The sequence below is a fragment of the Podarcis pityusensis genome (assembly GCF_964106645.2).
Source record: "Podarcis pityusensis genome assembly, chromosome: 6".
Taxonomy (NCBI): Eukaryota; Metazoa; Chordata; class Lepidosauria; order Squamata; family Lacertidae; genus Podarcis; species Podarcis pityusensis.
The window spans coordinates 5,892,901-6,037,079 of NC_138030.1; the positions used below are offsets into that span (position 1 = coordinate 5,892,901).

The 144,179-nt window shown below is 47.4% G+C and overlaps 1 protein-coding gene and 1 long non-coding RNA gene across 3 annotated transcripts; both read right to left on the bottom strand.

Annotated features, from left to right (window-relative positions):
• Positions 1–32,195: 32,195 nt before the first annotated feature.
• Positions 32,196–35,620, bottom strand: LOC308480247. Its single transcript, XR_013987946.1, has 2 exons — positions 34,632–35,620; positions 32,196–34,535 (listed from the first exon to the last, which is right to left on the bottom strand). It is a non-coding gene; the product is annotated as an uncharacterized lncRNA (long non-coding RNA).
• A 2,477-nt stretch (positions 35,621–38,097) lies between these two features.
• On the bottom strand, positions 38,098–102,148 carry SAMD10 (sterile alpha motif domain containing 10). Of its 2 annotated transcripts, none has more exons than XM_081011597.1 (5): positions 101,660–102,126; positions 64,701–64,885; positions 47,854–48,022; positions 42,107–42,247; positions 38,098–39,767 (listed from the first exon to the last, which is right to left on the bottom strand). In XM_081011597.1, exons 1-5 carry the CDS (start codon positions 101,769–101,771, stop codon positions 39,658–39,660), a joined length of 717 nt encoding a protein of 238 aa, XP_080867723.1. In that variant the 5' UTR covers positions 101,772–102,126; the 3' UTR covers positions 38,098–39,657. The 2 variants fall into 2 exon arrangements, with proteins under 2 accessions (XP_080867723.1, XP_080867724.1); XM_081011598.1 differs by lacking the exon at positions 38,098–39,767 and adding an exon at positions 39,776–40,020 and having other exon boundaries at positions 101,660–102,148.
• Positions 102,149–144,179: the final 42,031 nt, after the last annotated feature.

Below are 144,179 nucleotides of genomic sequence, written 5' to 3' on the forward strand. Positions count from 1 at the left end.
ACCTGTTCATTTCATGTACAGTGGTGCCTCGCAAGACGAAATTAATCCGTTCCGCGAGTCTCTTCGTCTTGCGGTTTTTTCGTCTTGCGAAGCACGGCTATTAGCGGCTTAGTGGCTATTAGCGGCTTAGCGGCTTTAAGAAAAAGGAAACAAACTTGCAAGAACTCGCAAGACGTTTCGTCTTGCGAAGCAAGCCCATAGGGAAATTCGTCTTGCGGAACGACTCAAAAAACGCAAAACCCTTTCGTCTAGCGAGTTTTTCGTCTTGCGAGGCATTCGTCTTGCGGGGCACCACTGTATTTATTTATTAAATCTACATCCTGCCCCTCCTCCCAAAGTGACCAGGGTGGCAAATGAGGAATCGATAAAATACTTTAGACATCTAGGGAAAGATGTTCAAACCACTTTAAATTATGGGCCATATAATTGTGTCTTGGCCCAAGGCCCACAAAAGAGTTATTTCATAGTGGGCAAAGACATATCCGCTGAGATGTAGGATCTGTTTACATTCACAATAGGTCTGAAACCCAAATTTGGAGTGTGTGTATTTTTTAAAAGCAGAGTGGAGACTCTTCTGTTTCCTTATTTGGTAAGAAGGTAGTTAGTTATACAGTGAATAATTCTCAAATACATGTTAATACCCAACAGGCTGTGAACAGGCCCTTTCTGAACCATTAACTCTGCTGGAATAGAATGGATTTTGGATTTGTAGAGGGGCTTTTCTCCCTGAAATTAGCCTTCATACTTAAGGAATGGAAACTAACCAACGTAACTCCAATTATTAAAAAAATATCTGGGGTGGTGATCCTGGAAATTACAGGCCGGTTGGCTTAGTGTCCCAGAAAAATTGATGGAAAGTATTGTAGATAAAATAACTAAGCATGCAGAGGAAAAAGCCTTGCTGTAGCAGTCAGCATGGCTTCTGTAAGGACTCGTGTGTGTGTGTTTGGGAGAGTACTCAGTATCCACTGATTCTAGAATGAAATGTCATGTGTCCACAGCGCATGAGTCCACAACTCTTTCATTATGCAGAAACTGCCTTTGCAAAACTGCCCTGGACCTTTGAAGGTGACCCGGAAACTACAACTAATCCAGAATGCGGCAGCCAGACTGGTGGCTGGGAGTGGCCGCTGGGACCACATAACACCAGTCCTGAAAGACCTACATTGGCTCCCAGTACGTTTCTGAGCAGAATTCAAAGTGTTGGTGCTGACCTTTAAAGCCCTAAACGGCCTCGGTCCAGTATACCTGAAGGAGCGTCTCCACCCCCATCGTTCTGCGCAGACACTGAGGTCCAGCACCGAGGGCCTTCTGGCGGTTCCCTTACTGCGAGAAGCAAAGCTTCAGGGAATCAGGCAGAGGGCCTTCTCGGTGGTGGCGCCCGCCCTGTGGAATGCCCTCCCATTAGATGTCAAAGAAATAACTAACTATCTGACGTTGAGAAGACATCTGAAGGCAGCCCTGTTTAGGGAAGTTTTTAATGTGTGACATTTTAATGTATTTTTAATCTTTTGTTGGAAGCCGCCCAGAGTGGCTGGGGAAACCCAGCCAGATGGGCGGGGGTATAAATAAATTATTATTATTATTATTATTATTATTATTATTATGAAGGTCTCCTTTGCATAACGGGGGTCCATGAGACACTACAAGGGGGTGTTCCCAAATGCCGACAAGCAGTTTTCTGCACGCTCTGTGTTATGTACTGAGTTGAATAGGATCCAAAAGGCAGCAGTCTGATTGGTCCTAGAACAATAGGATCCAAAAGGCAGCAGTCTGATTGGTCCTAGAACAATAGGATTCAGAATGCAGCAGTCTGATTGGTCCTAGAACAATAGGGTCCAGAATGCAGCAGTCTGATTGGTCCACAGGAGCCACCCAATCCAGCTCCAGGTGGAAGTCAATCCGCAACCTGATTGGCCTAGAGGAGAATCCCAGAATTAGCCAATCACGTGGGGCCCATTGTGTAAATAATGTATATAAAGCAGACATTCTGGGGGAACTTCCATTCCTCCTCACCACTATGAGCTGAATAAAGAGCATGAAATCTACTCTCGACTCCGAGTACATTTCACCCTGGGAGCTCACTTGGCCAGCCACTGACCACCCTGAGCGTTGGCACGCTTGCACTGCCTCTGGAGAGGGGAGGGATGACTTATGGGAGGCGGGTGGGAGGTTAGCCTATCCTGCCCTCTCCAGGGATAATTGTTGGGAAACGAACGACCTGTCTCCCTCCTGTAAATGAATCACCCCCAAGCTGTTAGGATAAATTGTGTTTGGGTCCCCCTTCAACAGCCGCTCAGCTGCTGCCGTAAATCAACCCCTGGCCGGTCTAAACTGGGGGGGAGGAAAACGCCAGCGTCTAATCGAGATTTATGGGGCAGTAAACTTGGCCTGCTGCTTTCAAATGCACAGTGGGCTTCCCCCTTGTGAGAGGCGTTTGGCTGCTCCTCTCTGTCAACTTGGCCTTCCTCAAAATCTAAAGTATGCAAGAAGATCTGATCTGCTTCCTTATCCAGCTCTGTCCCACCCACAAGGCGCTATCATGGGCCCCAACAGCATCCTCGCCATTGGTTTATTCGCGTGTCACTCTCCCCCGGCTAGTCCTGCTCAACGCAGCTCATGGCAACACCAGTAAAATTGAAATCAGATTTTTTTCAATGAATCCAGGGACACTTTTCAACAAATCAATTAATTTTGTATGGCAACTGATTTGTAAATCCGGGAACTGTCCCCGGGAAACGGGGACATATGGTAACCTTAGCCCAGTTCCCAATTTTGGGAATTATAAGGACAGAACTACCTAAACTGTATAGAAACTTATTCATGTGTGCTACTACAGCAGCAAGAACGTTACTCGTCCAAAAATGGAAAGACGCAGAAGTCCCAGCAAAGGAAGCATGGATGCAGAAACTTATGGAATATGTAGAAATGGCGAAACTTACTGGAAGAATAAGAAAGCAAGATAACAAACTTTTTTAAAAAAGAATGGAAATGGTTTATTGAATATTTACAGATAAATTGTAAACAGATAAGAACATTGGTAGGATTATTGTAATAACCTGCAATTTTATAAGAGTATATACTTAAAGTACATGAATAAATGAGCAAATTAAGTTAATTTGGATATGCAGAAGAGATTAAAAAGACATTTAAGGAACCGCAGAAAGAGGGGGAGGGAAGTCAAGTTTTGAAATGTTAAAATGATTGTAAAATTAGTGAAATGTATAAACCTGAAAAGCATAAATATATTTCTTTAAAAGAGCACAGGAAAAAAAAAGCCTTCCCACCTGAGTGGTACCTATTTATCTACTTGCACTTTGAGATGCTTTCCAACTGCTAGGTTGGCAGGAGCAGGGACCGAGCAACGGGAGCTCACCCCATCACAGGGATTCAAGCCGCCAGCCTTCTGATCGGCAAGCCCAAGAGGTTCTGTGGTTTAGACCACAGCGCCACCCGCGTCCCTTGTCCACTTACCTGGGAGTGAACCCTCTTGAGCTGAACAGGACTTGCTTCTGAGCACAAGCGGTCAGGATTAGACTCTGCATTGTTGACAACCTTCTATCTTTCAGTGGCACCTGCCACCCGCAGGCTCAAGGATCTAGAAGGTTGCACAGTGTGCTTGGGACTTGTGACCGGAGGGCTCACACTTCTTCGCTTTCTGAGCTTGCTCAGCATTTGTGAAGGTTGTCAGAGCAGGTCAAAGATCGAAGCGCTCTGTGAACAGTGTGGGCGTGCGGAAGCCTTTAAAACCGGGGAGTCAAATGGGATGCAGTCTTTGTGATGAAGGAATTAGCCTTGCCTCAGTACATTTCAATTAAGGAAGCTCGCTTATATTAGATGCCAATTAACTAACCCTCCACCCCTAGCAGATACAGCATTAGAAAACTGTCAAGTTGAAGCTCATCCCCACACCCTTTCCTAGTCCTTGTCTTGAAATTTACCTGTTGTTCCTTTCTTTTCGAATAAGGGAAAGTCACAAACCTGTTTTCTGGGCACTGCTGTGTTGGCATGTTGTCGTTTAGTCGTGTCCGATTCTTCCTGACCCCATGGACCAGAGCACGCCAGGCACTCCTGTCTTCCACTGCCTCCCGCAGTTTGGTCAAACTCATGCTGGTAGCTTCGAGAACCCTGTCCAACCATCTCGTCCTCTGTTGTCCCCTTCTCCTTGTGCCCTCCATCTTTCCCAACATCAGGGTCTTTTCCAGGGAGTCTTCTCTTCTCATGAGGTGGTCAAAGTATTGGAGCCTCAGCTTCAGGATCTGTCCTTCCAGTGTGTACTCAAGGCTGATTTCCTTAAGAATGGATAGTTTTGATCTTCTTGCAGTCCATGGGACTCTCAAGAGTCTCCTCCAGCACCATAATTTAAAATTTATATGCCTGTTGTCTTTGTCCATGGAGTTTTCTTGGCAGGGATACTGGAGTGGCTTGCCGGTTCCTGCTCCAGGTGGATCACATTTGGTCAAAACTCTCCACTATGACCTGTCCAACTTGGGTGGCCCTGCATGGCATAGCTCATAGCTTCTCTGAGTTATTCAAGCCCCATCGCCACGGCAAGGCAGTGATCCATGAAGGGGCTGTGTTGGCATAGTAGCTAAATTGCAACCACGAAGCCAAATCATGTGCAATGCCGACACTTTTATTGAAATTAAAACAATGTCCAAATGCTTGTTAAAATATCCTAAAGTTTTTATTTGCAGAACATATAGCTAAAGAAGAATATATGCAAAGTATTTACATGCTTTTGCAAGCATGGGCTTAGTTTTTCTTAGCTGAAGATGACAGCTTCTTCCTTAAACATTCAAAAAATGTTGTCTTTCTTTTTCCAGTACTTTCACTCAGCCTTTTGCAAATTACCCAGTTAGGGTATGCAGTTCCTTTTAAGAGGTTTCCACTTTCTTATTCCAGCAGACTTCTTCCAGCACAACCGGACGCCTTCCTCTGCCCCAGCTGCAACAAAACTTGTCTCTCCCCTATCGGTCTCTACAGCCACAGCAGGCGCTGTAACTCTCCAACAGTTTGACTTTACTCCCGAAGGTGCACTCCCCCATTGTCTCCCAAGGCAGATGGATGCCGAGAACAACAACTGAATTTCTATCCTGCTTTTCAGCCAGTTATTGTCTCCTAAAGCAGCCCATGTCAACGTCAATAAGGAAAGAGAGACTACCTCGGTCTAGAGGTTTTAAGTGGCTTTCATTTTTGCATCTTTCAGGGTGTTGTTATCGTTAAACCTTTTATGTTGCAAAGCACACTGAGAACAATGGAAAGGCAGTCTATAAATAGCCTCAAGAAATAAAGCAGAAAGGCAATTATGGTTTTCCCAGGGCAGCAACATTATGGAGAAACTTGGACATAAACATCCGTCTTTTCCTACCCACCAACCCATCGTGTCTGTGAATGAAGCCCACAAAGTGATAAGTGAGCTGGGGAGCAAATCATGATCCTTTTAATCTGCCAGGAGGTGGCATGAGCTGTATTCTGCTTCGGTCTCTCTCTCTCCCCCCCCCCTTCCCCCCCAGCATCAGCTTAATTAACAAGGCGAAAACAAAGGGCCTTTGAGGGAATCTTAATTATATTATCCATCTAGCTCCAAATGACAACTGGTCCATTCAAGGCACTGTTTTTAGTTCATTAGCAATGAGCTGAGATTGATCGGACCAGAAATGTTAGTAAAATATATTTGAACTTCAGGTCTGTTTACCTGCTGCTGCACAGAAAAGGCTGCTTGACCCACAAATGGGCTGCATTGTGAGTTTGGCAGTCCTGATCGCAGGATCTAGGCAGCTGAGGAGTGGCCAGGGATTTGGACAAAAGGGGCTTAATGCGCCTTAATGATGTGGGAATGTTTTCATGATGGCCTAGAAATCTCTCTTTGGAATGTGACAGGGCTAAGGGGGTAAGGAAGGAACAGTTTGAATCTGAAAAGCTTCCCGAAATCTGGATCCTTGGGCTAACAAGATTCGCTGCCTGCTGTAAGAATCTCTCTTTGCTTTCAGTGTGCTCTGCTTGGAAATGGGTAAATAAAAGAAATGTTGCAAAGGTTTTCATTAAGTCTATGGTTTCTCTGTGCAAAAACAAACTCAGTCATGCAGCATTGATGCTTGAACTTCTTACTGATGGGGAAGTGAGGAACATCAAACAAGGGTGCATGACAAATTTATAGAGAAAAAGGCTATCCATGGCTACTAGTCATGATGGATGTATATAATCTGCTAGAGAACGCCAACAAGCGTCCTGGCTCGGCTGGATGCTGCTGCTTCTTTGGCGATCACTTGTTGCCGAGTAAGATTGTCTTCCATAAACACGGTTTTAACAGTGAGTCCATAAGTGACTGTGGAGGCCAATTCTGGATCCACACATCCTTCCACAGTGGGGACGTAGGTTTCCGGGCAGGAAATAATAATTTGTTTATCTATGCCTCACCCATCTGGCTGGGTTTCCCCAATCACTCTGGGGGGCTCCCAACAGAATATTAAAAACACGATAAAACATCAAACATTAAAAACTTCCCTAAACAAGGCTGCCTTCAGATGTCTTCTAAAAGTTGGATTGTTGTTTATTTCCTTGACATCTGATGAGAGGGCGTTCCACAGGGCAGGCGCCACCAACCAGAAGGCCCTCGGAGCTGGACCTCAGTGTCCGGATGAACAATGGGAGAGGAGACGCTCCTTCAGGTATACTGGACTGAGGCCATTTAAGGCTTTAAAGGTCAGCACCAACACTTTGAATTGTGCTTGGAAACGCACTGAGAGCCAATATAGGTCTTTCAGGATTGATGTGATATGGTCCCGGGGCCCGCTCCCAGTCACCAGTCTATCTGCTGCATTCTGGATTAGTTGTAGTTTCCAGGTCACCTCCAAAGGTAGCCCCACGTAGAGCGCATTGCAGTAGTCCAAGTGGGAGATAACCAGAGCATGCACCACTCTGGCCAGACAGTCTGTGGGCAGTTAGGGTCTCAGCCTGTGTACCAGATGGAGCTGGTAGACAGCCACCCTGGTCACAGAATTGACCTGCGCCCCCATGGACAGCTTTGAGTCCAAAATGACTCCCAGGCTGTGCACCTGGTCCTTCAGGGGCGCAGTTTCCCCATTCAGGACCAGGGAGTCCCCCAGAAAGAATACAGAGGTACCTCAGGTTAAGAACGTAATTCGTTCTGGAGGTCCATTCTTAACCTGAAACTTTTCTTAACCTGAAGCACTACTTTAGCTAATGGGGCCTCCCGCTGCCGCTGCGCAGCCGCTGTACGATTTCTGTTCTCATCCTGAAGCAAAGTTCTTAACCCGAGGTACTATTTCTGGGTTAGCAAAGTCTGTAACCTGAAGTGTCTGTAACCCGAGGTACCACTGTACTTCTGTCTTGTCAGGATTCAGCCTTAATCCGTTAGCTGCCATCCACCCTCCAACATTGTGCTCATATCCTGCTTGTGGTCTTCTCAGAGGTGTTTGGTTCATCACCGTGAGAGCAGAGAGTTGTATTCCAACACCATCATTCCGCTTTGTACAATGGACTGCTGTTTGTGCAATGAAATATCCCCCTCCTCTCCTCTCCCCTGAAGCCCCCTGTGCATACATGATACACAACACCGCCCAGGCATTATTTCATTCACACATGTATACTCCCATTCAGCTCCTTTTTCCTCTCTCTTACACCCACACATACATGTGCATACGTTCATACACACAAATGCACACACACACCCCCTCCTTAGCAATTAGGCTTGGGGAAAATGGAGCTCACTTCCCTCCCACCCCAAAGGGGGGAGATCTTCATGGAGATTGCAGTGGCAGGGATGAAGTTTAACCCCTTCCCTCCCCAGCTGCCACCTTCACAAAGAGCACCGGCGCCACACAACAATTAAGCTAAGCATTTCCAATTCCACAAATCCCAGGCAACACATTTTGAGGCCTCTTCTAGCATCACCGTAGCCGCTATGGTAGTCATTAAGTCTATCATTACCTTAGCAGCGAAGGAATTGTGAGATCAAATGACTCCCTAAATGACTAAGGTGACGTTAGCAGGAGAAACTTCAAAACACGTTGCCTAGGATTTGGGGGATTTGAATTGTGTGCTTCCGGAGTGTGTGCGCGCTTTAATTCTTTGGTGGGTTCAAGCCACCAGTCCTCATGGAATAGACTTGTGTTTCTGGCTTGCTCAGCCCAGTACAGTGCTACCTGAGGTTAAGAACTTAATTCGTTCTGGAGGTCCGTTCTTAATCTGAAACTGTTCTTAACCTGAGGTACCACTTTAGCTAATGGGGCCTCCCGCTGCAGCCGCACGATTTCTGTTCTCATCCTGAAGCAAAGTTCTTAACCCGAGGTACTATTTCTGGGTTCGCGGAGTCTGAAACCTGAAGCGTCTGTAACCTGAAGTGTCTGTAACCCAAGGTACCACTGGGTACGCTTTGCACTAAACAGTGTTGTGTGTTTGAGGGCTTAGCCTGCAGGACTCCTGAGTCCCTTGCAGTCCCTGGGGTCCTGGATCCAGCAAGGGTTAAAATCAAATGGAGGATCCCATTGTTGAACTAGCCAGGCAAGAGTCGTAGTTACTCCCTAAGGGGGTTGCTGTGTAGCAGAGGGAAAATGGGGGGGGGCCTCCTCCCTCACCTGTCTGGTAGTGGCAAAGACAAAAGCTAGAGATGTGTGAATGCAGGTAGAAGCCAGACAGAGAGAGAGAGAGTCATGCTTGATTTCTACTTGATTCCAAGGTTGCAACTATGGGAGACCTTCTGGGGTGTTAGTGCTGTGAGCCCCTCCATCGTAGGCTCAGGCTGTATATATGTGCAAATAAACCATATATCCTAAAGGCACCACAGTCCCCACTGTCCTTCATCACAAGAAAGCCGAATCCTGGGTAAGTGCCTGGAACCTCTGGAATCTTGCACTGCACTCGGAGATTGAGGGGTGGCGTGCAACGTGGCTAAAGACCGGACGCTTCTGCCACTAAACACTGGAAGGTAAACACATTGTTTGCCTGTTGAACCTTTCCCTTCAACACACTGCCTTGGAGAAAAGAAATCTGTAGGGTTGTAAGTGCAATTCTATCTTTGGAGGAGACAATATTTCATAAGTGTTTTGCTCCCAACAATTACCTGTCTGCTAGAGGCAGGTGCTTGCTTAAGAGGCCTACAGAGTTCCATTATTTGATACAGTGACGCTGTCGATATTCAGAAAGTATTTGTTTCCCCCTCGCCTTCCCATTCTCTTCTTACATTATTTCTTGGTGTTTTCAGTTTATGCATTGGGAGTGGGGTGAAGTGGGGGGGAGCCTATTATTATTATTATTATTATTATTATTATTATTATTATTATTATTAAAATTTGTATAAGGATGGAGAGCTCCGAAAAGCAGAAGGGGGTTTGCTTTCTCCTCCCCATGCAGATGGTAGATCTTCAATCTCTGGCAGATGGGTCTTGTATATTTGAGAGCTCATGGGGGAAAACACAAAACTTCAAAACTTTATTTGCTGGGAAATGGTTACAAGGTGCCAGGAAACATCTTCCACATTTTAACAGGCTTCCATTCAGCGCATATGCTTGCCCTACAGCCAGCTGGCAAAAGCTACGGTTCTTTAAGTTTGAATTTCTTGCTGATCTGAACTTAGAATAAGGTGCATTATACATTCATGATTCATGATTAAGAAGAAGACGGTTAATTGACTGTGGTGAATTGGTTAATTTTAGGATGCAATCCTACATCCTTTTACGTGGGAGTAAATCCCACTGAGAGGGATGCGGGTGGCGCTGTGGGTTAAACCATAGAGCCTAGGACTTGCCGATCAGAAGGTCGGCGGTTTGAATCCCCGCCGTTGCTCCTGCTCCCTGCTCCTGCCAACCTAGCAGTTCGAAAGCACGTCAAGTACAAGTAGATAAATAGGTACCGCTCCGGCGGGAAGGTAAATGGCATTTCCGTGCGCTGCTCTGGTTCACCAGAAGTGGCTTAGTCATGCTGGTCACATGACCCGGAAGCTGTACGCTGGCTCCCTCGGCCAATAAAGCAACCCCAGAGTCATTCGCGACTGGACTTAACAGTCCCTTTACCTTAAATCCCACTGAACTCAATAGGTTAACTTCTGAGAACATATGTGTAGGACTGCACAGTTAGTCCACTTAAAAGGAGTCTTCAAATTAATCAGACAGCTGAGAGAGATGCTTAAACACACAGGAACAGGTGCATCTTCTGAGACGGTGTCATTGCTACAACCCAGGTGTTCTTCAGTCTGAAAACAAAGGAGGTCATGCTTCTTGCTTCAGGACAATTACTTTTACCTGTGGGCCAATTCATGCAAATTGCATCAATAGTTTAATTGAATCATCAGCTTAGAGTTCTTTAACTGAGTGTCAGCCACTATAAAAAACAGGAGTACTGCTAATATCAAGCGGGGACTGCAACAAAATGTTGCAGAGCGGAGTGCTCCTGTTCCAGCCAGCTAGGCGCTCTTTCAGGTTAGAATCATAGAATTGTAGAGTCGGAAGGGAACCCGAGGGTCATCTAGTCCAACCCCCTGCAATGCAGGAATGATGGCTAAAGCATCCATGACAGCTGGATGCTATCATCTGCTTCTTCCACCTCGTAAACAGATGCTCAGATTCTGTGTCTATTGAGCTTTCTCTCAGTTGCCTGGTTCTCTGAGATTCATATATATATATATATATATATATATATATATATATATATATATATATTATTAACAATTTCAGCATAACAACATATCATATTCATCATTTCCCCCTTTTTTCCCCATTCCCCATCAAACCTTCCCTGCCCCCCAAGTCTTCCCTCAGCTCCTCTCTCTGATTTCTCAACACATGTTATTCTCTGCATATTATAAAATTATTTCAATCCTTCTATTATCTATCTACCATGTTATCCATCACTAAATTTGTGTATTTTTATTCAAAACCTGCCAAGGAGTCCAATTCATTTTGTTGTCTTTTTAAATACTTTGTAAAAAGTTCCCATTCTTCTTTGAAGTCACAGTTGTCCTTATCACACAGTTTGTATGTCAGTTTAGCCAATTCTGCATAGTTCATCAATTTCTCTTGCCACTGTTCCTTTGTGGGGGTTTCCTCATTCTTCCATCCTTGTGCTATTAAGACTCTTGCCGCTGTTGTAGCATACATGAATAAGTTCTTTGTTTTCCTTGGCAGGTCTTGTCCTACAGTCCCTAACAAAAATGCTTTTGGTTCTTTTACAAATGTCATTTTAAACATTTTCTTCAATTCCTTATATATCATTTCCCATTTTTTAAAAATTTCTCTACATTCCCACCACATATGATAAAAGGTCCCTTCCTTTTCTTTACATTTCCAACATATATTTGACCCGGTTGGTTCTCTCAGATTCTCATGGTTCCAATCATAAATTCAGTTCTCCACATTTTGTGGCAATTTGCATTAAAAAAAAAATAAAATCCAAATGAACATTCATGAGCATTTTCGTTTTGAGTTTCTGCTAATAAATCTGCGGTTTTGACTCATGTACAGATTTTTGCAAGCCATTTCCCCTAACATAATGCTCTTTCGTATGTTATTCTCACCAGCATCTCTGTTGTTAAGCACACTTTCTCCATGCAGGTGTGTTTTTGCTGGAGAACTGCATTGCAAAATTCGGACGCGTGCAGATTCGGAAGGACAGCTGTGCTTCAGTTCACCTTGTTCCTGAATGCACGAATTTGAAAGATTTGGCTTCGAATGCATCCTGAATTCCTCCTCTGTCCCTACTGACTGCCACTGAAGGAACAGGTTGCCCAAACCTGACTGTGCAGTCACCCGAACCGGGCCCCAAAATTCCCAAATTCTTTCTTCAAGGATCCATTAGCTAAAATCCATTAGCTTGAGCTGTATGACACAAACCCAGCTGCATAAACGAAGCCTTCTCCTTTATCAGTCCATGAAGGCTTAATGGATGGCCTTGTCAGTTCCGAGTGGAGATGGGATGGCAGATCTGGGTCTTATCTTACCGGTTGTAACTATCCTGACCACGCTGACACACAGACCTTGCAAGACAAGCCTGGCAGCCCCCCCGCCCACTATCCTGCACCCATTCCATAATTTTCCTTTTCCTAAATAAAAAAAAATCCTTCCAGTAGCACCTTTAAGACCAACTAAGTTAGTTCTTGGTATGAGCTTTCGTGTGCAAGCACACTTCTTCAGATACACACCTGTTCTTTCCTTTTCCTGTTCTTGTAATTACCTGCTCAAATTACCTGCGTGTTTGGGCCCAATAGCCTTGCAAATTGGAAAGCCCTGTGTCGGCTGCTTTTAAACACCCTCCTTCTCTGCTGCAGGAAGCCAGACTCTTAGATATTCCTGCCTGCACGTGTTGCAGGCGATTACCATAATTTTTAACAGCTACCCGCTATGGGCAGATAGCTGGGAGGATGCAAAGGTGGAAAAGTATCTCTCTCACAATCTGCTGTGCATTCTGAAGGCTAAACTTTCTTTCTCCCCCCCCCCCCCAATTTTTTAAATTAATTTTCCAAGTTTATAACAAATACAACACAACACAAAAAACAAAACATATAAAAAGAAAAACAAACAAACATAATTTCCCCCCAATCAAAATCCAAGTTAGTTTCCATTATTAAATGACTTCCTCAAATCCTTCCTAACTGATTTCCATTAGTTCTCATTTTAGCAATTTTTCAATATTCACTTTCTAAAACAATTAACTAGTTCAAATTACTAACTTCCTTTCTTTTCATCATAATCTCGATCCATAGTATTATACAATTCAACATACAGTGGTACCTCAGGTTAAGTACTTAATTTGTTCTGGAGGTCCGTACTTATCCTGAAACTGTTCTTAACCTGAAGCACCACTTTAGCTAATGGGGCCTCCTGCCGCCGCACCGCCGCCGTGTGATTTCTATTCTCATCCTGAAGCAAAGTTCTTAACCTGAAGCACTATTTCTGGGTTAGCGGAGTGTGTAACCTGAAGCGTATGTAACCTGAAGCATATGTAACCCAAGGTACCACTGTACTTTAATCCCAAAACAATTTAATACCTGAAGGCTAAACTTTCTCCTCATTGTGTTTCTCCAGCTCCAGCTCCCACTCCAACCCACCCACTCCCCGGACCTGCCTTAGTCTACATTGGTTTTATTTCCTTTCTTGCTTTCTTCTTAAATGGGCCATTTCCATTGTTGCCTGTTTCTCATCTCCCCTACATCTGAAGCCTATTAATCCGGGTTTCATTGTCTGGTGTGTTTGTTTTGGGGAAGGGCCTGGAACGCCACTGGCAGGGAGGCACTTGAGCGACTTTAAGGCGGAGGGGGCAGCAGCGCTGGAGGGGGGGGAGGCTGCTGGAAGTGGCCAGACGACAGCAGCAAGGAAATGGCACGGAGAAATATTCGCTAGCAGCAGAAGCAGCAGAGGGGCTTAAGGAGCAAAAGGCACACACAGAGAGAGATGCTCTGCTTCTTTTATTTTTGCCAGGTAATTGAAGAAACGGGTCTTGGAGGCAGCTGCAAGCACTTCAGAGGCCGCAACAGGACAGGATCGGTCTGAATCGTTCCCTTCCAGGACCACCCAAATCCGTTTCCAGTTGCTCCACAAGGCCCTCTGGTGGCGGGAAAGAGCTGTTCAACTGAAAAGTGCTTTTAAGAAATATTTTAAAGGTTTCCCATCCTGATCTTACTTAGGGCTATTCTAGATGACCAGTTTATGGAGCATTCATTGTGTTTCACTTACCCAGAGTTTTGAGGGTGTCTTTATTGAGCATATGTTCTGATTTGGGTTATTTTTGGGGGGCGGGGGTTGTTCTATGACAATGAACGTTCATCTTGATTGGTTTGTTTGGCGGTTATACGTATTCCCATTAATCAGCAATTTATCCCACACTTTTAAATGCAGTTCCCCATCAGTTTCCTAACCAGAATAAGTCCACTTTTTTGCCAATTAATTTTTATTGGTTTTCCAAATTTATTACAAACCATTGCCGGATTAAAATTAATCCGAAACGATTTTTCCCAAAAAACTGGCTTCCCACTCTCACTCTTAGATAAGTCCATGATGTTTTCCCGTTGCTGCATATATTACAAATTAATCTCTGATTAATATCCAGGGTTTTTTTTTTTAAAAAAAACAATATTCTTGACCATCAGCTACCTCTTTAAAAGTCCACCTTTTAAAAGTGAAAATATGAATAAAAGAAAATTTAAAAAGAAAACGAAAGAAAATAAAGAGGAAAAATAACCAGTACAATACGAGTTTTCAAACAGTATATAAATACATAAGTGATACAATTAATTCAGTAAATGACATTATACTTTAAATGGATTCCAAATATCATCGTTTATATCCATACACAATCTGTGTCTAAAAGTGATCCGTTCATATGTTGCTAGAGTGTCATCATCTGAATGAAGTAAGCCATGGTATTATCTTTCCAATGAATTAATATCAGTTTTTAGCAGAAGTAAGGGCGTGGAGTGTCTATTTACATTGACCCTTTGTCAAACCCCATATAGTTGGCATTTATTTTAATACAGCCTTCCTCAACCTCGGCCCTCCAGATGTTTTGAGACTACAATTCCCATCATCCCTGACCACTGGTCCTGCTAGCTAGGGATCATGGGAGTTGTAGGCCAAAAAACATCTGGAGGGCTGAGGTTAAGGAAGCCTGGTTTAATATAACATTATCATCTGATGTTTTTTAATTTCCCCCCAACATAGTACAGTGGTACCTCGGGTTAAGAACTTAATTCATTCTGGAGGTCCGTTCTTAACCTGAAACTGTTCTTAACCTGAAGCACCACTTTAGCTAATGGGGCCTCCCGCTGCTGCCACCACGCAATTTCTGTTCTCATCCTGAAACAAAGTTCTTAACCCGAGGTACTATTTCTGGGTTAACGTAGTCTGTAACCTGAAGCATATGTAACCTGAAGCGTCTGTAACCCGAGGTACCACTGTATTTATGCATCTTAGTGCTTTTCTCCAAAAATTCACCATTGTTGTGGCACTGCCTCTTGCCACAATTATCCGTCTCAGTTTCTTAGACCCTCTTCCTGGGAAAGGTAGTTTAAGGGTCTGCCCCACATTTTCTGCAGCTGAAGACAGACGAGACAAGGAAACAAACCACTCAGCCTTTCTGCGATCTCCTTTTCCTATGTTATGTTTGAAATGGCCGTGTGAAATTTGGCTAATTCATTTCTCTTCTGTAATTGAAAAACCTTCAAATAAAGCAATTAATTCCTTTCTTTTTGCTGATGGCGAATATTTGACAGCACAGGAAGAGAGATATATATATATATATATATATATATATATATATATATATATAATATAAATCTGTCTCCATTCTTCTATGGAGCTTTCGCTCAGTTTGTCATCTGACACTCATCCATTTTAGACCTGCTGAGCTCAAGGTTAACAAAGTCATGCACTGACTCAAGCCATGCAAATGCCCCCATGATAGCATTTCCAGTTTATGTTACATAGCCACTAAGAGACTGAGCCATGTATCAGGAAGACACTGGTTTAAATCTCATAGAATCATAGAATTATAGGGTTGGAAAGGACCATGGCACTACCAGAGTCCAACTCTCTGCAATGATCCTGAGCCACCCGCGTCCCAGTGCTGGATTTACGTATAAGCTAAACAAGATATACAGCTTAGGGCCCCACTCTCTTGGGCCCCCCCTCCCAAAAGTTAGAGCTTGATAATTATTTCACTATTAATATACTTCTTCTTAATTGCATTTCACTATTAATATACCATACTTCTTCTTAATTGCATTTCACTATTAATATACTTCTTAATTGCATTTCACTATTAATATACTTAAATGGACGCGGGTGGCGCTGTGGGTTAAACCAGTCGGCCATGACAGGACCTAATGGTCAGGGGTCCCTTTACTGTTTTATTAATATACTTCTTCTTAATTGTACTTCAGTTCAACAATGACTTTGATAAAATACAGATTTTGTTATGTGCAAATGGCTTTAGATACCTATTGTTGACAAAGGACAGCTGGACATATAAAGGGCCCCATTACTTTCAGTAGTTTAGGGCCTCATCAAACCTAAATCCGGCCCTGGGGTGATGGGCTTGTTCCACAAAAGCACCAACTCAACTTTAAATGTGCAACCCTAAATTTGGGTTTGAATTCCACCTGGCATGTAATTGAACCCTGCCTGACAATTGCGAGCTCACTGAACTCTGAACTGTCCCACAAAGAGCTTTCCTTCTCTCTCTCTCTCAAAATAGATTCCTGCTACCCTCTTTTCCCACCTCGAACGCTGTCAGGTGTGTGGCACCAGCCTGTTACTGTTTTGGGCCCTCTAAAACATCTGTGCGTGAGGAAATCCAGGCTGCGAACGAAAAACAACTCGAAAGGGCTTGGGAAAACCAAAGGCCCTCTAGATGGCATCAGAGCCGTTCCCATCGCTTCCCTCGCCCTAATGTAAGCATGGAAGAGGGAGAAAATAAAAGGCCATCTAGTCAAACACGCACATTATGTGATTGAGTCCCTCCCACAAAATACGGATAATCTGGAGGCAACCTGACAAGGAAGAAATTCCCAGAGGGGTAACCGTGTCTGCTGGCTGCCGGTCTCCCCTGCACTATCTGTTGTTGTTGTTGTTGTTGTTGTTGTTTAGTCGTTTAGTCGTGTCCGACTCTTGGTGACCCCATGGACCAGAGCACGCCAGGCACTCCTGTCTTCCACTGCCTCCTGCAGTTTGGTCAAACTCATGCTGGTAGCTTCGAGAACACTATCCAACTATCTCGTCCTCTGTGTCCCCTTCTCTTTGTGCCCCCCATCTTTCCCAACATCAGGGTCTTTTCCAGGGAGTCTTCTCTTCTCATGAGGTGGCCAAAGTCTTGGAGCCTCAGCTTCAGGATTTGTCCTTCCAGTGAGCACTCAGGGCTGATTTTCTTCAGAATGGAGAGGTTTGATCTTCTTGCAGTCCATGGGACTCTCAAGAGTCTCCTCCAGCACCATAATTCAAAAGCATCAATTCTTTGGCGATCAGCCTTCTTTATGGTCCAGCTCTCACTTCCGTACATCACTACTGGGAAAACCATAGCTTTAACTATACGGACCTTTGTTGGCAAGGTGATGTCTCTGAATTTTAAGATGCTGTCTAGGTTTGTCATTGCTTTTCTCCCAAGAAGCAGGCGTCTTTTAATTTCGTGGCTGCTGTCACCCTCTGCAGTGATCATGGAGCCCAAGAAAGTAAAATCTCTCACTGCCATAAAATCTCTCTCCTACCCGGAGTAGGAACCGGCAAGCCACTCCAGTATCCCTGCCAAGAAAACTCCATGGACAAAGACAACAGGCCCTATCTGTAGGTGCCAGTAATTGAATGTGGGATTATTTTTGCATACAGAATAGATGCTCTGCCCCTGAACTACAGCCTTTATGATCCTGCAGTTGTTTCCCCAGAAGTAGCCCCACTCAAGGCATTTACAAATTACTGTTTACTCTGGTTTCCAGTGGGTCCTCACCCCTCTTCCTCTTCTTTTTCTTTTTCTAAAAAAATATTTGTATTGATTTTTACAAATAATTCCCAAAAATCATATAACATACTTTCTTATTTTATAACAATGTTTTGGACTTCCATCAACTGCATCTGAAGATTTTCCAGTCTTTATCACTTAATCTGCATTTCATTATTTTCAGCATTACGTTTAATTCTCCATCAGTAATAATTCTTACCATAGTTTTCTCTGCAATATTTCGCATCGTCCTTTTTGCAATCCTACTAGAGTAATCTGCTGATTACAATTGCTTTTCAAATAATTCATATATTTACTCCAGTCCTCTGAGAATCTCTGATCCCACAGGTTTCAAATCCTCTTCTTTTTCGGGGAGTTCAGCACCAAACACACATATGGAGGTGGGAAACATGGATCGCTGGATATTCTCAAGACCAATCTAGCCGAGATTTTGGAGATCTGGGCTTGCATATTTACGTTGATTTCAAAAGCAGCTCTGTGTCTTAGCGTGGGGAGCAGAGGGAGGTTGCCCCCATAGTGTGGGGTAGCTGGGCCAGTGTCTTCTTCCTGTGGCATGCCTCAGGGGCCTTTGCTGTCATTGCATGTGTGCAGGAACCCTTCCCTGCAGAGTCCCTCCTTTAAGGAGACACGGGTGGTCTGCTGACGGACTTCTTTTCAGAGGCTGTTTCAGACTTCCATGTTTCAACAGAGCTTTGCTGCATGAAATCCTTGCTGAGCTTATTGCTGCCCCGGATCATGCTGGTGTGCAATGGTTAGGGCGTTTTAATTGTGAAATATACTCGGAGTCGAGAGTGGATTTCATGCTCTTTATTCAGCTCATAGTGGTGAGGAGGAATGGAAGTTCCCCCAGAATGTCTGCTTTATGTACATTATTTACACAATGGGCCCCACGTGATTGGCTAATTCCGGGATTCTCCTGTAGGCCAATCAGGTTGTGGATTCACTTCCACCTGGAACTGGAATGGGTGGCTCCTGTGGACCAATCAGACTGCTGCATTCTGGAGCCTATTGTTCTAGGACCAATCAGACTGCTGCATTCTGAATCCTATTGTTCTAGGACCAATCAGACTGCTGCATTTTGAATCCTATTCAACTCAGTACATAACAATTTTTTTTAACATTGATTTGCTTCTACGCTTTAATCCCCCATAAGCTGCCCCAAAAGCTGCTGCTGGGAGCTACACGGCTGGATGTAATGTTATAGAAGTAAACACTGCAAGCATGTCTGTGTTATCACACAAACCTCCTGTCCTGAAGGGGTGACGGGCTTCTGCAAGAAATAGCGCTCTCTGACAAGGGTGGTCTGGTCCCACCCTCACAGAGTGTGTCACCTTGTAATACCATCTTGACCTGGTACCAGACATGGGAGTCCTTATGAGTAAGTAATCCATAATACTCCTTCACAACCAGCAGCTGTGGTTAGTTTGGGAGGTCAGAGTATGTAGCCACGAGAACCAGCGTGGCATAGTGGTTAGAGCTTCCTCAGCCTCGGCCCTCCAGATGTTTTCAGACTACAATTCCCATCATCCCTGACCACTGGTCCTGTTAGCTAGGGATGATGGCAATTGTAGTCCCAAACATCTGGAGGGCCGGAGTTTGCCTATGCCTGGCCTAACCCATCTCACAGGGTTGTTGCGGGGATTAAATGAGGAGGGGTGAACCATGTACCCTACCTTCAGCTCCTTAGAAAAGATGGTGGGACATAAATGCGGCAATAAGCAAACAAGCAAACAAGCACACAAATAATTTTTTTTATCCCACCCTTGTTCCTTGGAGCTTTGGGGGCGGGGTTACATTATCCCATCGCCTTTTATCCATACAACAGACCTGTGAGGTAGGCTCAGGCAGAGTGATAGTGCCTGGTCCAAGCTACCATAGCACTCTTAACAATCATGGACCCTGGACTATGGCCTGACTTTGGATCTGCTGGAGAGCGATTCTTACTCTCTTGTAGTAGGATTAGCACAAAGGCGATTGCTCTGAGCACATTACAAGTTGTTTAGATTGACATCTGCCCTCATCCGCCTTTAAACAAATGTTCTCCACAAAAATACTTAGGCTAGAATAAATCACAGAGACTTGGCTTCGCAAACAAGTGGCTACTTTACTCGCAGAGTTTCAAGAGTTACAGCAAACAAGGAGAAAAACTCCCCCCCCCCCGAAGGTGCCCCAGAGGAAAAAAGTTTGAGAACCACAGCTTTATACCATCAAAACCAATATGAAGTTAAATAAATAAAAACCCAGGTTATTGAGGGTCTCTTTACTCACCGCTGTTACCATTCTGTCGAGCCATTATCTCTGAATGAACTCATGAGGCTATTTCACACAGAAAGAAACCTGGTCTGCTGTTGAGGCAGGGGTAGCCAATCTGGTGCCCTCCAGGATGATTTCAGCTACAACTTCCATCAGCCCCAGCGACAGTTGCCAAGGATGCTGGGAGTTGTAGTTGAAAACTTCTGGAAGATGTGGTGACATTGGCTACCCCTGCAATAGAGAATTGCAGCCAAGAGTTCACCTCCCCAATGAATGTGCACTGCATGGTGTTTGTTGCATTCATATGTTACGTTTTAAGTAAACATTTAAAAAGTAATACGTGAATTGGGCCCAAATGACCCAGTGTGAAAAGTTGCAATGTGGTTGGGAGGCGAATCAAGGACAGATTCTGAACATAATTAGTGTCTTCTAATCTCTTGCCAGGGTTACCTTTCCCACTCACTGAACAGTTTTTGACGTAATTGATTTATTGGCTAATCTTCACAAATTTTAATTGGTTGACAGGTCCAATTATCCATTCCTGAGCCTGAGACACAGGAGGAGCTGTAATCTAAATGAATAAATCTTTGGATAATTGACAGCTTGTTCACGACAGCATTTGTCTTTATCTTCCTTGTGCAGAAATACACAGGACTGCCTCCCCCCAAAAAATACGTAATCCAAAACTGAAAACAGTAAAGTTTGGATGAAACAACTCTCTGCTTTCTTTATTGTTCAGCCAAGGATTGCTGGCTGAATTTAAAAAAGCTTTGACAAAAACAATGTCTATCCTGAACATTCACAGTGACCGCTTAACGAAAGTGCAGGCGATTTTCATCACATTTGGTAGCTTCTTATTCTCAGAAGAACCCACTGGATGAGAACCAAGGTCCTGTGTTCAGCTTGAAGTGTCATATTTTAGAGACCAGCCAGAACTGGTTTGTAGAGGGGCAACAAAGAAGTCAGGTGGAATGGAAAACAAGTCCTGTGAGGAAAGTTTGAAGAAGCAGAGCTTAGCTTAGGAAGAGTTCCCCAAACTTGGGTCTCCGGCTGTTTTCGGACTACAACTCCCATCATCCCTAGCTAGCAGGACTAGTGGTCAGGGATGATGGGAGTTGTAGTCCAAAAACAGCTGGAGACCCAATTTTGGGAAACACTGGCCTAGAGAAGAGAAGGCTGTGTGGGGACTGGCATATTTGGCACTCTCAAAATACTTGAGGAGGAGACTCTTGAGAGTCCCATGGACTGCAAGAAGACCAAACCTATCCATTCTGAAGGAAATCAGCCCTGAGTGCTCACTGGAAGGACAGATCCTGAAGCTGAGGCTCCAATACTTTGGCCACCACATGAGAAGAGAAGACTCCCTGGGAAAGACCCTGATGTTGGGAAAGATGGAGGGCACAAGGAGAAGGGGACGACAGAGGACGAGATGGTTGGACAGTGTTCTCGAAGCTACCAGCATGAGTTTGACCAAACTGCAGGAGGCAGTGGAAGACAGGAGTGCCTGGCGTGCTCTGGTCCATGGGGTCACGAACAACAACAACAACAAATACTTGAAGGTCTGTCAGATAGAAGAAGGCCAAGACTTTCAGTCCTCATAATAGCGTCATTGAGGCAAGACCTCCTTGAATAAGTTTTTAATTCCACTGGCCTTGGGAGATTTATTATTTCTTGCTGCTGACGTGCACCTGACTCGAGCCTTTGACAGCTGGGTGCTTTCCTCTGCCTCAGCTGCAGGGCCGGATTTAGGTTTGATGAGGCCCTAAGCTACTGAAGGTAATGGGGCCTTTTATATGTCCAGCTGTCCTTTGTCAACAACAAATTGTTGCTGTTTTTTGTATTGAATATATGCTGTGTGGTTATTTATGGACCTAATAGATATCTAAAGCCATTTGCACATGTTGCCGTGCAACCAGTCCATGCAGAATGTAGGCACCCTATATATAGAAATGAGCAAACCAGAGATCTTTTAGGGAGCAGGCTAGCAGGCTTACATCATAGGAGCCTACACAACACACAAACACTGTTGTTGTATGTAGGTTTTATTTTATTTCTTTTTATCTTATATTTTGGAAATGCACATCCAGTTTTTCCCCCTTTGAATTTTTTTTTATGGGGGGAGCAAGAGAGTGGGGCCCTAATCTATAGCTTGTTTAGCTTAGACGTAAATCTGGTACTAAAGGACACGGGTGGCGCTGTGGTCTAAACCACAGAGCCCAGGGCTTGCTGATCAGAAGGTTGACAGTTCAAATCCCCGCGACAGGGTGAGCTCCCGTTGCTCGGTCCCTGCTCCTGCCAACCTAGCAGTTCGAAAGCACGTCAAAGTGCAAGTAGATAAATAGGTACCACTCCAGCGGGAAGGTAAACGGCGTTTCCGTGCGCTGCTCTGGTTCGCCGGAAGCGGCTTAGTCATGCTGGCCACATGACCCGGAAGCTGTACGCCGGCTCCCTCGGCCAATAAAGCGAGATGAGCACTGCAACCCCAGAGTCGTCCGCGACTGGACCTAACGGTCAGGGGTCCCTTTACCTTTACCTTTAAATCTGGCAGTGCCCAGCTGCAAGAAAACATGCCTCTCCTGCTTCTGTCTGTACTGCCCCGTTAGGCGATGCAACCTTCCAACCACTTGACTTCACCCCCAAAAGCGCACTCCTCCATTGTCTCCCGAGACGGACGGATGCCAACAGCCATCACTTTGATGGGACCTCAATGCAGTTCAACAGTCAACGCACCCACTTTATATAAGACTCAGAAGCCGTGCAGAGTGTCGGCTTAGCCCTGCTTCCTAAACACCCTGCTCTGTCCTCATTTGGCATCGGCGTTATGGGGAACACGCCTAGGCGTTCGCGCACAGATGCTACATATTTGCATTGACCTTTGCAGGCACTCTCAGCTGTCAATCACATCCACCACCTGCTCTTATCAGCTCTCTAGATTCTCTCCCTCGCTGCTGACTCACCTGAGACTCCGTTCTGTTATCAGAAACAAGCTGCTTCACTTCCACCGCATGGTACAATTTTCCGGCTCCGTGCGTCGCACTGACCTGACCTGTTCTTCACTCTAATCATCCCCGAAGCTGTGAGCACCTCCTTCCCTTCTGGCAAGCGTTTTCGAAGGGGCTATAATTGCTGCAAAGACCTCCTCCACATGCTAAAGTCCCGTATTTACGGTTCTCCTTTATTACCAAGTGGGACGTGCATTTGAGTCCGAGTCCTTGGGATCTGAGATGGTGGAACACAACCGGCTGTTTGCCCTTGTCCTCGTTTGATCTCCAAATGTCTAAGTGTGCATCCTTGAAACCTGGTGAGTACCAGCATCATAAGAACATGAGAAGCGCTTGCTGGATCAGGGCAATGGCCCAACTGGTCCAGCATCCGCTTCACACAGGGACTGTGATGGCCTGGGAATCGGATTCAGAGGCTGAACCTGAGGCATCCCAGCCTGCACAGGAATCCCTGCCTCCAGGACCAGCTGAGCCGGGGCAGGGGCTTGAACCTGAAGGGCCCTCACCTGTGCCGGATCCTCAGGAGCAGACACCAGCTGAATCTGCTCTGGCTCCAGAGGTGATCGAGGACTCATTGCCTGCAGGTGCTCCTCTCCCAGCCCTGTCAGGGGAAGGTGAGGTTGACTCTGGGTCCAGTAACCCTCCAGCCTCTCCTGAGCTGCAGAGGCTCAGGGCAGAGAGGTGGAGGGAACTACGTTCTCGCAGGAGGAGTGCTTGCCTCCAGGTCAGGAGAGCCGAGTCACCTGTGGACCAAGACCGCCCTATGCCTCGGGGCAGATAAAAGCCAGCCAGCCCAGTCCCAGGTTGCACTCCTTGCCTTGGACCCCGCTTCAGCCTTGACGGACAGCCTCCATACCACACCCTTGACCTCGGATTGGACTCGGACCACGCCGCACGGTAACCCCCTGGGACCAGCACAGGGACCAACCAGACGCCTGTGAGAAATCCGCAAGCAGGATTCGAACACAGGAGCCTTCTCCAGTTCCCAGCAACTGGGATTCTGAAGCACTGCTGTCCAACTGCAGAAGCAGAACATAGCCATCACAGCTATCAAATCTGTACCTTTCTAATGACTTCAATGGGTGCACCAAACCAGGGTTCCTCTCGTGAAGAGGATCCCCAAAACTGGATTCCCATCACGTTGAACGGTTGCCAGCTTGAAAACACCTTGTTACAGAAGATGTAGTTCTGATATCGGGAGTCTGTAGGCCTCCAGGTGTTGTTTCATCGCAACTCCTGTCATCTCTAACCATTGACCATACTGCTGGGGCTGACGGGAGCTGAAGTCCAGTAATATCTGGAGGGCCAGAGGTTCTCCTTCCTAGGCAAACAGTGGCTATGGTTCAGAAGTGTTGTACGTGTGTTTCATGTCTCAGATCACAAACCCCAGGCCTTGTTCTGCAAGACCTCATACCTAAAACCCTGGAAACAGTGTAGAGTTTGAAGCTTAATACATTTTTTATGGCACCCTTCAAAAAGGATTTATTGTTGTGATTTATATACAAGAAAAACACAAGAAAATGCGAGAGAAATATCACAGAGTAAAAACTGAAAAACAGCAGATAAAAAATAGCATGGATTTGCAATCCACTTAAGGTTTAATTTCTTTTCTAAGCCCTAGAGAAACCAAATGGTCTTTGCCTGATGCCCAAAGGGCAGTGTAGGTGCCGGGCAAAGCTCAGCCAGGGCCGGCCCACCCATGAGACAAGGTTAGTTAGGTGACAGCCTCAGGCGGCAAGATCCACAGGGGCAGCAAATCCTGATGTAGAGCTTTATTCTCCTCTTGTTCCTGATTTAGATCTTTACTCACCCTTCTTCCCTAGTGCTGGTGGGGAGTGCCATTTTGTGATTTGCCTCAGGTGGCAAAATGTCTTGGACCGGCCCTGGGATCAAGGGAGCCTTGCAGAGACAGGACTCTCACTACTCGGGAGGGTTTTCCATCCCCCACTACGCCCATGTAATGCGATTAAACCTGCCTCCTTTGTGATGTCTTTCTACTTTTGGGGTGGTGCATAAGGTGCCACGCTAAACAGCAGCCCTGTTCCCCAACTCAGGCTTCGGCTGCAGAGCGGACTGTTAATCTTAAATGCAAAACTCAAAAAAATCCCATGAGAGCCAAAGTTATTCTGGGCCCCACGTGATTGGCTAATTCTCCTGTAGGCCAATCAAGTTACGGATTCACTTCTACCTGGAGTTGGATTGGATGGCTCCTGCGGACCAATCAGACTGCTGAATTCATGCTCTTTATTCAGCTTGTGGTAGTGAGGAATGGAAGTTCCCCCAAAATGTCTGCTTTATATACATTATTTACACAATGGGCCCCACGTGATTGGCTAATTCTCCTGTAGGCCAATCAAGTTACGGATTCACTTCTACCTGGAGTTGGATTGGATGGCTCCTGCGGACCAATCAGACTGCTGCATTCTGAATCCTGTTGTTCTAGGACCAATCAGACTGCTGCATTTTGGATCCTATTCAGCTCAGTACATAACAAGGTAATTAAGAGCAAAGTTCATTTGTTGGAGTTTGGATAGTTGTGATTGTTGGTTGTTGTTGTTGTTGTCTCGTCTTACTTTAACCAGAGAAGACCATGTGTGGCTGGTGGGATTGTGCTTCTACTGTCTTTAATGAACTGAATAAACATATACCATGCTTTCTCATTGTGTAAATAATGTATATAAAGCAGACATTTTGGGGGAACTTCCATTCCTCACTACCACAAGCTGAATAAAGAGCATGAAATCCACACCCAACTCCCAGTATATTTCATACCTTTTTCTTTTTGGGAACTGAATTGTACACGTGGGATATTTGGGGGTGAGTGGGGAGATGGGACTTTATCTTGCATGCTTTATATCAGGGGTCGGCAAGGTTTACCTCGCCTGGGCTGGTTTACTCCAGTGGAGATCTCTCTGTGGGCCAGATTGTGTGTGGGAGCATCTGCGCAGGCGCAATTTTCGGCGCTACGGAAGTGAGTCCCTGCACTGCACTGCACTGTGCTGGTTTAGCGCAGTGTATGGGGACCCGCCAAGCAGGTGGCTCAGTTTGGGGGCCGGTTAAATGACCCCCATGGGCCGCTTGTGGCCCTTGGGCCTTAGGTTGCCTACCCTGCTTTATATGCTTGTCCTTTCGTAACGCAAAAATGAAGATTAAAAAAACAAGCAAAACCCCAAGACATCCCACAGCCACACACTTGAAAATGAAAGAGAGAGTGTGGACTAAGAGCTTTGCTGCTTCGCAGGGAGAAGCTGAATTTTATCTATGAAATCTACGAAGCCAACTAATTCAAACAATCCCAGGCTGTGCCGTTGCCATCTGGGGCTCTGGAGACGGTGGTGGGTGCATTTTGGAAGAAGGTCAAAAGGCAGCAGAAATGAAATTCATATTTCACAGTCCTTGGTGGGCTGTTTCAGCGGCCTTTTGCCCCACTCCCTTATTATCCCTTTCCCCTTTCAGTGAAGCCGAAACTGTTTTCTGCAAAAGGAAGCATAAGATTTCCTTCCCATCTGGGCAAAGGATGGGTCTTTGAGGCTGGAACAAACTGAAATACGGCAGCAGGCGATTTGAAAGGGATTTGAAGCCTGTGGCTACGGAATCACCTGCTTGGTTCAAATCAATGTGTGAAGTTCACCCCCCCCACTGCTTTTTGGGCTTTGTAAGCCCCTCCTGCTTAGGGTTGCCGGGTCAAAACACTGCAGTGATAGAAGCCATAACAGGCAACGTTTGCCTGCTATTCAACCCATGAAGGCACAGAAGCTCCAATAGAACTTATAGACTCAGCTTCATTCCCGCCTATACAGAGTGAGGGCCGTGTGACACAGGAAACATTGCCCTTGCTCTGAACTGGCTATGTTGATGCTTGGTGATATCATCACGATCCCAGATCTGATGGGCCATTTTGCACTGCGATGCCCCAATGAAGCTTTGGCTCTCTGGTCGTCCTGTCTCTAGCCAAGGCCTAGATCAGCAGGCACTTGGAGGATGGATGGCGGCTAATGGATTGAGGTTGAATCCTGGCAAGACAGAAGTACTGTTCTTGGGGGACAGGGGGCGGGCTGGTGTGGAGGGCTCCCTGGTCCTCAATGGGGTAACTGTGCCCCTGAAGGACCAGGTGTGCAGCCTGGGGGTCATTTTGGACTCACAGCTGTCCATGGAGGTGCAGGTCAATTCTGTGTCCAGGGCAGCTATCTACCAGCTCCATCTGGTATGCAGGCAGAGACCCTACCCGCCTGCGGACTGTCTCGCCAGAGTGGTGCATGCTCTGGTTATCTCCAGCTTGGACTACTGCAATGCGCTTCACGTGGGGCTATCTTTGAAGGTGACCCAGAAACTACAACTAATCCAGAATGCGGCAGCTAGACAGTGACTGGGGGCGGCTGCTGAGACCACATAACACCAGTCTTGAAAGACCTACATTGGTTCCCAGTACGTTTCTGAGCACAATTCAAAGTGTTGGTGCTGACCTTGGAAGCCCTAAACAGCCTCAAAGGCCCAGTATACCTGAAGGAGCGTCTCCACCCCCATCGTTCTACCTGGACACTGAGGTCCAGCGCCGAGGGCCTTCTGGCGGTTCCCTCATTGTGAGAAGCAAAGCTACAGGGAACCAGGCAGAGGGCCTTCTTGGTAGTGGCGCCCGCCCTGTGGAACGCCCTCCCATCAGATGTCAAAGCGATAAACAACTACCTGACATTCAGAAGACATCTGAAGGCAGCCCTGTTCAGGGAAGTTTTTAATGTGTGACATTTCAATATATTTTTTATCTTTGTTGGAAGCCGCCCAGAGTGACTGGGGAAACCCAGCCAGATGGGTGGGGTACAAATAATAAATTATTATTATTATTATTATTATTATTATTATTATTATCATCATTATCGTCATCATCATCTAGGACCGATGTCTGGTTTAGCGCTTTCTGCTGCTTCTACCTTGCCTCCTCTTTTCTTCACCTTTCTCTGTCTGCCACCCCTTTAATTCTCCGCGATCCTTTCAATCAACCCATCACCAACGTTGCTCCCCATTCTTTAGCCTTAGGAAGACCCCTTAGTGCTGCCACCATGCCCCACAGTCACAAACAGAAACAGGGAGAAGCTGAGAACTCAATTCTCCAAGGATCGCTGCCCCTCTCTTCTCTACCCCCCTGCCGTTATTAAAGATTTCTAAAGGCTGTCATTCATGCTTGAGTCCCCTATCTTCCACCGATTTAAAGGTCAAAAATAATGCTTTGTTTTGTTTTAACAGAAGATACACTAGACGAGCGAAAAGAAATTCCTATGACATTATCACAGCGGTTCAATATATACCGCAGCAGGTACAGGGTGTGAATTGAAAAGCTGCACGTTGAATTATGCCGTGGTGTAGATGCACAGAGGCTACGAGATGCACCACTCAAGGGGCCCAATGCACATGTGATACAATCATAGAATTATAGCGTTGGAAGGGACGACGACCTCAAGGGTCATCTAGTCCAACCCCCTGGGAAGGCAACTGAGACCTAAACGATGACACGCATCTAGCAACTTGCACTGAAGATTTAAACAAGACATCACCAAAAGGCAAACTTTGATTTATCCCAAGAACTTGTGAACTTTTAATTCCAGCCAAACCGACACGTTTTCTTTCCCTCTCAGAAATTGGACTGGGAACATTTATTATTATTATTATTATTAATAATAATATATAAATTTTTATTAGGTTTTTAACATACCATTTCAACAGTGATTAAACATACTTTTACATCTTATTCAATTTTTTTTGACTTCCATCAGTCCTGTCTGAAAATTTTCCAATAAAATCTCTTAGTATGCATTTATTATTTTCCCTGTTACATTTCAAACTCATAACCAATATCTCTATCTTTTTCTACTTTGTAACGCTTCGTATATTTCTCTTTACAAAACTTCTTGTAGTCCTATTAGCGTAATTTGTTGATTACAGTTGCTCTTCAAATAATTCATATACTTCTTCCAATCTTCTATAAATCTCTGGCCCCGCAGGTTTCAAATCCTTCCTGTCATTTTGTCCAGTTCTGCATAGTCCATTAATTTCATCTGCCATTCTCCTTTCGTATTATTATTATTATTATTATTATTATTATTATTATGTTAGCTTTGAAACTGGAATGTTTGTGAAGCTTCCATGCACCACACCAGTTCTCCCAGTGGTTGTTGGAGCCTTCGCTGCCACAAGTGCAATAAAATGAATTATGTTCTTAGTGCATAGAAACCATGTCAGCTAGAAATATGGGTGCTCTTGAGTCACACTCCCATGCAACCTGAAGCCCATAGGCTGGGGGAGGAGATAGAGAACAGTCTCCCAAGCTCTCTCGCCCCCCCCCCCGGTCAAAACCAAGCGTCCTAAACAGCTATCCATTTGCTGCATATCTCCTCCATGGCCTCTCACTATGGCCAGCTGCTTCTATCTTCTCCCAGGTAGCAGGAACGGAAGAGGCGAACGAGACAGAGCTCTGCTCCCATAAAACATCCTACTGCATTAGGAGCCCATTGTTTCTGTGACGCGCCGAAAGAACACTTTTAGGACTGTGGGTTGCGCTTTAGTTACTCCCTGGGGAGGCGCAAACATTTGTCTCATGCGTCCTGCGCCACGCAATTCTATCATGGGAAGGGAAGCAATTGCATGCTCTCCCTGCTGACTGCATCCAGGCCGCTGAGGATGAACGATGGGCAGTTCCATAAAACGCAAGTCACTCCCACCAACGAGACTCTTGCCACTTTTATCTCTCCAGAGAGCGTGAGGGGGCAGTCCGAGCAGCCAAACTGGGTGTTGCAGTGGTGACACGTCCACCAGTCTCCTGACCTCCTTGTTTAAAAATAAATACAGTCAAACCTCGGTTGTCAAACGTAATCCATTCCAGAAGCCCGTTCAGCTTCCGAAATGTTCAACAACCGAGGCACGGCTTCTGATTGGCTGCAAGAGCTTCCTGCACTCAAGCGGAAGCCGAACGTTGGGTGTTCGGCTTCTGAAAAACGTTAAAAAACTGGAGCATCTACTTCCGGGTTTTCAGCATCCGGGAGCCGAAATGTTCCAAAACAGAGCCGTTTGGGAACTGAGTGTGACGTTAACATATGAGAGTGCTGGAGGTGAAATAGTTAAACAGGTTACCCAATCAGAACCCAGGGGGTGGAGTCAGAGGGACTATAAAACCAGCTCTGGGAGGGGTGAAAGGGGAGTTCGTTGGGAGTTGGGTGGTTGGTTGGAGTGGGAGTGAATTGGGATAGAGTCTGTGGGGAGGTTGAGTTAGTGTAGTGAAATAAGCTGAGTCAGGAACAGTTAGGGGCTAGGAAAACAAGTAAATATCTGAGAGGTGGTTTAGTGAGTGAGAGCAGGTAGCGGAAGTTATAGGTCTGGATAGGAACCCCACGATTGTAATTGACCGATACTGTTTATGAAACCACACGCTTGTTAAACTGCAATAAATAAACAGAAGTTTATGTTCTAATTTAACCCTGACTGGACTCAGTATTGTACCAGGTAGGGCCTGGGTGGCGGCAGCGAGAAATAAAGTGGTGGCACAGGGATCAATAGACGGTGAAACCAAGGTTTGACCGTAAATGAAAAGCAGTCAAGGGTGGAAGGTAAGATTGCCATATTCCCAAAAGTGAATATCTGGACAATGTTTCTGAGCTTTTTTTGGGGGGTGCTGACATTTCCATTCCACCTTAAGGAACAGGCATGAGATTGTTGCACGTCACATGTCTGTTTACACTCCAGCACAGTATGCTGGGATCAAAGTTTTTGAGCTTTTTTTGAGGGAGCATCTCATTTTTGGGCTTTTCTTGGCATTTCTTTAAAGAATTAAGCCATTTGCCATATTCAATTCAATAAAAAAATCCGCCGAGATGCCATTTTGCAAAACCCGGACATATAGCAGCAGCCCTAGAGGAGAGGTTCCTATATGAGCAGAGGGAGATCAAGTAGGAAGAGCTCATGACTGTCCTTCCCCAGCTGCTTTTCCACCAATGGACCAGTTGGGGGGGGGAGGGGCGCCTGTCTTGGGTGGAAAAGCAGTTGCCAGAAGGGGCTGCTGTTGAGCAGAAAGTTGGCTGGAGGGAAAGGGTCAAGCAGTCCCCACTGACCCCATTTCTTTGGGTAAACAGGCTGGGCAGGTTTTTACATTTTCCCCCAAAACATGCACATCCGAGAGATGGTAGTGGGCAAAACAAAATGTGTGAATATATTCTGGGGAGGGGAACCTCTCTCCTTTGAGGAATTATACCTGAGAGTCAGAGAATATGCTGAGTAGATCACTTGAACCATCTGCATGAGCTTCTGGTCTGTTTCCAGGCCCAACTCAAAGGGGCAGGTTTCACCTTTAAATGGCTTTGTGGCCAGGCTACCTTTTTCAGCGCTCACCTGCTTACTTACCTGTCCCCAAGCATTTTCAGATTGTTGATCAGGTGCGCTCATGAAGGTTTTTGCACTTGCTGGCTTTGTGCTGTGGTTTGTTTTATTCTGTTTTATCTCTAGAGCGGTTAACAATTGTTCTTAAGGCTTTTGTGTGTGCATCAACTGCCCAGAAGACACTGTTAATTGGGAACTATATACTAATGGTGTAACTAAAATAAGGAAGCTTCCGGGACCAGCTACCTGCTTCAGGGGGCAAGGGAAAGATGTAATCACACCAGTGGGTCCTGGTATCTACCTGCGGCTGTCAGGTGCCACACTTGACTTCACCAGCAAAGATTTCAACCCAGCCATCAAGGGCAGCCCTGCAGAAACCACATTGCTGTAGTCAAGACCTGAGGTTGCAACGGCACGAGTACCAGGCAGGAAGAAATAAATAACCAACCGAGGCTTCTTTTTCTTCTTTTAATTTTAAAGAACAGTTTCTTTTAATTTTGATATTTGTGTCGAGTACAAAAACCAACCAAATAAAACAAAAAAGCTGTTGTTCTATTCACCTTCATCCCCCCATTTCCCGCCCCCCGCCCCCAGAAACAAACAAACGAAAAGTAGACACAGATGCTTCCCCTTCCTTCCCCCAGCATGGCATTGGAAATATACACAAAATCACATACAGTAGAGAAAGGTCAACTCAGTGGCTTGATTTGCACTACAAACCTATGTTGGCTCATTTCATTAAGTGCCGTGGAGTCTCTTAAATAAAACAAAACAAAAAAACCCCGGGAGTTGTAGTTTGGCAAGGCTCAGTAGCGTACAGGAGGAGAGCGAGTGGTAGTACTCACCCGACCCCCACTGCTGCGTAGGGGGAAAGGCGAGCAGGAGAGGCGATACTGGCAAGGTGCAAATGCGACGGCAGATATACCGGCTTGGCTCCGCCAGTGAGTGTGCACCATGCTGCCCTTGCTGCCGCTTTGCCCCCCCACCCAAAAACTCTCCACTGCAGCACAAAGCAGCCATGCAGATGACCGAAAGTCAGGTCTAGGGTGCTAAGCGATTCCCAGCCCCCACTTATAACCCCCAGGGTTTCCTGGTGATTAAACCAGTTTACGTATGCAGCGCAGATGAGCCCAGGGGTACCTCACTGGAATCGAATTCTCTGAGACACAATAAATACATTCAAGAAACACACACACACACACACACGCACACACACACCACCCACTTTATTGCATGATGTCCTGCGTTATCACCAGTCATGGGATCAATGGGAACAAAAATGTGGGTAGACTTGCAGGGGGACGCGTGCGGTTTCACAAATATTTGAGACCTGCTCGGTGATGTTTCGTTGAGTCAGTAACCCACCCCACGGTTTCAGGGGTGCAAATGCCCCCCAAAATGTCTCCTTGGCGTAAGGCAAATCCACCCAGCGGAGTAATTAATGATTGCTATCTGTCCGGGGGGCCCAGGCCCCCAGAGACAGGAGGGATGCAGCCAGCTGCCAGGTACCCACTGTGTGCACAACTGCAGCCCAGATGAGCCCTTTGAAAAGGCTGAGGCCTGCAACAAAATATTGCAGGGTAGAGTGCTCTTGTTCAGCCAGCCATGCCCTTAATAAGGCTACTCCATTCCATCCTGTCCTTCTTAGGGTGGTTTTTGGGTGCATTTCCCCCCCTTAAAGTTCCCCCTCCCTGATGCTTAGGGTTTTCTTGTTGTTCTGCAAACTCGGGGGCTTCTATCAACCCACCTGGTAGCTCCTTCTTGCATAGGGAGCCTCTTGGGCTACAGAAGGACTGGAACGAGGAAAGTGGGTTTGCTATTAAGAGGAGGGTATGTGGCACGGGTGGCGCTGTGGGTTAAACCACAGAGCCTAGGACTTGCCGATCAGAAGGTCGGCGGTTCGAATCCCCGCGACGGGGTGAGCTCCCGTTGCTCAGTCCCAGCTCCTGCCTACCTAGCAGTTTGAAAGCACGTCAAAGTGCAAGTAGATAAATAGGTACCGCTCTGGCTGGAAGGTAAACGGTATTTCTGTGCGCTGCTCTGGTTCACCAGAAGTGGCTTAGTCATGCTGGCCACATGACCCAGAAGCTGTACACCGGCTCCCTTGCCCAATAAAACGAGATGAGTGCCACAACCCCAGAGTCGGCCACGACTGGACCTAATGGTCAGGGGTCCCTTTACCTTTACCTTTATGTGGCAAAAGGGAACTGGGTGATATCTGAAAACTTGGCAGGAGGCCTGTGGGCTGGAGAATCTACAACAAAGGCTGTTTCTGAAACACTCCAGGTGGAAGACAGAGCAAGTTTAGTTTCTGCTGTTCCAGAGGGCTGGATCTGAATCAATCAATTCATGCATGGCAGGGGGGGTGGACTAGATGAACGTCAGGGGTCCCTTCCAACTCTATGATTGAAGTGTAGCTTTGAAACCCAACCCAGGTGGCAGCTATGCCCGGGTTGGGGGCTGGATCTGGCCGATGGGCTAGATAATTGTTATCTCCACCACGTCTCCTGGGCCATGTTTGGCAGGCGAGTGGAGCCACCCACCTGCCAATCACCTGAAGTCACAAGTGACCCCCACCCACCCACAGGGTTCTTCAGAAGCCCCTTCATAACACTGGCAACAGAGAGCATTGAAAGGAGCTACTCCATAGGCAGCAAACAGGAGCCCCTTTCAAAGCACCATCTTGCCTAGCAGTTAGGGCTTGGGAGGCCTCTCCAATCAGCTGATTGGGGGGCCCAGCCAAGCTCCATTTGGCGACGCCATGTTTTTACCTGCCCCACACCTGGCATTCTATATGGTTAGACCCCCGGGCGTGGAGGTTCCCAGCCCTGGAGCTCTGCTGAGCAATGCTGACAGCAGAAGCTCAGTTTGCAACAGTTCAGGTGACCACAGGCTGGAGTGTTTGCCTAGACCGTCTCCAATGGACGCCATTCACTCCTATGGAAAAAAAGTAACAGCGCTGCACTTGAGAGGATGACATAAAAATGCGATGCTCCAAATGATCCTTGCGCTACAAACGCCAGCCCGTGGCCAAGTCTTCGCCAAGCTGGCAGCGCCTTCCAGATGCCTGGGACTACAACTTCCATGATGGGAGTTGTAGTTTGAGACATCTGGAGGGCACCAGGTTGCCAAAGACTGTGCGTGTCACAGCAACAGGCATTTTGCTCTTAGGAAAACACTGGAAAAACAGCCACATTTTATCCTCTCAATTTCCTGTGGCTCAACAGTGACCTCATTTCTAATGGCATGGGCAACTGACAATTGTATCTCCTTCTGGTTCTTCTCTGCTCATCACTCCAGGGTCTCCGGCCAGTGGTAGATCACATGCTTTGCACCTAAGGAAGTCCAGACTCAAGCCCAGGAGTCTCCAGGTTAAAAGAACCCAGAGTAGCTACCGGCCTGCGGAAGCCGACATAGTATGATGGTGACATGTGTCAGAGTGGGACCCGGGAGACCAAGGCTCTTCCTGGGTGACCTTGGGCCAGTTGCTGCCTCTCAGCCTGACCTACCTCACAGGGTTCTTGTGTGGATGCAACAGGAGAGGTCAGAACCATGCACACCACCTCAAGCTCCTTTGAGAGGGGCACAAGTGTACAAATAAAGCTTCTGAGTGGGCTAGGTGCTCAATATGCCTTATTTCATTTTTCTTGAGGGGCCGTGTCTGCCAGGCTGGGGATGCAAAATGAGACAGGGTGGCTGAGCTTATGGGGTGTGTTTGCCCTGGTGGATAACAGCTCCCAGGGAGCAAAGAAGAAGAAGAAGAGGAGGAGTTTGGATTTGATATCCCGCTTTATCACTACCTGAAGGAGTCTCAAAGTGGCTAACATTCTCCTTTCCCTTCCTCCCCCACAACAAACACTCTGTGAGGTGAGTGGGGCTGAGAGACTTCAGAGAAGTGTGACTGGCCCAAGGTCACCCAGCAGCTGCAAGTGGGGGAGCAGGGTATCGAACCCAGTTCACCAGATTACGAGTCCACCGCTCTTAACCACTACACCATACTGGCAGCCCTAAACCAGACAGATTATGGATTATGGACCTGACTCTTGAGAGTCTTAATCTCAAGGTTGTGGGTTCGAACCCCACATTGGGCAAAAGATTCCTGCCTTGCAGGGGGGGCTGGACTTGAGGAACCCTGGTGATCCCTTCCAATTCTATGGTTCTAAGTCAAAGGCAGGCCCTGACGCAAATGGGCTACATTGGACAGTATTTTTAATACATTTAGCGGTATAAGATATAAATGAGCGGCCGAACCAGCGTTCAGACCTGCCCAGAGCAAAGGGCCTTCCTCACACAATGCAAAACCGAGGAGCTTTTATATCTGGTGTAACAGGAATTTGGATCTTCGAGTACAATGCCGTTGTCCCCAATCTACCATATTTTTCGCTCTATAAGACGCACCAGACCACAAGACGCACCTAGTTTTTGGAGGAGGAAAACAAGAAAAACAATATTCTGAATCTCAGAAGCCAGAACAGCAAGAGGGATCGCTGCGCAGTGAAAGCAGCGATCCCTCTTGCTGTTCTGGCTTCTGGGATAGCTGCGCAGCCTGCATTCGCTCCATAGGACGCACACAACATTTCCCCTTACTTTTTAGGAGGGAAAAAGGGAGTCTTATAGAGCAAAAAATACGGTAATTTCTGCAGAATGGGTCTGAGCAGCCGGGCTGGAGGGCAAAGATGGCCAGGTTTCCCCCAGAGGCTCTGTCTGACTGCCAAGGCAGAGCTGCCCATTTAGAGGGTGAGGAGAGACGGCTTAGGGAAATTACTTTGGACATTTGATAAGGGACCTTATTGCCCAGCCTGTCGCGGGGATGAGCTCGCCTCGGGGAGGACTGCCGGGGAACTAATCAAAAGCATTGTTTCACAGCTGGGTGGTCAGGAAGAGCTGGGCGGGAGGTGGGTGACGGAGGCCGGGAAGAACACCCTTTGCAGTGGCTTGTACGACCGAACTTATTGGTGGTTTTGGGAGCACTCCTAGGCAGAGAAAAGGTAGACCAGGGGCAGACTTTGGTCTTTCAAATTTCAACGATGCAAGGCCAAAATTCGCCTCTCGCCTTCCATTCTGCTCATAGTTTCGGCACCCCCTGGGCTCAGCGCCCAGCGCAGTGGAGCTATTTTTCCTGCCCTAAATCTGCCTCTGTGAGGTCCCACAGGAGATGGGAACCTGTGTCCCTCCAGAGGTCACTGGACTCCAACTCCCATCAGCCCCAGACCACATGGCCAATGGCACCGGCTATGACATCATCGGCGGCTAGTCCATTAAGCCAAGCAGTCTTGTGCCTTCTGCGCTACTAGTCCCTGTGATCGCACGGCACGGTCCCAAATTTCAAACGCCAATAATAATTCATTGTCAAGGGAGCAATAACATGCGCTGGGTTTTAATGGGCTGACTTATGACCTTGGCAGTGGGGCGCACCCTGCAGATAACAGCACCGCTATTAATTTTAATAGACTGTGCAGAGGAGGAGAATTGAAGGATTGGGGGCACCCTCAGAAGCAGAGGAATCTGCCAAGGGCAGCGCAATGATTGCAAAAGCATTGCCTTTTGATGTAAGCTAAATCGATTTTCACGAGTGCTCTGGGCGCATTCTGAGCTGTGCATTTTATCTGGGGCAGGGGAGAGAGTCTTTAGAAAGCATGGTCTGCTGCACTGGAGGCAAGCGAAGGGCAGGAGAGCATTCAGGTGGGTCTGTGCAGAAAGTGGGGAGAGTAACTCAGCCCAGTTACCGAAATGGACCCAAAGGTCATGGACCCAAATCTATACGGCTACAGATTTTCCCCCATGGGAAAAACTCTCACCTCAACCACCAAGGGGAATCTACCTAGTTTCCCAAAAGTGGGTCAGCTGCCCGTCAGGAGAGGGGAGTGTTTAGTAAGACCTCGAAGACAGAGTCCCCACGAGGGATACTGCAGAGCTGCCAGAGTGGATGATGTTGACACGGGTTGTTGAGATTCCTGCATTGCAAGGGATCAGACGACACCTGATAGTCCCTTCCGACTCTACAATTCTATGATGGCCAACGGCCTGGCTCCGTATAAGGCATCTTCTCCAGCTCAGAAGTTTGGGGCTTTCTTTTGGCCCTTTCTAACTACCTGCCATGTTGGGCGAAGGATGGGCTGGCAGAACAGGTGTGGTTTCTGAAAGGAGAAGTGTCAGAAATGGCCCTTGCTATTTAGCTCGAGGAAGGCCTTCAAGTATCCAGCGGTGACCTGATCTCTAGGGTTTTCACAGTGAGTGCAGCAGTGCTGGAGGATACGCACTGCGAATCAAGTGAGCTCGGGCAGCACTTTCTAATCACAAGTGTTTTGGTGCAGACCTTTTTTTTTAACTTTGAGAGGGCATAGAGGCTGTGCACAGAAATACAGAAGGTGCTAAGGTTTGTAGTTAGGGCAAAATACCTCTGAGGTGTATGCTAGTATAGCCATACCTCTTGTTACGTTTGGTTCAGGTTACGTCTTTTCAGGTTGCGTCCTGCGGCAACCCGGAAGTACCGGAAAGGATTACTTCTGGGTTTCGCCGCTCACACATGCGCAGACGCGCAAAAATGACGTTATGCGCATGTGCAGAAGCGGCAAATTGCGACCTGCGCATGTGCAGACGCACAGATGTGGGTTGTGTTCCTCTCAGGTTGCGAACGGGGCTCCGGAACGGATCCTGTTCGCAAACAGAGGTACCACTGTACAAGATGGAACCAGAGCCAAAAGTATTGGGGGCCTCCTCCTTCCTTCCTTCCTTCCTTCCTTCCTTCCTTCCTTTATTTCTTTCTCTCTCCCCCTCATCTCCTTTTCTCTTCTTCTCCCGTTGTGACACCCTCTCTCTCTCTCTCTCTCTCTCTCTCTCTCTCTCTCTCTCTCTCTTTCTGTGACACTTCCATCCCTGTCATTCCCATCCAACAGTCTGCTAGGAGAGGGGCCAACGACTCTTTGACCTTTTTCAGAGGACATGCCCTCCTTCTCCAGCCCCACCCCCCGCTTGCGGGAAATAAGAGCCACAGTTCCCCCCAGCTGTTGAAAGGAGGACTGTGACACTGCTTGCGAACCACCACTCAGCACATGCCAAGCATCATTATTAGATGTGGGTGGGTTGGGGGGTGGGGAAGAGGGAATGTCAAAAGCCTCTTTCACAAGTCATTATTAAACAGCTCAGGACCGCAATACCTCAAGGACCCCCTCTCCCCATTTGAACCGACCCAGACCCTGCAATCATCATCGGAGGCCCTTCTTCGTGTGTCTCCTCCACAAGAGGTCTGGAGCGTGGCAACACGAAAACAGGGACTTTTGTGTGGTGGCTCCCTGTTTGTGGAACGCTCTCTCCAGGGAGTCTCTGACATTAACATTCTCTAGCCTTTTAACTGTGTTTGGGGGTTATTGGTTTATTTTTGTTTTTGCTTCATTATGCATTTTGTGTTCTCATTTTATATTTTTATGCTGTGAACCGCTCTGCAATCTTTTGGATGAAGGGCGATGTACAAATTTAATAAATTAATATTGATAATGATAATAACATTTACTACCTTTCAGGGATCCTGTGTGTTTGCTCACTCTCGTTGATGTTGTTTTGTTTGGCTTTCCTTTGTTTTTTTTTGTTTTGTTTTTTACAGAAAACCTTGTTAAAATACATAAAGCTTCACTGGGCGACTCTTAATTTAAATTCCTGTTCCAGAAATGTGGGTTGTTGTTAGGAAGCGGCCTTTTATCAGGTCCAAGAATTTGTCCGCAAAGTTGAGTATTGGGCAGTGTTTCTGTCCGGGGTCTCGGCCAGAAGGTCCCTCCCAACAACTGCTCCCAAATCTTTGGAACCGAAGACCCCAGGAACTGAACTTGAGACCATTTGCATGCTAAAGAGGGGCTTTACCACTGAGCTACAGTCCCTCCAAAATTTCCAAGATGACCAGTGACAGAGACAGGCTGCTTCTGTGGCCAGTGTCTGGCAGTATGTACAGTCATTGGCTGTCATCACTCTCAATCCAGCCTTGGCTTCTCAACACAACCTCCCTCCCCAAATATATCACAGCCTCAGCAAGGAGGAGACAGTCTGAATGTCGGACGAAGAATCCACTGCAATTAGCAGCAGGAATTGCCCTAACAGCGTATTATTTTTAAAAAGTCAAGTTTGGGCATTTGTGCATTCAGGTTAAAAATCTGACCAAAGTTCTGCATTAACACACCCATACACAGAGGCCCCCCCCATTGTTTTTACTCTCATGTAGCAGTAGTAATAATAAACAGTGCTTACGTAGCATGTTAAGGAGTGTTCAAAACGATGGGCAGCTGGTTGTTATCCTCCCAGCAGCCCTATAAGGTAGACCAGAATTTTTATCCTCATATTGCAGATGGTGGTGGGGGGGGTGGGGGGGGTCAGAGGCTGGTGAGCTTGTGGCAAAGGCAAGGGTTCAACCTGGGAATTCTGAATTTGGAGGATGGCCTCTGAACCACTCCAGCCCACACACCCTGATTGCTACGGAGAGCCTCTGAACGAGATCCAAGACGCCTGTACAATGAAGCGAGTGAAGCATTTGCAAAATCCTCGGATTCAGAAGTCTTCCGTGTCCTTCTGGGGAGAAAGTCTGTCCTCGCTGGTTTCGTCAAGGAAACAATTTCGCGCTGTGATCGGATCCCACGAGGCTGAGTTTGACAAGTCCTAGTGGCGGTGGTTTGGCGTGGCATGAGTTCTGAGCCAGACAGCAGCTGGTCTCTGCATGGAACCAATGAGGAATCAAAGAGAAGAGTGAGGGGTGTGTGTCGGGGTGGGTGGGGAGAGCGAGCGCACCAAATACCGCCCCCCCTGGAGCCAGTCTGGGATCGGGTCCCTTCCTAATTTCCCAAGCATGCAATCGAGGTGTCCAGACCTGCGGTCCACACAAGCCATCCACATCCCAGAAGCGATGCAACTTCACAGTGTCGTGCCGGGACAAGCCGGAGAGGTTAGGAGATGTTCCCAAAAGAGGCTGGAAAAAGGAGGGTTGGGAGGGAAGGAAAGAAACAGAAAAAAGGGAGTAAGTACCAAAGCTGTCAAGGGAGATTGGAGGCGGAGGACACAGGGGAAAATCGTGGCGACGGGTGAATTGGGGAAGGGGACGCCTCAAGCAAGACTGGGGGACAGCACTCCTGGGCCCACCTGGAAGTTGGAAATGAGGTCAAGGGGGAGAGGGTGAAGACACTTGGAAGGTTCTCAGAAGGTTTCCAGCAGACAGATCTTGGAGGCTCCTGGTCCAGTCTTGCTTTGGGAGCCAGACAACTGGGTGACTGCAATGGAGGAGGGGGGAAGCCCGGCTGCAGGGGAAAGATGCCCCATCCATGATGCAGGAACAAGGCCAGGCTGGCCCGCTCCCCTCCTCTGAAGCAAGGCCAGGACATGCAGAGGGGAGGATGCTGGCCAAGGACAAGCATAAGGAGACAACATCTGGAGGGAAGGAGTGAGGGTGTGGGGATGCTGAACCGCGGAGGAAAGAGGAAGAGAAAAGGAATGGAGGAGATTGGCGAAATGGGGGAAGAGAAGAAGTAGGAAGGGAGGAAGCAGAGAGGGCGACTAGCAGGAGGGAGTGAGATGGGGAAGGAAGAGCAAAGGTGGGGAGCAGACTCAAAGGATGGAATGAGAATCGAGGGAAGAGATGCGGGGTGAAAGAGAGGAAGATGGCTGGCTGGCGACTTTTCCCCCTGGGCAGAATCACCCTTCCTTGTAGGTCCCTCCCTCTCAGGTGGGTTGCAGCTTATGGAGGGGTCGGTGCATGCAAAATTTGTTCAGACTCTTATCTGATGTCATCCTCATCAAATTCCCACCCCCTATTACCGTATTTTTCACTCCATAAGACGCACCTGACCATAAGACGTACCTGTTTTTTAGAGGAGGAAAGGGGGAAAGCCCCAGTTTTTTGAGGATCAGCTCACAGTTGTGCAGCTTCTTTTGCAAAGGGGAAAAGCCCCGGTTTTTTAAGGATCAGCTCAAAGTTGTTGAGCTTACTTTGCAAAGGTAAAAAAATCCTGTTTTTATGGGGTTCAACTCACAGTTCTGCAGCTTCTTTAGGAAAGGAAAGGGAGCCCTTTCTACAGTTTCCTGACAGATAATCTAATCAGCCAGTCACATGTCGCTGGGGAAACAAACAGCCTCCGTCTGCAGAACATTCAACAATGGAGGCCTGGGCTGGAAAGGGAGCCAGCGATCAACCACACATTTGCTCCATAAGACGCACAGACATTTCCCCTTACTTTTTAGGAGGAAAAAAGTGTGTCTTGTGGAGCGAAAAATACGGTAGCTTCCAACTTAAAACGGATTTTCTATTTCCGCAGAAAATCCAATAAGTAAAAGTCAAAAGACGCTACAGCACCTTTGGAAATGGCAAATGGGAAGGTGCAGGGAGGGGGAACTATGGGAAAGGGTTTTTTTAAAATATATAATACTACGACATGTGGATCTTGCAATAAGACTGCAGGAATAAGCAGCACCCAAGTCCACAACAAACTGCTGTGCATTGAAGCACCCACAACATCCTGTTTAAACACTCTTTAAAAGGATGGCTGAGATGCAAATGTCACTTCCAGGCAAGATTCACCCTGATCTGTTGGCACAGAAGCTTGCCGGGAGGTCGGATGAAGTCAGCATTCATCCTAATTTGTTGGCAGGGAGGTTAAACGATGTTGTGCCTGGCAGTTGTTCGTTACCCTACATTTCCCCAGTGCAATTTGCCGGCAGGTTCCCTTATTGCAAAAAGTCCAGTTTGGGGGGCAAAGAGGCTTGTTGTGAAAGAGGCCCGGCTCAGCTTTAACAATGCAACGTGGATTTGCTAGTGCGGAACTGAATCCCACCCAAAACCAGCAACAGTCTGAAAGTGCCCCGAATCTCAGAGCTTCACCCCACAAGTCCCAGCTTTGCAGGCGGAGAAGTAGAATCCATGGCAAGACAGACAGACGTAGCCGGGAGGAACAAGAAGTAACCCTCAAAGGTTACTTGTCTTTAGGCTGACCAACGCAGCAGGCCACTCAAATGCAGGGAATCGGGAATGATTTGGGGACATCCCGCCCCCCCAGCCAAAGTACCTTGACTGAGGAGCTGTAGGTTGCGGACTTCCTCGCGCACCTGCAGTTGCAGCACCTGTTGGAGGACTTCCTGCCGCTGAGACTCGTGGATTATCCCCATGCGCTGCAACTTCTCCGCATTCAGCCGCAGCAACGCCCGACCTGCCGGGAAGAAAGCAGAACCGTGAGGAGGAGGAGGGAGAAAGGGCCAGATAAGAGCTCTGGGGGGGGGGGGTGTTCCTCCTGACACCAGGCTTCTGTGCAGAGGGGTTTTATTTTTTGGAGCAGGGAGCAATCCAGCCAGGCTCCCCCTTGCAGCCTGAAGTGGGGACAGCCCAGGCATAGACAGACCGTTCCACATACGGTGCGTTGAATCTTTCAACTTCCAAAAATGGGGGGGCGCTAAAATGTTGTAACATGACCTGGGAACTCAACAGGTATTTTGGTTAAATCAATATTGTTTAGCTTTGCTCGGTAAGTAAAATGTGTGCAACGTGGCACGGAAATAATTAAAAATCATTGCCAAGTACCCGCAGCCATATTCTGTATTTTATAAAGCATTACCTGCCGTTTTCATAAGGTAAAATTGAAACGCTTTTGGTTTTCCAAAGGCAGTTTCTGCGCTTCTCCATCTCACCAAGCTAAATGTCCAGTCACTAAAATGATGGCAGATTTGAATTCATCACCCCAAAAAACGTATTTTTAAGACCCCTCACTAAAGAAATTTGCAAAATGTAAGCTTCAAATGAAATACTGTATTGTTTCCGGACTCATCCCAGAATTTTGTGGTGATTTTTCTACAACGCAAAACAGGTCAAACCGGATGATATGAAATTCATGTATCTGGGTGTTTCAGATGGCAGCTGGTCAGATACACGTGTGTGCCTGTGTGCACATAATAATAATAATAATAATAATAATAATAATTTATTATTTGTACCCCGCCCATCTGGCTGGGTTTCCCCAGCCACTCTGGGCGGCTTCCATAGAAACAAAAAATACAGTAAAATATCACAGATTAAAAGCTTCCCTGAACAGGGCTGCCTTAAGATGCCTTCTAAATGTCAGGTAGTTATTTATCGCTTTGACATCTGATGGGAGGGCGTTCCACAGGGCAGGCGCCACTACCGAGAAGGCCCTCTGCCTGGTTCCCTGTAGCTTTGCTTCTCGCAATGAGGGAACCACCAGAAGGCCCTCGGCGCTGGACCTCAGTGTCCGGGCAGAACGATGGGGGTGGAGACGCTCCTACAGGTATACTGGGCCGAGGCCGTTTAGGGCTTTAAAGGTCAGCACCAACACTTTGAATTGTGCTCGGAAACGTACTGGGAGCCAATGTAGGTCTTCCAGGACCGGTGTTGTGGTCCCGGCGGCCGCTCCCAGTCACCAGTCTAGCTGCCGCATTCTGGATTAATTGTAGTTTCCGGGTCACCTTCAAAGGTAGCCCCACGTAGAGCGCATTGCAGTAGTCCAAGCGGGAGATAACTAGAGCATGCACCACTCTGGCGAGACAGTCCGCGGGCAGGGAGGGTCATGAGGGGTTTTAACCCTTTCCTCCCCACCCTGTGGCCCTTTCAGAAATCCCTGCCCTCCAGAGTTGCTGTGACCAGAGGCTTCAAGGAGTCAGCGTTCATTTTGGGCTACAGTGGGGTGGGGGGGGGGCAAAGGACTCAACTCCTCCCTCCCTATGCCCCACAGTCCTGATCCCGATTCCTCCCCCCCCCCCCAAACTCACTGATTGCTATTTAGCAACAAGGAACAAAACCCCAAACCCTCAAAGTGTGGCCAGGGGGGTGTAGTGGTTCACGTGCTCGACCAGGACCTGGCTTCAAATCCCAGCTAAGCCGCAAAGTGCACCACGTGACGTTGGGCCAGCCGCTGTCACTCTAACCCGCCTCGCAGGGCTGTTGTGGAGATAAAACGGAGAGGCGGAGGATCGCCTTGAGCAACTCGGAGGAAAGGTGCGACGTAAGTGTAATGAATAAAATGAAGCCTGTCGTAAAATGATGCTGTGCTGACCCAACCCTACAAATCATGCAGCTTGGAAGGTATTTCTTTCCTGCAACGGGGTTTCTCTCTGTTTCTCCAATCTACCTCCTGCATCAAAACCCATTTTATTTCAAAGGCTCCTCTGTGAGCACTGGAGGAATGTTGGAACAGATTGGTGCATCCTCCCTAGAACGCAAGATTTTCCCATCAGCCCCCTCTCCTGCCATCCAGGCTTTGTGAGCGGAGGGATGTTATAACTCGCTCGGCCCACCTCTCCTGCGGGGACAATTGCTAATGCTTCCTTTATTTCCAACGCAAGGGCTTGAGCGAGCCGTTCCATTAGTGTTTCACCAAACCCTCCAAGGCACGCAAGGCTGAGGGAGCAGCCTTTGTGACTCCCAGGGAGAAAACACCACAACTTCTCTCCCTTTCTCTTCCCTTTCTTCCTCTCTGCCTCCCAAATCAGGACACAGATACGTTACCCTCTTCTAAGCAAAGGTTGGGGCAGGGAGGAAACACAGGCAGTTTGATCTGTCTGCTTTCTTTGGTTCCAAACAAACACACACCCCAGACAGTGTCTGCGCAGTAATTATTGGCTCGGGCTACTTTCTCTCTTGCTTGTAAAATATTAATCCAGCAACTTCGCATGCTTGTCTGCTTCATGTTCTCCTGCAAAGATCCTTTTGTTCTCCAGATCAAGCCGCCCTGGATCTACTATTTTCTGTCAGCCTGGAAAACCCAGAAAGGATGTCACGCTGAAAGGCTGCCGCAAGTACCTACACAAGGAGCAATTAATGCTGCCTGGCAGAACCGGCCCAAAACCTTTTGCCGCCTGAGGCAAAGGACAACAAGATGGCTCCCCTACTCTACTTCCACATTCAGAAGGTGACTGGGCCAAGAGCTGACTCAAACTTCCATGCTGGCAACAGGACAGTAGCATCCCTGAGGGCTGCTGGCTGGGGCAGGGCACTCCTGCTTCTGCCCACCAACAGAAGGGAACAGTCAGTGAAGCAGTGCTGCTGCCACCCCTCAGCTTCTGCCGCCAAAAGCGGTTGCCTCCCTCTGCCCAATGGCTGCACCGGCTCTGTTGCTCACCTGTACATATGTGACAAAAGGAACGATCCTCTAGGCAAGGGTGTGAAGATGCTAAGTTCTGAACAAAGAATCCAACAACCTTTAGACAGCGCCAAAGCCAGAGAAAATATGCACACACACACCCCGTCCTGAGCTTCCCATCGGCTACTCCCCGACTCATCCATCCACTGTTTGCCGAAGCATGCCAGATTGTAATATGGCCACTCTCCTAAAAACTTAGCGCCACAGCATTATATTATATTTTCTGAGAATCCTCCAGAAAAACAATCTCTCAAAGGACCTGTTGATGGCATTTTACCATTGTACTGTGGAGAGTGTATTAACTTATGGTCTGTGCGTGTGGTTTGGGAGCTGCACGGTCAGGGAAAAAACAATGCTGGCCAGGGTTGTAAAGGCTGCGGAGAGAATAACTGGGTGCACTCTTCCCACCTTGGATCAAATCTATGCTTCCAGGTGCCATAAGAAAGCTGCAGAGATAGCGCAGGACAGTGCGCACCCCGGAAGTGATCTCTTTCAGCTTCTGCCTTCTGGAAGAAGGTACAGGGTTATAAAGACTAGGACTAGCCGCCTGAGAAACAGTTTCTACCCAAATGCACTTTTGGTTTTAAACTCATTGTAAGAAGAAGAAGAGAAGAAGAGTTTGGATTTGATATCCCGCTTTATCACTACCCGAAGGAGTCTCCTTTCCCTTCCTCTCTCACAACAAACACTCTGTGAGGTGAGTGGGGCTGAGAGACTTCAGAGAAGTGTGACTAGCCCAAGGTCACCCAGTAGCTGCAGGTGGAGGAGCAGGGAATTGAACCCGGTTCACCAGATTACAAGTCCACCACTCTTAACCACTACACCACACTGGCTCTTGTAAGGAGTCTGTATGGGAATATATTGTATTTAAAAATTGGATATCAGAGTTTTTAGGGGGCTAACCAGGTTGGGATAGCTGGGATAGCAGGCTTGTTGGTTTTTGAATGTCTTCTGTAGATTTTTCAATTTCATTGTTCTGTATGGGACAATGACAATAAAGATTATCGTATCGTATTATCTGGAAGCATGCCTGTTCCCAGTTGCTTAAAGCACCCCTCAATACTTCTTATTTTTCTGCTAGGTTTTCAACCTTTTTGGGTCCACAGCTCCCTTGACCAACTACGTACTTTCTGCAACAACCCTGTGGGACTCAGGGGTCCAGTTATGTCACCCCTTGCCTGCAGAGCTGGCAGCCCCTAACTCTTTTTTGAACATCCTCTTTTGTTGAGTGTTCCCTTAGCCTCCTCTCTTCTCCCCACTCCTTGGGAGTCCTCCCGGCAGCTGCCGCCCCTAGTCTCTGACCTGCCCTGCCTGCCCCAAAGAGGTGCCTCCTCACAGTGCCCCACAGGGGCCTGGGAAGCACCCCCTGGCCAGCCCCAGAGGTACAATTCGCCTGGGGAGCTTGTAGCCAGGGCTGCTGCAGCAAACAGCTGTGCAAGCCTTTGGGAGGCAGAGTTGCGAGAGGGCATCAGAGGAGAGGAAGAAGAAGAGTTTGGATTTGATATCCCGCTTTATCACTACCCGAAAGAATCTCAAAGCGGCTAACATTCTCCTTTCCCTTCCTCCCCCACAACAAACACTCTGTGAGGTGAGTGGGGCTGAAAGACTTCAGAGAAGTGAGCCTAGCTCAAGGTCACCCAGCAGCTGCATGTGGAGGAGCGGGGAAGTGAACCCGGTTCATCAGATTATGAGTCCACCGCTCTAACCATTACACCACACTGGCTCGCCAGGAGGGAGGGAAGGAAAGAGGGACAGAGGCTAGTGTTACCCGCGGCACCCCGGCCACCACTCAAGTGCCATGGCACACTGGTTGAAAACCACTGTGTGTGTAGTTCCTCGCGAGCCTTGCTAAAATCTGCATTTTGCAGGTTGAAAGACCTACATTGGCTCCCAGTACGTTTCCGAGCACAATTCAAAGTGTTGGTGTTGACCTTTAAAGCCCTAAACAGCCTCAGCCCAGTAGACCTGAAGGAGCATCTCCACCCTCAGCGTTCTGCCCGGACACTGAGGTCCAGCTCTGAGGGCCTTCTGGCGGTTCCCTCACTGCGAGAAGCAAAGCTACAGGGAACCAGGCAGAGGGCCTTCATGGTGGTGGCGCCCGCCCTGTGGAATGCCCTCCCACCAGATGTCAAAGAGATAAAACAACTACCTGACTTTAGAAGACATCTGAAGGCAGCCCTGTTCAGGGAAGTTTTTAATGTATGACATTTTAATGTATTTTTGATCTTTGTGGGAAGCCGCCCAGAGTGGCTGGGGAAGCCCAGCCAGATGGGCGGGATACAAATAATAAATTATTATTATTATAATATTATTATTATTATTTGCAACTTTGCCGTGATATTTCGTCTTGCTTTATTCCAGGCTTCCTCAACCTCGGCCCTCCAGATGTTTTGAGACTACAATTCCCATCATCCCTGACCACTGGTCCTGCTAGCTAGGTATCATGGGAGTTGTAGGCCAAAAACATCTGGAGGGCCGAGGTTGAGGAAGCCTGCTTTATTCCAAACTTCCCCTCCTTGTCAACGAATGGTTGTTACAATCTTGTGCCTCAGCACTTTTTCTGCTGTTGTTATCCTGACAACGAAGCCCAACTGCCGTGCGTTACAGAGCACCCCTTTCTTCCAGGGAGCCTCCTCTTTTGGGGAAACCCAGAGAGGCTCGATTACCTGTGATGGCGTGATGGGAAAAGGCCTCCACGTAGATGAGATAATTGTGCGGGCAGTGCTTTTTGAGCCACTTGCACACATCCTGCTGCGTCCAAAGCACCACCGGCTTGGTCAGGCTCCCGAGCGTCGGGCTGGTGTGGTAGATGCCATAGTGATCATAGGTCCGGACCTGGTGGGGTTGAGGAAGAGGGGAAAGAGACGAGAAGCATTAGCGAGTCTCCTGATGTCAGTGGTGCCTGGGACCCTCAGCATCCCAAACAAGATCTTCTAAGCAGCCACACAAATGATGGTTCCTGGTAGCGGCCAGGAAAACTGAAGCAGGGATAATATTATAATTTTGGGGGCTGGTCAGTCTGGATGAAACCCCGTGCCCCTCCCCAGACCTGCAATCCTGTATCTGTGAAGGTAAAATATGTAAAGTTAAAGCCTGGATGGTTAAGGTGACTACGGGGTGCGGCGCTCATCTCGCTTTCAGGCCGAGGGAGCCGGCATTTGTCTTCAGACAGCTTTCTGGGTCATGTGGCTGTCAGCATGACTAAACCGCTTTTGGAGCAATGGGACACCATGACGAAAGCCAGAGCGCACAAAAACACCGTTTACCTTCCCGCCGCAGTGGTACCTATTTATCTACTCGCACTGGTGTGCTTTCAAACTACAAGGTTGGCAGGAGCTCGGACAGAGCAATGGGAGCTCACCCATCACAGGAATTCAAACTGCCGACCTTCCGATCGGCAAGCCCAAGAGGCGCAGTGGTTTACACAGGTAGAATGTGTAAGAGGAAGCTCCCCAATGCAGTTGTAACTTAATTTTCACTCTAAATTTCGACTCTAGGTGGATGCAGCATCACTCGGATCCTGTGTCCAATGGCTTTGGCAGGTAAGTTGGAGCAGAACTTTGCTTGTACCATGTTGCTGCTTCCCCCAGATTACTCCGGTTCTGTTGGGTTTGTCACCAGGAGTTACAGTCTTTTGTTTATGCTTTGTACACATAGGCTCATTTCTTGCCCCAACAGAATTCTGTCTCAGCTCCTGGAATAACCCCCCTCTGTTTTGAGGAGAGCTGTGTGCTCCTTCTGGTTTCAAGGACCTCGCTTGTATCCAGCAAAAATGGCCTTGGACCATAGCCCGCCAGTCAGGGCATCGTCTTGAAGTCCTGTTCCCTCAGCAACACTGGCCCAAGATGGCGGCAATAAAGCCAATGGAGTCCCTTTGTCAATGTTGTGGCTTTGGCTGGCCTTGCCTGGTACTATTTATTTACTGAATTTATTTATTGAAGTTGTAGTTCGCAACTTAAAAACACAAGAAAAAACCCACAAAATACAAGATAAAAACAAGAATGAACTATTATTATGGTTGGTGACACAAAAATACGGAAGTTCCTCTACCACTCTTCAACTACTACAGTGGAACTTCGGTTTTCGAGCGTCTCAGAAGCTGAACGATTCGGAACCTGAATGCCAAGAACCCGGAAGTGAATGCTTCAGTTTTCGAATGCGCCTCAGAAGTTGAACGGCTTCCGAGATGTGTTTCTCCATTTTCTCAATGGAATTTGCCGACTGTCCATCATGCCTTGGTTGTCAAACTTTTCGGAAGTCGAACGGTCTCCCAGAACAAATCACGTTTGACAACCGAGGTTCCACTGTACAGTGGTACCTCTGGTTGCGAACGAGATCCGTTCCAGAGCCCCGTTCGCATCATGAGCAGAATGCAACCCGCGTCTGTGCATCTGCGGGTCGCGATTCACCGCTTTTGCGCATGCGTGTGACGTCATTTTGAGCGTCTGTGATTGCGCGAGCGGTGAAACCCAGAAGTAACCCGTTCTGTTACTTCCGGGTCACCGCAGGACGCAACCTGAACCGAATGTAGCAAGAGGTATGACTGTACTTGTATTTAATTGCTTTGATTCAGGCCATAGGCGTATTTGGCCCCCACGCAGCCAGCTGCCGACCACTGGGGCCGCTGACCTGCCCTCTTGCCGCCAAACCCTGAGCCAGCCATTTCAGAGCCGCCGTTCCCTTTCCACAATCCCACACGGCAGCCCTCTGTCCTTTTCCGAACGCTTCCCCTCCCTGGCATTTCACTATTATGCAACTGGTACCACCTCGCTGCTCAGGCTGGGCTGTCACTTGGCATCTTCTTCCACCTCAGAGCAAAGTGTCTGTGGCATCGCTGGGTAAAACCATCCCAGGCGTCTGCGGCTCGGCTACTTAAGAATCCAATTACGGGAAATGCTCAAGGCTGCAATGCGCTAGCCGTCTCCCCACCCTCTCCGGTACCAGTTTCCACTTTTCTCCTCCGGGTTTTTATTTTGTCACGGGCTCTGTTCGTCATGGAAATGGGGTTCTTCACCTTAGATAAATCTATATTTCATTGTCTCCTCCTTGGTCCTAGGATATCAAAACACCGCCTGCAACAAGAGGGTGTAGTAGCAGGGATTAAGAAAATGCTGTGGGCAGCAGGAAATGCGCGCTTCACAGAAGAGAAAGGGGCCGTGTTCAGGCCCTACTCCAAAAATGGGCAAAACACCTACAGCTCCCATCCAAGAAATTCAAAGACTATTTAGCTAAATATGTTAAGATAATTTAAATAGAATTACTTGCGAGTATCAGGGACGTGGGTGGCGCTGTGGGTTAAACCACAGATCCTAGGACTTGCCGATCAGAAGGTTGGCGGTTCGAATCCCCGCGATGGGATGAGCTCCCATTGTTTGGTCCCAGCTCCTGCCAACCTAGCAGTTCAAAAGCACGTCAAAGTGCAAGTAGATAAATAGGTACCACTCCGGCGGGAAGGTAAACGGCATATCTGTGCACTGCTCTGGTTCGCCAGAAGCAGCTTAGTCATGCTTGCCACAGAAGCTGTACGCCAGCTCCCTCGGCCAATAAAGCGAGATGAGCGCCGCAACCCCAGAGTCGGTCACGACTGGACCTAATGGTCAGGGGTCCCTTTACCTTTACCTACTTGCAAGTAGCAGATAGACCTAGTATTTAAATATGTGATGTTTTAGAATACTATGTTGTTAAAATGAAAAGAAAGAAAGATGTTAATCAACCAAGCAAATTCTACGTAAAAATAGTTTTGGAAAACTGTTACAATGATTTAGATGGAAACTCAGTCAGGGGGACTCGAGGAAGTCACCCAACAACATTAACAAAAGTGGAATTATTACAGTTAGGATAAATGTTTGTTTGTTTTTTAATGTTTTCTTTTCATGTTTGTGGATTTATGTGTCATAAATTTGGAAAACTAATAAAAAAAAACTGGGGGGGGGGGGAACCACCTACAGCTCCCCAAACAAACGGATGCAAAATCAGGATTCTTCCCCACCAAAAAAATAAAAAATCAGGGAGTCCTCTCCCAAGGAAAAGAACAACAACACCCTTCATTTTCTTTTTTTTTAAAACTAGGAAGAGTAGGAGTCCTTGGAGGAGGTCATGGAAGGGGAAGACAGAAAATTGCCTGATATTGAGTCAGATTCATTAGTCTATTTAACTCAGTATTGCCAACACGGAGAGCAGTGGCGTCAGCAAACAGACATTCCCAGTCCTACCTTTATGCAAGGCAGATGCCCTACTGGTGAAGACACCGTGTTAGAGACCTCAGGTATACAGCTGCACCTAAATATTGCTGTCTTAGAAATGGTCCATTTCCCAGTGTGTGGCTCGATCGTCCTGTTGAGATGCTTGCCAGACAGGGACCTATTTGCAATGCAGCCTCTCACTGCCTGTGAGGGAGGGATACAGGGCTGCGGAGAATGGGGGTGGAAAGGTCGTTCTGGGGTTTTAGTAATCTATTCAACGTGGTCATGTATCCTGCCTTTTAGGGTACAATCTCCCCACAAGGCGGCTTACAAGGGAACCCGTAAATACCGTGCATCAAGACCAAAAAAATGTACAAAACAGACTGGTAAGATAGAAAGAGAAAGAGGAATCCTTTCTCTTTTGCTCTGTGGACAGCAGTTATGGCAGTCCCACCATCATTCACGAGGGGGGGTACAGTGTAGAGGGGGAGGTTTGTGCTAAGATGGGGAGAGGGGTTGCCACCCATTGAGAGAAGGGGATGTGATTGTCAGGAGCTCAGCCTACACTCGAGTAGGACCCTGGCGGAGACACATGCCCAACTGGCATGTTCCCTCCCTCCTGGTCGATCGTTCGGGAGCTTCAAAAGCTTTCTTCAGCCCGAACATCACAGCGACTGATGCCAACTGACACCGGCACACTTAGGGATCCGCAGAGTCTTCCCAGCTTGCGTAACAGACCTCAGCAACTCAGCATTTTGGCTAATCTACTTTATTTACATATAAACACACACGGAGCACTGCAACTGGCTCCCCCTCTCTCTCTAACATCAGACAGCAAAGAGAAAAAGTCCCACTTCACGGAACACAGTCCCACTTCACGGAACAATAGTCCCACTTCACGGAACACAGCAACACAAACATCCTGTCTCCGTCACTTCCCACTCTGTGGAGTCAAAACACATACCGCCATGTGAAAGACAACAACCCCATGACTGCAATCATGGAGCAGGAATTCTAACAGTGATAGGGGGCACTGACAGAAGATATTTGGGTGGGGCATCCATTTCCGGGCAATTCGACCGTGGAACGGACTCCCTTGGGAAGTTGTGGACTCTCATTCCTTGGAGGTTTTTAAGCAGAGTTTGGGTAGTCATCTGTCATGGATTCCCACATTGCAGGAGGTTGGACTAGATGAACCAAGGGGTCCCATAGAATTCTATGATTTCATATGCCAGCCATCTAGTTCCTTGGGCTTAGCAGGGTGGCCACATGAGGCACAGGAAGAGCTTGACTTTATACGTACCTGTAAACTGCTTAGGAGCCACCCAGGCAAATAAGCAGTTAATAAATTAATATTTCAAGCTATGGTTTCGCCAGTGGTGATGTATGGAAGTGAGAACTGGACCATCAAGAAGGCTGATCGCTGAAGAATTGATGCTTTTGAACTATGGTGCTGGAGGAGACTCTTGAGAGTCCCATGGACTGCAAGAAATCAAACCTATCCATTCTGAAGGAAATCAGCCCTGAGTGCTCACTGGAAGGACAGATCCTGAAGCTGAGGCTCCAATACAGTGGTACCTCACAAGACGAATGCCTCGCAAGACGAAAAACGCGCAAGACGAAAGAGATTTCCATTTTTTGAGTCGTTCCACAAGACGAATTTCCCTATGGGCTTGCTTCGCAAGACGAAATGTCTTGCGAGTTCTTGCGAGTTTGTTTCCTTTTTCTTAAAGCCGCTAAGCCGTTAATAGCCGCTAAGCCACTAATAGCCGCTAAGCCGCTAATAGCCGTGCTTCGCAAGACGAAAAAACCGCAAGACGAAGAGACTCGCGGAACGGATTAATTTCGTCTTGCGAGGCACCACTGTACTTTGGTCACCTCATGAGAAGAGAAGACTCCCTGGAAAAGACCCTGGTGTTGGGAAAGATTGAGGGCACAAGGAGAAGGGAACGACAGAGGACAGTGTTCTCGAAGCTACAAACATGAATTTGACCAGACTGCGGGAGGCAGTGGAAGACAGGAGGGCCTGGCGTGCTCTGGTCCATGGGGTCACGAAGAGTCGAACACGACTAAACGACTAAACAACAACAACAACAACAAAATTAATGAATAGTAACAACTGTGACTCCAATGAGCTTGGAGCAGTTTGAGCATCAATGGCTGCCTCCACTGCCCAAGGCAGTAGATCCTTGCTGGGAATTGCAAATGGATCGAGTGCTCTTGTGCTCAGGTCTTGCTTGCAAGCTTCCCACAGACACCTGGTTGGCCACTGCAAGAATGGGACACTGGGCTGGACAGGCCATTGGTCTGATCCAGCAAGCTCTTCTTGCTTTCATATGAGCAGCCTGGAGAAAGAGCTAATACAGTGGTACCTCAGGTTAAGAACCTAACTCATTCTGGAGGTCCGTTCTTAACCTGAAACTGTTCTTAACCTGAGGTACCACTTTAGCTAATGGGGCCTCCTGCTGCCGCCGCACCACCGCTGTGTGATTTCTGTTCTCATCCTGAGGTAAAGTTCTCAACCAGAGGTACTATTTCTGGGTTAGTGGAGTCTGTAACCAGAAGCGTCTGTAATCTGAAGCGTCTGTAACCCGAAGTACCACTGTATTGGATGGTTTCTGCTGGGGATGTTAGCCTTCAAAGCTTCACATTTTCAAAAACATTGGAAATACAGTGGTACCTCGGTTTACAAACTTTAATTTGTTCCGGAAATCTGTTCTTAAACCAAAACCGTTCTAAAACTGAGGCGTGCTTTCCCTAATGAGGCCTTCCACCACCGGCGCCCTTCCACCATTCAGATTCCGTTCTTAGACCGAGGTAAAGTTCACAAACTAGGAAACTACTTCCGGTTTTGCGGAGTTCGTAAACTGAATCATTCGTAAACAGGACTGTTCTTAAACCGAGGTACCACTGTATTGTATCCTCCCCCCTTAGCCTTGTTTTCAGATTATAAGGAACCCACGGTGAGCCTCTAGAAACAGGCGAGATACAAATCTAACTCAACCGTCCATCCTGAATTCATTCCAAGAGCACATGTGGGGCTTTCAAACCGCAGAATTTAGGGAATGCCCCCCACATAGTCCCATCTACTCCCCCCACGCCCCGTTTGGATAATTGCGGAACAGCATCCCAGCGATCGTAGAGGCCGCCGTGCTGGTTTTAATCTTCTTGGCAGACAAAAGCCACAGCTTGTTAATAAGAGGCAACGTTTAGGATGCGTTAAGCATCACGTTCCGGATGATTTGGAAATCTGGAAAATGAAGAGCTATTAAGAGCTGGCTTCAGCGTGGCATTGACAGCTGAACAGCAGCCAACTCTGGCCGTTGGAGTCCCATGCCTAAACCCTCCCCTTTTCCTTTTTCAGTAACAAGCTGTTCAGGGACATCGGGCTCAAGGGAAGGACTTTGTGAATAACTGCACAGCACAGCAGCTTTGGATCAGGATCTGCCTTTAATCCCAACCTGCAACATGAGGCCGACTTGCTTTCCGTTCTCTCTCATTTTTCTCTTTCCCCATTTTTTTTACCATGCTCCATAATAATACAGTGGTACCTCAGGTTGCATACGCTTCGGGTTACATACGCTTCAGGTGACAGACTCCGCTAACCCAGAAATAGTGCTTCAGGTTAAGAACTTTGCTTCAGGATGAGAACAGAAATCGTGCTCCGGCGGCGCAGCGGCAGCGGGAGGCCCCATTAGCTAAAGTGGTGCTTCAGGTTAAGAACAGTTTCAGGTTAAGTATGGACCTCCGGGATGAATTAAGTACTTAACCTGAGGTACCACTGTAATAATAATAATAATAATAATATAGTGGTACCTCAGGTTACATACGCTTCAGGTTACATACGCTTCAGGTTACAGACTCTGCTAACCCAGAAATAGTGCTTCAGGTTAAGAACTTTGCTTCAGGATGAGAACAGAAATCGTACTCTGGCGGCGCGGCAGCAGCTGGAGGCCCCATTAGCTAAAGTGGTGCTTCAGGTTAACAACAGTTTCAGGTTAAGAACAGACCTCCGGAACGAATTAAATACTTAACCCAGGGTACCACTGTAACTTATTATTTATACCCTGCGCATCTGGCTAGGTTTCCCCAGCCACTCTGTGCGGCTTCCAACAAAACACTAAAATACAATAACCTATTAAACATTAAAAGCTTCCCTAACAGGGCTGCCTTCAGATGTCTTCTAAAAGTCCAGTAGTTGTTGTTCTCTTTGACATCTGGTGGGAGGGCGTTCCACAGGGCGGGTGCCACTACCGAGAAGGCCCTCTGCCTGGTTCCCTGTAACTTGGCTTCTCACAGGGAGGGAACAGCCAGAAGGCCCTTGACACTGGACCTCAGATTTATTTACTTTCCAAAATGCATTATTCCAAATTGGATTTCATATGGAGTTACTTGGATCTCCTATTTAATTTTTAGTAGTTTTCTGAGGGCCTCCCTTGGAGGTTATTTCAGAGGGAAGGTTGCAATATCAATTTAAATAGGGTTGCCATATCCCCAAAAGTGGGTCAAAGTCGTTGAGATGTAATAAATAATAATAATAATAATAATAATAATGAAATAATAATAATAAAAATAATAATAAAAATAATAAAAATAATTTATTAATTATACCCTGCCCATCTGGCTGGGTTTCCCCAGCCACTCTGGGCAGCTTTCAACAAAATATTAAAATACAATAGTCCTTCAAATATTAAAAGCTTCCCTAAACAGGGCTGCCTGTTTAGATGTCTTCTAAACGTCAGATAGTTGTTTATTTCTTTGACACCTGGTGGGAGGGCACCACTACCGAGAAGGCCCTCTGCCTGGTTCCCTGTAGCTTTGCTTCTCGCAGTGAGGGAACTGCCAGAAGGCACTTGGCGCTGGACCTCAGTGTCGGGGCAGAACGATGTGGGTGGAGACGTTCCTTCAGGTATTAGAAAGAGTATTGAAAATGGGGCTTGGGTCTAACTGCCCCAATACAGTCGTGAAAACAAATCACCACCACCACCATCGAAGGTGGCAAAAGAGTAGCAATGGAAGCTTGTGTAAGGAGCAGCAGAGACAGAGGACAAAGGAATTCAGAGAAGGGGTGATAAATGAAAAAACGGATCTCTCAGGGTGACTCTGTGGACCTGGAAACCAGAAGCCAAGCAGAGATTGGAAGTATCAGGGTCCAGCCAGCACTCAGAAGGTTGATGGCGCTTGACATGCTAATTAAGCACACCCAATTAAGGAGCCGCCGCAATTAGCACAACAGGCATGTCAAGACCTGCTGCCCTGCTTAATGGCTTGTCCCTCAGAGATGCCAAAAGCCGGGCAAGTGGAGATTGAGGCCAATTCCCTGCCCAATTGACCACGGGGCTGATTGGCCACGGGGTCAACCCAATAATTCCTAAAGATCTGCGCAAGGGCTTCTGTCAGGCCTGGCGCAGTCTTGCGGGGAGCCAGCGGCTTTGCCAGTTGCGTTGTCAAGATTGCAACAAGGCTGGAATACGCATCTGCCCAGACGCCAATCTTGCAAACTCTGAGGTGGAAACTATTTTGGGGAGCTTGGTCAAGGAGGCAGGAAGACGCCGTAGATTGCCTTCTAGGGCGCTGGTGCTCCTCTGAGACTAATCTGGTCTGCGGCCACATCCACTCCATCCATACATTTGTGTGTGTGTGTGTGGGGGGGGTTATTAAAGATTTTGTTGATTTACAAAAGTGTGTGCAATGTCTTTCTCTCATATTTTTTTCCCATGTAACGTTTTTACAAATCAGTTTCATTTGTTGATACATTAGGAAGAAAAGGGGGATGTTTCTATTTTTCTTAATATATGTAGCGTTTGGTGTCAGCATCGCTTGTGCAGGTTCTCTGCTGTTCGCTTGTGTTCCTTTGGTGGTGAGAGAGGTTGGGGTTGGCCTAGGGTGTGGCTGTTCATTTGTGGTTGGCTGTGGTGGTCTTTGTTTTCGGGTGTGAGTGGGGTGGGTGGGTGTTTTGGATCAGGTTAGCCATACTGATTTGTATGCTGTTGGTGGATTTTTGTCATTGTTTTGCTGGGCTGTGTATGTGATAAAGGGGAGCCATACCAGGGTGAAGGCGTCTTCTTCTATTTGTCCCCGTGACAGTTTCAGTTTATTGGTTAATTTTTCTAGTAGGGCTGTTTCCCATACTATTCGGTACCATTGGTCCGTGTTTACTCCTGACAGGTCTCTCCAGTGTCTGGCTATGATGCCTCTGGCTGCTGAAAGTAGGTGGGTTATGAGTTCTTTGTGGTGTAAGTGGGCATTATTGTCTTGGAAGATGTTTAGTAGGGCCAATTCTGGGTTGGTTTCTAACACTTGCTTGGTTATTTTACGTATTTCTTGTATGGTTGTTGTCCAGAATAGTTGGATTTTGGGGCACTCCCACCACATGTGGAGGTATGTGCCTGTGGAGGTGCACCCTCTCCAGCATTTTGGAGATACCTACAGGTGGTACCTAACACCAAGAAAACTAGTGCTAATACATCCAGGAACCTCCATCCATACATTTAAAGCACACTGCTTCTCCTGGGAACTTGTTGAGGGAGCTGTAGCTCTGTCAGCAGTAAGCTACAGTTCCCATGATCCTGGAGGGGGGAGCCTTGTGCTTTAAATGTGCAGTGTGGATGTGGCCTACCGGAGGGCTTGCTTCTCCACCCGTGCATTCTTAACTCAAGCAATACATCCGTCAGTCAGCAGATTATCACCATAACACAGGCTATGGGCTCAGCGCAGCCTCAGGAGAGAACCCAGGCTGCTCCTTCTGCATCCTTATGGGGCTTAGTTAGAGAACAGGGGTCCAGCATACATTTAGGGCTGTTTATCATTACCACTTTTTCAGCTTATTAGCTGCTTGTCGTCTGAAGGTCTCCAAGTGGCTTAACAGCAATACCGTATTTTTCGCCCTATAGGACGCACTTTTCCCCCTCCAAAAATGAAGGGGGAATGTGTGCGCATCCTATGGGGCGAATACAGGCTTTCGCTGAAGCCTGGAGAGCGAGAGGGGTTGGTGCGCACCGACCCCTCTCACTCTCCAGGCTTCAGGAAGCTCTGCGCAACCCTCGGGAGCCCGGCGCGAAGCCGTGCTGGGCTCCCGAGGGTTGCGCGGAGCTGCCTACACTCCGGGGCTCGGCGCAGCTCCGCGCAACCCTCCGGAGCCCGGCGCGGCTTCGTGCCGGGCTCCCAAAGGTTGCGCAGAGCTGCTTGCATTCCGAAGCCTGGGGCGCGCTGAAGAGCGCGCCCGGGCTTCGCGCAGCTCTCCGCAAGCCTGGGGAGACCGGTGCGGCTCCCTAGGCTTGCAGGTAGCAGGCTGTTCTGGGGGCTGGGGTCGGGGGAAGCTCGGGCTTCCCCCGCGCCAGCCCTGTGCCTGGGGGGGAAATAATTTTTTTTTCTTTATTTCCCCCCCCCCCAAAAAAAACTAGGTGCGTCCTATGGGGCAGTGCATCCTATGGGGCGAAAAATATGGTATATCTATATCTATAGACATATATATCATACCGTACGGGAAGGGAGAACAAAAAGGTCTGGGGTCATTCCATGCATCAATATAGCGTTTAACATTCTGCATGGATTGGGATATCACTGATGCTAACCCTTAGGATCTTAATATTCTCAATAGGTAGAGATATTTATATTTCCCTAAAAATCAGAATGTGGTACCTCGGGTTACAGACGCTTCAGGTTACAAATGCTTCAGGTTACAGACTCTGCTAACCCAGAAATAGTACCTCGGGTTAAGAACTTTGCTTCAGGATGAGAACAGAAATTGTGCTCCGGCGGTGCAGCAGAAGCAGGAGGCCCCATTAGCTAAAGTGGTGCTTCAGGTTAAGAACAGTTTCAGGTTAAGAACAGACCTCCGGAACGAATTAAGTACGTAACCAGAGGTACCACTGTACAAGTTTAACAAGTGTCAGCAATCATGTAAGTGCTTCTATTATTGACACTACCCCTTAGGACAGGTATGTCAAATGTCTGTCTCGGGGCCTTATCGAGCCCGCCGGTCGGTTGAATTCAGTTTATTTCCTGGGGTAAAATCCAAAAAAAGCCTTAACAACTTCAACTGTAAAAAAACCTTCAACCTCCAAAAAAGCTCAACAACTTCAATCCTAAGGTTAACAACTTTGGTTGGCCCTTCGCTTCATCAAATCTGGCCCTCTTTGAAAAAAGTTTGGACACCACTGCGCTTAGGATCTTAATATTCTCAACAGATATGGAGTGGGTGTGTTATTGGGTTGTTGTTTTGTGGTTTTCATGTTGATCTTTTCTGTGACCCGCCCTGAGACCTCCGGGTATAGGGCGGTATATAAATTCAATAAATAATAATAATAATAATAATAATAATAACCCTTTCCCCTCTAAAAACACTCTCCTTTTAAAAGGCTGCTCTGAACTTCCTTGCTGCCCATGATCCTTTGTGAAACAAACACATGGACCCTGGCACACAAACATGTTCCAAAGGCAAGCACCAGCACGGAATAGCAATTTGAGTGTTCAATACGTACATCCCCCATGACCCTTTCCGTTACCCTCTTCTGCCCCCCTTGCCAGTTTCTGCTCATTTTTGTTTGTTTGTTTGAGTCAGGGAATATTTGGGGAGGGAAAGAAACCCCTTGGCTTGGTCCCACCTTCAGAGTCTCTAAGCGAATCTGATCTTTTTCTGTTTTCAAGCATGAAAAGCAGGCTTTCGAATGTGTAGCACAGAGCACATGTGTGCCTTTAATTCCTGGAGAGAAAAGAGGAAATTGGTCCAGGAAATCTGCGCCCAAGAGTGACGGCATCCTCGCTGGAAAAAAAGACGCTGAGCCCACAGCAACTTTTATCCAAATAACCCTCCTTACTTCTGAGTAATAGGTACCCAGGGCAACTAGCAATTTCCCCCAGACCAAAGCAAACTGCGCATTAATCTTGACGCTAAGTCTCCTTCTTGCAAATTGGCAAACGGTCTGGATTTTGCCACTCTCGTCTCCCTCCCTTTCTCCACAACCCAAATTGGCATACATTGCCTCAAACGTGACCCACAAATGGAACAGATGCGGAGACTGGCACCTGGAGGCAATTTTTCAGCTGGTTTAAAAGGAAGCTTTTTTCTTTTTCTTTCCCCCTGTATTTTCCTTCCAGGCTGAAGGCAGCCAGTTCTGCATTTCAAGCCTCTCGTCGTCCCCCACCCAACTCCCCTGCTTCAGCGCCCCTCCTGCAAAAGACGGAACTGAGATTCAAAGAAGGATGTTAGGGAGGGAAAGCTCTGTTCCCGAGAAGGAAAGGAACAAAGGAGCTGGTTTTTGGCAGGTATTTCTGGGGCTTAATTCTGACTGAAAGGCCACCTCCGTAATCCCAAAAGCAGGAGGCTGGTCTTGGCTTCCTTTGGGCCGCTGCAGATGTGCCAAAACGGCTTCAAAGAATCTGTGCCACACCCTTAAAGCATATGGCTTTCCTCAAAGAACTGTAGTTTCTTAAGGGCCCTGGAAATGGTAGCTGTGCGGGAGGAAGTAAACTACAGTTCCCAAAAATTCTTGGGGGGAGGGATGGTGCGTGTTACAGACCACCCCAGTCTCTGAGAAGTGAGAGATTCCAGAGGTTCTCTTATTTAGGGTTCAGTTTCTTTGGAATGAAGGTCAGCGGAGAGCACAATGTCTTTAGCATAGATGGTTTTAGTTACACATATGTTGTTGTTTAGTCGCTTAGTCGTGTCCGACTCTTCATGACCCCATGGACCAGAGCACGCCAGGCACTCCTGTCCCCCACTGCCTCCCGCAGTTTGGTCAAACTCATGCTGGCAGCTTCGAGAACACTGTCCAGCCATCTCGTCCTCTGTCGTCCCCTTCTCCTTGTGCCCTCCATCTTTCCCAACATCAGGGTCTTTTCCAGGGAGTCTTCTCTTCTCATGAGGTGGCCAAAGTATTGGAGCCTCAGCTTCAGGATTTGTCCTTCCAGTGAGCACTCAGGGCTGATTTCCTTCAGAATGGAGAGGTTTGATCTTCTTGCAGTCCATGGGACTCTCAAGAGTCTCCTCCAGCACCATAATTCAAAAGCATCAATTCTTCGGTGATCAGCCTTCTTTATGGTCCAGCTCTCGCTTCCATACATCCCTACTGGGAAAACCATAGCTTTAACTATACGGACCTTTGTGGCAAGGTGATGTTTCTGCTTTTTAAGATGCTGTCTAGGTTTGTCATTGCTTTTCTCCCAAGAAGTTACACATATACACAACCTCAAGATTCACTGGAATGAGGGGGGTGCTTTCTGATGTGAAAACATTCATGAAAACTACTCTCATTTAGCATAATGTGTGTTTGGTGGGGAGCTATTGGATTGTTGTTTTAATTTTTATTATGTATTACGCTTGCTGGTACCTTTCCCGGGAAAATCAGAGGCTCACTATGTCAGGTTCCTATTGGAAGACAGGACAAATGCTAGAACATTAGCAGCGGCAAAGTTTTTATCGGTGGTTGCAAGAACCAATGATCCCTATCTTTAAGTCTGAACAAAATGCTTGTTTAACCTGGAGGTAGGCTGTCTGAATTGTGCATTATTTTGTAACGATTTGTTGGGTCTCTGGACCGTAATATTGACTGATTATGTATTTTGTGGTTTTATATCCTGATTTTATTCTGTGATTCAGGGACGCGTGTGGCGCTATGGTCTAAACCACTGAGCCTCTTGGGCTTGCCGATCAGAAGGTTGGTTCCCTCTGGTTCCCAATCAGAAGGTTCGAATCCCTGTGACAGGGTGAGCTCCCGTTGCTCGGTCCCTGCTCCTGCCAACCTAGCAGTTCAAAAGCACACCAAAAGTGAAAGCAGATAAACAGGTACCGCTCTGGCGGGAAGGTAAATGGTGTTTCTGTGCATGGCTCTGGTTTCCATCACGGTGTCCCGTTGCGCCAGAAGTGGTTTAGTCCTGCTGGTCACATGACCCAGAAAGCTGTCTGCGGACAAACACCGACTCCCTCTGCCTGAAAGTGAAATGAGCGCCTCAACCCCACAGTTGCCTCTGACTGGACTTAACTGTCGAGGGGTCTTTTCCCTTTTTCTAAATTTTATTCTGCGAATCGCCCTGAATATAGGCCGGTATATAAATTCAATAAATAATAAATAGAAATTGCAATTGAGTAGACTGGAAGTCTAGCACAGGGTGGGGTAAGGGACGGTGATGGGAAAAGAAAGTATGTGCGGGATTGTGTGTGGGTATGTATGAATATTTTTTAGGATTGTATGAACTGTATGTTTGTTTGCGTCAGGTGGCTGTTGCGGTTGCTCCAGAGTAACCAGGCAGGACCTGTGTTTTACAGGCTTTATTTTGGTGCAAACTATTTACAGTGAAGAGCCTCAAAGCTCACGTCTGGCTCAATTGCTAGCAGAATCCAGGGGTGGTCTTTTTTAAAGAGTTTCGTTACCCCCAAACGTCTCCTCCCCTCTCTGAGCCCCAAACTACTGCACAGGATGGGCGATGGCAAAGGCGTGTTTCCCTCCTGTCCGGCTTGCCCGGAAGCGGTGTTAAGGCTCCCACCAGCATCCTCTGGTCCTTGCACCTCTTCCCCACTGGAGGTGGGGCTTTCCTCCTCCCCGGAAGAGGAGCTGCTTCGCAAGATTTTCGGAGGCTCCCTGTAACACAACTGCCCTTCTATTTCTCGCCTCTGAGCCGATGGCAGTTTCCTGACAGTTTGTATATCCGTAATATGTATGTATAACTGTATCAATGTTGAATTATTTCAATAAAAAAATTTAAATTTAAAAACAATAAAACAATAAATAATAATAAACTGATCCTAATATGGAGGGGCTCGCAGCATGAACACCCCAACAGATCTTGCTTCTCTATTAGTCACAGCTTTGGTTCCAGCACAGATCCAGCTTGCCTCTGTGTCTCTAGCTTCCAGCCCGTTTTCAACTCACTCACACATACACACAGCCTTGTAGGGGGTTGGATTTGGTGGTACCTTCCAACTCCAGGATTCTGTGAACTCTCCAGCTATTATTCTACACAACAGGTGAGGGTGAGAGGAGGATAGGCCCACCCCTTAGCCTGGAGGGCACCATCACTTCCTTGCAGCTCTTGCAAAGACCTCATTCTTTTGGGATGCTGATGAGGACACTTGGGTGGCCAGCTGTGAAGGTCACTGCATTACAAAGAAGCTTGCCTAGGAGCCTCGCACCTACGGGACCGCCTCTCCCGGTATGCCCTGCGGAGGACCTTAAGGTCCATAAATAGCAACACCCTAGAGGTCCCGGGCCCTAAGGAAGTCAGATTAGCCTCAACTAGAGCCAGGGCCTTTTCAACACTGGCTCCGGCCTGGTGGAACGCTCTGTCTCGTGAGACCAGGGCCCTGCGGGAGTTGTTCTGCCTGGCCTTTGGCTTAGAATCAATTTCATTCCCTCCCCCTCTTTCTCTTTTTTCCTTTCTCCTGTGATGAGGCTGCATTTTAATGTTTCAATGTTGTATTTTAATCTTGTTTTTTAAGTTGTATTTCAATCAACTTGTTTTTATTATTGGTTGTTAGCCGCCCTGAACCCGGTCTCGGCTGGAGAGGGCAGGGTATAAATAAAATTTATTATTATTATTTATTATTATTATTATTATTATTATTACTTCAGCAATTGGATCCTATTAAATTCTAGCCCTCACTGGGCACAGCATCCCAAGACCTGGAAGGGACTCAGGGCATCATCCAGACTGACCCCCCCCAAAAAAAAAACAACAACCCTGCAACAGTCTGGCTGTAACCCTCAATTCACAGACAGAGAATTATAGTAATAATAATAATAATAATTGTGTCATCTGTGCCCCACGCATCTGGTTGGGTTGCTCCAGCCACACCGTGCAACAAAAACCCACGAGGGCATATAGCCTGGCTTTCCAGCAGTTGCACACGCAAAATGCACAGGCATGCGCAATTGTTGCGCATGGATCTCCACGGACCAAGGTGCGAGGAACCTCTTTGGGGACAGAACCCTTTTCGATCCAGGACTCCGCAGCTGATATGGATTGACTGGTGCCAGGAGGGAGGAGCTGCACTCCAGTGGGCGGGGCCTGAGGCAAAAGTGGGCGGGGCAACGGTCGTGAATTCTGCCATTGGCTAGCTTGTACGCATGCGCCCACACCCCTCTGTATCCTGCAGCCAAGCAAGCAGGGAGTTGCAATCTGGTTTCCAGAGCACTGCCTACCCAGGCAGAAACACGCACGGTGATGGGTGCTGCAGAGAGGCCTGGGGGCCCGCATGCGGCCCCCGGACCCTTGTCAGCGCAGGCGCACAGCCGGTTTCGCTGCATGTCGGAGAACAAGCACCAGTGGGTCTTTGGTTCCTGCCAAGGGACAGATCCCAGCGACATTTGCAGACTTCCTGCCCACCAGCATACCTGGGAGCCTTCCGTTCCTGGCTGCTGTAGGAGTTTGACGGTCCTCCCTCCCGCCGACCGCTGGCTTCGCCCGTCGTGCCAGGTCAGGCTGCTGCCAGAGTTCCTCTGCAGGCGGTAATTGAGGTTCTCGGCCGACACGGTGTGTTCTAGAAGGTTCTGGCAGAAGCTGAAGTGAGCAGCAGCGGCTGTTGGAGAGAGAAGGGTGAGAACATAAAACCAACTGAGGCAATGAGGCAGTAATTCTCTCCCAATGCAACATTCCTCTCCTACACAAACACACCCATCCCCTCAAGATCAAATCATATTCAGCGTGTCGGACTAGGGCCAGGGTTCGAATTCCGCACTCGGCCGTGAACCTCACTGGGCAACCTTGGGCCAGTCACTGCCTCTCAGCCTAACCTACCTCACAGGGTTGTTGCGGGGATTAAATGGGGAGCGGCAAACCTTGAGACCCTCGGAGAAAATAGTGGGATATAAACGCAACCATAAACAAACAAGCACACCAATAAATGCAATTTTTAAAAATCCCACCCTTGTTAAGAGCTTTGCAGGGCTACGCTGTTCCCTCGCCCTTCGTCTTCACAACAAACCTGCGAGGTAGGCTCAGGCAGAGCGACAGGTGCGAGCTACCATAGCGCTTTTTGTTGAATGGTCTCTTTAAATCTGAAGGTTCATTCTTGTTCCACAAGACGTGTATTTCTTTAAAGGCCAGAGCAAATAACGTGACCTGGTTTTGCAGCTGTGAAGCAGTATAGAAGGTGCTGTTAAGTTGTGGTAATTAAACTGTTGGGTATGGTATATAAAGAGCAGCATGTAGTTCTCTCAGTACCCTGGTAGATGGGTCACACTTATTGATATAATGCAATTTAGTGTAAAAGGAGTTTTTGTTATTAAAACCTAGCAAAAGTTATTTTGCGTTTCTTGAATGTGTGGTCTCCCCAGCACGCTTTCTGCAGCGCAACTATTCTGCAAATAGCCAACACTTTTAATCGTCACAGCTTCCTCCCCACTTGGAGCTATAGTTTGCAAAGGGTTCTGAGAGTAGTTAGAGCTACAACTGTTAAGTTGTGGGTGAACATATCAGACGCCACAGCGATTCTTCAGACAGTTCTTGTTTATTCACAGGCCAGAACAGGACTGAACTGAAGGGTTCAGCCAACCTGCTTATACAGAGCTCAACTACAAAGCAACAGTAACAACTTTCTGTAACTACCCAATCACTGAACGTCGCTTTCAATTCCTTATTTGCATATGTGGACCTGAGTGAAAACTATCTACAGAATCCCCCTGCTGGCCAAGTGAGAAAACTTCAGTACATAACAACAACTCCCAGAGTGGCTCAACCATCAATCCCGTTTCCCAGGGAACCTTATGAGAATGGTTTCCTCAGACCAAACCCTGCGTGCTTGGTTACTGACAGAGGCCCTGCTCCAGGCGCCTTCTCTCGGAAGCTTGGAGAGAGGCGATGCAAACAGCACCTTTTTGGTTAAGGCATCCAGATTTTAGAATTCTCTGCCTCGGGAGTCTCAGTTGACTTCCTCATTGGAAAACTGCAGAAAGCAGATCAGAAGGATCTTGCATCTCCTTGTATGCAGATCTTGGTAGAGCATGAGACTCTTTATCTCGGGGTTGTGGATTGGGCAAAAGATTCCTGCATTGCAGGGGGTTGGAATAAATAACCCCCTGGGGTCCCTTTTATGACCTACGGTCAGTTCTGTGTGTCTATTCCTCTTGGCTTTTTGGGGGTGGCTTTTTTGGCTGCTCTTTGGCCTTGCTATTATTGCTGGCAGCTTCTTTCGTTTTAAAACTGTTTCGTTGTCAAACGTCCTTACGGCGAGCCGCCCTGGGGTTCCCACCGAGCTGGAAGGTATATTAAGTATTTCCCTAACCCAAGTCAAACGACACGGATTCAGGCTGCAGCCCAAGCCCGTGCCTATTTACTCAAACGCGCAATCCGCTGAACTCGGGGCACATCTGCTCCCAGGCGTACATCGCGTCGTTTCACTATATACATATAGTCTTTGCGGTCGGGCTGGAGCAGAGAGGGCTGAATCAAACGCTGCGGTTAGCCGAGCCACAGCGCTCTCTGATCTCCGCGCGGCTGGACTGCCAATTCCCCTCCAGCAATCTAAATGCAATGCAATTAAACGTTATGTCCCAGCAATTAAAAGCTTTATTGAAGGGGAGTGCAAACAGGCAGCTGGGTGGGGCTGTTTGACAAAAAAGGCCAACTCAAGGGGATGAGCGGTGCTATTATTTGGAGGGCGGGGTTGCTGGAACAGAAACTGCAAGCCTGGAACCAGAGCTGGGTCAGTGGTTTCTGCCTCCCAGGACCCTGTGCTTGGCGTGTAGCAAATAATACTTTGCATCAGTGTTATTAGGGATGGAGGAGAAACGTATGCGGAATGTATTTTTAAAGTCCGCGGCCTAATTGGAACTTCGATGGACATAGGAACACGGCTGCTGATCCACACCAGGGGTGCCAACCTGAATAAAATATTTGGGGAGGGCATGTAAGCCCTGCCCCACATAATGGCAATGCCCATCAACTTCGGGGGGGCAGCCCCCTCAAATATTTTATGGGGTGGGGCAAAGGGACCTTGGTCCCTAGGAGTTGGCTCCTATGCTTCTCTGATTATGGCGATGCTGTTTTGGCTAAAAAAAATGCATACAAAAATTTGCACTTTAGCAGGAAAATGCATTGAAAAAGCATACGTATATTTTAGAGGGAGAATGCACGCAAAAATGGTTGTTTGGGGGGGGAAGTCTGTGCAATTACTCTAATATAGCTTAGCCTAAAGTACTGGAACTAAGACTTTGCATATTCTCCTGGGATGAATGAGATGGGGTGACTTGTTACCGCTGGCTATTCTGGAGGTCAGCAGAGCTAAAAATGGAAACCGTTATCTCAAAAGGAATCTCACCTCTGGTATGAATATGATTAGCTGGTTTTTGGGAAGCCAGAATATCTCAGCCTCCACCTCCCAGACCTACAATACAGTATAGGGGGTAACTAATAATTCTTCCCCACCCCCCATTATATTTTATTATTACACCTATACATTCCAATACATAATAATCTATTTATTTTGTTTTGTCGACTTCCCATCCCACTTTCCACTGTGTTTTTATTTCCCCTCCTTGCTGCACCCTCTCTTATGCCATAACAATAATCAGGGCTTTTTTCCCAGCCGAAACTCGCCAGAACTCGGTTCTGGCACCTCTCAGGTGGGTACCATTGCAGCACTAACAACCAGGCGATGTGTCACAAGCAAATGATGGTTTGGCATGGATTGTTGCTTACAGGTGATCCTGGGCCTTGCATGCAGACTACCTGTAAGCAACAATCCATGCCAAACCATCATTTGCTTGTGACACATCGCCCTAGTTGTTAGTGCTGCTGCTGCTGTCATTAATACTTGGCATGGAAATCTCTGCTTTACAGTAACCTCCTAAAGGTATCATTATTCTCCCATTAAAAGAAAAGACGATTATAATGGCAATGGCTTTTCCTGTAATTTATATACACTGGTACCTTAGCTCTGACTTTAATACATATTTCCCTTAATGGTTTGACTTCCCACCTTTACCTCCATAACGGTTTTATTCCCAGCCTTTTCCTGCTGCATTATGCAGTGTATTTATATCTCGTATAAATATTTCCTCTATTTCAATTGCTAAGGCAGCAACACCTTTGAAGGTGCGTCAAACGGGGAAAAGAAAAACCTTAAAATAAAAATATTAATAACCGAGAGAGAGAAAACAACACTTAGTTTTTCCTCAATCTTATTCCCATAGTGGTGTGAAAAGACACCAGGAGCAAAAATCACAGCATCATTTGGGACTATTTCTGCTCTCTGTCAGTCCAGATAGTCACCCAAATGTTGGTTTAAATGTCATCTTATTTTTAAACAGACACACATTTCCTTTTCTTCTGACAAAGCCCCAGACTGGTGATGCTGATTCACTCCGAGGCAATTAAACCATGAGGCCGGCGGCAACAGTGCACTCCAGACACTTTTCACAGGGAGGAAGATGCGCTCCACAGCCAGATTTCGCACCGGAGGCAGACAAATGATTCACCACACGATCACCCTAGATTTATGCCAGGAATTGGCTGTGGCGGGTCCCTCCACTCAGATGTCTGCTGCGCTGACCTCAATGCAGAAAGCTGTGCATCATTTCGCGCCAGCCGAAAACACAATAGGGAAACAGGAGACCCTGAGGTCTTCCGCTTTCCAAAATATAATTTACTTCCAGTCGTAGGACTCTATCTGCCTTACACAGAGTCAGAGTGTGGGTCCATGCGGCCCTGTGAAGGCTACTTAGGAGGATGAGGAATTTTACACATCGCTTGGGAAGACAGGCAAACTAATGCCAGTGTACTGGAAGAAGCAAAGATCACCAGTGTCGAAGCAATGATTCTTCAACATCAACTTCGTTGGACTGGTCATGTTGGGCAGATGCCTGATTACTGTCTTCCAAAGCAACTACAGTGGTACCTCGGGTTACATATGCTTCAGGTTATGGACTCCACTAACCCAGAAATAGTACCTCGGGTTAAGAACTTTGCTTCAGGATGAGAACAGAAATCGCGTGGTGGTGGCGCAGTGGCAGCGGGAGGCCCCATTAGCTAAAGTGGTGCTTCAGGTTAAGAACAGTTTCAGGTTAAGAACAGACCTCCAGAACAAATTAAGTACTTAACCCAAGGTACCACTGTATTCTGTTCCGAACGTAAAAATGGAAAGCGTAATGCTGGTGGTCAACGAATGAGGTTTAAAGACTGTCTCAAGGCAAATCTTAAAAAATGTAGTACAAACACCAACAATTGGGAAACACTGGCCTGCGAGGGCTCCAGTTAGAGAACAGCCTTTACCAAAGATGTCGTGGGTTTTGAAGACGCTCAAACTCAGGACGCAAGGGAGAAACGTGCTAAGAGGAAGGCACGCTTGGCAAATCCACACCGTGATCAACTCCCAGCCAGAAACCTATGTCCCCACTGTGGAAGGACGTGTGGATCCAGAATTGGCCTCCACAGTCACTTATGGACTCACTGTTAAAACCGTGTTTATGGAAGACAATCTTACTCAGCTATGAGTGATCACCAAAGAAGAAGAAGAAGAAGAAGAAGAAGAAGAAGAAGAAGAAGAAGAAGAAGAAGACGATTTAGGAGGACGTAAGAAGTTTCTCACTGGGCTGTATCAAAAGCCCAGCTATTTCAGCATATACACTCCTGGGTCAGAACTGGGGGCAGCTGAACAGGAGAGACACCTTGGGTTCATTGCGAATCACTCCAAGAAGATGTTGATCTAGTGTGCGGACAATATAGTTGCTACATGGGATATCTCTATATATTCCCCAATGGTATTTTCAAAAATTATGAAAATCTGCTTGGGATAGGTCTCCACCTTCAATTAAACCTGGGATGTTCTGCAGATGTTCTACTACAGAGCTAAGGCCCTTCCCTTGGGAGATCACTCCCCAAACACAGGTCAGTGGTGGGTCCTCTGCAGAGCTGTGGACCTTGGCATGTGCCTGGTCATCTTGACCCTTGACGCTGGTCCAAGACTGCAGCACTTTTGGGAAGGTGGTGCATTTACAAACACACATCAAAACACGTAAGTGGTGCATTTACCATGTGGACATATTGTAGGTCTTTGATGCTCTGAAAGAGAGCGCATGGCAGAGTCTCTCAAATACCATCCACAGAGAATCACCCTTAGATCAGACTCTTCCACCTGCGTTAACAATCAGAAAATCAAAACCCGCCACGATCAAGGAAGGGTGTGTGTGTCAATGAGGAAACTCCCTTGCACGAGACTCGCGCGCCTGTCTCCCTGGATAAAAAAGCATCCGGCTTTGTCTAAGCTGCCGTTGATCCTGGCAAGCGAAGACGAGCAGCGAGCACTACAATAAACAGACAGATCAGAGAGCTGAGGAACGGAGGCTCCTGTGTAAGTCTGCCTCGTGCGTTCCAGGAATGAAAGTGTTCCGGAAAGCCATTGATCTATTGTGTGCTAATTCCATCGCCTCTCTAGCTGCGAGACCCTTGACTGAAGCCGTTGCGTGAAATGCACCCCTGAAAGAGGATAGCTTCAAAGCCGGGGGGGGGGGAGGATAAATTTGACCTACCTGAGCAATTGCCCTTTCACAGAAATAAACCTGGCCAAGGGGCATAAGCAAGTAGAAAGGGGTCGAGGGAAAAGGAATGGAAATTGGAAACAACAAAAAGGGAGAAGATTAATCAAGCCCTTTGCAAAAGCAGGATTACTGCATCCTCGCGAAGGTTGCCAATGCCCTTGATTCGAAAGGTTGTAGCTGGATTTCAAATGCTCACGCCAGAGAGGAATTTGGGGGTCTTCCCTCCCCTGTGCTCCGGCAGAAGGGGTGTGGCAGCCTACGATTCGTGATTTCTCATGCTCTAACTTTGGGCAGTTAATGAAAGCGGAGAAAGGACCGCAGGGCACAGAGATGATGGGGAACGGACATGCATTTGCACACAGACAATGCGGCAAGGAAGATCTATGTGCAGGCATCAGCCTTCCATGCTTGCAGCTGAGACAAAACTGGATGGGCGTTTGCATCCAGCAATGTTCCTCTGGCCCAGAGATGGGTTGCTGCGCTCACTAGGCCTGACACTCCTGCGCAGATCATGCTTCTGCTAATAAAGAGTTAAGTCCAATTCTGAACTGTGTGGTTACTGACCGGCAAGCTCCTGGGAGAGCATCTTAGCATCCCTTGAAATCAGAAGTGGTGCTGAGCGGTACCTTTCAGATCACGCACTGCATAAACAGGATCTCAAAGGCAGCCCCCGAGATAGTACTTAGGGAACGGCCGCAGATCAGCAACAGAGAGAATCCCTTGCATGCAGACGATCCCAGGTCTGACACCTTGGAGACGCACTGCCCGCCAGTGCAGGCAGCACTGATCTAGGTGGGCCAAGAAGGCAGCTTCTTATATCTTACGAAACTGTAAGAATGCTGCCCTGCGTGGCTCAGATTATTCACTGTTTATGGCTCCACTGCATGATTTGAGAACGGTGTCTCACCTGAGAGGTGTGATTGGGACACAGTTCTCAAAGTGCATGAAAACCGGTACACTTGTGCCGTGCACACACCATACATTTAAAGCACGACGCTTCCCCAGGAGAATTCTGGGAATTGTGGTTCATTACGGGTGCTGGGAACTGTAGTTCCAGGAGGGATGAATGAGGGTTCGCAGGATTCTTTGCACGTGTGCTTTAAAGAGATAGTGTGTTGTGGAAGACACAAGATTTACCCACTCTGGAAGAATGGCAGATGAAGGTGATGGACTACATGGAATTGGCGGAAATGACTGGCAGAATCCGAGACCAGGGAGAAGAGTCGGTGGAAGAAGATTGGAAGAAATTCAAAATTATCTACAGAAATACTGCAAAATTAATGAATGTTAGAATGATGTCAGAATGAAATTAAGTGGTCTTAGCAGCAATGTTATAAAGGTGTATGTAAAAATGGATTGTTAAAAGGTGAGAATCCAAAGTTATAATATGTTAAGTTAAAGGACTAAGATAAAAACAAAGAGGGAAAGGAATTGCTGAATTAACTAATAGAACTGAAATACAAAAAAGGGAGGTGTGAGGAAGTCAGGGAAGTAAGGAAATGAAATGTAAGTTATGGAAAGATCGATGTGTTTTTTTTTAAGTGTTTTTTATCTTTTTTCTGTATTTTGTAATTTTTTCTTTTTTTTCCTTTTTCTTTTCTGTTTATCTATGTAATCTTTTCTTTGAAACTTTAACAAATATCATTAAAAAAAAATAAAATAAATAAAATAAAGAGATAGTGTGTTGGAATGGATATACCTTGTACAGGTACTTTAAAAAATGGGCACCTTGCTGAATAAATCGGTATCATCGCATGAGTTGTCACCATGTAGCACCCTGCTTGTGGTTAACGCTTAGCTGGAATGAAATATTCAACGCAGCAATAGAGAAATTAAAATAATAATTTATTTGTCAGACAAATAAATGAGAGGCACAGTGGTATATGGTTACCAAGCTCTGGCCTGGTCTCCTGCCATTATGGCCAGCACTTATATTCCCTCAGCCCAGCTCCCTTGCTCCTCCTTTGGCTGCCTCTGTCCAATCAGCCTGGTTGAATTTCCTATTGGCTGATTGCTATAACCAATCCTAAAAGATACACCCATTTCCTATTGCCTTTTATGGGATACAAAAAGCTATATATTCTTCTATCTATAAATGACAAATAAGTAGTCATATATCTTACATTTGTCTCAACAAGGAACCTTAATTACCAGCTCACCTCTTGCCCTCCTTGCCCTATTGCCCTCCAAAACAGATGGTTAATAATTTTAAATTTTTATCTTAAACAGATGTCAGAGATCTTGGGTTCACATTCTCATGCATCATCAATGAAAGATCTCCTTTTTGAAGGTCTTTAAACAAAGGCCTGACAACCATATATCAGGAGTGCTCGATGGCGTCTCCTGTCTGGCAGGGAGCTGGGCTCGTTTGCCCCTCTGGTCTCCTACAGCAATATGACTCTATGAAATAAGAATTTAACATTTCTTTCTTTCTAGATCCTTTGCATAATTACATTTAAGCCAGTATATTTCATACATTATCATAGATAGCTTTTTACAAGAATAAACCTTCTCAAAGTAACAGGAAGGAATAGTTTACAGCCTCAAAATAAAATAGGAAAAAGCCTCTTTTTCTGTTTACACTTCTCCTTCTCCAGCCAGTTGCTCTTGGCCTTTAACCTTAGGAAGATATGGCTCAAGTTTAATGATTTTACTATTTACCAACTCTTAATTATGTAGGGTGGTGTAACCTTGCTCTCAGCCTGTAATTCTCTTTTTACGACTTTGAGAATTGTTTTCTGCTATAAATCAGGGGGCCCCCTTGTCCAGGAGGATAAACATCTTGCCAAAGTACTTAGGCAGCTGGTCTTCTGCCTGGCATAAAACATTTGAAAATCTTTAAGCTCATTTAAAATACAGACCCTAATCAAACTATAAGCCTTGATAAAAATGCAGGCTATGATTAGATGCCTCATTCCCCCCTTTCAAGCTCAAGGACCTTCATCCCAAGTGTCCTTGATAGCTTGACCTTCATCATATTCCTGAGGTAAAGCTCTATATAGGGCCATGATATGAGGTAGAGTTTCATTCGAAATCATCTTGCTAATTGTACTTCTAAAACATGAAATGATACATGGCACCATACATAAAACCATTATTACTACCGTCAAGAAAAACAAGCAAGACAATAGTATCCCTTTGAGTCCCGCAACATTAGGTAACCAGTTGGTGAGCCATCCCATATCCCATCCTTCCCATGTTTGTACTGGGACGTGTGCTATACTCTCCATCTTTGTGGCCAACACACGGATTGCCTCACCATTATCAGAAATGTTAAAGCAACAGGCATTCCCTGTCAAGTTCAAGACTCCACATAGGCCTCCCTGCCTGGCAAGTACATAATCCATTCCCATTTTCAGCTGCAAAATGGCGGCTCTACTTTCATCCAGCTGTTGTGCAATAAGTCTCAAACTCTGGGCCGTTGCATTGGTTACAAGTTCCACTACTGCTTGCAATCGAATTATTCTGTTTAGATTATAAATAGGATCCCGTGCCCCTTGTATGAGCTCACCAGGATTCCAGGAGGCAGGCTCATAATAGGCTATAATGCGCTCTGGTGGCCAATCATCAGTATCGCTCCAACTTTGGGTACTTCCTCCTGCTATATGAGAAATATCAGCGTTTCTTCGTGTACGCTTGGCCGAATTAGTGGGCATAATCCACATTGGTGGTAATACCCATCCCAGGAAACAAGTCCCACTCCATTTGGAAGGGAGCTTCTTGTATGCCCATTCTCCACATATCCACCACAACCATCGGGTCTGAGGTTTTTGGTACGTGGAGTGCAGAAGGCGAAATATCAAAAGGGGTACAGAGTTCACAGTGCAGTATGTTAGATTGCCTTTTTCTGTCACAGTTATGTTCCATACCACTTTCCATGCATCAATAAAAGGAGGTGCACAGGGCAAGGTATTCCGAGTTCGATAGGTAGTACCGTTTACCCAGGTTTGACTATTCTTAATATAATCCCAAGTATAGTGACAATGAGAAGAGCCTATCATGGTAGAATCAGCTGCATCTGATAATTTATGTACACAGAATTCCCCTTGCACAGGTATAACTCGTATTGGTTTAGTTGAGTTCCATCCGGGGAAATTCTGTACTTCTGTTTGGTGTGGCATTTCGCTTACCATACCAATGGCATTTAATGGTATCGGTAATAAGGGCATACCTCCCTCTGAATCATCTGGCCCAAGAGAGCAAACAAGGCAATTGGTCCTATTTGCAACATTGGCTACCATCTCAGCTAAGCCTACCCACATATTGTGGTCATGGCGGAATCCATATTTAGTAAATTTGGTCAGATTCAAGGACCCTTCCCCTTCCCAAGGGATCAGGATTAATAATAAAATCATGTTGATGTGTAGTATATGCATTCCTTCCACAAAAGATTACCTTATTGTGATAGCATAAAAATATTAGCCCCAATATAATTCCCCCAGTGACAGAAATGGGGAACCACCAAGACCAAAACATATATCCCAAGGATCCCCAATGAGTAATATCCTTGATAATTGTTCCACAAGGGGGGGGCAGTCAATTAATTGTATTAGAGAATCTTCCCGTTCACAATCGCTGGTTTAGACGCTCCTCAAGCTTCAGGCGTGCGCAGGTCAGCCAGCTTCCAGGTTGTGGCTGCAGCAGGCCGGTCGTCTAATGTTGCCCGTGACCTAGCCCGTTCCCCGTAGGGCTAGATACAGGGGTTTTTGGAGAGAGTCAGTTTTAAAGGATTAGAGGGGTCACCTTTGCACGTCCAACTGCCTTCGGACTTCTTCAAACGGGAGTGATGAATCCAGGGGGTCACCTCAGCTACCTTCACCGCTGTTGGAGTAGAGAGCAAGACGGTGTAAGGTCCACGCCACTTAGGTGCAAGTGGATCTCGTTTCCACTCTTTCACCCATACGCTATCGCCAGCCTGGAACTGATGAATCGGCTCGGCAATGCTGCACGGCGTGCGCTCGAGGGCCCACCTGTTAAGAGAAACAAAAACACGGGAGAGAGATTGCACTTGTTCCTGTGTCACATGGTCTCCTATTTGTTTGAGGTCAGCTGGAATATCCTGAACAAAGGAGGGCGGCCTCCCATACAGGAGCTCAAAAGGTGACAACTTAAGTCTTTTTGTGGGTGCACACCGAACACGAAACAGTGTTATGGGTAACACATCCACCCATCCCAATCCCGTTTCCTGGGTTAATTTTGCCAATTGGGTTTTCAGAGTCCGATTCATTCTTTCAGTTTTCCCTGAACTTTGAGGCCTATATGCTGCATGCAGTCTCCATTTCACTTGTAGGACTCGACATACTTCTTGTACTACTTGATCAATGAACGCTGGCCCATTATCACTTCCAATGCATCTAGGTAACCCAAACCTCGGGATCAATTCAGTGAGGAGTCTCTTAGTTACCTCTCGTGCCTTTTCAGTTCGGGTGGGAAAAGCTTCAACCCATCCGGTAAGAGTATCTACAAACACAAGGAGATACTTGAATCCCTTAGAAGGGACCAGCTCTGTGAAGTCCACAATTAGGCTTTCCATGGGGACATATCCCACATGTTGGATTCCAGGAGGTTGTACCGGTCCCTGCCTGGGATTGTTTTTAGCACAAAGAACACATTTCTGTGAAATGTAAGTTGCTAATTGTGATAGGTTAATAATATACAACTTCCGACTGAGACTCTCTCTGGTTGCAGTACCGCCAAGGTGAGTAGATTCATGATAATTTCTTACAATTGTGCCTGCTAGGTGATGAGGTACATAAATCCTATTGTCCGGCAGGATCATCCAACCGTCCTTCACAACCGCTCCTTCCTGTTCAGCCCACTTCCTCTCTTCTGGGGTATAGTGAGGTTTAACTTCTTCTGGAACTACCTCTGGTATGAGGGCTGCTATAAATCCTCCCACAGGCTTTTGGGCTGCCTCTCGGGCTGCTTTATCAGCAGCATGATTTCCTCTGGTTATTGGATCCCTTCCTCGTCCATGACCTTTGCAGTGCATTACAGCAATCTGTTCTGGAGCCCATACTGCTTCCAACAGGATTTCTACTTCAGGTCCATATTTCAAGGCCTTCCCGTGGGCTCCTGGAAGCCTAACTTTATGGAGTCCGGTCGTTCCTAGTCTTGGGTAAAATTCTCCTCTGCCAGTCCAATGAAATTGTCCCTATTCCGTCCTTGTCCAGGTCTCTGATATCTTCCATCTCGGATCATTCCCCGTCCCCGTCCCTGGTTTCTTGGGCCGGAGCCTGGGCCTGGGCCTGGGGCTGGGCGTACTTCTTCCAACCTCAGGGGTTCAGGACACTCCCGCTTCCAATGACCCTCCTTCTTGCAATTCGCACATTGATTCCTTCCCAGTGGTGGATTCCTTCCCCGCCCTCTCCCTCCATTTAAGGGGCGGTAGTCTTGCTTCACTGCTGTGGCTAACATCACCATCTTTTCCTTCTGCCACTTCTTCTTCTCTTGCTTCTCAGCCTCATCCCTATTCCGATAAACTCGGCGTGCAATGGCCATAATTTGGCTCATCAGCATCCCTTCGATGTGGAGCATAGGGTGGAGGTGGAAGCACCTCTTCCTCTGGTCCCTCAAAAATGGGTTTGAGTTTATTTGGCAATATTCCTTTCCTAGCTTCGGCTTTTACAGCCAATAATTTGCATCGTTTGACTTTGCATTCCCTTATCCATGGAGGATTTTTATTTAATGTGCTCAGCCAAAAATCTATATATGAAAATTGTTCTGGGCACCCTCCAGTTTCTTTGGCGATGTTAGACCAAAGTTTGCTTACTAAATTTATATCAAAGGTTCCCTGAGATGGCCATTCAGTATTTTGTTTCGGCCATTCTAATTCACATAACGTTCTCAAGCGCTCTGGCGTCATTTTGACTCCATATGCCCCTGAGAAGGCTTTCTTAAAATTATTTAACATACATTCAAGAGGTGTATTTTCCCCCTTTGAACCCCCAACTCCCATTGTATGGCCCTGTGAAGTATCCACTCAGTCACTCACACACTCGTTTTCACACTCAGGTCAGCTGCAGATTGTACTTTCTCACACATACAATGCGCTGGATACTTCACCATACTCTACCTCCCAACCTTTCCTTTCCCTACACCAGATCACCATCTGATGTACCCAACCACCTAGCGTACTCAGTTCCCCTTTACTGAGACGCAGAAGTTTGATCAAGACTTCTCTTCCTCCCAATTAATTGGAGGGCCAAAAACCCCTTAGTGCACTTACCCTTAGTTGGTTGCCTGTTTATTTCTCTGGTTCCCCCCGGTCCGTCGCCGTCGGTGGGCAGGGTATCAGACAGACGAGACTTCTGCGTTCCCCTGGAAAAAAAACTTCCCAGTGCGCGCTGGGTAAGCAGTGAGTGGTCCTCTCTCTTGTACCCTGCCCAGTAAGGCGAAGGGGCTGCGTTCCAGCAGACCACTTATCCGAGTCGCAGGCACCATAAAATGTAGCACCCTGCTTGTGGTTAACGCTTAGCTGGAATGAAATATTCAACGCAGCAATAGAGAAATTAAAATAATAATTTATTTGTCAGACAAATAAATGAGAGGCACAGTGGTATATGGTTACCAAGCTCTGGCCTGGTCTCCTGCCATTATGGCCAGCACTTATATTCCCTCAGCCCAGCTCCCTTGCTCCTCCTTTGGCTGCCTCTGTCCAATCAGCCTGGTTGAATTTCCTATTGGCTGATTGCTATAACCAATCCTAAAAGATACACCCATTTCCTATTGCCTTTTATGGGATACAAAAAGCTATATATTCTTCTATCTATAAATGACAAATAAGTAGTCATATATCTTACATTTGTCTCAACAAGGAACCTTAATTACCAGCTCACCTCTTGCCCTCCTTGCCCTATTGCCCTCCAAAACAGATGGTTAATAATTTTAAATTTTTATCTTAAACAGATGTCAGAGATCTTGGGTTCACATTCTCATGCATCATCAATGAAAGATCTCCTTTTTGAAGGTCTTTAAACAAAGGCCTGACAACCATATATCAGGAGTGCTCGATGGCGTCTCCTGTCTGGCAGGGAGCTGGGCTCGTTTGCCCCTCTGGTCTCCTACAGCAATATGACTCTATGAAATAAGAATTTAACATTTCTTTCTTTCTAGATCCTTTGCATAATTACATTTAAGCCAGTATATTTCATACATTATCATAGATAGCTTTTTACAAGAATAAACCTTCTCAAAGTAACAGGAAGGAATAGTTTACAGCCTCAAAATAAAATAGGAAAAAGCCTCTTTTTCTGTTTACACTTCTCCTTCTCCAGCCAGTTGCTCTTGGCCTTTAACCTTAGGAAGATATGGCTCAAGTTTAATGATTTTACTATTTACCAACTCTTAATTATGTAGGGTGGTGTAACCTTGCTCTCAGCCTGTAATTCTCTTTTTACGACTTTGAGAATTGTTTTCTGCTATAAATCAGGGGGCCCCCTTGTCCAGGAGGATAAACATCTTGCCAAAGTACTTAGGCAGCTGGTCTTCTGCCTGGCATAAAACATTTGAAAATCTTTAAGCTCATTTAAAATACAGACCCTAATCAAACTATAAGCCTTGATAAAAATGCAGGCTATGATTAGATGCCTCAACCAAGCGCTGGGGAACTCTCATTTTCGAAGCTAACTGCTGATTTTGGACTTCTTAAAAATACGGTAAAGCAAGAGGCTGGCTGAGCAACAGCAGGAGCAGATGGAAGGAAACGGAGCCGTAAATAAAGAGGGATTTGGGGAACGGCAAACAGATTCGCACTTTGATGGAGGAGTCCAGGCCTGGAGAGCCTTTGGTCAACTCACGAGGTCAGACTCTCTCATTATATGACACAACAGGGTGCACAGCCTCAAGCTCAGGAGATACAATTCGCACATCCGTTCGGGGTGCAGGGAACATCTTTCGTTCCAGGGTAAAAGGGTTCCAGTTTGGAACGGTGGCAGAACAAATGGGAGTACACAGTTGCTCCATCAGGGATCCTGATTTCATTGCACCAAATGTTGTGTGGGGTTGTGTGGAGGGGAGGTGGCCGTCTGAACTGCTTCCTTTTTGTAAACGGGAACTGCAATGTGAAAAAAGAGATTTAAATAAAAATGCATGTTATTCTAACGCATCTATATGGTACCACTCTAAGAAATGCTCTTCACGGCCACATTTTGCAGCAGGCATTAACTTTGTGATAGGAATTTTGGGGTGTTAGATAAAGGTAAAGGGACCCCTGAGCATTAGGTCCAGTCATGGCCAACTCTGGGGTTGCGGCGCTCATCTCACTTTATTGGCCGAGGGAGCCGGTGTACAGCTTCCGGGTCATGTGGCCAGCATAATAAGCTGCTTCTGGCGAACCAGAGCAGCGCACGGAAACACCGTTTACCTTCCCTCTGGAGTGGTACCTATTTATCTACTTGCACTTTGAGGTGCTTTCGAACTGCTAGGTTGGCAGGAGCAAGGACTGAGCAATGGGAGCTCACCCCGTCGCGGGGATTCGAACCGCCGACCTTCTGATCAGCAAGTCCTAGGCTCTGTGGTTTAACCCACAGCGCCACCCACGTCCCTCCTTTGGAGTCTTAGATATATGTTAAATGTTCATAAGTGCACCAACAAAGCACATACATAGATCAGCACAGGAAGACTGACCTGAAACCATTTTGATTCCCAAACTGATCAAATGTTTTCCCTGCAAGGAGGGAGGGGCGTTGGGGAGCCTTCCCATTGTCTCAGGAATTGAGTAATCAGCATTTTAATGGGTGACAGACTATCAGGAAAGACAATCAGGAAAGACAATAAGAAAACCTGGCAAACAGGAAAAACAACATTCAAATTTCTGTTTTAGACCACCTTTTCTGTGATGTAGGTATCTGGGGAGTGGTCTTAGGTTACACCCTTTCTGTGATGTAGGTATGATGTATCTGAGGGTGGTCTTGAGCTCCAGGGCAGGGAATTTAAAATGTCTATATAAGGCCTTGCTCGCCATTGTTCTGGGTTCCTCCTCCCTCCTGCGTGTGGTGAGTGAGGACTCTGTTGCAACAGTTCAATAAAGATCAGGCTTACTAGCTGCTTTGCTTCTCAATATTCTCTGGTTGGCCTCTGTTATTCTCTCCTACCAATAGGGAACCTACGTAAGGACTCTATGTGGGCTCTTGAATACCCCATAAGAGAAAAGGGCAGATTTTTCATTTACAACAACTTTCCTGGTTGTCCTTAAAAGAAGCCCTACCTAGAGCGAATGACAAACCTGAGCTGGGCATGAGTGGAACAAGGAATATTATTCTTGCCTTGCAAGGATTGGACTTGTTGACCCTTGGGTTGGCTTCAAAGTCTACAGGCCAGATCTCTGCAGGACTGTTATGAAGCTGGAGAAAGGCATTTCTGGCTACCAGCCCCTGGACTTCCCCAGTTATTGCAGAGTCAAGTTGCAGTCCCAATCAGCACACTTGGTCTCTTAACAGAGAGGACAAGCCTATCTAAGGCCAGCTGGAGACCACCTTGTGGAACAGGCAATCTCGCAACCACAACAACCTCCTTGGAACTAACCTCATCTCATTTGCCCTGATCCATCCCCAAATGTGCCTTTGGTACAACTTTGCCAATGGATTTGGTTGCCCCTTAAGGTATCATCGCTAAACGTGGAATGAGGGTTATGGGGGGACAGTTTTTGTTGATGTTTCAATGCTGGGTGAAATTTTGATTCAAGATGGCACACTGAAATGTGATTTTGGTGCGACTTTGCCCATATTTTTTAGGCATACGTTTGGCCATCTCTTGAGATATAGTCACCAATTTTGGCACGAAGGTTCCCGAGCTGGGGCAGCTGTCTTCATTGATGCCTGGATGCTGGGTGACATTTTGAATCAAGATGGTGAACCAAATGTGACTTTGGATGGACTCGGCCCATTTTTTGGCATGGTCCAAGCTCACAAATTACACTACCCATTTAAAAATATTATTAATATTATTTTTGTTTCTGCAAAATACTTTCATATTGCTGGGTGCTCTGCTAGTAAGTTCTAGTTGGAGCTTGCAGAATCTGGAATTTGCTGGCCGTTTAGGCTATGGTTCTGTTAGCACAACACACTCTTGGGCCACTCAGACGTTGATCGGTTGGGGCTGCTGAGATGCTGGTAGGTCGGAAATCTTGAGGGAAAGAGGGATAAAGGAAAGATGGCGAAATGTGAGAGAACGCATAGTGCCTTCTTTGAAGGATCTGCTCGCTTTCATTTCTTTTCCCCTTCTTCACAACGCCTCAAACAATTCCCTCCGACTGCTTCTTCCGTCTTTTCGCACAAACCGCAGTCTGTCCCCTGCTTCTTTCTCGTGCCCCCAGTTCCTGGAAGCTACCTATCTGGGCCTTGTAATTAAAAGAGGAGGATTAAGAGCTTGGCATCCTTTGCGTGCACACACAACACTCTCCCGCTGGCTAGGGGAGCTCCCCCCTTCCTCCTGCCTCATTGTCCGCCCCATCCGATAATCCCTTTCTCCCCCAGCCCCTCGCTGGTTTCATTCACTCTCAAGGCGGGCCATGCAAAACGAGGCAGAATGCAAAGGGCTGGAAAACAGCTTAATCCACAAACGCCACCAGACTTCTAAATCTGCTGCCCACTTCCGCAGCTCAGCCCCTCTTAATCCCATGTCAAGTGGGGATTTCCAGGGTCTTTCATACACCCAGATGAGCAAGGCTGAATGACCCTTGCAGACACATTCATTACTGCCTGCGTGACACGGCTCTCCGATGGGAGGCTCCGAGGTTGCATTCAGATGTGGGGCTGGTTGCCTTCGCTTTCCTGGTTATGATACTAGCACCTCTGCCCTGGTTTCTGATGTTCCTTTTATGCTGCATTGCCCATTATGCTGTGGAACGATGGCTCTCCGGCAGATATACCTCCACACTGCATGAAATTTCATTCGTACCAGTAGGCACAGAGTGACACAGCGGTAAGGTAAAGGGACCCCTGACCATTAGGTCCAGTCGTGGACGACTCTGGGGTTGCGGCGCTCATCTCGCTTTATTGGCCGAGGGAACCGGCGTACAGCTTCCGGGTCATGTGGCGAGCATGACCAAGCCACTTCTGGTGAAGCAAAGCAGCGCAAAGAAACGCTGTTTACCTTCCCACCGGAGTGGTACCTATTTATCTACTTGCACTTTGACGTGCTTTCGAACTGTTAGGTTGACAGGAGCAGGGACCGAGCAATGGGAGCTCACCCCGTCGTGGGGATTCGAACTGCCAACCTTCCGATCGGCAAGCCCTAGGCTCTGTGATTTAGACCACAATGCCACCCGCGTCCCTCCCTGATCAATACCACCCCAAAATTTGTCGCATGGAATGATCCATGAAAGAGAGCCACAGTGTGGTACAGTGGTCAGCAAACTTTTTCAGCAGGGGGCCGGTCCACTGTCCCTCAGACCTTGTGGGGGGCCGGACTATATTTTGGGGGGGCAATAAATGAATTCACATGCCCCACAAATAACCCAGAGATGCATTTTAAATAAAAGGACACATTCTACTCATGTAAAAACACGCAGATTCCCAGACCGTCCGTGGGCCAGATTTAGAAGGCAATTGGGCCAGATCCGGCCCCTGGGCCTTAGTTTGCCTACCCATGAGTTAGACTCCAGTGGTTCTCAACCTGTGGGTCCCCAGATGTTGTTGGACTATAACTCCCATCATTCATGAGCTCTGGCCTTGCTAGCTAGGGGTGATGGGAGTTGTAGTTCAACAACATCTGGGGACCCACAGGTTGAGAAAGGCTGGGTTAGAGCATCAGACTGGGACCTGCAAGACCAGGGTTCAAATCCTGCCTCAGCCATGAAGCTTACTGGGTGACCTTGGGCTGGTCACAGCCTAACCTACCTCACAGGGCTGTTGTGAGGATAAAATGGGGAGCCTCAAGCTCCCGGGGGGAAAGTTGTGATGTAACTGTGATAACTGAATAAATGGAAACAGTGAGGAAATTGCAGCACAAAACTCCAGGTTCGTGAGGTTGCAAATGGATTTTTTCTGGAAGCAATGATCACAGAGATGAGCATTAAACCGTAAGCTCGATTTCCAGAAGAGGCCTTCATGTCATGTGAAAGATTGTATAAAGTTTGGAAATTATAGGCGAGCAAATCCCAAAGAATAAAGTGCTGTCTGAACACAGCCAAAGACTTCGTCACACCAGCAGAAATGTAGGAAGAAATCGAGGGGGGAATACACCTGGGCAAATTTGCTTCCAGATTCATTTGATTATTTTGCAACGTACCTAATGTGAAAGGCTGCAAACGAGGCTGGCTCCAGGTTTGGACAGCAAAGGGCTTCTAATGCACCCCATTTATACTGGCGTGCCCCTCTACCTGCCAAAGTAATGAGCTCACCTGGTCACAGCAGAATGCGACCCTTAAAATTCCCAGCAACGTCCCTGATAATTTTGGGGGTGGGTGGGAAATCTAAACAGTGGTTTGCAGACCCAGATGTCTGGCTCCAGCCTGCCCTGCTGGGCCAGTGACTGACAGTGACTCACAGGTGCTGGGTCCTGATGCTTGGCCCGGCTGCAAAAACGCTTTGGGGGGTTGATTTATCACCATTTGTTTAAGTAATTAATTGATTGATCAGTTACGTTTAGATACATGAGAATTGTTCCATGCAACTCGGAAGGCCACTCCTTCGCTGGAGGTTCTTAAACAGAGGTCAGATAACCACCTGTCGGGGATTCTTTAGTCATCATTCCTGCATTGCAAGGGGTCAGTCTAGATGAACCTTGGGAGTCCCAACTCTGCAGTTCTTTGGTTCTGTGAGCTCTGTATTCTATAGAATAATAATAACAATAATGAACAGTTTTATGCCCAGAGTGGCTGGGGAAACCCACCCAGATGGGCAGGGTATAAATAATAAAATTCTTCTTTTTCAAGCTATGCTCCAAGAGCCATTTTGGGGTCTGGATCTGAGCTGGCAACCTAACACCAAACTGCGTGACAGAGAAAAAGGGGAGAGGGAGTTAGCGCCCTGACACCGCAGAGAAGTGTCTTTTGAGATGCTGTAAGTGGGTGCAATTTTTGACGATTTCATGGTTTATACCTCTCCGGCTTTTAAAATGGTTTCCTCTAGATTGCCTTAATTGGTGTTATATGAGTGTTGTGCCGTGAAATGATTTTAAACTGCCGTTTTAACAGCTGAGTTTTATTGGAAGAAGAGGTTTCAGTTTTGCATTTTACGTTTTATTTATACGTGCATGACAATCTCAGGAGGGTTTTTGCCCTGAAACGCAGCATAGACATGTTTAAATAACAAATACGATAAACTCAAGGGAAGGGGGAAATCAGCTTTGCAATGGCAGGTTCTGCCCCATATGTGTGGGAGGGATTCTCTGCAGACATTCTAATGAAGGGGCAGCCAACATGGTACCCTCTAAATATTGATGGACCAGAACTCCCATCAGCCCCTGCCAGCATAGCTGATGGGTGAAAATTGACCCAATGGTGCACAGCTTGAGACTGGACCTCGCCATCTTCCCCACAGGTTCACTGTATCCACTTGAAGCCAAATTCTTTGCATTTAACCTTTTAAAAAATGTAAATAGTAAATAAGGGGGGTGTCTCTGGCTGGCTGATAACCATCAGAATCCTTAGCAGGTGTAGATAATAATAATAAATAATAATAATAATAATAATAATAATAATAATAATAATAATTTATTATTTATACCCCGGCCATCTGGCTGGGCTTCCCCAGCCACTCTGGGTGGCTTTCAACAAAATATTAAAATACAGTAATGCATCAAACATTAAAAGCTTCCCTAAACAGGGCTGCCTTCAGATGTCTTCTAAAAGTCTGGTAGTTGTTTATTTCCTTGACATCCAATGGAAGGGTGTTCCACAGAGCGGGCGCCACCACCGAGAAGGCCCTCTGCCTGGTTCCCTGTAACTTGGCTTTTTGCAGTGAGGGACCCGCCAGAAGGCCCTCGGTGCTGGACCTCAGTGTCCGGGCTGAACGATGGGGGTGGAGACGCTCCTTCAGGTATACCAGGCCGAGGCTGTTTACGGCTTTAAATTGTGCTCGGAAACGTTCTGGGAGCTAATGTAGGTCTTTCAAGGTATAATGTGGTCCCGGCGGCCGCTCCCAGTCCCCAGTCTAGCTGCCGCATTCTGGATTAGTTGTAGTTTCCGGGTCACCTTCAAAGGTAGCTCCACATAGAGCGCATTGCAATAGTCCAAGTGAGAGGCAGAATTCCCTCCTTCCTTCCCCTTGCTGGGGGTTGTGGTCCACTCCACCGAATTGACTCTTTGCACTGGGAGGAAATCTGCCTTAGACACTAACTGGGATTCCCCCTCTATGCACAGCAAATTTTAGCTTCAGAGGTGGTTACAAACAGTTCATAAGTTACAAGAAAGGAGATTCCGAGTAATCATTGGGAAGAACTTTCTGACAATAAGCGCTGTTTGACAATGGAACAGACTCCAACGGGAGGTGGTGGGCTCTCCTTCCTTGGAGGTTTTTAAGCAGAGGTTGGATGCCCATCTATCATGGATGCTTGAGTTGAGATTCCTGCATTGCAAGGGGTTGGACTAGATGACTCTCGGGGTCCCTTCCAACTCGACAATTCTATGATTGGCTCCTTCAGGACCACAGCATCACAGGAAAAGGTTAATCCTGCATGCCTGTTCTGAAGCTGATAACTCCCACCCCAGTTTATGCTGCTTGCATCACACATGTAATTAAACTATGGAACTCATTGCTACTGGAGACAGTGAACGGCCACCAACCTAGATTTTAAAAGAGGATCAGGCAAATTCCTACAGGAGAGGGTTCTCAGGGGCTACTAGCCACAATGGCTTTACTTGTGCCTGCACGGTCGGAGGCCGCACTGTTTCTGAGTATCAGTTGCTGGAAAACACCGGAGGGGAGAGTTGCTCTTGTGCGTCAATCCTACTTATGGGTTTTCCATGGGCATGTGGTCGGCCACTGTAAGAACAAGATGCTGGACTAGATGGGCTCTTCTTATGTTCTTATGCACGTCGTTAAAGAGCCACTTTACCCTGCATGCTAAATACAGAAGCCACCTTTATTTACCTATTGACTTAGGCCAGGGGTCAGCAAACTGTTTCAGCAGGGGGCTGGTCCACTGTCCCTCAGACCTTGTGGGGGGCCAGACTATATTTTTTGGGGGGGATGAATTCCTATGCCCCACACATAACCCAGAGATGCATTTTAAATAAAAGGACACATTCTACTCATGTAAAAACACGCTGATTCCCAGACCGTCCGCGGGCCGGATTTAGAAGGCGATTGGGCCGGATCCAGCCCCCGGGCCTTAGCTTGCCTACTCATGACTTAGGCCCTTAGAACAGCTGAAAAGGGCAGGAAGAGGTGAGCCAGTCTCTTCTCAACTGCAAAATGAAAGAGCTCCAGCCCCCACATTGCTTTGCTTTCTGTGATTTCCTTGCCCTGATGTACATTTTGGCACCCACTTTGCCACAGCTGGCATTTTCCACCACGCCTAATTTTCAACACAATCAACACCACTTCCGAACCATAAAATTAAAACAACAACGCTCCCCCTCTCACCTTCAGCTAACAATAGCGCAGCCTTTATCGCTGCTGCTCTCCAGTTGTTTTCTACAAAAAAAATAAATTAAGCAACTAGAGGTGTTGGTGGGAAACAACGAAAACAATGCCTTTGAACATCTCTCTTTGATTTATTAGCCCCTTTATTACCAGAACACCACTCAGCACTTCTGCAAATGCGTTCAGGTCAAAGCTTCCAAGATGGCTTCATAAACACTCAATTTCACTGCTCCTGTGAAGGAAAGTTATTTAAGTTGCCAAGCCCCACGGAGGAGGAGGAGGAGGAGGAGGGGAGAGATGAGGGTATATTGAAAAGGAAAGTTTCCCCTGCCCTCAAGGATTGCATCTCCACACCACCCCATACCCCACAAATGCCCTGGGAAAACCAGGACATCCTCTATTTTTCATGCAAGAGCATGGCAGCTAATTTGGGCGCCAGGATCTCAAGTGATCTCACCCCCCCCTCAAAGCACCCCTTTTTAGCGGCTGTGATCTCATGCGGGTCACTAACCCAGAAGATGCGTGTCCTGGTTTTTGGCCAGGACACGTTAAAAGGTATACAGTGGTACCTCTGGTTGCGAACGGGATCCATTCCGGAGCCCCGTTCGCAACCTGAAGAGAACGCAACCCGCGTCTGCGCACGCGTTGCGATTCGCCGCTTCTGTGCATGCGTGTGACGTCATTTTGCATGTCTGCACATGTGCGAGCAGCGAAACCCGGAAGTAACCCTTTCCGGTACTTCCAGGTTGCCGCAGGACACAACCTGAAAAGACGTACGTAACCTGAAGATAACGTAACAAGAGGCATGACTGTACCGCCCCGACAGAGGCACAGCACTGAATAATACACTCAATGGATGCAGCTTTTTGCAACGTGGAGTGAAGGAGCAAGCTACGCCTGTTGAATATCTTGCTGCGATGCAGCTGCTGAAGAAATCCAAGCAGCACACGTGCTTGCTCTGCCTCCACAATTGGTGGCAGTAAAATTCTTCTAAATACCTGTTGCTAGAAACCACAGGAGCAGAGAGCAATGAGAAGCCTCTGAGTGACTGTGGAAGCTCCAGGATCTGCCAGCTGCTACAGTCATCTGCTGAAAGCCCTGCACTTCCTGCTTTCTCACTGAGCAGCACTTGGTTCCCTGTTGCGACTTTCATTATTCTTCTCTCCTGCCTCCTCTCAACCACCCTGTTAGGCAGGTTCGGCTGAGAGGTGGGCTTCTCGACTGGGGATTCGAATCCCGGTCTCTCTGGTTCTAGTCCAGCAATCAAACCATTGGACCCGTCTTCCGCAACCTGGTGCCATCCAGATGTCTTATGGCTGGGGCTGATGGCAGTTGCTTCCCCAAACATCTGGAAGGCACCTGATTGGGAAGGAACGAAGTCCACAGCATTGGTGTGAGAGAGACAGAGAATTACTTTTCAGCATCACATTATTATTTATTAAATTTGTATACTGCCCTTCATCCAAAGATCAGAGGGTGCTTCGCAACATGAAAATATAAAATGAGAACACAAAGTACACAATTCAACAAAAATAAATAAATAAAACCCTCCCACAAGCACATTTAAAAGGCAATGAAATGTTAGTCAAATATAATAATAATAATAACTATAATAATAATTTATTATTTATACTCCGCCCATCTGGCTGGGTTTCCCCAGCCACTCTGGGCAGCTCCCAATCAAATATTAAAAACACAATATAGCATTAAACATTAAAAACTTCCCTAAATAGGGCTGCCTTCAGATGTCTTCTAAAAGTAGGATAGTCCTGGTTATAGAGAAATGTTTTCATCTCGCACCTAAAGCTATGCAAGAAAGGTGCCAGGCTTCCCTCCCTGGGGAAAGGCATCCCACAAGTGGGGAGCCACCACAAAAAAGGCCCTACGGCACGCTCATGGAGGAGGCACGTGAAGAAGGGCCTCAGATGATGATCAGTTCAGGTCAGTTCATCTGGAGGGAAGCAGTTCTTGAGTAAACAAACATAGGATTGGGTCAGCTTGCAAAGCTGAGACACGTACTTCCTTGCTGAGTGCAACCCACACAACATATCACATTAAAGTGCTTCGGAAATAGGCCAGTTAGCCTCCGGTTCCTATGAGCTATTTATCTCCAGGCAGGGAAATGGATTTGTGGTCAGGAACGACAAGCTAGGTGCATGTACTTCAGTAACAGGCAACAAAGAAAATCAAGAGTCCCCTGGGATTCCTTTGGAAAGGAGAATCAATCACATGGATCCAGCGCCTTCCCACCGCAGCTTTTTATGTACTAGCTGTACTTGATCAGAGAACCAGGCGGGAAGGAACGCTCGCTGTGGTCTGACTTCTTTTCTTCGGCTGAACATATTGGTTTTAATCCCTCTTCCGTGAGAGGTAACAAACTCGGAGCATCATTAGCAGAGCAGCTTCCCTTCCAAAGGAGAGACTGTTGGGTTCTTAAGAGTCAAACCGAACGTGATGTTTACTGTGCGAGTGTAATTACGGTGTATACTTTTTGGTTTAGTGCACAGCATCCCTCGAGTTTCCTCAGGAGTCTGGGAGGTAGGGGGGAAAGGTAAAGGTAAAGGGACCACTGACCATTAGGTCCAGTCATGGCCGACTCTGGGGTTGCGGCGCTCATCTTGCTTTATTGGCCAAGGGAGCCGGCGTACAGCTTCTGGGTCATGTGGCCAGCATGACTAAGCCGCTTCTGGCGAACCAGAGCAGCGCACGGAAACGTCGTTTACCTTCCCGCTGGAGTGGTACCTATTTGTCTACTTGCACTTTGACGTGCTTTCGAACTGCTAGGTTGGCAGGAGCAGGGACCGAGCAACAGGAGCTCACCCCGTTGCGGGGATTCGAACCGCCGACCTTCTGATCGGCAAGCCCTAGGCTCTGTTGTTTAACCCACAGCGGAAGTTTAATTCATCGTCTTGCTTGAGATGCAAGAAGCAGCTTCAGAGACTAGGTTTTTACAGAGACACTGGCGTAGTGGTTAGACTGTGGGACTAAGACCCAGGAGACAAGGGTTTAAATTCCCATGTGGCCATGAACCTCACAGGACCTCGCCAGCCACTGTCTCCACATCAAATATATCACAGGGTTTCTGTGATGATGAAATGGAGAGAAGGAGAACCACGCATGCCACATTGAGTTCCTTGGGGGGAAAGCGGGATAGAAACGTTAGGATATTCATAATCCTATGTGGTCCAGAAAATTCTCAGGCTGATCTTGCCATAGGAGTAGTAGTAATAATACAGTGGTACCTCTGGTTGCGAACGGGATCCGTTCTGGAGGCCCGTTCGCAACATGAAAGGAACGCAACCCGCAGCAGCGCGTCTGCGCACGCGCGGGTTGTGATTCGCCACTTCTGCGCACGCGTGTGACATCATTTTGTGCGTCTGCACATGCGCGAGTGGTGAAACCCGGAAGTAACCCTTTCCGGTACTTCCGGGTCGCTGTGGGACGCAACTTGAAGAAATGTAACATGAAGCAAACGTAACATGAGCTATGACTGTAATAATAATAATAATAATAATAATATTTATATCCCACCTATCTGGCTGGGTTTCCCCAGCCAGTCTGGGTTGTTCACAATAGAATATTAAAAACACGATAAATACAAGGAGCACAGGAGAAGATCCCTGTCTTAAGAGTCTCACATGATGCGGAAGGAGACGGGAGCTACAGCATTCGTAAGGGCTCTCCTGGATCAGACCAAAGACCCATCTGGTCCAGCAATCTGTCTCCCACAGAGGATGATGGCCGGATGCCTCTGGGACTCCCACAAGCGCAGCGCGGGCGCAAGAGAGCAAGGCAGTTCGGTGCGCCTGCTGAAGATGCTCCTCTTGCACAACAAGCTTGGCATCTGTCGTGGATTTTAAGTGATTTTATGTATGTGCTGTTGTTGTCAAAATGTTTTCTTTCTTATTCATATGATAGAGCAGGGTTGAGCCCCACATTGGGCAAACGATTCCTGCATTGCAGGGGGTTGGACTAGATGACCCAAGGGGTCCCTTCTAGGATTCCATTAAAAGATGCTTTTAAATATGCAACTTTGTGTGTGTATGTGTGTGTGTGTTGTTATATTGTAAATCGTTTCGCGATGCCTCATGGGAAATAATTCAGAACTGAAGTAAACAAATTAAGGCGGCTAGGACTCACATACCTACAGGACCGCCTCTCCTGGTGTGCCCCGCGGAGGACCTTAAGGTCCACAAATGACAACATTTTGGAGGTCCCAGGTCACAAAGTGGTTAGATTGGTCTCAACTAGGGCCAGGGCCTTTTCAGCACTGGCCCCGATCTGGTGGAACGCTCTGTCACAAGAGACTAGGGCCCTGCGGGACTTGACATCTTTCCGCAGGGCCTGCAAGACAGAGCTCTTCCACCTGGCCTTTGGTTTGGACTTAGTCTGACCCTTATGTTTCCCTCCCCTTATGGTCTTGATTTATCGGCTATTTTAAAATGAGGCTGCATTTTAAATTGCATTTTAACCTGTATTTTAAATTGGTTTTCCCTCCCCCTCTTCCCCCCCTTATTATGTTTTTACTGTGATTTTATTGGTGTTAGCTGCCCTGAGCCCAGCTCTGGCCACGAAAGGTGAGGTATAAATAAATTTATTTTTATTTTTATTTTTATTTTTATTTTTATTTTTATTTTTATTTTTATTTTTATTATTATATAGCTTGGATCTTAGGGCTAGTCCTCACTGACGGAACTGCACTTCAGACTGTCCAGGCAAATGAATGAATGCTCCTTTGATGCAATACACACATATATGTATAAATATTCCCGACACATAGAAAACTAGCCAGCTAGGGCAGTGCCTCCAAAATTCTCTCCCAACTCTGCACTGGACCACGTGAATATTGCTGAAAGCGACGGCAGCAGACCACGGAACCATTTCTAGTTTTAGATGCTGACTACGATCCTTTTTAAAAATTAACTTTGAGTCACTGTTGTTTATTTCTCCAAGGAAGACAGAGCCTTTTTCCTGGGTCGGTGCCAATCTTTCCTGCTCCCCCTTCCAGGTGGATTGCCAGGATCTAAGAAGAATGATGGAGCAGTCACCGTACTTGCAAGCACACACAGAGAAAGTCACCACCACATGCAGACTGAAAAAAACAGGGCTTTTTAATCCTTGTTAAGGACTTGGTTTGTTGTTGTCGTTGTTGTTGTTTAGTCGTTTAGTCGTGTCCGACTCTTCGTGACCCCGTGGACCAGAGCACGCCAGGCACTCCTGTCTTCCACTGCCTCCCACACTTTGGTCAAACTCATGCTGGTAGCTTCGAGAACACTGTCCAACCATCTCGTCCTCTGCCGTCCCCTTCTCCTTGTGCCCTTCATCTTTCCCAACATCAGGGTCTTTTCCAGGAAGTCTTCTCTTCTCATGAGGTGGCCAGGGTATTGGAGCCTCAGCTTCAGGATCTGTCCTTCCAGTGAGCACTCAGGGCTGATTTCCTTAAGAATGGATAGGTTTGATCTTCTTGCAGTCCATGGGACTCTCAAGAGTCTCCTCCAGCACCATAATTCAAAAGCATCCATTCTTCGGCAATCAACCTTCTTTATGGTCCAGCTCTCACTTCCATACATCACTACTGGGAAAACCATAGCTTGAACTATACGGACCTTAAGGCCTTGGTTAGCTTTGCTTATTTGAGACCATTGTGTTTTTTGTTTTCACGGCAACACGAGTCGCCTAAGGTGGGCTGTGCCCCCAAAGGTGGCACAAAATTTTAGGAGCAAACAAACTCAGCCTTGAGTGCCTTTACGGAAAATCCATTTACTCACACAACTTGTGATCCTTTGACCTTGCTGCATCCTGCGGATTCTTAATTGGCAAATTTAACAAGTGTCTCTTTCCTCCTGCAGAAAGACAGCTTCAGATGTAGCGATAAAAGCTTTTCCTTTCTGCAGCTCAGGCCAGTTGTGAAGTAGGGATGGGGAACTTTTCTGGGCCATATTCCCTTCCGGGGGCCACAACACAGTGTTGGTCAGGGCCAGGTGCAAAAAAGGGGCAGAGCAAGGGATATACCTTTTTTTTTACCTATGTACAACACCTATGCAAAAATTCACATGATTTTACAAGCCTCCCCCTCCCCACAACCGATACATCTCTCCACCCTCCTTCCAGGTGAGCAAAAGGCATTACTATCACAGTTCAAGGATGCATCCCAGCCAATCAGAAGTGCTCGAGGATGGGGGCGTGGCCTGTGGAGAGTCTGGAGGGCCACAGAGAGAGATGTGAAGGGCCAGATAAAGGTACTTTTTCATGCAGTGCAGAGTTTAACTATGGAACTCACTTCTACTGGAAGCAGCGATGGCCACTAACTTGGATGGCTTTAAAAGAGGATTGGACAAATTCATGGAGGAGAAGGCTATCAATTGCTACTAGCCCCAGGACTGACCTGCTGGGAGCCGAAGGGCCATGCCCTGCTTCTCTCCACTTGGCTTGGAGCAGGGCCCAACAGGCCCCATAAAGGACTACTGCTGCTCGACAGAGAGGGCTCCTTTTTAAAATATTGCTTTTATTTTTATCAGTTTATTTATCTATGTCATTTTAAATTGTTATTGATATTCATGTTGTATTCTTAGTTTTAGATTTTATGATTTATATGGAAATTGTTTTCCATTTGGTTGTGTACATATATATATATATATATATATATGTAAAGGGACCCCTGACCGTTAGGTCCAGTCGTGACCGACTCTGGGGTTGTGGCACTCATCTCGCTTTATTGGCCGAGGGAGCCCCGGCGTACAGCTTCCGGGTCATGTGGCCAGCATGACTAAGCCGCTTCTGACGAACCAGAGCAGCACACGGAAACACTGTTTACCTTCCCACCGGAGGGGTACCTATTTATCTATTTGCATCTTGACGTGCTTTCGAACTGCTAGGTTGGCAGGAGCAGGGACCGAGCAACGGGAGCTCACCCCGTCATTGCGGGGATTCGAACCGCCGACCTTCTGATCGGCAAGTCCTAAGCTCTGTGGTTTAACCCACAGCGCCACCCACATCCCGGTTGTGTACCTTTTGATGTGTTTTATTTATTGCTTATGACTTTTGTTACGTTGGTAATTACGTAAATCTTGCCATGTTGCAAGCCGCCTTGAGCATAGTTTTAACTATGGAAAGGCAGCATACAAATAAAATGATGATGAGGATGATACTCTTCCTCCACTGGGTCAGAGGCACTAATGCTTCTGAATGCCAGTGGCTGGAAACCACAGGAAGGGAGAATGCGGCTCCTGTGTTCGAATCCTGCTTGCTGGTGCCTGTGTTTGGTCACTGTGAGAATAGGATGCTGACTCTGAAGAGTTCTTCTTGTGTTCTTAGAAGTTCTTAGAAGGAACAGAAAACAGGGAAGACACAAGAACTTCCCACGCTGGAGGAATGGCAGATGAAACTTATGGACTATATGGAATTGGCGGAAATGACTGGTAGAATCCATGACCAGGGAGAAGAGTTGATGGAGGAAGATTGGAAGAAATTTAAAGACTATCTTCAGAAACATTGCAAAATTAAAGAATGTTAGAGTGATGTTGGACTGAAAATAAGCGGTTTCATGCTGTACAGGTTAAAGTTAATGATAGACTAAGATTAAAAGATTAGGATTAAAAATGTTTAAAGAAACGGAAATTTGACATTAAGAGGGAAAATTTTAAAGTTATATGATATTAAGACTAAAGATCAGGTTTAAAGAAATTGAAGTTATATATTTCAATATTTTATTAAAGTTAAAGATTGGGATTAAAAAAGTGGAAAAGAAATTGCTGGACAAATAATCTGGATTGGAATACAAAAGAGGGAGGTATGAGGAAGTCCAGAAAATAAGCAACTAAAAAACGGAAATGAAAAAGAGATATTGTTTTTAATTGTTATGTTTTTTGTATTTTTATTGTTGAATCTTGCTTTTGTTCTTTTTTTTTCGTGTTTTTGTTATATGTATTGTGTATGTTTTTCTTTTCTTTCTTTGTTATTTAAAACTTTAATAAAAATTATTTAAAAAAAAAAAATAGAAGGAACAGAAAACAGATTGATAACATCACCCAGAGAGAATCAAAGGAAGTGGAAGGACAGAGTTTGGGAGGGAGATTAATAGTAATAATAATAATAATACCAAGCAAGAGAGGGATGAGAGAGAAGCAGCTTACTTCCGTGAGTTCACTCGATAAGGAATGCTTTTGCACCCCGCAATCCAAAGCCCCTCCCTTGATTTTTAAAACATTCAATGAACTAACACTATGAACTGGATTGATCTGTGTGGTTTGGAATATCTCCCAAAAAATTTGCATACACAGCAGAGAAGGACCAGTGAGGAGGGTTTGGAGGAGAGGGAAACCACACGATGAATTTGTTAGGCTTCTTTTGCAGGTGACAAGTCCTTTATATTAATGTGTTGAGGATCTGGGTGGGGGAGGAGAGGAATAAATGCTCTCCAGCGGCCATTCAAATCAACTGGAAATGAGGCAGGAGAAGAAACCGTTTCATTTTCACCCCAACCCGGCATCTAAGAGAGACCACTTAAAGCCTGCAGGTGCTCAGACTATTCTTACATGCCCTGTGGAGATCACCTTCGTTCCCGGCTGAGGTCTCTATTTTTTTTTATTATTTTTTTTGCAAAGAGAACAATTGGGCTGTGTTTGCCTACTGAGCCCAGAGGTGTGATCAGAAAGGACAACTTGACCCCTTTCTTCACCTTCCCGTCTGAAAGAAACAACTTTGCAACCGCGACATCTTGCTTCGCCAGCTCCCGGTGTCAGTCTCCTCTGCGTAAATATTATGACAACCTTTCTTTCTTTCCTTTTTTGAGGGGTAAGACACTCAAATTACTGTTACATTGTAAAACACGATGGGGGCATTATATCAATGGGCTTTTTTTTTGCCGGGGCTGCACTTGAGCCAATGCTCAGCCCAAGAACTTACTGTTCTGGGGTTTGGCTATGGAATATGCGAGTAATAAAAAGAAAATACGAGCATGTGCAAAGTGCGTTTCAGCAAGTAATCAGAACCGGCTCCCACATATCTGGGAGTAGAAGCTGCCAGAAAAGATAATGCAGCTTCTATCAGGCCTGAACTTGCTCATAATATTTTTAGTTGCAATGAATTTGACATAATCCTTGCCTTTTTAAAAAGCCAGCTAGGCTAGCAGCCAGGTCCAAATCTTACAGCAGCATCTTGGAGTTCACAAATCTCTGGCGAGATGCAATCTCACTAGGAGGCATGGGTGAGTCACTTTCTCACAGTCTCGGTTCCTTATCTGTAAAATGGGAATAATACTGAGTTGAGTCACGGGGCTGCCTGTCCTGCCTCAGCCTTTAAGGCTAGGATGGGCTGCTAAGCACAAACCACAGCAAGGATGTGATGCAAGGACATCGGCACCTGTTCAGCTGGGAAGCAGCGTGAACCGCAGAGAGAAATAGCCAGAGCTTTCAGCACTTGCAGCAAAACAGCTGAAATTGTTTGATGGCAGGGGCTGGCCAAACTTGTTACTTCCCCAACCTGCTTCCCCAGCCCCGCCTTCCATGTTAGAGAGACAGCGTGTCACAATGGTTAGATCGCTAAACTATGGCTGCATGCATAACCGTCCATATAAAGCTCCCCCAAATAATCCTGGGAGCTTTAGTTTGTTAAGGGTGCTGGGAATTAGAGCTCTGTGTGTGGTGAACTATAATTCCCAGAATTTGAGAGCTACAATTCCCAGCACCTGTAACAAACTGGGGCCGTCGTCCCCCTCTTCAGTGCTGTGAGTAGGGCACACCGCTGTTTAAACAACTGGGGCGGCTGCCAACACATCCGGCCCAGAAGCAAACCAAAGTGGCTCACAGATCAAATGGACTAGTGACTTGATTTGGGGAAAGGGGAATTTATATTGGTTTGGTGCGGATGTGTTGCTTTCGTTCGTTACAGCAGGATCCCTTCACACAGGTGCCCCACTTGTCTCAGGGTACCTAGGGCCATCGCCATTCCTCTGCCTTACATGAACCACCAGCAATATGTTTTAGAATCGTAGAGTTGGAATGGGTTCCCTCAGGGTCATCTAGTCCAACCCCCTGCAATGCAGAAATCTTTTGCCCAATGTAGGGCTCAAACCCGCGACCCTGAGATTAAGAGCCTCATGCTTTGTCAACGGAACTATCCCTTCCTTGCAAGACTGTCGTGAGGGCTGATGTCTGGATAGCACAGTTAGTCAGAGCGTGTTGCTGATAACCCCAAGGTTGCAGGTTCGATCTCCGTATAGGGCAGCTGCATATTCCTGCACTGCAGAGGGTTGGACTAGATGGGTCCCTTCCAGCTCTACAATTCTATGACAGTTGACATATTGTACGTGAAGCACTCCAAGATAGAACGATCTTAGCGTTACATGCTTTGTACAGGAGAGCAGCCTCAAACATCATGGCTGCATGGCTTGAGCTGTAAGGGAATAAAGGGTCCCTGCAGAGATCCCTTTCCTTCTGCGTTCCTGATGATTTTCACTCATGATGCTATCTGGGCTGTTATACGCGAACCTGCTTTCAATGCCCTCTGCACCTGCAAAAGTTTCAGGGTAGACATACGGCTTTGTTTCCAGCAATTATGCGGTAAGAAGTGTTGCAGAACTAATAAAGCAGAAGGGCATGCGGGTGGTCAAGCATAAATCCACAGCTAATGTGCCATTGAAGGGATGTGGGTGGTGCTGTGGTCTAAGCCACTGAGCCCCTTGGGCTTGCCGATCAGAAGGTTGGCAGTTTGAATCCCCACGATGGGGTGAGCTCCCGTTGCTCGGTCCCAGCTCCTGCCAATCTAGCAGTTCGAAAGCACGCCCAAAGGGGAATTAGATAAATAGGTACCACTCTGGCAGAAAGGTAAACGGTGTTTCCGTGCGCTGCTCTGGTTTCGGTGTTCCATTGTGCCAGAAGCGGCTTAGTCATGCTGGCCACATGACGTGGAAAAACTGTCTGCAGACAAACGTCGGCTCCCTCGGCCAGTAAAGCGAGATGAGCACCGCAACCCCAGAGTCGTCTGCGACTGGACTTAACTGTCAGGGGTCCTTTACCTTTAATCCACCATTATTTATGTCAATGATATGTTGGGAGGATACATCCACAAAAAGACATCGGTCCGGAGGGGCCCAAGAAGTCCTGAGTTTAAATCTCAACCTAGCCAAGCACTCACGAACAACAACCAGCCTCTGCCTGTCTATTCATGAGGATGTTGCTCAACGGAACTTACTCAAGCGCTACATTGGTATCCTGTCCTTCCTCCAAGAATCATAGAATTGTAAGGGATCCCAAGGGTCATCTAGTCCAACCCCACATAGAAGCAGCATGTATGTTCCCCATCCACCAGCCTCACAACAACCCTGCGGGGTTGGTGGATGACTAGGACAAGTCATTCCATTCAGTTTCATGTCTCAGATATAGGGGGTCAACCCCAGATTGCCCTGGTCCTAGCCTGAAACTTGGCTCTAACCACTATGATACACTGTCTGCCAGTGCAAAAGTGGTGGCGGGCAGCAATTATGTCTTCTCCTGAGACCTCTTTTTCCAGTTACATCAGAGTGAATGGAGAAAAAAGGAGGAACTTCTGCTCCACTGGCTTACGCAGAAGGCGAGAAAGTGAAAATGGGGGTGTCTCATTGGTCCCACCCCCCAAAATGACATCCCAAGGGTCCAGGTCCCAGGAAGGATATTATGGGGCCCATGCAGTCTTTCAGATTTTGTCTGGCCTCCTCCAGGAAACCCATTTACTTGCTTTCCCAAATCTTATGTGGGCTTTACTCATTCATTCATTCATTCATATCTGCCTATGGGGTGTTTACACGATAGTGAGCATTCATTCCCATTCACTTGCAGGGGGCTGGATGGCATGCTTGCTTGATCTATCTATCATCTATCTATCTATCTACATCTTCCTCTTAATTGTTCATTCCTTCCCCCCCCCACACACTTTGCATTGTGTTTTCCTGCTAACTTCCTATCCACCAAAAGTCCTTTTTTAAAGTTAATTTGCTCTGTTAGGGCAACAAGAGCGCTTTAAATCCACTTTAACTACAGAAGCCTAGATTTCTGGTATGTCTTTGGATCCTTCCCACAAGGTGTCGAAAATATTGGGGTACAGTCCCATCATCCCTGACCTCTGCCCAACATCTGGATGGCCACAGGTTCCCCCCCGCTCTCACCCCAGAGGACTTTCTCCATTTAGTTTGGAGGGCCCGAAACTCTTGCCCCACATATAGCAGCTGCCTGTTCTGCGTAGTGTGCTGGGCTAGCCCAGAACGAACATGGACTGCTTTGTACATTTTAAAGCACCGTATAAATGTGACGGCAGTACGCCGTTGTCGTGCATCGCTGCGGAATAACTACCACCCCAGGCTCCTTCCTCACAGTTGCAAAACGCTGACCGGAAACCCATTTTGCTCCTTTTAAAAGAGGTTGGGGAGAACCTTGGTGGAGACCACTCTTTCGACACTCAGAGCTTGACAAGGTCATCAAAGGATGTCGAGGGATACGGGGATCTTGAGATTGCTCCTCTACTGCCTTCTTGCCCCTGTGAGTCTCCGAACCGCGCGTGCACATTTACTCTGAATTATTCAGTCTGGAAGATTGCATGGAAATGCTGTTTACACACATCTGCGAGTCCTCAAGGCTTGCTCCCAGGGTAATTTTGTTTAGGAAGGGTATCTGTCCCTAAATATGTATGTGTGCTCAGAATTAAGTCCTGCTGAATTCAGTGGGGCTTATTGAAAGAACCATAGCTCAGTGGCAGAATCACACCCAAATGTCCCAGGTTCAGTTCCCAATGACATTTCCAGTTAGGGCTGCGAGAAACTCCCGTCTGAAATCCTGGACTGCAGCTTCTGATCAACAAAGACAAATAACGGAGCTGGATGGAACAACGCTCCGTATAAAGGGAGCCTCCTTGTTTAGGAAATGTCTGTCAATGCTCAGTGCACATACTTGTGAATGAGTACTGTTGCAAGCAGTGGGAGTTACTCCCTCGTAAACATGGCTGGCATACGAGCTGCAACATTATTTAGTTGCCCTGTGCTTCCAACAACCAGGAGCCTTCCAGATATTTTGGACTTCAAATCCTATCAGTCTCATCCAGCACAGCTGTTCTAACTGGATGCAAGGCTATTCTTTCTCTCTCTTATCGCACTTTACAGCTCTCACATTGGACAGGTAGAATATACTCTGCTTTGGAAAACTCACAACACTCCACAGAAGGTCTAATTAGAAGCGAAGCCTCTCTAAGGGCTGGGAATGGTTTTCAGCAATTTGGCAAAACTCAGGAATGTAAAAAGCACCTGCAGAGCAAAGAGTGCCCCTGACCATGTGCAGAATTGCAGTCACTCCCACACTGAATAACCTCTACACAACATCTGAGGGTACCCAGGCCAGAGACTGGGGCTTAGCAGGCTTAACACCCACAACCTTTTTTTTTTATTTAAAGAGATTAAAACAGCCCCGACAACACAGTGTTCCTTATGCCTGAGATACAAGCATTCCCAGCGGCAACCTCCCTTCTTAAATCTGCTGTCAGTTGGCAGTCTCAAACACTGCCCATCCCATACAGGTCAATTCAGGAGCAGAAGCACCCCCAGCTCAAGGAAGCTGGCTCCCATGCAAATGTGCCCAGGGATGCCAGTTTTTCATTTTCTTCACTTAAAGATGCCCAGGACAGCACCCACCACCACAAAAGCAGCCAAGTCACAGAGCCTCATTTTCACCTCTGACATTGGAATCAGAAGTCAAGAGGGACACTGAGCCTGTGCAGAGTGCTTCCCGTGCACGCATGGGAGGACGCCACAGCAACCTACCTAGACAGCAGGGGACGGCTACCAGGTCAGACATCTTTTGAGAAACCCAGCGCTCGGGAGAGTCCGTGCAACCATTCCCTCCCTACACGAGCACATGAAGCTACTCGCAAGCATCGGGGCACCTTCCGAGCCCCACACCATCTCTTTCTGCCCAGCCACCTACGCGCATCAGAGCCTCAGGCATGCTCATCCTTCATCCTCACCCGCAAGACGGAAGAATAGCTGGCGACCCCCAGCCCTTCACCTCCCTTTCTCAGTCTCTGAAGCTCTTGTTCCTCATCCACACACCGTGCGCGCCTAACTTAACACGGAGGTCGAACAAACGCCCTCCGGAGTCCCAGCTTGCATGCGATGATTAGAAGAGCCCCGGAGGGCATCAGCCAAGCCCTCGAGCCGGACTCGGAACAAAGAGCTCCCCCGCTCACCTGAGAGCCACAGGCGAGGGTCGCCAGGTACCCAAAGCTGCCCAGGCGCGCGCCCCGTGACGGCTACCCCCGCCGCTTCCTTACCTTCCATCTCCTTGGTCTCGCCGCAGTTCATCGCCAGAGCCCGTTCATGGCCCCCTCCCGTGTCCGGCAAGGGGTTGCCTTTGGAGCGGAATTCCGCGAACATCAAGCGCATGCGGCCCGAGGCGCGGGGATGGGCGGCGGGATTCAGACGATCGGCGGTCTCGCGCAAAGAGGTCCGGGCTGGGCGGGGCAGGACAGGAGCCCGTGTTGCTGCCGCTCGTGTGGACGGAGCCCGGCGCTCTCCTCCTCTCCACGTTCAAGACACTTCGGCAAAGTGGCCAGCGCTCGCCTTGCGCACCGCCTATCACTGCAAATCCGCCTCCTCCTCTTTCCCTCCTCCCTTCCCGCTTTTGTCTCTTTCTGTCTCTCTCTCTCCTACTCTCAAGTCACCCGACGACGCTGCTGCTACTGCCAGATCGGAGGGAGACGATGCTCAAACACGCCCCTCGCCAACACCCCTGCAAGGTCATCCTCGCCGCCGCCCGTGCCAGCCCCTGCCTCGTTGCGCAGCGAGGCGCACGGCAGAGTCCAACAACAAGGCGATCATTTCGCGTTCGCCGCCGCCGCCGCCGGTCCTCCCACCCCGAGCTGGGCGGGGAAGGGCCGCGGACGCAGCGGCTGCCTGCAAGTCCCGGACAAAGCCCGGCAAGCAGGCGAGGCGTGGTGCTGTTGGTGGCGGCGCGCCTTGGAGCGCCGCTCCGCGCGTCTCCAGCGCGCCGAGAGCCCTTCGCCGGCGCCTGGGCTGGGCCCAGCAGGCACGACCCCGGCTCCGGCAAGGAGGAGAAGCTCTCCGCGAGGTTGCGAAAGGAGGAGGAGCCGCGGGAGGCGGGAGCCGCCGGGATCGGGCCTGTAACCTGCCGGGGAAAGGAGCCGGGAGCCGTATGGCGTGCCCGACCGGGAGGTGCTTCGTAGCGCGGCTGGCGAGAGCGCGTTTGCGGATCGAGATGGATGGAGGCGAAGTCAAGGCTCGCGGGCCACCTCTCGGCCGCCAGGCCAGGGTGGGCACCATCCGGCCGGGTGCTGGCTGGCTCCGGCGGGCAGCAGCTCTCCCTGCGCGATCCCGCCCATCCCACCGCTGGCTTTTCACCGGCGGCCACCGCCCCGAAGGGCTCTCGGCTTGGCCGGCTGCCGCGCAAAGGCGCTCTCGGGGAGGCCTCCGCCTCCGCCGTCGCCCCGCGCTTGGGCGCGCACGTGCTCCCGCTGCGCACACGCCCCGATCCGCCTCGCCCTGCCCTGCCTCTGGTTGGGCTGGTTTTCCCAGCCGTACCTAGAGTTATTTATTTATTACCCCACGCCTTTTGCAGTGCAATACTATGCATATCTACCCAGATCAATGGCTTACTCCCAAGTAATCCTATGCACGCTTACCTCGGAGAACAACCCAATCGAATTCATTGGAGCTTCGTGTAGGCATCCAAAGGGTTGAATTGATTAATCTTTTAGTTTATTATTATTATTATTATTATTAAGAATGTCATTGGCTTTATTGCTATTTGGGGGTGTTTTAAACTACAGATTGTCTTTTCTTAAGCTGCTTCTCACCCACTTTCAGAATTAAAATAAAATAAAACATACTCTGAGATCGGAAGACTCATCTGTCATTTAGCCTCAAGCCACCCTAGGGGAGGGATCAGCTATTATATATTTGTAGCCATATGCCAACGTCTTTCTAGAGTTGCCTGTTTTACTCCTCCCTCTCGGTCCTTTGTCCCCCCCCCCCCCATTAATGGTTGCTATTAGCTAGTCGGTTAGGGATAAGGCGGGTGCCATCCAATGTACACAGCGCTTGACAACAGCAGTCAGAGAGACGGGAAACTAGCCGCCTCCCGAGGAGTTAACAGACTGTGCCTTGACAGCAGGGAAGACAGAGGAACATAGGAAATAGAAGAACACAAGAAACTGCCTTGCACTGAGACAGACCATCTTAATCAATACTGTCTTCACTGGCCAGCAGTAGCTCTCGTAGGGTTGAAAGGGACCACATGGGTCATCTAGTCCAACCCCCTGCAATAGGAAACTTTTGCCCACGGCGGGGCTCGAACCCATGACCCTAAGATTAATAGTCTCATGCTCTAGCCTTCTGCATGCAATGCCGTCGCTCTACCCTGAGCTACAGCTCTTCCTTGACAAAGGAAGGAAGAAAGGAGACACTGTGAGGGATGCAGGCTTGCGCAAGTGCAGTTAGAGCTGTGGAAGTTTGGTTATATTGGGCCCAGAGGCATGGCCAAACTTGGCCCTACAGCTGTTTTGGAACTACAATTCCCATCATCCCTGACCACTGGTCCTGTTAGCTAGGGATGATGGGAGTTGTAGTCCCAAAACAGCTGGAGGGTCAAGTTTGGCCAGGCCTGGTACGCCTGAAGATTTAAGGCATACAATGGACTGCTTTTCTAAAGTGACCCTGAGAACAAAAAATTGGGCTATCCAAAGAAGGCCCTGGATTACAGTCATACCTCATGTTACGTTTGCTTCAGGTTGAGCGTTTTCAGGTTGCATCCCGTGGCGACCTGGAAGTACCGGAACAGGTTACTTCCGGGTTTCGCTGCTCGCGCATGCACAGACGCGCAAAATGATGTTATGCGCAGAAGCGGCAAATCGCGATCCGCGCGTGCGCAGACGTGGGTTGCGTTCTTTTCAGGTTGCGAATGGGCCTCCGGAATGGATCCCATTCGCAACCAGAGGTACCACTGTACTTACTAAGGCAACAGAGTCACTGCCGAGTGTTCCAGTGATCTATTATGTCTCCACTTGTGGATTATTGAACGCACCATTTGTAGCGAGCATATGGACGGGAGCGTGTGTGATGAAAATACAATGCAATGACTCCCAGCGTGCAAGAATATTGCAGAAGGCCTCTATGAAAAGCCATAAAGCAGAAATAGACTTCAGTGTTACGTGTTATGGCTTTTTCAACCCATAAAAATGGTCAGAGGGTGGCTGTTTCATATCTTCGAACCCCAAGCACATAGAAGGAACGGGGTCCCGTTTTTACAGCAAAAGGAGCGTGTGCTCAAGGGTGCCAAACATCCTCCCCCACCCCCAGCTTACGTCCCCTCAGATATTTTACCCACGTCACATGAGTCACTGCTGGCTGTGGATAAGACTGCTGGTAGAGGGGTGGATAAGCTGCAGGGTGGACACACAGCAGCATGCTAGAAACTCAGATATATATTATCTAGGTGCCAAGTGGCTCCTGAAACCAGGGTCACAGTCGCCAAAATGGAATGTCTACTTGCCATTTGGGGGCCAGATGGCTCCAAAGCCGTATTTTTCAATACCACTTTTGGGTTCCTGAAATTTGTTCTGACTGTGCAGATAAAGTATCGCAGATAGAATTCTACAGGATGCGCCGTTAGCGTGTGAAAACGGTCAGGATCCAACGGTCCCCAGGCATGCACCTCCAGGCGGTGGAGACTTCAGGGGCAAAATGCTCCTCCTGGCACCTAACGAATTTTGAACGCTACACAGCAGATCTAGTCCTCTGTTAGGGATGGGGAGAAGGCAGATGGGGTCTACTGGGAGATAGGCAAGGATTTCTGACGTGCACTTGTTTAGCAATATCAGCATAAGTGTTCTCCCCAGAAAGCCCATCTAATCTAGCATCCCGTTTTCACAGTAGCCAACCAGAAGACTGTGAGAAGCCCTCAAGCTGAGCTCAGCAGCACTAGAGTTAGTTGTTGTTTGTTGTTTAGTCGCTTAGTTGTGTCCGACTCTCCGTGACCCCATGGACCAGAGCACACCAGGCACTCCTGTCTTCCACTGCCTCCCGCAGTTTGGTCAAACTCACGCTGGTAACTTCGAGAACACTGTCCAAACATCTCGTCCTCTGTCGTCCCCTTCTCCTTGTGCCCTCCATCTTTCCCAACATCAGGGTCTTTTCCAGGGAGTCTTCTCTTCTCATGAGGTGGCCAAAGTAGTGGAGCCTCAGCTTCAGGATCTGTCCTTCCAGTGAGCACTCAGGGCTGATTTCCTTCAGAATGGATAGGTTCTTCTTGCAGTCCATGGGACTCTCAAGAGTCTCCTCCAGCACCATAATTCAAAAGCATCAATTCTTCAGTGATCAGCCTTCTTTATGGTCCAGCTCTCACTTCCATACATCACTACTGGGAAAACCATGGCTTTAACTATATGGACCTTTGTCGGCAAGGTGACGTCTCTGCTTTTTAAGATGCTGTCTAGATTTGTCATTGCTTTTCTCCCAAGAAGCAGGCGTCTTTTAATTTCATGGCTGCTGTCACCATCTGCAGTGATCATGGAACCCAATAAAGTAAAATGTCTCACTGCCTCCATTTCTTCCCCTTCTATTTGCCAGGAGGTGCTGGAGTTAGTTAGACAGCTCTAAAGTGTTCCGAAATGCGTCCCAACCTTCTGTATGGCTGCCACCCTCTTTGCTGACATAGTGCTAGCCATTGACCCTTACATAGTTTTTTCCCTGTTTTGGAGCAGATGGAGTCAGCTTTGTCTTTTTAATTTATTGTTTGGGACAAAAGTGTTAAGAGCTCCCGTTACTCCATTTAAATTCACCAGGTTTCACAACCCGCTCCCCTTTAATTTGACCATATAACTGGAGAGACAGTAGTGTAAAGGCCCATGAAAAATTAATCAGGCTTATTCCAGGGGAGCGGGATAAAAATAAATAAAAAGATGACTCCAATTCAGCATAATAAGAAATCCAATATAATGAATCCCGGCCGTGGCTAATGATCTTATCAGCATGCAATGTACACTACAGGCCACAGAAGGAGAATAACCTCATCAGCTTTGACAGGTTGTTCTAGCCAGCTAAACAGAACAGTCACCACAGATATGCCCGGCAAGGGGAGAGGATGTTGACAAGTAAGGAGGTGAGGGTGTTAGCATGGGTGACCTTCAGGAGATGCAACAATTTCCCTGTCCCCATTCCCCTTGCCAGCTCACCAGCTGCTGCTCCCCTGGCTGGCGTGTCTCATCAGACAGGTCTCTGCTGTGGGTTTGACCTGATGTGTCCCAAGGTCAAGGCAGGACCAGTTCAGAATGGGTGTGGTGCTAGCGGCTGCAAAGTCCCTGGAAAACCGAGGGCTCCTCTAGGCAACCTATTTACTGACCATTCATCCAGATTTGCCTGTGCAAAGCAGATTACAGTGCTACCTCGGGTTAAGAACTTAATTCGTTCTGGAGGTCCATTCTTAACCTGAAACTGTTCTTAACCTGAAGTACCACTTTAGCTAATGGGGCCTCCTGCTGCTGCTGCTGCTGCTGCTGCGCCGCCGCCGCACGATTTCTGTTCTCATCCTGAAGCAAAGTTCTTAACCCGAGGTACTATTTCTGGGTTAGCGGAGTCTGTAACCTGAAGCGTCTGTAACCTGAATGTCTGTAACCCGAGGTACCACTGTATAGGCAATGGTCAAAGCCACACCATATATTTTAAGCACACAACTCCTCCCCCCCCCAAGAATCCTGGGAACTGTACTTCATTACAGGCAATGGGAATTCTAAACCACAGTCCCCAGGATTCATTTATGGGGGCAGGGCCATCTTAAGCTTTTCCAGCACTGTGGTGCAAAGCTCCCTCCGCCGCCCCCCATTTCCCGGAGTTTTTTAGGGAGGTGGGGCTGGAGGAGGCGGGCAGCAGCTGGAGGGCGACTTCTCTGGCGGTGAAGAGGTGGAGGCTGGACGCAGCGCCTCCCGGCTCAGCTGGACGCTTCGTGCCGCAGTGGCCATGGCAGACGGAGGCTCCAAGTGCGGCGCTGTTTTGGCGAGGACAGTGAGATGAAGCTGGGAGGTGCCGCGTCCAGCCTCCGACTCTTCCCTGGCACCCTCCAGAACTTGGCGCCCTGTGCCACTAGCATCTATGTGTAATACGCCCCTGTACGGGGGAGCCATGTGCTTTAAAGGACTTGTCGTTCTTCCATCTGGAGACCCAAGGTAGAGTGCACAGGTTTGCAAGGAGTTTCCTATGGAGGCACCAAACAGAAAATGTAGGTTGTGCTGGGTCCGACCCATAGGTGCCCATCTAGTTCAGCACCCTGCTTCCTGCAGTGAACAACCAGTTGCCCACAGAAAGTCCACAAGCAGGGCATGAGGGAAAGGGCCTTCTGTTGACGTTCCCCATCAGCTGGTCTTCAGAAGCCTGGTTCCTCTGATCCCAGAGCTACAGCATGTGGAAATCTCACACGTTTGCAGAGGAGGGCAACCAAGATGATCAAAGGTCTGGAAACCAAGCCTTCTGAGGAATAGTTGAAGGAGCTGGGTATGTTTAGCCTGGAAAAGAGGAAGCTGAGAAGAGATATGTGATAGCCATTTTCAAACATCTCAAGGGCTGTCGCATGGAAGAGGGAACAAGCTTGTTTTCTCCTGCTCTGGACTGAAAACAATGGATTCAAGTTCCAAGAATGGAGATTCCGATTAAATGCCAGGAAGAACTTTCTGACGGTAAGAGCTGTTTGACAGTGGAATGAACATTGTCGGGAAGTTGTGGACTCTCCTTCCTTAGAGAGGTTGGATGGCCATCTGTCATGGATGCTTTAGCTGAGATTCCTGCATTGCAAGGGATTGGAATAGAGGACCCTCAAGGTCCCTTCCAACTCTACAATTTCTGTGAAATCAGGACTTGTAGCCAGTGGACAGCCCTTATCCTTCCTGAATGTGTTGCAGCAAGGTCGTTCCATTACATGAACCAGACCTAGGCCAGGGTTGGGAAATATTTTTCAGGCTGAAGGCCACTCTGCCATCTGGGCAACCTTCCAAGGGCCACATGCCAAGAATGGGTAGGGCCAGGGACGAAAATGTAAATTTTAGCATTTCACTAAATGTTTCTATACCTCTCGCTCTCCCAGGCAAGTAGAAAGCATTCTTCCAGCCAGTCTCTCCCCAGATGTGCTCCAGTGGGTTTGGTGAGCCCCTAGAATAGATTTGGGGGATGGGAGGAGAGTCCTGTTGCACAAACAGAAATCCTTGCATTGTTAGTTTGTGGGGTGTTGTTTTTTTTGGAAGGGTGGAGTGTTTTGCTTTAAATGCATGGTTAGCACTGCTTTGGATTCAACCCTGCATTCCAGTGTGGTGTAGTGGTCAAGAGCAGTAGATTTGTAATCTGGGGAACTGGGTTCACGTCTCCACTCCTCCACATGCAGCTGCTGGGTGACCTTGGGCCAGTCACACTTCTCTGACGTCTCTCAGCCCCACTCACCTCACAGAGTGTTTGTTGTGGGGGAGGAAGGGAAAGGAGAATGTTAGCCGCTTTGAGACTCCTTCGGGTAGTGATAAAGCGGGATATCAAAGCCAAACTCTTCTTCTTCTTCTTCCAGTTGGTTGGGAGTCAACAGCCTGGTTGGATGTCAAGTAGGTAGCTATCTATTTCAGGAAACAGCCAGATTCTTCCTTCCTCAACCACAAGCACATTAAAACTCTGTATTTTTAAACCTTGCGATTAGGGAAGTCGTCAACGAATCGCACCGATTCCTCGCCAACGTGAGGAGGCTGACGTGCAGAAATACCCAGGGAGACAATTCCAGGCTGCATGACGGTTTCTGTTTCCGTGCCTTCTCTCTGCGACCACAAAATCTTGGAAACTTCGTTGCTTCCATGAAATCCCAGACTCCCTTGAAGCGCCCAGCTTGAGGAGAAAGAAAAATACCCAGCATTCCAGATCTCAACCAAACTGCTGAAGCTGGCAAAACGGTTATTATTAGAATTACAGCTGGGAGGAAATGGAGTGCCCTCTCCTCTTCCTCTGAGTTGTCCCACAAATGGCGATTATTCCAAGTAAACTATTAGCTGACACTAGCAGATTTCCTGGCTCCTGAGGGTGGAAGCTGGGAAAAAAATCCGTAAAAAAATAGGCCTTGGTAATGATTCACAGTTGTTGCGGAGACTTGGTTCTCGTTTAAAGTTATGTAAATGATATGCAGAGTTGTGTGCCTAGATTGGTCTCTGACAACTCAACATTTTCTCTCCATCTCTTCCTCTCTCTCTCATGAGCTCTTAACGGGTCAGCATCTGTTTGTACTCTTTCCTCTTCAATTTGCTTGTGTAATTGTATCTTGCTGGCCTTCTTCTCTCCCTTCAGTCAGATGCTCAACTATTCCTGTTTACCAGAGACAGCCCCATTATTTCATGCCCGTCCCCTGAACATCCTTATTTTTACCCTTTCAGGATGCATCTGAGTGAGCAGAGCCATTCTCCGGGTGCCAGTCCCCCTACTTATCGTAAGTCCACATAAATAGAAGGCCACATCTGCACCAAACATTTGAAGTGCAAACATGCCACTTTAAGAGTCATGGTTTCCCCCAAAGAATCCTGTGAACTGTAGCATGTTAAGGGTGCTGAGAGCCGATCAGAAGGTTGGCGGTTCAAATCCCCGCGATGGGGTGAGCTCCTGTTGCTCAGTCCCTGCTCCTGCCAACCTAGCAGTTCGAAAGCACAAAGTGCAAGTAGATAAATAGGTACCGCTCCGGTGGGAAGGTAAAGGGCGTTTCCATGCACCGCTCTGGTTCGCCAGAAGCGGCTTTGTCATGCTGGCCACATGACCAGGTAGCTGTCTGCTGACAAACGCTGGCTCCCTCGGCCAGTAAAGTGAGATGAGCACCGCAACCCCAGAGTCATCCGTGACTGGACCTAACGGTCAGGGGTCCCTTTACCTTTACTCCCCCCAAAGAGCTATAATTCCCAGATTTCCCTTGAAATCTCTTCCTTGGCTGTGCTGGGTCAAATCATCCAGATCAGATCCCAGCCTCACAAAGCAGCTCAGGGCCGGCGTGGCAGGCTCTGTGACCCTCTGTGTTCCACTCCCCCGGTGCGCTCACAACTGCCCCGGGCACCAGCAAGCCACACTACGCCACTGGGAAAACCAGGGGGAGGGAAAAGGAATGAAGTATCCTGCAGGAGGGAACTGAACAGGAGAAGCATGACTGCAGCATTTTGTCGCAGGCCCCCCCTCGCATCTTCCTAACACACTTTGTTTCTCGCTGCTCACATCTGACCACCCGCTTCCCATGCAGAAGCAATCAGATGTTGGTAGCTTGTGACTTGAGGGCCTTCTGTTGATGTACCTCCCTGGGACCAATGAATATTTCAGGAAGAATGTTTACCTAATGCACAGTTGATTTTGCTAAATAGGCCACCCTGCCTTCAGAGAGTTGCAGCAGCCCTGCGCAATAATTGAGAAAGAATACTTCCCGCAAGTGTTAATTCAGGAGCTGCTCAGACAAGTTTCCAGGTTTGCTTATTTAAATAATAATAATTAAAAAAAAGCAGCTGAAACGAAGATGGGCCTCTGATCGTCTCTTTGGCGCTGCGGCTTTTTACCTGAGTGCAAGAAACGGCGGCGCAGATCAGCAGGTGCAAAAAATATGATCAAAATCTACAGTCGAGGATGACAACGCAATCTCTCCCCAGGACTCTGGAGTTTACTTTCCAATTTGCATGGAGAAACGTTTCCCAGGCTGTTTCTTTCCCTTCAATTACACTTCACACCTCGCACACTCAAGAAGCTGTGGCGCTATGTGCGATGTGCTGCGTTAGTCAGCTCGGTGTGTGAGCGCATATTTGTATGTGTGAAGGAACAGCCGAGAAGACGTGGGCGCACATTTTGCAACATTTAAGCGTGCGTCTAATTAACACACAGGCAGCCCAAACAAACTGGTGATTTCATTCCATCTGTCGCTGGCTCCAAATGTGTCTATTAAATAGGTATGATGCCCATTCTGCCCACGACCCTCCAACCCCAGAAATCAGTGAATGGATTCAAAATATTGCACTTCTTTCTTTATTAAATTCATTTAAATAAATGAATTTTTTAAAATAAATAAATCCCAGACCAGTCGTCAAATTACACTGTCAAATACATAATGTAAACAGTCCCATTAACTCTTCCGCACAGCAGATTTTCCAGAGGCTAAGTGGCAACAATATCAAGGAAGCCTGGAATTGTTGCAAGAATTTAGCTTCTAGGTAAAGGTACCACTGACCGTTAGGTCCAGTCATGGACGACTCTGGGGTTGCGGCACTCATCTTGCTTTATTGGCCGAGAGAGCCAGTGTACAGCTTCCGGGTCATGTGGCCAGCATGACTAAGCCGCTTCTGGTGAACCAGAGCAGCACACGGAAACGCTGTTTCCCTTCCCGCCGGAGCGGTACCTATTTATCTACTTGCACTTTGTGCTTTCGAACTGCTAGGTTGGCAGGAGCAGGGACTGAGCAACAGGAGCTCACCCCATCGCTACACCACCCTTAAATAAGAAACATGGACCCAAGGAAATTAAGCAAGTCCAGTGTCCGGTTAGTTATTGCAATAGGGCAGAGCTCAACCCAACGTTGTTGTTCTAGCAGGTTAAGAAAATGTTCTGCCATGAGGAGCTTCAGAACAAGGGTTTTATAGACACAGCACACAAAGGGTCCTAAAATGCCAAAATATAACATTCTTAAACATCCTACATACATAAAGAAAAGTTACAGGTCATGGGATGGTGAACATTTATGGCTCCATACTCTCCATACTGCTATCTTCTTCCCTGCAATTTCCTTGGGAGTGCCCCAAGTGCCCAGGCCATTTGGGCCTCAAATGTTGCATTTTTATCACAGTTTCCCTGGCAAACAGGCCTCCAGCTGGCTTGTTGACATTCCTTTCTCTATCTCACTTCCCTTGCCTCTCCTATCTCCCAGGAAGCTTCAAGGTTATGTTTGGATTTACACTCCAACTGACTAAAACAACATCCTTAATGACCATTTGTGCCGCCTTTGGGGTTAGTTAGGGTTTCTTGTTTATCGACTAGAGAGCACAGGGGTTATAAAATGTAGGCGCACAGGAGCCATACATAAAAAACAATTCAGTGATGCGTTCCATCTTTCTAAAGGTTAAATGCCCTTAATATTTGAAACATGATTAAATCAAAATATGCACCCTGGGTCTCTGATTCTTCTATCAGAGTGAAGAGGGACTTATTTAGCACCAGGCAAAGATGGAGTACAAAAGGGTCGGGTATAAATGCAATAATTAAATAATAATAAATGCCACATATAGTTTGTGAGGTCAACCCTGCTGGATCTGCTGACCGAATGAGATTCGCATAGGGAACTCAATTGCACAGCTGATCTCTCAGAAAGGGATGAAGTCGCTGCCCATCAGCTGGGATGACCGCAGGCCAGTCACTGTATCTCTTTTTTTAAAAAAAAATTTATTAGGAATTTAAACAAAACATATTATATTAAAACATATCATCCTTAATCCCCCCCATTATTCTCCCTTCCCCTCCCTCCCATATAACAACCCCCCCGCCCCCCGACTTCCCTCAGTTCCCATCTCTGGTTTCTCTATAAATGCTATTCTCTGCATGTTACAAACTTGTATAAATCCTTAATTTGTCTAACTGGTTATTATCAATAAAAAGTTTGTGAGTGTTTATTCAAAACCTGCCAAGGAGTCCAATTCACTTTGTTGCATCTTGAAATACTTTGTAAAAGGTTCCCATTCATCTTTAAAGTCACAGTTATCCTTGTCCCGTAGCTTATGTGTTAATTTTGCCAGTTCTTCATAGTCCATCAGTTTCTCTTGCCATAATTCTTTAGTCAGTCTTCCATCTTTGTGCTATTAAGACTCTCGCGGCCGTTGTCGCATACATGAATATGTTTTTCAACTTCTTTGGCAGGTCTTTTCCTACAATCCCTAACAAAAATGCTTCAGGTTTTTAAACAAATGTTAGATGGAACATTTTCTTCAATTCACTGTATATCATTTCCCAATTTGTTAAAATTTCGTTACAGTCCCACCACATATGGTAAAGTCCCCTCCTTTTCCTAACACTTCCAACACATATTTGAGCTAGTTTTATACATTTTTCCTAACTGCACTGGTGTCATATACCATCTATACATCATCTTCATATAATTTTCTTTCAACAAAGAACAATCTGTAAATTTGAAATCAGTTTTCCATAACCTTTCCCAATCTTCCATCATAATGTTATGACCGATATCTTGTGCCCAGTCACTGTATCTCAACAGAACCTACCTCACAAGGTTGTTGTGAGAATAGAAGAGCAAAGGGGAGAACCATGTACATTCCTTTGAGATCCTTGAAGGAAAGGTGGTAAATTTAAATGCGATAAGTAAATAAAATAAAAAACTGGGTATTTACCAGTACAGAGAGAAAACTGGACAGGGTAGGTTGATGGTGTTACAGGTAAGGCAAAAAATATTCCGAAGGGTTAGCCCCCCCCTAATTTGGATGGGAGTAAAGAAAAGCAGAAAACCTGAAGAGAGACCAGCCCAACTTTATTCCTCAGGCTTTTCAAACTGGCATGATGCAACTGTGAGGGTTTCCCCCTTCTACAATAAACTGAAGGATCGGAATTGACTGTTGATGCACAAGAATGAAACTTTGGACTCGCGGTCCAAAGTTCATGGAAAATGTCAGACTGTCATGCGGCGGCTGAGGAATGCAAAGGCCGTATTCAGGTCTCGGAAACAAACCACCAACTTTTGTCATGCCATTATATAAGTCTGCGGCATGCCTGAAGTTGGAATGTCAATAGTGCAGATGGCTAAAATCTGGACTTAATGGTCCGATGCAGACCCTTCTCTTGGGATGGCAACGTGCAATGGCTTCGCTTGCTTCAAAATGCGTTACTTAGAAAATTGCAAAGGGTCTTTAAGGATTGCTTATTGATTTCCCTGCCAGCCATAACAATTAACGCAATTGTGCTAGATGCTGTATGATTTTTAATTGTTATTTTTATTGCCTCTTTTATTACGGATATATTTTGCCTTCCATTGTATGGCACAGAATTCAAATTGTAATACAGTCAAATGCAATAATAAGAAGCCCGGCCAAATAGGAAAAAGAAAATGTTGCAGTCCTGGTTTAGAAGGCTAAGCAATTAGCTTTGAGGAAAGGAGAGTTTGTAGGATGGAGCTGGTAGAGAGCTGACGAAAGCATGAACGGCATGGGGGGGAATTGAGCAGGGATGAATTATTCACACCCAAAATCAACAATAATAAAAGAAGCCAACAACCTGAGGTCAAAATGCAGCAGATTTAGAAATGGCAGCGCTTTGCCATACAAGATCAGGACTTACTATTTGAGCCCCTGCTTTACATGCAAAACTGCCTGTGTTCGTTCAGTCCCTGGGAACTCAAGACAGACAGAGAACCTGGTAGCAGCAGGCAGTGGGAGTATAGGAAAGTATACTGAGTCTAACCATGGACTGTAGTGACTGGCAGCAAATCTCTGGGGTTTCAGACAGGGAAACTATCACAGACCTCCTGCAGATGCTTCCAGAGGGGAAAGTTTCTGCCTGAGACCCTAGCGAGCCATCGCTAGAGGAGATAAGGGCTAGGTGGTCTGGCTCAGTAGAATGGGCAGCTTCATATATTTGAGGTATAATGGAGGGATGGGGAATGGGTTTCCATGTGCTTCTGGCATATGACTTGCATCATCCCTGAGTATTGCATATCCCTCAACTGCCCCGATTAAACAGGTACGTCCTGTTTTGGGGCGCTGAACTCTCACATGAGAGCACGGAGCCCAAAAGATCTCGCACAAGAGCACAGTGCCCCCAAAAGCACGATTTTGGGCTTTGGGCTCTCACACGTGTTATGTGACTCACGCAGGAGCATAGCCAGGAAGACGCATGTACTAGTTTTCGGACTCAACATGTTGGAGGGTACACCATTGGCCATGCTGGCAGGGGGTGATGGGATTTGGAGTCCAACAACAGGTTCTTTTCCTCTGGAACAGGGGTCAGCAAACTTTTTCAGCAGGGGGCCGGTCCGCTGTCCCTCAGAACTTGTGGGGGGCTGGACTACATTTTGAAGAAAAAATAATAATGAACGAATTCCTATGCCCCACAAATAACCCAGAGATGTATTTTAAATAAAAGCACACATTCTACTCTTGTAAAAACACCAGGCAGGCCCCACAAATAACCCAGAGATGCTTTTTAAATAAAAGGACACATTCTACTCATATAAAAACATGCTGATTCCCGGACCATCCGCGTGCCGGATTTAGAAGGCGATTGGGCTGGATCCAGCCCCCGGGCCTTAGTTTGCCTACCCATGCTCTGGAATGATGGCTCTTAGGCAGGATTTAATTACTCTTACAGGAATACGAGTGGTTTCTAGGCTTCCTAATCCTTACTACATAAGGCAGTGCTCATGCCGAGTTCTCGCTCTAGGGTTGCCAGTGGCGCAGCTCAGGTTTGGCAATGGTTATCTAAGCTGCTATCTTGCAGGGATGTATTCCTCCCCATCACCCCAGTTCCCCAAGCCTCATTTTAATAAGCTTAGAGAGGATATGGACTTACAAAATGTCCTTCCTCCCTCTTTTTTTGGGCTAGTAAGCTCAGCTCTTGTGTGCAAGTTAATTTTGCAAATGACAGCGCTCCAAGAAACCCCAAATGCAGCCGAAACAGAACAATAGGCAAAAAAAAAAAGGGGGGGGGAGCAAAACATGCAGATTTGAAAAACCAGCCTTACAATTTGGGGTTCCTCTTCAAAAGGAGAGATTGGATTGCACATCAATTCCTCTGCTCTCCCTGGGCCTCACTCTGTATAACCAAAGAAGCAGGAAACAGTTTGTTCCATTATAGCCCTTCAGCGATGTGTGCATTGATTTTCCTCATCGAATTTCCCTCTGGGTGCATAAGAATTTCCCTTTCTGGAACAAAATTTCCCTCCAGACTTATATTCAAGCTCCTGGAACAGGAATTGCGTATGTGTTAGAGATGCAAATAAATAGACACAGAGGGGGAAATGGCTAACTCATTTCTCCCTCTAGGCAACTTTCCCAGCCTGGTGCACTTCAGATTTTTGGGCCACAAATCCCATTATCCTTGTCCATCTGCTGTGCTGATGGGACCTGTGGTTCAAGTTATCTGCAGGGCACCAGAGACTGTTCTAGGCTGACAGCTAAACTCACCTGTCCAGCCTTTGAGTACAGATGCTCCAGGTATTTTCTGAGTATCTGATTGCTTTAAATACTACTGGGCTTTCTTTTAACTTGCAAAATTCAAATCTGTTTGCATTCAGCTGCTGGAGGGAGTCTGTGGCAGAGAGAGGTCCAGAATTAGAGGCAAAAGCTGGAACAGGAGGGTCAGAGCTGAGAGACCAAGAAACAGAGGCGAATCAGGCTGGTGAATAAGCAAGGATGTCTACCCCTCCTGCTGCGACAAGCTTTCCTCCCCACTTGTGTCCCCGAACCAGAAGAGGTATAAAAAGGGCGGAGGGGAGGTTGGCTGTGTGTAGACACCATCTCTGATCGCTTGGGGAAAACCCTGGAGAGGAGGGGACTTAGGCAGCTGTTGGGAGGCGGGGACCTTCAGTCTTAGCAACTGATTCATTGGGGCAGGACCTACTGGGGATGGGTTGCTGTGCTCATTAGGCTTGGCACTCCTATGCAGATCATGTTTTTCCCAATCAAGAGTTAACTCCAACTTGCATGGTGTGATTTACTGCTGGCTTGCTCCTGACATCATCCCTCTTTGCACCACCAGCACTCTGGTCTCTCTAGATTTTGTTGTTGTTTAGTCGTTTAGTCGTGTCCGACTCTTCGTGACCCCATGGACCAGAGCATGCCAGGCACTCCTGTCTTCCACTGCCTCCCGCAGTTTGGTCAAACTCATGCTGGTAGCTTCGCGAACACTGTCCAACCATCTCATCCTCTGTCGTCCCCTTCTCCTTGTACCCTCCATCTTTCCCAACATCAGGGTCTTTTCCAGGGAGTCTTCTCTTCTCATGAGGTGGCCAAAGTATTGGAGCCTCAGCTTCAGGATCTGTCCTTCCAGTGAGCACTCAGGGCTGATTTCCTTAAGAATGGATACGTTTGATCTTCTTGCAGTCCATGGGACTCTCAAGAGTCTCCTCCAGCACCATAATTCAAAAGCATCAATTCTTCGGCGATCAGCTTTCTTTATGGTCCAGCTTTCACTTCCATGGTCTCTCTAGATACTGTCAGTTAATCCCATGGCCCAAATATGGTCAGCTGGCTTCACAGGCCAGGAGGTCGGTAGATCCACACCAGCTCCTTTGCTTTTAGAACCTCTTTTTTAATTATCTATTTTAAAAATTGCTTTGTAGACTAATGTTGCTATGTGTCGGCCTTCCACCCCAAGCTTGTTGTTCTGAACTTTCTGGCTGGGGCTGATGGGATTTGTAGCCCAAAATATCTGGAGGGTACCAGGTGTGGGGAGCTCTCTCTAAATAAGAGAGAAATACAATGGATTAGACAGCAGGGAGCTTCCTGCTGGTGTTATCAACAGATAAAAGTCATTCTTTGTTCACAAAGGGCTGTCTTCTCCCATTTCTGCATGTCTGGGGAGCTTTCCCTTCATCTGCCAATGCTGATGAGTCACATCTTGGCTCCCAAACACCAGCCTGATGCCAGAAGCAGGCTGCTCCCTCGACAACCCCTTTATCACACAAACTTTTCTGTATCTCTACTCGGGCACAACATTCCGCTCTGGGAAAGCTGGGCCCAGGAATTACTCGCAGTCTGGAGATCACCCATCCTGCTGAATTCTTTTCCAGCTTTTGGCACTGAACAAGGACCACAAGAAGCCCTTGCCCTCTCCTCAGATGGCAGGCAGACAAAACCAGGAAGCTGGGGGGTGGAATTGGCAGAGCTCAAGGTGGCAGGGGGTGTGGGGTGAAAAGGGTTAATTTGCCACCCGCTGACACAATAGGCATCCTGTTTGGGACAGCCATTCCACTTGCTTTTTACAGATTCCAACCGGCCTCCCAATGTCGCAGACCTCGCAACTGGGCTAAATGCCCAACTTGGAAGTGGCAGCCTAGGCAGAAAAGACTGGCCAGATAATATCTGAGGGCAAAGGCAGCCAAGATCAAGAAGCATTCTCACCCACCGACGCAACTCTAAACCACTCAAAGAAGACCTTTTTTCTGTTTCTATGCCACCTAACTGGGTTGGGGGAAGGAGGCTTTAGCATTCCTGACCCTACAGACTATCTGCTTGAAACTCAGGTACTGACACACACACACACACACACACACCTCCCAGGTTGTGGGAAGCTAGCTGAGTGCAAATTCCTCCACATGCTCCGAAACAGCTTCATTAACTACGAACCCCAACATCCCTTTTGTAGGGTTTTGTAGTCGTCTTGTAGGGTTTTGTAGGGTGAACCCTATGTTCTGTAGGGCCTGATATATCATACTGAGGTTTGTAGTTAACACCTAGAAATCCAGCATTGTCTGATTCACTGTCAACCTGTGCCATTGTTTTGTAGTCGTTTTGTAGCATGAGCCCCATGTGAGTAATTTTGTAGCATGAACTCCATGTGAGTAATTGATACTCAAACTGGGGCTCCTACAAATCATGGGGCTCCCCTTACAAAACCCTGCAAAAGGTTTGGAGGGGATCCCAAATGTGCGAGTTCATAGTTAATGAAGCTCCCAGGAACTGTGCTTTCAGCCTGCCACACTGAAGGTGCAAAAGACACCCCATAAAGATAAGAAGAGCCCTGCTGAATCATGTCCAGCGCACCTGGGGCCAACCAGGTGTCTCTGAGAAGCCCCCAAGCAGGACATGAGGGCAACTGGTATGCAGAGGAACATTGCTTCCCAAGTTGGCTCACCCATTCTGATCACTGCATTTCATTTCCTCCAGAACAACCAGCACCACCAGGTGCTCAGCTCACCTAGGCAAGGCAGAATCCTGTGGGGTTGAGGTGATGCTTCACGGATCCTAGGACCCATCACCTCATTTTAAGATGGAGCATGTCCCGTATTTCTAAACAAAGATAGCCTTTCTGCTTGTGCCACTTCCCAGGACTGAAGCTGGCAAAGAAAGCTCCTTCCACAGATTCCGACAGCTCACCAACATGATAAAGAAGCAGATCACATCATGCTTGGCAGCCGAGTCTGCATCCCTGGGTGATGAATATTTTATCTTTTGTCGATCCAAAGGCAGGCAGCGGGAACATCCCTATTCAGTTATCATTGGCAAGGGAAGAAAGTAAAGATTGCAAGGGATGTGTAATGAGAATGATGGTTGGAGCACTGAGCACCTCTCTCATTCTCTGCCTGGGCCCCAATTAAGACTACAGTCCTAAAACCATCTATAAATTGGTTAAGTCTTCCTGCAAAACAACGATCTGATTTCAGGACCTGGGCCAGAACTTCGTTCTCCCTGAGCAAATTCAATATTCACTTCCAGCAGAGACGAGAACACACTGCAGAAACTTTTATAAGAACAGACGGAAGTAGTTCTGGGTTACATCCAGGCAATAGTTTTAAGCACATGACTTCCCTCAAAGTCTCTTGGGAAATGTAGTTTGTTAAGGGTGCTGGGAACTGTAGATCTGTGAAAAGTAAACGACAGCTCCAGGGATTATTTGAGGGAAGTGATGCGTTTTAAATGTATGGTATGGATGCGACCCCAGACAGTGCTTTTTTTCTAGAAAAAAGGGTGTCAGTCATAGCTGTCAACTTACAGATTTGAAAAGAAGGGACCAGCAGCCTCAAAAATAAGGGATCAGCAGCCAAAATAAGGGATTTTCCAAACACAGGTATGTTCAACTTCGGAGCCCCTCCGAGCCAAAGGCAGAAAGCCCAGCCAGCAGCCAAACGAAGCCTCAAGCGGTGGTTCCCACAGCGCAGCAACCCAGCAAAGGGGATGCAGCAAGGAAAACCACCGTCACCTCTCCGCTGGGAAGCGCTGAGCAAAGGCGAGTCCCCAGGCAACGTGGCCGATTTGATCGGCACAAGGCATGCAAGCTCCACCCCCCAGTCGTTCGTAGCCTCCTTATTGGGTGAGCAACGCAGCCAAGCAACACAGTTGGAGCCTCCCTCCTCCCTGGCCGGCAGCGAGGGAGGGAGAGGAGCTGCTTCCTTTGAAACCCAGGAAATTTAAGGGACATCATCAATAAGGGACAGCAGCGGGACACGGTGCGGGGATAAGGGACTTTCCCGCCAAATAAGGGACGGTTGACAGCTGTGGTGTCAGTACTCACCGTGCAAGAGAAGGCTCTCAGACCCTGCCGGAGCATTGCACCTCTCTCCCTAAGCCAGGTAGTAGCTTCCTGGGCTTTGGGAATGAGGTGTGAGACTTCTGGCAGGATCCTGCAGTCCCCCTGTCTCTCTCCCTAATCCCTGCTGCATACTGCCAGAAAAAAGCACTGACCTTAGATAACATGTATGGGAACATGAGTGGGGTCAGACTAGTGGGGGCAGAGTGAGACGCACCTCCAAGGGGAGGGAATTCCACAGCTTGGGGGCTGCCGCACAGAATGCCACCCCCCCCAGGCCGCTATTTCTCTGCACTTCCAAGGCAGGCAGAACTTCTAAGACAGCCCACCTGCTGACCTGAACACCCAAGGCAGGTGGTCTTTCAGGTATTTCAGATAACAAGAAAACCAGCAACAGTCGAAACTTGCATTTCCCAGGCTCAAGATTCTGATTTACTCAATCACACCTGCTTCCAAGAGGCAGGTTATTGGGAAGAACCTGTGACTGGCTCAAGAATAACACAGCAGTCTTGAACAATAGAGTCAGCACCGAGCTGAGAGGCAAAGCCAAAAAACACATTGGAGGCAGGAAGGATTTATTGCTCAGGCAAAGTCCCAGACCAAACAGGAAGCCCTTTTGCAGCCCTTCCTGTCTAAGACGGGCATAATGATCAGCCTGGATGGGTGGAACTGGCCAGGAGCCTCTGAACAATGCCATATTCTACAACAGTGCAGTGGTGAACCTGTGGCCCTCCAGATGTTCATAGTTTCATAGAATTGTTGAGTTGGAAGGGACCCCGAGGGACATCTAGTCCAACCCCCTGCAATGCAGGAATCTCAGTTAAAGCATCCGTGGCAGGTGGCCACCCAACCTCTGCTTAAAAACCTCCAAGGAAGGAGAGTCCACAACCTCCAGTCTGTTCCACTGTCTAACAGCTCTTACAGTCAGAAATGTGCTGGGCCCGGGGGTAACCTGAGAACCGTGGTCCAGGTCCAGGTCCGGTCCAGAATCCGAAGGTTCCACTAGGAGTCAGGTCGACAGGGTCAAGGCAGGACACGAGGCAGGAAACCAAGCAAGGACAGGTCCAGGATCTCAGGCAGGACCTGGCATACAGCAATGTTGCTCCTGCAACCTGGGGTGAGGTCCGACAGCCTTTTATCTCTGTCAGGGTAGCGGCCGGTCCTGATCCCCCAGCGACTCACCTCCCTGTTTCGCCCAAAGGCAAGCACTCCTCCTGCGAGTACTCAGGTCTCTCCTTCTCTCAGACCTTAGTCTCTGCAGTTCGGGAGACGTTGGTGGGTTACTAGACCCAGAGGCCACCTCAGCCTCCCCTGACCAAACCAGTAGTGGAGCAGCTGTAAGTGATGGCCCAGCTGAAGGCAACGAGGTAATCCCCGCATCTGGAGCCAGGGCAGGCTCAGGCCCCTGACTCGGCCCAGCTGGTGTTTGTTGCAGGGGAACCTGTGCAGACTGGGGCTCTTCAGGATCAGGCCCCAGACTTGGTTCAGATGATTCCTGAGGCAAAGGATCTGGGGCAGACTGAGTCTCCTCTGGTTCCGAGCCCGAGTCCCAGGCCATCACAAGACTCTCCTTTCCTGTAACTTGAATCCACAGGTTTGGGTCCAACCCTGTGGAGCAGGAGAAAACAAGCTTGCTCCATCTTCCATGTGAGAGCCCTTAAGATGTCTGAAGATCTCCTCTCAGTTTCCTCTTTTCCATGCTTAACATACCCAGCTCCCACAACCATTCCTTGTAAGTCTTAATTTCCAGACCCTTGATCATCTTAGCTGCCCTCCTCTGAATACATTCCAGCTTGTCAATATCCTTCTTAAACTGTGGCGCCCAGAATGGACCACAGTATTCCAGGTGTGGCCTGACCAAGGCAGAATACAGCAGGGCTACTACTTCCCTTGCTGTGGACACTATACTTCTGTTGATGCATCCTATAATAACATTAGCTTTTTTTGCTGCTGCATCACACTGTAGACTCGTGTTAAGCTTGTGGTCTACTAAGACCCCTAGATCTGTTTCACATGTACAACAGGAAAGCCAGGTGTTCCCTATCTTAAATTGTGCAGCTGGTTATAAATTTGTGCAGCTGCCTAAGTGCAGAACCTTACATTTGTCCCTACTGAAATTCATTTTGTTAGTTTGGATCTAGTTCTCCAATCTGTTACGGTAATCTTGAATTCTGTCTTCTGTGGCATTAGCTACCTGTCCCAGTTTGGTGTCATTGGCAAATTTGAAAGGGGAAAAAAGTTGCTGAACTACAAATCCCATCAACCATGGCAATTGGCCGTGCTGGCTGAGGCTGTTGGGAGTTGGAGTCCAACAACATCCAGAGGGCTAGAGCATGGGTAGGCAAACTAAGGCCCGGATCCAGCCCAATCGCCTTCTCAATCCGGCCAGCGGACGGTCTGGGAATCGGTGTGTTTTTACATGAGTAGAATGTGTGCTTTTATTTAAATTGCATCTCTGGGTTATTTGTGGGACATAGGAATTCATTCTAAAGGCTGATTGCCAATGAATTGATGCTTTTGAATTATGGTGCTGGAGGAGACTCTTGAGAGTCCCATGGACTGCAAGAAGATCAAACGTATCCATTCTTAAGGAAATCAGCCCTGAGTGCTCCCTGGAAGGACAGATTGTGAAGCTGAGGCTCCAATACTTTGGCCACCTCATGAGAAGACTCCCTGGAAAAGACCCTGATGTTGGGAAAGATGGAGGGCACAAGGAGAAGGGGACGACAGAGGACGAGATGGTTGGACAGTGTTCTCGAAGCTACCAGCATGAGTTTGACCAAACTGCGGGAGGCAGTGGAAGACAGGAGTGCCTGGCGTGCTCTCGTCCATGGGGTCACGAAGAGTCAGACACGACTAAACAACAACAACAGGAATTCATTCATTATTATTTTTCCAAATTATAGTCCAGCCACAAGGTCTGAGGGACAGTGGATCGGCCCCCTGCTGAAAAAGTTTGCTGACCCCTGGGCTAGAGGCTGCCTGTGCTTTGAACTGCAGTTATGGCTGATAATCACACAGCCCAAATGCACCCCCAAGCCCAAACATTCCCAGTGGTTTCTGACAAATCAATCGCCTCTCTGCTCTGAGTCATTTGATGCAATTATTTTTTAACATATGGAGGTATTAACCCTGCTCCCGTCAGACAGAGGCGCACATTTCGTACCGCTGTAGTCAAAATAACCCTCCATGCTACACCTAAAGTTCATTTTCTCTCGGTCTCCAAAGCAACTGCTTTGCATCAAGGCCCCCCTCCCCCAAATCCCTACCCACCAGTGCTGTTGAAGAAAAGCCAAATTAATTATTGACTCGGCAATCAAGGGTGTGAGAGCACGTAGGGAGAGAGCGCATGGCCCTGGTAAGAGGAGTCTGCAGCTCCAGCCAGAGATCTTGTAAGGAGCTTCTTGGCAAACGCTTATCTGAACTAGGAACACTCAGACTGTGTTCATCCACACACACCCTGTGCCATGTCTGCATATTGGTGCAGAGTGAGGTGGATGGCACAGAACGTTGCCACCAGACTGCTGACGAGGGCACCTGGCTGAGAACCTGCGACACCATTGTTAAAGCATCTGCAATGGCTGCCCATCTGCTACTGAGCCAGGTTCAAGGGGCCTGTAGTAATCTGCAAAGCCCTGAACGACTCAGGTCTAGGGTATCTCAGGAACCACCCAAACCATTACATCCTAGCTTGATCCTGTGGAACGCTCTGACAATACAGATTCGGCAGGTGTCCTCTGTGCCAGCTTTTAAACGCCTGCTGAAAAAAATTCTGTTCCATCAGGCTTGTGCAGGCGATGGAGAACCTTTCCACAATAGTTACCTGGTTTTAACGTTTTCATTGCATGGTTTTCATGCACGATTGTTGCAAACCACTTTGATATATTTTTGAAAAAACGAATTACCTCGGGTTACATACGCTTCAGGTTACATACGCTTCAGGTTACAGACTCCACTAACCCAGAAATATTACCTCAGGTTAAGAATTTTGCTTCAGGATGAGAACAGAAATCGTGCAGCAGCAGCGTGGCGGTGGTGGGAGGCCCCATTAGCTAAAGTGGTGCTTCAGGTTAAGAACAGTTTCAGGTTAAGAACGGACCTCCGGAACGAATTAAGTACATAACCAGAGGTACCACTGTAGTGTTCTGTAAACATATAAATAAATGTGCCTCTCTCTTAGCCCGTTTGTTAGCTTCACCACACCCTGCAGCAGCCCTCTAATGCCCTCGCTGTATTATATTCTGCCCAGAGTGGCTGGGGCAACCCATTCAGATGGGCAGGGCACAAGGAGTAAATGATGGTGATGATGATGAAGGGGAACCTCCAACCTTGGCGTAGGAGGTTGCCCAATTTGGCCTACGAGGTCGTTTCCCGCAAACCAAGTCCACCTGACCATCAGCTGACATCACTGGGCCCTGAAACCTCAGGGTCTTGAATGTTCCTGACCTTGCAACCCTAGAGACTGACGGTTTGGCTCGGGATACAGCCTCCTAGATTCCTTTTGATGGCAGAGATACTAACCAGCCAGAAAGATGATAACCGGGGGTTGGGGGGAGAGATCAAAGAAAGAAGAAGCATCACCATTTATCTTTTTTTAAAAATATATATATTTTGTTTAATTTTTACATAACGTTTCCAAAAAACATACAACATATTTTCTTATCTTATACAATGTTTTGGACTTCCATCAACCACATCTAAAGATTTTTCATTCTTTCTAACTTAATCTGCATTTCATTAGTTTCACTATTACTTTTAATAGTCCTTCACTAATAATTCTCTTCATGCTTTTCTCTGCAATATTTCACATAACCCTCCTTACAAAACTTCTTGCAATCCTACTAGCGTAATCTGTTGGTTACAATTGCTTTTCAAATAATTCACATATTTACTCCAGTCCGCTGAGAATCTCTGATCCCGCAGGTTTCGGATCCTTCCTGTCATCTTATCTAATCCTGCATAGTCCATTAATTTCGTCTGCCATTCTTCTTTTGTGGATAATTCTTCTTGCTTCCATTTCTTAAACTTGTGAAGCATCACCATTTATCAGTCAAATTTAACAAGGCTGTCAGGATCCCAATCTGCAAGTCTCAAATGTGCAATGGCAGATACTTTGTCAATCTGTCTGTCTTACATGTCTACGCACAAACACACAGAAGCTTCTTGTAATTTCCTCCCAACCTCCTCGGACTTTGCAGACAGGTAAGGTCACCTCCGCAGTTCCTGCAACAGCTTGAACCTGCTTTCTCTCTGATGCAGAAGAGTCTTCTAATGATTTTGCATTTGATGGACTTTGTGAGCTCAGCACTCCCTGGCAGGCTCCCTGCTGACCTGGATAGACTGCCGGCCTCTCTGGAAAGAAGCAGAGAGAAGAAAGAGCCAGGCAGCCTTGATTTCCATCCCTCCTGTCTTTCTTAGCATCTCTTTCCTCTGCTGGTGGAGAAGATATGAAAGCATTTCCACCGAGGCCTTCCTGCTCTAGGCTGACACACGCAGATATGGTACGCTTTCAGCTCTGGGGGAAGATGAGATTTGGTATGAAAAGAAAGCTCTTTATGCTTTTTTTCTCCAGAGCTGCCCTCAAGAAAACTACGTTCCGTGCTGAATCCAAACAGAAAAGAGTCCAAAACTGACCAGGCATTGGCCATGCAGAGAAGATGGTTAGCCTGGGATTTGTGAGTGCAAGAACAGCAAGCCAAAACAAGGCTTGGGCATAAGAACTTTTAATGGGACTTTTGCTTGTTTAAAAATTACAATTTTTGAAGATGCAATTTTTTAAAAAAGGAAAATTAAAAGAGACTTTCCTGGAGTCTGCAGGAGGTTTGGGAACCCTGTTAGGAGTTCAAGATAATGTTGCTTTCGGTTTCACATTTTCCCCAAATGTCAGTTCAGTTTGCCACATTTCTGCATCAGTTTGCAATAATATTTTTTTTTACAAAACTCCATGTGAAAATTTGTCAGCACTTCTCCTAATATTTTATTTGTTTGCAATATTTATAGCCTAGCTTTTTCTCCAAGAAGCTACAGGTGGTGTACATGGCTCTTCATCTGAGTCACACAACAACCCTGTGAGGTAGGTCAGTCTGAGAGGCAGTGACTGGCACAAGCACAAGGCAGAATGTGTCCTTCAGACAGATTCCTCAGACTTAAAAACCTGTCTACGTTCCTGGGGGACAATCACGGGAACACTAAAAGTGTGTTGGTTTTCTTTTAGCTTTCTACAATAACACATTTGTAGCACATTAGGCAAACATGGTACAATAATTACATATAGATAGCAGTGGGCTGGGCATGTCTCTTTCTTAACAAAAAGCAGCCATTGGGAGTGGGAGGAGAGAGAGCAAGTTGTTTCTGGTTGAGACATATCCCCTCCAAAGCTGCTGCTTGCTCTTGGATGAGCTATTTGCAAATAGCACTGCTGGAAATAACGAGTAGCTTTGGGGTGGGTTTTTTTGGGGGGGATTAGGAAAGTGGATTAGGGGAAGGGGTTTAAGCTTAAACTCCCCACGTTGCCGACCTGATCCAGATCAGGGGTCCCAGCAGCTGCCTTTTCTTGAGAAAGAATCTCCATGTCCAGTCCTAAGCTTGCTATTTTTAAACACAGGGGCAGACAACCTGGTGCCCTCCAGATGTCCTGGACTACAACTCCCATCACCCCTGATTTTTGGCCAAGCTAGCAAGGGCTTATGGGAGTTGTATTCTGGATCATCTGCAGATGACCAGGTTGCCTGCCTTTGCCCTTCATCTGAGCAACATGTGCCCTCTCTTGGAGCTCTCCATGGTGCTGGAAAATTACGCTATAACCATCTGCCTGAAAGCCTCTGGTCTGTTCCTGCTATCTGGCTCCTTCCTCCTGGTTCCTAGTTGTTCCTTGCTCTACACTGGATTCCCTCTCCCAGACCTTTCCAATTCTGTAACTCCCTGCTGATCTGCACATTGGAACATCAATTCCTCTAACGCAAGTCCTGTGATATTATGGCCAGAAGCTGATGTTTTTGTCTTCTTCCCTTCCTCCATCATTTTGGTGGTGGGCATTCCCTCCTTACACTTAAAAACAATCATTCTGAAACAGAGACCAGGAAATGCACAATGTCGTCTTCTTTTTTTACGAGCCTATGAAATCAGACTGCTTATCTTTGCCACAGCAGGCTCACACTTGAAGTTCAGAGCTCATAGTTCTGGAAAGGACTTCAAATGGCAGGAGGAGCCCTTTTGAAATGGCAAAGAGTGGCATCAGGTTCAAAGAGCAGGATTGCATAACGGGCTTGGATGGGAAATAAATAAAAGCTGGAACGTCAAAATCTTTCAGATCCAGACCTTGCATCTTGTTTTTTTTCCAAATCCTTACAATGCATGAGCGAGGAAACCCTTCTTTGGAGGACAAAACAGAATTGCTTTTGTCAAGTATTATTAATGAGCAGGCATTTGGCAAGGATGGAGATCTGGACTGCAACTCCCTTTAGCCCCAGCCAGCATGGCCAGTGGTCAGGGATGCTGGGACTTGGAGTCCAACATCTGGGAGGCACCAGGTTCTCACTCATTGTGGGCCCATCCACACTTTCACTTGTCCTGCCACTGTTTACTGCTTAATCAGAGCAAACATCAACCAGCTTTTCTCCAGAGTGACGTTTGCTCTGATTCAGCTGCGAACAACAGGTTTTCTGGGGGAAAGTGTTGGGGGAAAGGCAAAACCACTTGAACCCATGCCGAGAGCGCCTTGGTCAGACCCATGCTTTCCAGGCATGGGACAAGTGTGGAAGAGCCCTGCATTGCATCCTGGGTAGGCTTCAGAGGCAAGCAGTGCTACTTCAAAAGCGACTTGAATATTGCAGAGGTCAACATCTCAGAAGAGGAAGCCTGCCCAAACAGTAGTTGAGTTGTACAGCAATAATACATATTTATGAATCGTCTTCAACAGAAGTCTCAACGCGATTTCAATTGTATCATAAAAAACAACTAGGAATGGGTTTTAAAGCCCCCACTAAAGATGTGTGTGTGTGTGTGTGTGTGTGTATAAAACCAATACAAGTAAACATCCAAGACAGAGGCATAAAAAGAAAAACCCTTCATCCAGTTGAAAAGGCATTTTGGGGGTGGAGGAGAATGTCTTCAGTTGATTTTGGAAAGTACAAATGGTACGGACCTGACATATTTCAACAGGGATGCTGTTCCACAAAAGAAGGGCAGCCACACTGAAATCCTTGCTTTGAGTAGCTGTTTGACAGAATTCTGTCATATTTGACAGAATTCATGAAAAGGCTATCCTGCAAAATGCAGTGATATAAAGAGATAAGGGAGTCTCTAAGGCATCCTAGCCCTGAGCTGTGCAGGGCCTTAAATGCTGGTAGCAAACCCTTGAGCTGGCCCAGTAGCAGATTGGAAGCCACAGGACAAGGTGTCATATCATATGCTGGTTTTAGGCTCCCACCACAAGCAGCCTAGCCACCGCTTTCTGGACCAGCTGCAGCTTCCAGGCCAACTTCAAAGATAGTCCCGCACATAGCAGTAATCCACCTTTGAGGTTACCAGTGGTGGACAAGTGTAATCAAGCTGTTAAGACATTCCGTTCCACCTTAACAACCGATGTGTGGATGGTTTTATGTCACATGTCCGTTTACACTTCAGCACAGCTTGCTGGGAACTTCCGTTTTGTGTATAGCTATTGCTTATGCTGCTTGCTTGGACACGAAGGGAGAAGACATGTTTTTCCTTTGTCCGGACGTATGCTGAATAAACTGCCTGTAAATATGCTCTCACAGCCGTCTCCTGCCACTTCTGTTGCACAATGTTATTTACTCTGCTGAATGTTGCGTGCTCCAGCTTCTGAAGGCTTCTGAAGCTGTGGGTCACAGTTTCAAGCTGATCCAAGGACTAGAGATCGCTCGGCTTACCAGCTGGTGGGCTGGAGCCAGCTGGGGGCTTGCAAATTGCCCCCTTGGATGCATCCCAACACAAGCTATCCCGGTCCAGGAATGGCTGCAGCTGTCTTACCACCCAGAGCTTGTAAAAGGCATTCCTAGGCACCAAGGACACCTGCACCTCCAGCGACAGAGGTATATCTAGGAGCATGCCCAGATTACATGCTGAGAAGTGAGTTAAGATCGATTCGATGCTGGATTTCCGTAAGAGCAGCTGACCAGTGGGGCTTCAGATGAACCATGCCCTGAGCTGCTCAAGAGGTGCGTGCTGGGTGTGATGGCCTGGGACTCAGGCTCGGAACCAGAGGAGTCTCAGTTTGCACTGGATCCTTTGCCTCAGACATCATCTGAACCAAGTCTGGGACCTGATCCTGAAGAGTCCCAGTCTGCACAGGTTCCCCTGCAACATACACCAGCTGGGCCAAGTCAGGGCCCTGAGCCTGCCTGGCTCCAGACGCGGGGATTACCTCGCTGCCTTCAGCTGAGCAGTCACTTACAGCTGCTCCACTACCGGTTTGGTCAGGGGAGGCTGAGGTGGCCTCTGGGTCTAGTAACCCACCGACGTCTCCCGAACTGCAGAGACTAAGGTCTGAGAGAAGAAGAGAGCTGAGTACTCGCAGGAGGAGTGCTCACCTTCGGGCGAAACAGGGAGGTGAGTCGCTGGGGGATCAGGACCGGCTGTTGCCCTGACAAAGATAAAAGGCTGTCGGACCCCACCCCAGGTTGCGGGAGCAACATTGCTGTATGTCAGACCCTGCCTGAGATCCTGTACCTGTCCTTGCCTGGTTTCCTGCCTCGTGTCCTGCCTTGACCCTGTCGGACTGACTTCTAGCGGAATCTACAGATTCTGGACCAGACCTGGACTGCGGTTCTCGGGTTACCCCCGGGTGCAGCACACTGGGCTTCTGAAGCCCTGACCATCAGATGACCAGTGGGGAAGATAAGGATCCAGACATGAGGGCAGACATAGAACCATAGAATCATAGAACTGTAAAGCTGGAAGGGACCTCGAGGGTCATCTAGTCCAACCTCCTGCAATGCAGGAATCTAAACACAGAGGGTGGATAAGGATGGATGGAGCCTGCTGGCCAAATCCACATCCTAGCGAGGGAGGGAGGGAGGGAGGGAGGGAGGGAGGGAGGGAGGAAGGAAGGAAGGAAGGAAGGAAGGGAGCGAGCAAGGAAGGAAGCTAGCCTAGGAGAACCTGTTGCTCTACCTTCAACAAGTATATTTTCATCAGTACACCAGACTACAGCAGGAACCAGAGGTGGAAATCCAATCAAAACAGCTACTCCTTTTCTCTCCCACCCATGAGCAGCCACAAGGCAGCCTGAAGGAAGGAAGATAAATTGCCTTTGATACCCTGCTGTCCTCTTTTATCTGGGCATAACAGGTAGATCACTTCCATTGACATATTGATCCTCTGGGTTACAGCAAATCAATCATTCTCAGAAGTCCAAGAAAAATTGTTTTTCTCCCCACCCCACCTGCCCACTTGGGGAGAGACCGGGCTGGTTCAGCAGTGGCTATGCGGAATGCTGCACTGCCTCTGATTATTAGGAACGTATACAAGGAAAGAAGAACCCTGACCGACCAGCCTTTCTCAACCTGTGGGTCCCCAGATGTTGTTGAACTACAACTCCCATCATCTCTGACCTCTGGCCTTGCTAGCTAGGCGTGATGGGAGTTGTAGTCCAACAACATCTGGGGACCCACAGGTTGAGAACCGCTGGATTAGACCATGTGTAGGCAAACTAAGGCCCGGGGGCAAGATCTGGTCCAATCGCCTTCTAAATCCAGCCTGCGGATGGTCTGGGAATCAGCATGTTTTTACATGAGTAGAATGTGTCCTTTTATTGAAAATGCATCTCTGGGTTATTTGTGGGGCATAGGAATTCGTTCATTCCCCCCCCCCAAAAAAAATAGCCCGGCCCCTCACAAGGTCTGAGGGACAGTGGACCAGGGCCCTGCTGAAAAATTTTGCTGGCCGCTGCTCCAAAGTTTTGACCAGGGGTAGGCAAACTAAGGCTCGTGGGCCGGATGTGACCCAATCATCTTCTCAATCTGGCCCGCGGACAGTCTAGGAAACAGCGTGTTTTTACATGAGTAGAATGTGCGCTTTTATTTAAAATACATCTCCGGGTTATTTGTGGGGCATAGGAATTCGTTCATTCCCCCCCCCCAAAAAATATAGTCCGGCCCACCACATGGTCTGAGGGACGGTGGCCTGGCCCACGGCTGAAAAAGTTTGCTGACCCCTGGTCTTGACCCTATGATACCACAGCCAACCTGGGCCTTTTTTTTTAAGCTGCTGCTTTGCAACACAGTTTGAAACAGGCAGAAAGCTTAAAAGCATCCTGCCCTCCCCCTGGGAATCATACCAGTTTTATTTAAAGCAAGGATGTGTTTGCTTCTTGGCTGCACCAAGGGATGCTACTCAGGATCACGCCCTTGACCTCTGGCCGTAAGTAGTCTAGGGTACAGTGGCAGACCTACATTTTGGGAGCCCTGAAGCTTGAACTATGATGGGGGCCCCTTCACAACCAGCAACGAGGTCTGTGCAACCACTGTTACCACCACACTTTTAGAAAATCTGTGCTACAGGCTCTCAAACTTTGGGACTGTTGGAATATATACAAATAATAAGAATTAATCAATTTGAGTCGAGCGACTCCAGTTGGGTCTACCAGACCCAAAATTCTTAGGCAATATGGATTAAAGTTGCTTTTGGGCGCCACTGGGATCAGGGCCCCTGAAGCTTAAGTTTCATTCATTTCATAGTAGATCTGCCCCAGATAGGGCATAGAAAGTTCCCTTAAACTGAGTTAAACTATTGGTATATCTAGCTCAGCAATGTCTAGACTGACTGGCAGAATTTTTCAGGGTTTCAGACTGGAGACATGCCGAGTCCTACCTGGAAATAATAGGGATTGTATCTGGGACCTTAAGGATGGAAAGCCTACAGTATGCCACTGAAGTAGCTCAGTGCTTTCCACACTGCCTGGCAATGGTTCCCTAGGGTCTCCAGGAAGAGCCTTTCATAGCCCTACCGGGAGGCAAGAGGGATTGAACCTACATGCAAATCATGTGTTCCGCCACTGAGTTGTGGTATACGCAGTTGAATGCGAAGGGGTTTGCAAACTGCATTGCTGTGAGTTGCTTCCCAATGTCTTCCTTGGAAGACACATATATCAAATGAGGAGGAGGACAATGATGATTGTCCTTGCATTTGTTTGATCTGTGGTTGGGGCAGGGCGGGGAAGAGGCAATAGTTATTGGCCCCGGGAACAGCAAGAAATAAGTATGCATAGCTGGATTGTGTGCGTCTGATGGCTGGGGAGCCTTCCATCAGTCTCTCTCATTTGCTTTGGACCAGAAACCTGTCTCAGGAAATAACTGCACAATCAAATGAAGGGCTTCACAGTTTCTTGGGGGCTTAGGAAGATTAACCACATTGTAATCCAGCTGCAGGCTTCTTGTGCAGCTATCAGAGGCCCTGAGCTCTCCGGGTTTAACTTGTAAAAGCATGAAATTTGCAATTAAAGGAGAGGACAGATTTAGTGGAGTGGAGAGGACATCTCTGTACTAGCTGAGCAGCCTTAAGGCGGGTTAAGGTGGATTGCGGAGGAAAACTACATGAGTCTAGTTTGTGTGTGTGTGGTAGAAACTCCCCACCACCACACATACACCCCAAATACTATTAAAAGAGAATGTTGACGTTGAAGTGGAGGTGAATTTTCAGCAGTTTTGATTCTTATGTTAAAATGTATTTTTAAAACTAGGTGGAAGAAATTTCATTATGCAAATGAAAAACGTTCAAAAGAGCTCAGCGTTCCTCCAGATGACCTGCTGATTGGGAATCCATCCTGATTTGCTTGTAAAAGAAGTAGACAATGTCCACTCATTACTACTACTACTACTACTACTACTACTACTACTATTTATTACCCAGCCTTCACCCTAAGGTCCAATGGCGGGTTACATTAGAACACAATATTGAAAAGCGTTTAAAACAACTTACAATCACACAAATAGGTGGGTTCCAAAAATATACACCCAAGCCAGGGTAATGATTAGCAGTACTGCATTTGACCAACGGGTCTCGTCGGTGCATTTATGGGGATTTCTTCTCCCTCTCCAACTGGGTGAGCCTGAACATTGTCATTCACTGTCCTAAAAGGGTGTGTTTGTGATGTGGAGGGTCTTTTCAGCTTTGTTGAAAGGCTGTTTTGAAAAAGCTTATCCTGTAGTCTTCAGCCCATCTACCATCTCAAGGCTGTTAGCTGGTAGATGGATGCCAAACTATTCCACCCGGTTCCTTAAATTATTGAGTACCCCCAAGATTATTGTTGTGAATCTTGGCACCTCATCACTTCATTCCTGATTAATTACATTTCCAGATATTTTCCTACACTCTTCTTCCATCAGGGCTTGGGGTGAGGAGATGGCTGGGCGGGTACCTTTGTGTGTGTGCAAGGATCAAGGTGCTCGCTAAAAGCTATCAATCCTCAGACCAGAACAGAAGATCAGTCCCACCATCAAATCAGTGTGCACCTCTTGACAAAAATCAATTTGCAGATGGAAGATGGGGTAGGAGATGAATGCCATAGATCAATTGGCAAAGGAACAGGGAGCCTCTCCTTCTCCCCTACGGCTGCTTTTTAATTCCTTTCTTAAAAGCTTTTGAGTGATCTCAAGAAGCCAAGACCTCTGGAAGATTTAAGTCCTAAGGAACCTTGGCTTGCTCAATTGGTTTGCTTCCCATTTCCCAGAAGGTCCATTTCAAATGGAGAAGTTCTTGTCACCATAAGAGACAGCCTCAAATAAAAGAGAGACAGAGACAGGTAGAGGGGGGGCAGAAAGGGGAGTTGAAAGACAGGGAGAACAAAACAGGTAAAGTGCCCTTGAGAGTAAGTGCACAGCAAACTTTACTATGTTTCCCGCTTTCCCAATGGCAAGACGTTCTATGGGCTGGCAACACTTGTTCATCTGACTTCCGGCTTCCATGAAGGAATGAAACTATTCTGACATTTTGTCTTTTTTTTATATGGGCAGAGTAATTCTATAGGAAGCTGGTGGAACTTATGCTGGCTTGCAGATCAGAAGGTCGGCGGTTCGAATCCCCACGACGGGGTGAGCTTCTGTTGCTCAGTCCCTGCTCCTGCCAACCTAGCAGTTCGAAAGCATGTCAAAGTGCAAGTAGATAAATAGGTTCCGCTCTGGCGGGAAGGTAAACGGCGTTTCCGTGCGCTGCTCTGGTTTGCCAAAAGCGGCTTAGTCATGCTGGCCACATGACCTGGAAGCTGTACGCTGGCTCCCTCAGCCCATAAAGCGAGATGAGTGCCGCAACCCCAGAGTCGGCCACGACTGGACCTAATGGTCAGGGGTCCCTTTACCTTTACCTATGTTGCCCCTATTACAAACGCCTTTCAGAAGTGAAGCTGCTGCTGGCTGAGCCAAGTCAAGCCAAGCCCGGCAAAGGGAAACAGGCCTTTAAAACAGAGTTTGACTTGCAACACCCTTTTAGCTGGTGTAAGTTTCACAGCATTGCTAGGTCAAGTGCCTGAGCTTAAAGTGGTGCAGTGCCCCTTCTCTGCTTTCGCTTTCTCTGCTTTTTTTATATATATATAAAAAAAAAACCCAGGAGAAAAGTTCCTTGTAAGATGTAGGTTGGACCTGAGATTTCACTGTGAATTGAATTTTATTATTTCAGTCACAGACCAATTCCAGCCCACATATCAAGGAAGTCATAAAACACGATAGGGATGCATTTGAATTTGCAATTAGGTATGACAGGGACAATACAGATATAGCAACAGTTAAATATATATATAAATTAAAACTTAGTCATTAACATATAACCTAAAACTATCATTTAAAACCTTAATCATTATGATAGCACAGCTTGTTCCCTAAGTTTTATGGCAATCACACAGAATTTGGCCACCCTTAGCGTGATCTCAGGATCCTTGTCCTCTACCAGGAGTTTTAGACACTGAAGTTCGGACCCATTTGGAGATTTTTGTTTAACAGGAGTGATAAATACCGAGCGTATATCCCCGTAGAAACAGCAGCATAACAAGGCATGAGAGACAGTTTCTACCTCCATCAAGCCGCGGAGGCAGACTCATTCCACGTATGGTTTACCCTCGAATCTGCCCTGCAATAAGGCAGGTGGCAGCACGGTGAAGATTTTCCTGTAAACTGCCCACATTTAAAGACCACATTTGCAATCAGAAACTTAAAAAAAAAAAAAAAAACGGGAAAAAGATGCCGCTCCACCTGGGATGTTCCTGTCCAGCGGTACAGTCTTCCTGGACCCAGGCCTTCCAAGAAATCTCAGTTAGTGTTTCTCAGCTCATAACACCGTTCTGTCTGACTTTCTTGTCTCTTTTTATGGGTCAGCTACAACAACGGTTTAATAAACCCTTGTGTCTGTATTGTTGGCTGCCCCATTGGAAACTGCTCTTCACTGAAACCACAGCTCTCTGTTAACACTGGATGAGGTGGGGGAGTGGATGTAAGTATGAATACAGTCAAACCTCGGAACTTGAACAGCTCCGTTGCTGAACGTTTCAGTTCCTGAATGCTGAAAACCCGGAAGTGTTCCGGTTTTTGAACGTTCCTTGGAACTCGAACGCCCGACGCGGCTTCTGCTTGAATGGAAGAAGCTCTTGCAACCAATCGGAAGCCGCGCCTCAGAACTCAAACATTTCAGAAGTCGAACCGTCTTCCAGAAAGCCACTTCCGAACCTGAGCAGGAGGTGGGGTTGCGGGCTTCACGCCCACCCCACGTGAGCGGGGGCTGGTTTTCAGCCCCCGCGAGAGCAGGGGAATCCCGGCCGCGTCATTCCCCCCAGCCGGCCAATCGGGTGGCTGGGGGGGCGGGGCCTGCCCTATTTAGGGCCAGCGCGGCTGGGGCTCGCCCTCTCTTGCCGGCTAGCCCCCACGTTTTTTGCTCGTGTGGCAGTTAGGCATTGGTAAGAAGGGGTTAAGAGGATGTGGGGGGGGGAGGAACGCCATCACCTCCCCCCAGTGAATGAAGTGTGGTCCGATAAAGGACTCCGGGGGGCGTGACCCTGTCCGAAGCCTATGGAGGTGTGGGCCAAAGGCACGCCCCCGAGCGGTGACCCGGGGGGAGCTCCTAGTTGACGTGCCTCAGCAGGAGACTCCCCCTCTATGGTGTTAACCCTTCCCGTGTCTCCAGCAAATGGGCTGGAGCCGGATAGTCGATAGGACCAGTGAATCATAGAATCATAGAATCATAGAGTTGGAAGAGACCCCAAGGGCCATCGAGTCCAACCCCCTGCCAAGCAGGAAACACCATCAGAGCACTCCTGACATATGGTTGTCAAGCCTCTGCTTAAAGACCTCCAAAGAAGGAGACTCCACCACACTCCTTGGCAGCAAATTCCACTGTCGAACAGCTCTTACTGTCAGGAAGTTCTTCCTAATGTTTAGGTGGAATCTTCTTTCTTGTAGTTTAGATCCATTGCTCCGTGTCCGCTTCTCTGGAGCAGCAGAAAACAACCTTTCTCCCTCCTCTATGTGACATCCTTTTATATATTTGAACATGGCTATCATATCACCCCTTAACCTCCTCTTCTCCAGGCTAAACATGCCCAGCTCTCTTAGCCGTTCCTCATAAGGCATCGTTTCCAGGCCTTTGACCATTTTGGTTGCCCTCCTCTGGACACATTCCAGTTTGTCAATGTCCTTCTTGAACTGTGGTGCCCAGAACTGGACACAGTACTCCAGGTGAGGTCTGACCAGAGCAGAATACAGTGGCACTATTACTTCCCTTGATCTAGATGCTATACTCCTATTGATGCAGCCCAGAATTGCATTGGCTTTTTTAGCTGCCGCGTCACACTGTTGGCTCATGTCAAGTTTGTGGTCAACCAAGACTCCTAGATCCTTTTCACATGTACTGCTCTCAAGCCAGGTGTCCCCCATCTTGTATTTGTGCCTCTCATTTTTTTTGCCCAAGTGCAATACTTTACATTTCTCCCTGTTAAAATTCATCTTGTTTGTTTTGGCCCAGTTCTCTAATCTGTCAAGGTCGTTTTGAAGTGTGATCCTGTCCTCTGGGGTGTTAGCCACCCCTCCCAATTTGGTGTCATCTGCAAATTTGATCAGGGTGCCCTTGAGTCCATCATCCAAGTCGTTGATAAAGATGTTGAATAAGACCGGGCCCAAGACAGAACCCTGTGGCACCCCACTAGTCACTCTTCTCCAGGATGAAGAGGAACCATTGATGAGCACCCTTTGGGTTCGGTCAGTCAGCCAGTTACAAATCCACTGAGTGGTAGCATAGTCATGACCACATTTTACCAGCTTCTTTACAAGAATATCATGAGGCACCTTGTCAAATGCCTTGCTGAAATCAAGGTAGGCTACATCCACTGCGTTCCCTTCATCTACCAGGCTTGTAATTCTGTCAAAAAACGAGATCAGGTTAGTCTGACATGACTTATTTTTCAGAAATCCATGCTGACTATTGGTGATCACAGCATTCCTTTCTAGGTGCTCACAGACTGTTTGCTTAATGATCTGCTCCAGAATCTTCCCTGGTATTGATGTCAGACTGACTGGGCGGTAATTATTTGGGTCCTCTCTTTTCCCCTTTTTGAAAATAGGGACAACATTTGCCCTCCTCCAGTCTGCCGGGACTTCGCCTGTTCTCCAGGAATTCTCAAAGATGACTGCCAGTGGTTCTGAGATCACATCTGCCAGTTCTTTTAATACTCTTGGATGCAGTTCATCTGGCCCTGGAGACTTGAATACATCTAAACTAGCCAAGTATTCTTGTACTATCTCCTTAGTTATTCTGGGCTGTGTTTCCTTTGCTGAATCATTTGCTCCAAATTCTTCAGGTCGGGCATTGTTTTCTTTATCGGAGAAGACTGAGGCAAAGAAGGCATTGAGGAGTTCAGCTCTTTCTGTGTCCCCTGTTTGCATTTCACCATCTTCTCCTCTGAGTGACCCCACTGTTTCTTTGTTCTTCCTTTTGCTACGGACATACCCATAAAAGCCTTTTTTGTTGCTTTTAACCTCTCTAGCAAGCCTGAGTTCATTCTGTGCTTTAGCTTTTCTGACTTTGTGTCTGCACGTGCTGGCTATTTGTTTGAATTCCTCTTTGGTGGTTTCCCCCCTTTTCCATTTTTTGTACACATCCTTTTTTAATTTTAACTCAGTTAAAAGTTCTTTAGATAGCCACCCTGGCTTCTTTAGGCACCTTCCATGTTTCTGTCTCATTGGTATTGCCTGACGTTGTGCTTTTAGTATCTCCCTCTTAACAAACTCCCAGCCATCATGAACTCCCTTTCCTTTTAGTATTACTGTCCATGGGATCTCACCCAGCACTTCCCTAAGTTTTATGAAGTCAGCTTTCTTAAAGTCAAGAAATTGAGTCCTAGTATGCTTGGCTGCTCCTTTCTGCTGTATAGTAAACTTCAGAAGAGCATGATCACTCGCGCCTAATGATCCTTCCACTTCTACCCCACTAACCAGGTCATCAACATTGGTTAGGACCAGATCTAAAATGGCTGTTCCTCTTGTTGCTTCTCCCACTTTCTGGACAATGAAGTTGTCTGCAAGGCCAGTGAGGAATCTGTTTGACCTTATGCTCTTGGCTGAGTTTGACATCCAACAAATATCCGGGTAATTGAAGTCCCCCATTACTACTATCTCCCTTCCTTTTGCATGCTTGGCCATCTGTTCCAGGAAGGCATCATCTATGTCCTCCGTTTGGCTTGGGGATCTATAGTAAACTCCCACAATGAGGTCACTGTTATTCTTCTCTCCCTTAATTTTGACCCAAATGCTCTCACTTTGGCTTTGAGGTTCTAAATCTTGGATCTCTTCACAGGTATACACATCCCTGACATATAACGCCACTCCTCCTCCTTTCTTGTCTGGTCTGTTTCTCTGAAATAGATTGTATCCCCCCATTATTACATTCCAATCGTGGGACTTATCCCACCAGGTTTCAGTGATGCCTATTATGTCATATTTAGTTTGCTGTACCAAGAGCTCAAGCTCATCTTGTTTATTTCCCATGCTTTGCGCATTAGTGTACAGACATTGAAGTCCATTAATCATTCCCCCGTGACTCTTATTTAAGGATTTTTTCCTCCCACCACTAGGTCTGTGTGCTGTTTGCTCCATTTGGTCTATGACATTTGGATGATCATCTTCATCAATTGATAGACTCCTACCTTCAGGAGCACTGTCTCCCTCCCCCAAATTAGTCAGTTTAAAGCCCTCCTGATGAGGTTTCTGAGATTTTTGGCAAAAACATTTCTCCCAACCGTTGTGAGGTGCAGCCCATCGCTTGCCAGAAGTCCATCTTCAAGAAACTGCAGTCCGTGATCTAAGAATCCAAACCGTTCCTGTTTACACCATTTGCGAAGCCAGCTGTTCACTTCCACTATTTCCCCCTCTCTCCCTGGGCCACGTCGTTCAACTGGGAGGACAGATGAGATCACAATTTGTGCATTTAATTGCTTCAATTTCCTGCCCAGAGCCTCATAGTCTCTTTTGATCTTCTGGAGGCTATTGCTTGCAGTGTCATTGGTTCCCACATGAACCAAGAGGAAGGGGTATTTGTCAGTGGGTTTTATGATTCCTTGCAGTCGTTCAGTTACATCTTGGATCTTAGCCCCGGGGAGACAGCACACTTCCCGAGACATCTTGTCAGGTCCACAGATCACTGCTTCTGTTCCCCTCAGTAGGGAATCCCCTATCACCACTACACGCCTCCTCTTAGGTTTGGTCGGGGTTCTTCCGTGAGCTGTCCGCTCCAAGGTCGCCTGCACATTCCCTGAGGACTGACTTTGCTGCTCGTCTTCATATACCTGATCAACTGTAATGAGGGAGAGATCCTCAAATGGAGTCTGCTCTTCGTCTTCCATGCTAGGGGAGAGGACCTCAAAGCGATTGTGTATTTCTAAACAATCAGAGCGAACCCTGGGCCTCCTACTTCTTTGAGTCACGTTTCTCCATATATCTGGCTCCTGTGTTGGTGAACTAGCGTCCTTCTCAGGGGAGTCCCCTGTCTCCTCCTTGGTGGAGACGGTGTGCTCTGTTGCTTCCAAGAAGAGCTCCAGCTCTCTAATTCTTTGGAGCGTAGCTACACGTTCCTCCAGTTCCTCCAGTGCCTAAGCCAATGCCTCTCATTCCTGAATTCAATAAAGTTGTGGCCTAATTCGCCCATTTAATCTTAAATTATGGTGTCTCGTGTCTTTATTTATCCTTGGTGGGGGGCGGGAACTCGTCACGCAACAGATTACATTCGAGTTCCAAGGTTTGACTGTGCTGGCTTTTTTTAGAGAAATGAACTCAGCAAAATAAACTACTCAAGGGAGTGATGAAACTGGATACTTTTATTGAACCCTGGTCAGCCTTGTTAACATTCACCAACAGGGAAGAATGCATCAATCCGACAGTCACCATTAGTGCAAACTGACAGCTGTGCAAACCTTTCGTACTGGCTAACCTTGTTAGGTGTGGAACAGTGCATTACAAACATATTTCCTTGGTACATCCCCTTTCCAGTATGTTGCTATGCCACCAATTTTTTGTTTTGTTTTGTTTACCTGTTCTGATGAAATTCCAAATACACATTATTTCTGGGGGTGGGGTGGGGGAGCTGAGATTTTCAGCTTGTAGAATTCTGCACAACTTGTGTTTGCTTGTTTCCCTGTTAAGATTCAACGTAGCCTGGGTGACTGGGTGATTGACCGGTGACTCAGGAAGTGTCCAGTTCAAACCTCCTCTCTGTGATGGACTTGCCAGGTTGCCAAAGCTTCAGCCTCCCTCACCCTGAATATGGGGGCAAGCACCTTGTAATGCATGCAGGAAGCTGCGTGAGTGGCCATCTGGATGGGAGAGAGGAACAGGGGTAACATGGCTTAGTGAGCTGGGATTGTCTGTAGCAGAGAAGCCCAGAATCAGAGGCAGAAGCTGAAGCAGGAGACGAGGGAGGCATAGATAAGTCTGGCACAGGTGTCTCCCCCTCTTGCTGCAACAAGCTCTCCTCCCCACTGGTCTCCCAGAACCAGTAGGGGCATGAAAAGGGTGCAAGAGAAGTTGGCTGTTTGCAGACGCAGTCTCTGATTTCTTGGGGAAAACACTGGAGAGGAAGGGACCGCAGTTGTGGAGAGTCAGGGACCTTCAGCCTCAGCAACTGCAGTCATGGGAGCTAGACCCACCAAGGATGAGTTGCTGTGCTCTTTAGGCCTGACACTCTGCCAAGTCTGTGCAGGTTGTGTTTTTGCTAATGAACCTGCATGGTGTGATTTACTGCTGGCTTGCTCCCATGGGCATAGCCAGGATTTATTTGGGGGGGGCAGGCTTTATGTTGGGGGGGGGGCAGAACCGAGTTATCTGTGATGCAATTGGCCAGTTAGTTAGGTATTTTCAGGGCCGTCTTGAAGTATATCCGGCGCCGTGGTGCAAAGATTCCTCCGGCACCCCCCTGCCCCGTTTCCCAGAGTTGCCAACCTTTTTACGGCACTGCCTGCAGCTTTGCGGGGCTGGAGGAGGCGGGCAGCAGCTGGAGGGCGGCTTCTCTGGCAGGGAAGAGGCAGAGGTTCCGAGCACAGCGCTGCTTCAGCGAGGTGGGCGAGGGTGGCGAGCTGATGCCGGGAGGCGCCGCATGCAGCCTCCGCCTCTTCCCTGGCGCCCCGCACCGCTTGCCTCTATGGGCAAGACGCCCCTGGGTATTTTTATTTATTTACTTGATTTGGTGGGGGCAGCTGCCCCCTACAGCTAACGCCCACGCTTGCTCCTGACAGCTACGGCCCTTCACCCTCAATTTGCTTGGTCTCCTGATCCTTCCTCATCTCTTTCCCTCCATTTTGTATATTGCCTATTCAATCGTAAGCTTGCAGATGGGGGCGTCTCCCTGTACTGGACACAGAAAAAAATATTGCTTCTTTCTAAATAAGCAAACAAGTAAGTAATGTGGCGATGCACACAGAGTGGTTTAAACTGCTGGAAACACTGCTCAAATGCTAAGTGGGACTTCCTATTGTGTCCCTTCCTCAAACGAACAATGGTTTCAGCTGCCTGAATATTTCCTCTCCAAAGTAGGGGAGGGTGGATTAATCTGGAGTCTATCTGTATTAATTTCTGCAAAGCTTTGAAATGAAAAATCAGAGCGTTTGCGTCACTGTTCAATCATGGATGGAAATTACACTCGGCTTTTGCCCACCATGCAAGAGACTCTTATTCTCTGGAATGATAGAAAGGGAAAGGGGGAGCGGGAAATGCAGCGATTTGTTGAGGGAGAGTCAAAGCAGCTTGCAGTTTTGCCACAGGGTGGGAAGGAAAAATAATAGTGTTGTGAAATTTCTAAGGAAATGAAGTCAAAGCTGTCAGACGCAAGTGCTGGTTTCTGGGAAAACTAGCCCCTTAAATAAGCTTGTAATAGGGCTGTTTGCCAAGAATGCTGTTCCATCTTCAAGTGTGCTTCCATTGCAGAAACCCTTCTCCATCTCTGAGGAGACTGAAAGTGAAAATTAAAGCTTCTTGCATCCCAGGACAACCTGCGGCGGCTGCTGCAGGAAACGAAATTGCTTTAAGGCTTAATTAGGCTGAGTCTTCAGAAAATGTTTTGTACTTGAGAACGCTGCTTGTGTTAAGATTGGTGGTTTAAAAGAAAAAGAAAGGGAGAGGCAGAGAGATTAAGCCCATGGGACTATTACTAAGACAGCTCCCAAGAGAACATATTTTTCTAAACCTTTCCGATAGATGCAAGGCCTAAACAAACAACCGCTTGCCTACAGAGGAACTTATCAATGGGGGCTCCATTTTGCCAGCTGTTCCTAAGCGATGCTTATCTCTGTATCCCAAAGAACTCTGCAATACACCAGGAGCGGAAACCAACCTCAAGAATTCACCATCAGATTTAGGGGCGGTCGAGGGACAGATGGGGGAAAAAATAATCTTTTGGAAACAAGCTTGTTCCAACTGCTTTATTTACAAATTTCGGAAACTGTAGTCTAATATAAAGAAATGTAGGGATTAAGTTTAATCTCCTAGGATCTGTGTCTGTATTTATTTGGTGGGGAAATATATTTCCCTAGGCCCACAGCTGGGATTGTTTAGCGCACACTCAGCAGCACGAGAGAATGCACCACTCTCCCCCTTCCCTTTTCCAGATATGCAGACAGCAATAGTGCTCTTGGCATGGACATACAAAGGAAGCTGACTTATACACAGTCAGACCGTTTGTCCATCTAGCTCAGTATTTTCTACATTAGGGGTGCAGAATCTATTTCAGCCCAAGGGCCAAATTCCCTCATGGGCAACTTCCCAAGGGCCACATGTAAGTGCTGGGTGTGGCCACAGACACACTGTTAGCAGAGTGACTGGAATAAACTGAAGAAGTGTGTATCTGAAGAAGTGTGCATGCACACGAAAGCTTATACCAAGAACTAACTTAGTTGGTCTTTAAGGTGCTACAGGAAGGAATTTCTTTATTTGGAATAAACTGAATGATACTTCACTGAGGTGAACTGAACAAAAACAATCTATAACTTTAAGATATCGTACTCTTATTTACAGGGCTCACTGAGACAAGGGAAACATAAGTAACCACACATGCTGGGGTGAAACCTCCTTCCAGAGTATTTTCCCC

Excerpts from the sequence above, each read along its gene's own strand:
- SAMD10 (XM_081011597.1), bottom strand. The coding sequence starts at position 101,771 with ATGCGCTTGATGTTCGCGGAATTCCGCTCCAAAGGCAACCCCTTGCCG. Across the intron at positions 48,023-64,700 it reads CAGGAACGGAAGGCTCCCAG|GTCCGGACCTATGATCACTA; the intron begins GTATGCTGGTGG and ends CAACCCCACCAG. Across the intron at positions 42,248-47,853 it reads TTCCCATCACGCCATCACAG|GTCGGGCGTTGCTGCGGCTG; the intron begins GTAATCGAGCCT and ends TCTTCCCGGCAG.